Source organism: Geotrypetes seraphini, chromosome 1 (assembly GCF_902459505.1).
Source record: "Geotrypetes seraphini chromosome 1, aGeoSer1.1, whole genome shotgun sequence".
Taxonomy (NCBI): Eukaryota; Metazoa; Chordata; class Amphibia; order Gymnophiona; family Dermophiidae; genus Geotrypetes; species Geotrypetes seraphini.
This window is the reverse complement of record NC_047084.1, coordinates 373495502-373638163: the sequence shown is the minus strand read 5'-3', so window position 1 is coordinate 373638163 and position 142662 is coordinate 373495502. Positions and strand designations below refer to the sequence as shown.

The 142662-nt window shown below is 44.2% G+C and overlaps 2 protein-coding genes across 3 annotated transcripts; one reads left to right on the top strand and one right to left on the bottom strand.

Annotated features, from left to right (window-relative positions):
- Positions 1 to 10839: 10839 nt before the first annotated feature.
- On the bottom strand, positions 10840 to 12162 carry LOC117360586 (thymosin beta-10-like). 2 transcript variants are annotated; one of them, XM_033944591.1, is made up of 3 exons: positions 12009 to 12162; positions 11494 to 11607; positions 10840 to 11321 (listed from the first exon to the last, which is right to left on the bottom strand). In XM_033944591.1, the coding sequence occupies exons 2-3, from the start codon at positions 11591 to 11593 to the stop codon at positions 11293 to 11295; spliced, it is 129 nt and encodes a 42-aa protein (XP_033800482.1). In that variant the 5' UTR covers positions 11594 to 11607; positions 12009 to 12162; the 3' UTR covers positions 10840 to 11292. The 2 variants fall into 2 exon arrangements, with proteins under 2 accessions (XP_033800482.1, XP_033800573.1); XM_033944682.1 differs by having other exon boundaries at positions 12035 to 12057.
- Positions 12163 to 40705: 28543 nt separating this feature from the next.
- Positions 40706 to 137721, top strand: FNTA (farnesyltransferase, CAAX box, alpha). Its single transcript, XM_033915481.1, has 9 exons — positions 40706 to 40929; positions 45440 to 45525; positions 48746 to 48860; positions 72348 to 72452; positions 86077 to 86203; positions 86522 to 86670; positions 97077 to 97139; positions 99931 to 100102; positions 136751 to 137721. Exons 1-9 carry the CDS (start codon positions 40715 to 40717, stop codon positions 136898 to 136900), a joined length of 1182 nt encoding a protein of 393 aa, XP_033771372.1. The 5' UTR covers positions 40706 to 40714; the 3' UTR covers positions 136901 to 137721.
- Positions 137722 to 142662: the final 4941 nt, after the last annotated feature.

Here is a 142662-nt window from a genome sequence, read left to right as displayed (position 1 = left end):
GGTGGCCCCAATTTTGGGTGGCTCAGGGTATCACGCGTAATGTCACGCTCTTGGAGTTATTTCCGTTCATTGTGGCCTGTGAATTGTGGCCCGACAAATTGAGGGATCGGCGGGTAGTGTTTTGGTGCGATAATCTGGGGGTGGTGGAGGTGGTGAACAGACAGGTTGCGCACTGCCTGTCGGTGAATGTGTTGGTGAGAGTGTTGGTTTTGCATTGCCTGCGTCTTAATGTTTTTATTAGAGCGCGGCATGTGCCCGGTCTGCAGAATGGCATAGCTGATGCTCTCTCTCATTTCCATTTTTCGCAGTTTCGTCGACTGGCGCCGGAGGCCCAGGAGGAAGGTTTGGCAATGCCGGAGCATTTGTGGAGCCTGGTCGAGAAGGAGTGTGGGAAATGCTCCGCCTGTCGGTAGCACCGACTACCTGGTCGCATTACTCAGCCGGTTTCCGTGTGGTTTTTACCTTTTTGGTCGGCAGGGGTTGGGTTCCAGGAGATGTGGCCGAGTCCTTTCTTGAGGATTTTGTGCTGGATTCAGGCAGGTCTGGGGTATCTAGACAGGTAGTGCAGGGGAGGTTGGCGGGGTTTGCCTTCTTCTGTCGGGCTTTGGGTTGGAACTGCCCTTCCTCGGGTTTTCTTGTCCAACGCCTGCTGCGTGCATTAGGAAGGGTGGCCCCTCCTAAGCCGGATTCTCGTTTGCCTATTCGGCATGACTTGCTTGTTCGACTTTTGTCAGTTTTGCCCGATTTGGCTCGCTCTCCTTACGAGGCGGTTCTTTTTCGGGCGGCTTTTTCTCTAGCCTTTTTTGGGGCATTGCGCGTGGGGGAATTGTTAGTTAGTACAGCCGATATGGCAAGGGGGCGTGGTTTGTTGGTTGAACATGTGGAGCTGGGCGCCAGTGAGGCAAGAATCTGTGTGGCTAGCTCTAAGACGGATCAGGTCGGGCGTGGCCAGTGGTTGGTTCTCCGCCAGGTGGAAGGTTGTGTTTCTTGTCCAGTGTCTTGTTTGAGGGCTTTTTTACTGGTGCGGGTTGCGGTTTCTCCTGTCTTATTTGTGCATGTGGATGGGGTCCCTCTCTCTAGGTTTCCGTTCTTGGCGGTGCTGCGCCTGGCTTTGATGCGCTGCGGCGAGGAGCCTAGGAGCTACGGCACTCACTCCTTTCATATTGGTGCCGCCACCAGCGCTTGTGCTGCTGGTATGTCGGAGGCGGGTATCCGGCGGTTGGGGCGATGGGTGTCTGGGGCTTTCCGCGGCTACATTAGGCCATCGTGTTCGGCTAGAGGGCGTGGGCGTGGTTCGGTGGGTCAGTGATTGTATTGGGGACGGGGGGGTGAGTCTGTTCTGTATGTGGCCAATTTGTTTTGTTTTTCAGGTGCTGGTCGGAGCTGTTCTGTGTGGATAATCAGGCATTCCTTTGTGCATTGGGCTGGAGAGAGGGCTTTGTTGCGCCCTGGAGGTCGACATCTTGGGCTTGGTCATATGGGTGTGCGGGTATCTTGGTGGGGGCAGCACGGCATGAGATGGCATCAGCTTTTGCCGTTTTTGTCACCTTTGCGAGCTGGCCCTCGTCGTCCGGATGTGCTCATTATTCACTTGGGGGGTAATGATGTCGATTCTATGACGGCTAGACAGTTAGTTAACATCATTAAGGATGATCTGCGGGTTCTTTTTGCTTGGTTTCCAGGTACGCGTGTTTTATGGTCGGATGTTATTCCGCGTCCACGGCGTCTTGCGTCCCGGCGGTGGACCCGTGGTTTGTCTAAGTTTAACCGTCAGGTGGGGAAGTGGGTTGAGTCGCAGGGTGGTGAGCAGCTGTTACATGGATGGGTTGATGTGGGTTGTGGAGGGCTCTTTCACACAGATAGAGTGCATTTGTCTGACATTGGGTGGGATCTGCTCTTGGATGATTTTGCGGTGGGTTGCGAGCGTGTTTTGGGTTTGGGTTAGCCGCTGCTCTGTTGCCGGGGGGGGGCCTGTGCGTACACAGGCCTATGGCGGATCTCCCGAGCTATTCGGTCATTGGGCTCATCGGGTGATGAGCGGTGGGCTGGCGGGGTGCCGTGCCCGGGGGGTCAGGTGACCCGGATAAAGGGGCATGAGGGACATGCCACCCCTCTGACCCTTGTTGAGGTGGCAGGGTCGAGGGCACTGAAAGTTTGTTGTTGGGGTAGCTCAGGAGGAGCTCTTGGATTTATGTTAATCACTGTTTGATGGAAATTATAATATGTTAATTTTATTAATAAACAGAGCTGCGGCTAATTCCCAAAAGTTGTTTGGCGTGTTTTTATTAAAAGGTAGGAGGTGTATCAGGGTAACATCGGTGGGGTAGGGGTGGTTAGTCAGGGAGCAAAGGGGCACATCCAGATCCCGATGTTAATGGCTATCATGACTATGGACAGTTTTACAGCATCAGTAGTCAGATACATAGCCTGAATTGTGCAATCTGCGTGTAGAAAATAATGAATGATTATTATAGTAAAATGTAGAATGTTGGCATGGTTGACAACTACAAGTACTGTACTGTCGTGTGTTTATGGTTTAAAAAAAGTTTTATTGCATTAGACTAAACAGTACGTTTCTACAACTGTACCATATTACTTTCTATTCAGCATGTTTTTGGTTGAATAAAAGTTTTATTGCATTTGACTATAGTGTACTGTTATTTCATGACTGACAAATCATACTCCTATTAAGCACACACTCCGTTTAACCACATGTGGCGATCCGGTCCGAAGGCCGTACACTTAAGCGGAGTTGACTGTACTCCCAACACACCATCCACTGCACAAACAAAGACGCCCCATCCACAAGTCCAAACCTTCCTAAGACCCTAAATAGAAACCCAGAGAATTTGCAGCTGACCAAGCCCACTCCCAACTGGAAGCCCACAGCGCCTGCCAGAAGCTAATGCTGATACCCAACCACTAAACTTGTCTTCAACAAGCTGATGCACCTAAGACTACCCACAGACCCGCAGCACGACCCATCCCCCCCTTGCTGAACCCTACGCAGCAAAATCCACCCACGACTCCCGCAAGATTAGAAAATTCATAGCCTATAGGGTGCCAAACTGGTCTGCCACCAGAAAGGGCCGTGCCAGTCATATCTGCCCCATGCAATCCCTGGCCATAGCCAACATACATTAAAGCAGCTGCAAGCCTGAGCTCCAGCTCTACTTCCCCAACCCATGCCCTGCATGCTGCAAAATCCAGAGGCAATAACATTAGGACCTGAAGGCTGAAACCCCAAGTCTAGCTGGATCAAGTCATTCAGCCAGTACCTTCAGTAGATGTTCCCTACCTAGCACCGACCTGCTTGAAACTGCCATTGAAAAGTCACTCAACCATGATAGACCACATGATAAACAGGTATATGGAGAAACCAGCAAAGTTCTGTGAACAAGATCACTCCACAGACACCCGGGGCTATAGTGCGAATGGTTGGCGTAACCCCAGATGAGTCCCTCTATGAGCAACCTTGTCCACCGAGCTAAGTCCAAAGCTCCCCACTCCAGGGTTGCTTACAGCCCCACCAGCTCTCCACCAGCCCCGCCAGCTACCCATCCCAAGGTAACTGCCACCGGTTGGGTTGTCCAAAGAGGACCAGTCCATGCCATAGCACTCCTTGAAATTTAGTGCAACCCTCCCAGACTAGAACTGCACTGCACCCTCAGTGCAAAGGTGGCCCCCCTGAGAAGCACCGCCTCTGTTAACCTTAAGACCAAAACCTTAAGACTGTAAGTGAAAACACCATGAAGAAGTGGCCAAAGGGAAAAGCTTACCACCGTAAGAGACCAAGAAGAGTGACCATGAGCACAACTAGATAACAAACAAACAACAAGAACCCCCCCAAATTCAGCATGAGCCCCACCATGCCAGCTAAGGCTCAAGGGCAGCTCTAAGCCACCCCGCCTCCATGTGGAGCCACCAGCCCCTTGCTTACCCACTATTGAACAACCAAGTCCTTTCTCAGAGTTACTGTGGACCCATCTAGTCTTGTCCACCCAGGGAAACCATAGTACTGCCCTAGTCCTGCCACCCCCAGGGGGTCCACAGAACCATCCTTGGTCCTGCCCCCAGGGAGTCCACAGAACCACTCCCCTGGTCCTGCCCCCCCCCGGGGGTCCATAGAACCTTCCCAGTCCTGCCCCCACAGGGAGTCCACAAAACCACCACGGTCCTGATCCCACAGGGAGTCCACAGAACCACCTGGTACTACCCCCCAGGGGGAACCATGCCCCAGTAGTGCCCCATTAGCTGCCACAGAACAGCCACCACACACATCCTGCGGTCAGTTGGCAAAAGGGACATGTCACCGAACCAGTGGCACCCTGGCAGCAGCCACCTTGCTCCCCTAATCCCAGTACCGAGAGTGAAAAATGGTGCCATCCACAGCAACCAACATGTCTGCCAACCACCGCCACACGCTGCTCCACCCAGGGTCATAGGCACCAGCAGCTCTGACGTTACTGGGCACTGCCTGGCACAGAAGCAGTGACTAGCCACAGAGGTTGCTGCAACTGGACCTGAAAAGAAAACAGAAAGACAGCAGCAACAGTTTCTGTGCACTAGTTGGAAACCTATGCCCCATCCCTGGGCCAACTGCCCCCCCCCCCATGACCATCCTCCCTCCATTCGGGCCATTCCCACTCCCTGTTCCAAGCCAGCCCACAGGCCTACACTGAAGCAAACAACCACACAAGGGCAAAGGCCCCCTCAGACTCCTGCCCCGCTCTCCCACCTGCAGACTGGAACAAGATCCGCATGCATGTGCCACACGGAGTAATCCGCACTGCAATTAGTACACTCACTTTTATATTTTATTCTATTTTGTTGTTTTATTTTTTGTTGTGTTTTGATTGTTATGCTACTGCAGGGGCCCCTTCATCTGTTGATTCCACACTGACAGAACGCCCTCACCTCTGCTGCAAGGCCCAATCTGCTGCTGGCAAAGCACACAATGTTGCCGTTCCATCTCCCCTCAGCCCACCACGGAGATCCTGCATATGAGCATGGCAGCAGCCACTCTCCTCCTCCACACATGCAACAATCAATCTAGCTCCCAGAGCCTGAGGCACACCAGCGCCCCCCCCCCCCCCCACCAGAGTTCATTCTGCCATCCCCAGGGCTGGATTAATGGATAGGCCTAGGAGGCATTTGCCTAGAGCCCAAACTTGCCAGGGGGGCCCGCTGAAGAAAGAAGTAACAAGATGACTCAGCTTTGGGGTTTTTTTTAAAAACGGCAATGGGCCCCCGGGAAAGATCTGCAATGTGCCCCTCCCCCCCCCGGGAAAGATCTACAATGCGGCTCCATTCTGTTGCAAGTGGTGGTCATCCTAAAACTCCCCCTCTGACGCAGCTTCCTGTTTCCACCTGGGCAGTTTGCTTCAGAAGGCAGCTTAGGAAAAGCAGCAGCACCGCTTTCAACAGAATGGATGGTTTCCACCTATGTGGGGACCGCGTTGTAATGCGTGTACTATCCTGTTGCAGACCGAACAGCTTTTGCAGGCCTCGTTATCTGGGATTCAAGCCCCTAGATCATAGAATTCTTGAAGCAAAAACAACCCCCTCATTATTATGCCATCTCAGTAGTGTCCAAAGTCTTTCCTCATGCTTCCGGTGGGAAGGGATCAGTAAGCCTGTACTTTTATTTACAACAGAGAAGCATGGCCACTATGTTTACTCCCTGGGAGAGGCATCTTATACAATGCCTGTTGCTCAGTCTCGCTAATACTGCTTTCTTCGTGCCTTTTGGTTAACTTGTGCAGTCCTTCCTGCAGGGCAGACAAAGTCTCAGTCTGGTCCATGCATGGGCTGATTCCGCAGAGACAAATCTTAATCTTTTCTGCCCCACCCCACACCGATAACCTCCATCGCAAGTCCTGTTTTAACCCTTATCAGAGTCACTGATGTCACAGCTGCTAGAACTGGAGCTGCTGGTGGTGTTAGAAGAGGAGCTGCTGCTGGGACACCATTACTTACTGAGCTGTCTCAGTCTTCTCATAAGCTTTCTTTGGTGGCTTCTTGGCAGAGTTGAGCTGACTGCTGCTGACATTCTGCAGCCACTTCTCCAGCGCCAGCTCTTCATTCATTTTACCCACTGGCTTCTTCAGAATATATGGCTTGCATAGTACTCCAGCTCCCACAAAGTGGGGACTAGAGAAGGGGGCAGTTGATGGAAGTGGGGAGAAGAGATAAGGGGCAGATGATGGAAGTGGGGAGAACTTGTGCCATCAGTGTCAGCTGTATATGGGAAAGCAGCAGCAGCAGCAGTGAGGAGCCCTCACCTCCTCACCACTGCTGCTGTTTTCCCACATGCTAGATGGGGGAAGAACATAGAGTTAGTGAGATAGTGGAGGGGTGAAGGAAAGAGGTGGCAAGCTGTGAGTAGACACAGTGAAAAGAGGGAAACTGAGGACTGAATAGTAAGAAAGAATTTAATGTAGACGGAGGCAGAAAATAGAGAAGGAAGACTAGAGAAGACAAGGAGAGAGAGATGCCAGAGAATGGAGGAGACAGAGATATCAGATCTGAGTGGAGGAAATGAGAAGAGAGATACTAAAAAACCACAGGGGGGAGGGAAGTAGAGATGGGAGGAGAGAGATGTCAGACCATGAGGGGAACATGACAGATGCCAAACCAAAAGGGGGGGGGGCAGGAGGAAAGATGGCAGAAGGAGGTAGATATTTTCTGGAAGGGGCAGACACTAGATGGAAGGAAGAGAATGACATGAAGATGAGGAAAGCAGAAATCACATAACAAAGGTAGAAAAAAAATTCAAATTTTTTAATTTAATTGCTTTAGGATAAAGTAGTATTGTAGCTGTTTTGATAAATGATTAGAAATAGAAATGGCGATCCTTTTATTTGACTAATTTTAATACATTTTTGACTAATTTTCAGAGACCAAATTCTTACCCAGGTCAGGACAGGATACTGTAACAGCAGTATACTTTACTGACCTCTGTTAAAGCTAATTTAAAAATTATTAGTCCAATAAAATGGAATCTTATTTTCCATTTTTTAATTTTATTTTTATTTGTTAATTTGTAAAATGATTTGTTGTTTCTCTTGTTTCAAATGTAAATCTTTATATTTTGTTCAGTATTGGGGGATATGCACTACTGTTTCTTCACCCCCTAAACTATACCTTTCCTTCGGTTTGTAGCACAAGCCAGTATCCTGAATGCTCTGCACTGCTCTGATGGTCATAGAATTCCTATGATCGTCAGAACAGTGCAGAACATTCAGCCCGCCAGCCAGCGCTAAAAACCTCTTCCGTGCTTTTGTAAAAAAAAAAAAAGGAGGGGGGGGGTTAGTTTGTGATTACTTATTCCATACTGGGGGAGGGTGATTCTGTGTTCTGTGTGTATGAAAGACATGGTTTTCTGTTAGCATTGACCAGCCTTATTTGGCAAAATGCATCAGGCATGGTTCCTGGGAGCACCTTGAATAAACTTGATTTGAATCTCCTTATTGTCAGCCAATCTTCTTTTGTTCCAGGTTGGATTCTTTGGTGGATCGCTTGCCTCGTTGTTTTGTTACAAATTAAAATACATGGAGTGGAATGTACCAGAGGAGATACAGATTTAGTTGTTTATACCTACATATGGATTAAAGCTGGACAACATAAAGTGAGGCAATTGAGAGGAGTTGCAAACTTAGTTATTAATATAGACTTGTTTCGGATAGTATTACTGCTTTACAATGCATTTGAACACTTTTATATACATATGGAAAGGGTTCAGAGTTAAAGTCCTGGGCAAGTAGGTGTGAAGGGAAGGAAGGGGGGATTTGTTCAGAGATGTTTGGAGCTTGCATAGAACCAAAATGGTACACTGGCACTGGGCCGCGTTGTCGATCTTTCCCAGGGGCCCATAGCCGTTTGAACCCCCCCCCAAAGCTGAGTCATCTTGTTCTTTCTTCAGCAGGCCCCCCTGGCAAGCTCGGGTCCCAGGCACGTGCCTCCTAGGCCTATCCATTAATCCAGCCCTGGGTTAGCGCTCTATTTCCTTTTTGTTATAGGGCTGTCCTCTTTCCACTTAACAATTCTCATGTGCCTATAAGCGGAAATGCTGTAAGCTAATGCTTAACTGTCTGCATGTAATTAGGAAGCAGCAAAACAACAAAGATGTGAGACAGAAGATCTTGGGATGCACTGGGGAGGAGCCTAAGGCTCTGATTGGCCCAGATGCCTAAGGCCCCACCCATAGGAGAAGCCTTAAAACAACCTGGGTCAATCAGAGCCTCAGGCCCCTCCTCAGAGCATCCCTGACTTACAACAGAAGCTAAGTTCATTTTTAAGCAGTGTATAATTCTTATTTTATATGGGGAGACTCCAGTCTAGAAGAAGTTATCAATCTGATAAGTCAAATTCTTCAAGACACTTTTAAAAGCCCCTGCCTCGTCTGAAATTTTTGTTCAACTATTTTGCAAGATATGTAATAAAGTTCCAAAAAGATTTAGGAAGACTTGCAATTATGATGTTTTTATAAAATCTTTAAAGCATTTTTTATTCCCAAGATGAGAAATTGGTTGTTTCATTTGTAATTGCCTACTCTTATCATTTTTTTGTAAGTTGCATTGAACCCCACAGGGACAATTGTAGGGTATAAGACTAAGTTGTAATTGTAACCTGGCTAGAAACCAGTAAAAGATACCCTCCAGAAATTTGTCCTAAATCTTTAAAATAAATAAAGAACAAGACTCGGAATCAAGAATCCTAGCCATCTATTTTTTATTTTATCTATACTATCATTAAACAGTTAACGCTCAGGATTGCTTCACCCCTTCTAGCTATATAAAAGGATAAAGTATCTCAAAACCAAAACTAGTATGCTTTTTGCCTGAAAGCAGTTACAGTAGTACATTGGAATTTGCAGCTCTACTCTACCTATAGGCAAGAACCACAATCTTTAGTTTATGCAATAGGACATAGACTGCCTAGTTTGTTTTTTAATACTTGAATGCCTAGTAAAACATTTGTTTAATAACCTCCAGCTAATTTGACTTGTGTAGTATAGGTGTATGTATGTCAGAGATACCCTTTAAAAAAAAGTTACCAAAAGGGTAATTTGCATTGTAATGTGAAGTCTGCCAATTTGCTGCAGTTGTAATATTCTGGCATGAGTGATCTGTAAAACCACACATACAAAAATGTATTAAATTAGTATTTGCTCTGCTAAACAGCTTTATATAGCCAAATTGTTATCCCCTTACCATTTAAGTCCAGGCCTGTCCAATCCCATTTTCTCCTTCCTGCTCTAATTGCTTTTGTCCATACTAAAATATGCTTGGCCTTGCAGCACTAACAATTCAATCTCTATTGGCATTCTATTAGATAAATACTTAAGCTCCCCTTTTATAGAAGAACTTCAGTCTTCTCCCAAATACACAACCCCTTCAGCTTGACAGAAAATTAAACTGGGATGCTTCTTTACCACTGCCCTTACTACCTCTTCAGCACCTCTGGTCTCAGTGCACATCCTATACCTTCTAAAGTCAGCCTCTCTAAATTGCCTCAACTAATGAGCAAGTTTACAATGGGGGCACAGATTTATACCACCACCCCCTCCAAAAAAAATAAACAAACCCCTACTTTCAGACCAGTTAGCTACATTGCTACTAACTACCAAAGATTGGGAATATCAATATTTCAATACAGGTTACCACTCACTAAACCAGGGGTGTCTAATCTGCGGCCCTGTGAAGTATTTTGTGCAGCCCCGGTCGAGGGTGATGCAGTGTTTCTCTGCTGCCCACGGGTGTTTACCATCTTGCTGGCTCCCTCCTCAATCTTGCTGCAGCGTTTGTGCGGCCCCAGAAACATTTTTCTCTGCCAAAAGGTTGGACACCCCTGCACTAGACCCATTTTATAAACTAGTTTACTTAGTATTAGGGGGGGGGGGGGTCTTCAGCAGCCCATTGGCTGCTCCTCTATTGGATATATGGTAGGCTTATCCTTCAAAGTTGGATTCCAATATCCCAAATGGCTGCCTCTGTAGCTTATGAATTTTATTAAGCATGATTTTAGGCATGTTTTCCCAAACCTGTCTATGCAAGTAAACATTAGTAGCTACACTTGTGGTATCACTTGAACAGCAGTAGCCAGGGGTCCCCAAAGTCCCTTGTTGAGGACTGAATCCAGGCAAGTTTTCATGATTTCCCCCATGAATATGCATTGAAAGCAGTGCATGCACATTGTTTGGGGAAATACTGAAAACCCAACTAGATTTAGCTCTCAAGGAGGGACTTTAGGGATCCCTGGCAGTAGCTATTGGACTTTTAGTAAGGGCTGTAGCATAGTGCAGAGTTTACAGACTATATGCATCACTATCCAAACCCATCCAGGATTGTAAAAGGCTGATCAGTTAACCATGATTTACTATACAAAATGAACTCCAAGCATAATTTGAAAGGGAGTATCCTTCACCATAAGATCAGGTAGTGTCAGTGGAAACTAGGGCTTCTGTAGGTTATCATAGCAACTTACGAACACCATCTGAAGAAATCATTAGTACCCTCATATCCTCTAATACAGTGGTTCCCAACCCTATCCTGGAGGACCACAAGCCAGTCAGGTTTTCAGGATAGCCCTAATGAATATGCATTGAGATCTGCATGCCTATCATCTCCATTATATGTAAATCTCTCATGCATATCCATTAGGGCTATCCTGAAAACCTGACTGACTGGTGGTCCTCCAAGACAGGGTTGGGAACCACTGCTATAATACACCACACTAACAGGGATTGCTCACTTCAAAATGAATCCATGTAAGAGTTCGGGTAAACCAAACTTACTTGGTAGTTTGAGAATAGACAAGCTAGCTTAAGCTTGTTATTTCAAGACTTGACTATGCTTAATAGGGAAATTCTATAGAAACATCTAGCATTAGCTCTCAATGCAGGCTTTCAGCCACCTGGCAAATTCAGTACAAGGCTACCATGGAAAAGAAAAATAAAAGACCAGATTGCCTGTTTAGTCCTTGCTTATTGTCCTTATTTGGCATTGAGAAGTTGAAATACCTTGTTAACAGAAGCCAACAGTAACTCCACTAACTGTTTTCTTAAACCCAGATGGATTAATATGCATAGGTACATTTAATGGGGGTGGAAAAAAAAGTGGAGCAAAGTTATTTTATTGAGCATTTATTAATTTGTTATCAAATTCCAAGGGAGCACACATCCAGTTCCTGTAATATTTCATGGCTTATTTCAGTTACTCCTATTCACTCTTCACAGTGCAGGCCATAACAGACCAAGTCAGTCATACAAGGTAAAAAGGGCCATCTTGCTCAGTCCTTCTCTTTTTCCTGATCAATTGCTAAAATAAATAAAGACAGTCAGTCAGTCATCCAGTTAGCCAAATGAACTAGAAACCTTAATTTATAAGTAATAGTTGTGACTTGTAAGCTTATGATTAAGAAGAAAAAAATGAAATAGGGAGTAGACCATAAAAAAGGGAACTACAAGCTGGAGTTTTAAATAAGACTTACTTTCTTGAGTAGGTAGAGTATTCTTCTCTTGCGTTTCCGTTTTCTTTAGCTTGTCTTTGTCGAAACTCTGGATTTCTTTCAGATCAGGCTTATCTCCCATTTTCACCAAATTATCTAAGAGACAAAGGCAGTTGCTATTTCCAAGGCTAAATGAATTCCGGCTTCTTAGTAATATCCCACCATCACGGGGGTACCCAAATTAATCAAGAATTTAAAAGCTAAATCTTTAGCTCGCATTTTAAAGCGAGACGCTTTAAGACCCCCACACTTAGGAAAGCCACGGAAACAGATGTTTAACCACATGTGCAACAAGCTTTCTCTTGCCGGCCGTTAACTCTTCAGTGGTTTTATTAAAAACTAAACTAACCTTATTCACACTACTTAACACATCCTTACAGATGAGCCCAGCATAATCATATCCAACCTGAACCTAAATATCGTTTAAGCAGAAAGTTGAAACATACACACAAGCCAACAAAAAGGGAGGAAAAACCCTCACAAAGCAGCTGTCTTACCCGAGCACAGCAGCTGCAAAACTCACGTGCGTTCAGACCACGTATCTCAATTGAAGAACAATGGAACCACTGCCGCGCCCTGCCCTTTTATACACTCTCCCTGCCCTGCCGCTGATTGTGACGTCACGGGCGTTTACCTCATTGGGCGAGATTCCAGGAAAGGGGGCTAATTAGAGCAGGGGGCTCGTGCTCTGGTGGGTAAGCGCCAGAAGCGAGTGCTGCATACCCAGCGCAGTGTTGCCAGTTTGGCGGTTTTCCCGCCAAAATGGGCTAGTTTTTAAGCCCCACGGCGGAAAATAAAGGGCTTTGGCGGGTGGCAGGTTTTTGGGATAATTTTTTCTGGAATTGGGCTTGTTTTGGGCAGGTAATGGGTTTGCTGGCAAACGTCCTGATTTTTTTTTTAATTGGTTCCGCTGCAGCACAACAAGCCAATCACAAATGACCTTAGGGAGTCTGAGGTCGTTTGTGATTGGTCCATTGTGCCCCAGCTGAACCAATGGAAATTCATAACAAGACCAGAACAGCATGCATTGGAGACAAGCAGCAGAGCAAATGGGCCATAGAAAAGCTGAGATCCAAGAAACTTAGGATTTCTGTTAGGTACAATAAAGCACAGTTACTTACCGTAACAGTTGTTATCCAAGGACAGCAGGCAGATATTCTCAACATGTGGGTGATGTGTGGACAGCCTCGCAAGCAGACATGTTTGAAGATCTTTAAAAGCTCGCGAGTGTTGCACCATGCATGCTCAGGTGCCTTCCCGCCCGAGTCAAGTCGCGTGTCTCCTCAGTTCAGATAGCTAGCTAAGAAGCCAAGCAGGGGAGGTGGGTGGGTTGTGAGAATATCTGCTTGCTGTCCCCGGATAACAACTGTTACGGTAAGTAACTGTTCTTTATCCCAGGACAAGCAGGCAGCATATTCTCAACATGTGGGTGACCTCCGAGCTAACCAGAATGTGGTGGTGGGAGTGTTGGCAATTTAGGAGAATAAATGTTGTAAGACTGACTGGCCAAAATGGCCATCCCTTCTGGAAAAAGTATCCAGACAATAACGAGAAGTGAATATATGGACCAAGTGGCAGCCTTACAGATTTCCTCAATAGGAGTTGATCTGAGGAAAGCTACAGACGCCGCCATTGCTCTAACCTTATGGCCCGTGCCTCGACCCTGCAGAGGGAGACCAGCCTGAGAAAGAGATATAAGCAGCCATCCAGTTGGAGATGGTTCGCTTGGAAACAGGAAACCCCAACCTATTTGGATCAAAGAAGATGAAGAGTTGAGGCAATGTTCTGTGAGGATGAGTGCATTACAAGTAGAAAGCCAAAGCACATTTACAGTCCAGAGTATTAAGTGCTATTTCTCCAGGATGAGACTGAGGCTTTGGAAAAAACACTGGAAGGACGATGGATTGATTGAGATGAAATTTTGAAACCACTTTAGGTAAGAATTTTGGTTGAGTACAAAGGACCACCTTATCATGATGGAATACTGTAAAAGGTGGATCTGCTACTAAAGCTTGTAGTTCACTGACATGTCTAGCTGAGGTGAGCGCAATGAGAAATACCACTTTCCAAGTGAGATATTTAAGATGAGCCAAATCTATTGGTTCAAATGGAGGTCTCATCAAGTGAGTAAGAACCAGATTGAGGTCCCAAACCACCAGAGGCAGCTTGAGAGGTGGATTGACATTGAAAAGTCCTTTCATAAATCTGGAAACCATAGGATGAGCGGAGAGAGGTTTCCCTTTAATAGGCTGATGAAAAGCAGCAATGGCACTGAGATGGACTCGAATAGATGTGGATTTGAGGCCAGACTGAGATAAGTGCAGCAGGTAATTTAAAACTGAAAACAAGGAAGTAGACAGTGGCTCCTTGTGATGAGTAGCACACCAAATAGAAAATCTAGTCCATTTCTGGTTGTAACACTGCCTAGTGGATGGTTTCCTGTAAGCTTCTAGAATGTCTTGAACAGATTAAGAGAACTGTAGAGAGGCAGTTAGGTTGAAAGGTACCAAGCTGTTAAGTGCAGAGACTGCAGGTTGGGATGAAGCAGAGACCCTTGATTCTGTGTGAGCAGAGAGGGAAAAACTGGCAGAAGTAGAGGCTCCCTGATGCTGAGTTGAAGTAGAAGGGAGTACCACGGTTGTCTGGGCCACCGAGGAGCTATCAGAATCATGGTGGCACGTTCCGTCTTGACAAGAGTCTTGAGAATCAGAGGGAATGGAGGGAACGCATAGAGAAACTGATTTGTCCACTCCAGAAGTAAAGCATCCGCCTCGAGGCGATGAGGAGAGTATATACTGGAGCAGAACTGAGGCAGCTTGTTGTTGTGGGGAGATGCAAAGAGGTCTATCTGAGGAGTTCCCCATTGAGCAAACACTTGATGTAGGGGCGAGGAATTGAGTGTCCATTCGTGAGGTTGTAGAAGATGGCTGAATTTGCCGCCAAGCAGTTCTGCTTTCCTTGAATGTAGACAGCTCTGAGGAAGATGTGAAGAACTTCCCAATTCCAAAGTTTCAGAGTTTCTTGACACAGAGAGAGAGAGCCCGTGCCTCCCTGCTTGTTGACATAATGCATGGCGACTTGATTGTCTGTGCGAACAAGGACTATGTGGTTGTGAAGAAGATGTTGAAAAGCTTTGAGAGGATTGAAGATTGCTCTGAGTTCCAACAGATTGATGTGACATTGATGATCCGTGCTGGACCAATGGCCTTGAGTACAGAGACCATCGAGATGAGCCCCCCAAGTATAAATTGAAGAATCTGTTGTTAGATGATAACCTCCATGGCGTCTTAACTCCAGCTATCAGTGGCCATCTTCGTTAAGCTGCTTTTTACCTCTTTGATGATTAAGCATAAATCTAAGCCCCATGTCTTCCCAGATGAAACTTCAGCAGCAGCGGGGGGCCCGATGGACGCTTTCCTCCAGCGAGGGACAAGAACAAGTGAACTGGAGCCTAGCTGAGTGAGAGGCACGCCAGCTGAAGCGTTGCACTCTCCTTCGAGGCAACATCATTATCTCCAGAGGAGCGGAGTCCTCTGATTCACCCGGGGGCGTCGATGCAGCAATTGGTGGAAGGAACGTCCCGGGGTGTTCTCCCCTCAAACCAGCTGAGTGCAGAAGTCGACTCAGCAGGAGGAGGGTTGAAGCAATTGGTTAAATTTATTTCTGCTAAAGAACTAGTTTAGTATTCTTGAGAGAACCTTTGCTTCAAGTCAGCTTAGTTTATAAGGTTCCTGTGCCCAATCAGCTACATCTTTATTTTCTTTGTACTGTTTGGTTTAAAAATTTCAGTGAATGCATAGCCTTTCTCCCCCTTAATTAAGGTCTAACTATACAAACCAGTATATTTAATTTCCTGAGATAAGTTTGATATTATTAAAGTGAAGGGAAAGTTTGAAAGTGTATTTGTATGTAAAGAATTTTCTCTTTTTCTTTTATATTTTCTTTTACTTTTCTTTATATAAAATTCTGTAATTTAAAGATGTTAACTGATATTGTATTTCTTGTTTTGACTAATAATTTTGTCAAAAGTATAAAATGTAAATAAAGATGAAAAAAAAAAAAAAAGAACCTGTTAGAATCTTCTGATGAGGGTGCATGTGGAATAGCAAACCTCTGGAAAGATTGGAAGAGAGCATCCACCACTGAAGAGACTGTCTCAACGAAGGGGTTACTGTAATATGTTGAGAGAGTGAGTCGGAAGCTTGCTGCCACTGAGACACCAGAATCCACTGAGGAATTCTGAGGTGAAGTCTGGCAAAAGGAGTCACGTGAACTGTAGAAGCCATGTGACCAAGAAGAACCCTCATGTGTCTTGCCAATATTGACGAGAGGGAAGATACTCGTTGGCAAAGGTGTATGAGTGCGTCCTGACATGATTGAGGCAGGAATGCTCTGAGTTGAACAGTGTCCAGGATGGCTCCAATAAACTGTAGAGTTTGGGAGGGATGTAGTTGAGATTTTGGAAAGTTGATTTTGAACCCCAGACTTTGAAGAAACATAATATTTTTTTGGGTCGCTACAATAACTTCCTGTTGAGAAGACGCTTTGATGAGCCAGTCATCCAGGTATGGAAAAACCTGAAGACTTTACATCCGCAGGGCTTTGGCTACCACAACGAGGCACTTGGTGAAGACCCTGAGGGAAGAAGCGAGTCCGAAAGGAAGAACTCGATATTGAAGATGGAGATTCCCTACCAGAAATCTCAGGTATCTGCGAGAGGCTGGATGAATTGGAATATGAGTGTAAGCCTCTTTAAGATCTAGAGAGCATAACTAATCCCCTTGATCCATTAGGGGGAACAATGTGGGAAGAGAGAGCATCCAAAACTTTTCTTTGACAAGAAATTTGTTGAGGGCTCTTAGATCCAGAATAGTTCGCAAGTCCCCGGTCTTCTTTTGGACTAGAATATAATGGGAATAAAACCCTGTGTCCCTTTGGTTCATGGGAACCTCCTCGACAGCTTGAAGGAGATGAAGAGTCTGAGCCTCTTGAAGAAGAAGTGGAAGTTGCGACACACTGGAAGGAAACTCTCTTGGAGGGAGATCTGGAGGTACTTGAAGGAATTGAAGTGAGTAACCCTCCCGAATGATGGTGAGAACCCAGAGGTCTGATATAATCTGCTCCCACTGTTGGTAAAAATAATGGAGATGACCTCCTATGGGAAGGAGAAAAGTCTGATAGATGGAGGCGGAGGTTATGCTCAGACTTAGATTGTCAAAAAGATGGTGCCAGCTTAGCTGCAGCAGGGGTCTGAGGTTTTTGTTGACACTGTTGCTACTGTTGTCTTCTAGGCGGAGGCCTGGAGAAAGATGGAGTTGATTTTGAGGGTAACGTTTATATGGCTTTGCAGCTGGGGTCGAGGCCTTCTCCGCAGACTGCTCCATAGGGCCAAAAAGCTCAAGGATCTTTGCACGACGTCTGCGAAGGGCTCTCTAATGAAGGGTACCACAGCGTGGGCAGGACTCAGGACAATGTTGAAGTCCTAAGCACTGAATACACCAACAATAGGGGTCGGTTAAAGAAATGGCCCGGCCACACTGCTATACCTTTTAAACCCGGTAAGAGGCCTGGACATAGGCAAAAAGACAGCCGCAGCCGAATTAGTGTTGGAGGCAGGGCCTAAGCCCAAGTCCTGCTGGACGAAGACCAACGGAAAAAAGTAAATGTTGAAAGTTGTTTCTTGTTTTGTTTTTTTTTAAGACGTGCCGCACAGCGACTTCAACAAAGAATAAAAAGAAATACAAGAAAGTAATGCCTTGTGCAAGAAGGCATTGCACTTAGAAAATTGCAGAGCTGAGAAACAGGGCTTCTTGGCTCCGCGGAAAACTAAGAACTGAGGAGACGCGCGACCTGACTCGAGCGGGAAGGCATCTGCGCATGCACGGTGCAGCACTCGCGAGATCTTAAAGAACTTCAAGCAAGTCTGCTTGTGAGGCTGTCCGCTACAGGGCTCCGTGAATGATGTCACCCACATGTTGAGAATATGCTGCCTGGTTGTCCTGGGATAAAATTAAGATTCTGTAGCTTTGTTTCTTATTAAGCATTTCCTGTGTTGCCTATACAGGAAATGGCGAGGACAGAGAAGGAATCGATTGGTAGGGGAGTTGGACTTTTGAGCCAAAAATGTAGTGATTCATTTGAAAATGTACTGTTTGATTTTAAAAACTGTTGATGCTACTGCTGCTATGGCGTCACCTTCCTCACTGCTCACTACATTTATGCTTTGAACCTTTCTAGCCCTATTAAGAGCATGTGTTTCAAAGAAGGGAAGTGTCTCTTAATACTCTACAGACGTAGTGAAAGCTCAATTTTGTTTCTTTTTAGTGCCCAAACTATAAAATAAAACTTGTAAGTAAGAGGCTTGGCTCTCTTGATAGGGAGGTAATCATAAAGAGTCCTTCACAGCAAGGCCATGAAAAGGGGAAATTGAAGGGAGAAGACTAAAGCTTTTGTTTAATTTGGTTTTAAGTTGAATTAAAAATACACTGTGTTTAAGGCGGCAGGGAAGAAACAAGCAAGTAATTTATTCTCTCAGTTTATGGTGCCTAAGTTGCACCTGTAACTTGGCAAGGCTTTCAAATGCAGGAAAAGCATAGCAAAATTATAGAGGGATAGGAAAAAAAAAAGTGATACTACTGGTAACTTTGCTGGGGAGAAAAAAAAGACCAACTTCTAGAGAGGAACCTAAAGAGTGTGCACAGCGCTGCAAGAGGAGATAAAAGCATTAGACCAAAAGGTAAAACAAAGCAGATTGTCAGGACTATTGTCTTAAGGGTTCTTTATTTGTATGCAAAAGTAGTCCGATTCCTTAGGTAAGCATTTATCTTAATTTCTGGCAAGAAGATTAATTACTTCAGTAATCTCAACTTTAGAAAGCAGATCAAAACCCAACTCTTCAACAAACCAAATCCTTAACGCACCCCTCCCTTAACTTCCTCCACTCCTTCCCTTCCCTTTCTGTTAAGATTGTTACTCCCCACCTCCTTAAAGCTTGTATGCATCTTCTCTTAAAAGCATTGTATGTACTTACTGTATGTACTATATATAATCTTTTCCCTCACTTAAATTGAAAACGTATAATTAGTATGCATCTGTCTCCTCTTAAATTCATTGTATATACTCTCTGTATGTAATGTACTTAATCTTTTCCCTCACTTAAATTTGTATTTGTATGAAGCATTTGTTTGATAAATTAGAGGGGTTTCCAGCAGCAATTGTTTGGGCTACTCTGAACACAAGTTGGACTACTTTTGGGCTATTTTTTGTCATGAGTTTGGTTGGAATTTTTTTTTTTGCCATCTGGCAACCCTGACCCAGCTATCCATTGATCAGCTTGCTGCAGTGCAATCCACTTGATTTTTCCAATGTGGGAAAAAAATTCAATGAAGAAGTTTCCTTTCGTTCCTTATTTGATTAGCAGTTAGTAATGGACTCATATTTAACTATTTATTTATTTATTTTACCTAATATAGCATTTTTCTCATAAATCCATAATGGATTCCCCTGTAAATAATTTCTTGTGCAGGTATATTCTACAGTCAAAACGTAACACGTTCTAAGCGGGTCTCATTTTCCCTGCATCATTGACTCTTTAATGAACTTTCTTTGACTGTTAAGGAATGGTTTTTAAATCACCTAATAATCATAAACCACAATGGCAGTTTGTTTGAGGACGCTTGAGGTCATGAATAACAGAATAAGAGTTTGGTATACCAAATGTTTTACCCATCACCCACCATAGAGAACGGAAGAAAACTCTGTTGAATCAGTAGGGCTAGCCTAGTGCCTAAAAACAAACTAGGGTAGCATTGATGTGGCAGCATGTTTACAGAAGACTTATCACAGATGGCATGGAACTTTGAGCAACTGCACATTCTCAAAGTCCCATGCCAGTCCTGATGAGTCTTCTTCAGACATGCTGGCTGCCACGGTGGTGCTGCCAAGGAAGAAGTACGGTAAGGTAAAGAAGGGATTTGGAGATGCTGAACACCTTGGGAGTGGGGGGATGAAAGGAAAGAGATGCTGAACACCTGGGGGGGGGGGGTGGAGGAGGTAGGGAAGGGGAGATGCTGGACACAGGAGAGGAGGTGAGGGAGTAGCCTGGTGATTGGTGCAGTGAGATGAAATCCTGGAGAACTGGGCTGTTCCCACTGCAGCTACCTGTGAACCTGGGTACATAAGCCCACTCTCCCCTCCAAAATGATGCCCCACACCCAGAGATCCTGTCTGAGGGGAGAGTGGGCTTATGTACCCGTGCAGTTGCTAATCTATAATGAAATGAAGCAGTAAAGAATTTGAAAACCTGCCACAGTTTCAGCTCCTGAAGACGCTGTAATAGCGAAACGTGGTGCTACGTCGGGCTGGCTGGACACAGTCTGAATTGGAGTGAGAAGGCATTATAACAGCTTTGTCTAAGAATCAATATATGCTTGTTGGAACATTGGAGAATACTGGAGAAATGAAATAATACACACAGACTATGATGTGGAACAGTTTTATTTTCATCAGAAAAGGCTTGTGAATGGTCTGCGTACAAGCTCCAGGTTTTCTTCCACTGTATTGTGGGATAATATAGATTTTAGTAACTGGAAGTGCAATATGGATTCATTTATGTTTAATGTATAATATAGTGTTAGGATTTGTGTATTTAATAAAAATACAGTATATTTAAATCTATATACATTTACTATAAAGGAGCAATACTCGCGACGTCCAATGTATGGAAGAACTGATTTGTCCGCACTGAGCCTGTGGAATGAAACACAGGCAAACAAACCCTAGGGGTGACAGGGAAAGCAGAAATTACTTGCCGTAGAAAGGAAGGTACATTATGGAGAACTACTACTGGGTCAGAGAAAGGGGTCCTTGCATGAAATAGCCTGAAGCTCCAAAATACACCATGCCGACACCAGAAAGACAGTTTTGATTGCCAGATCCAAAAGAGTGGCCTCTTCTAGTGGCCCAAATAGGGTTACCACAAGGCTCAGAAGAATGATGGAAGATTCCACGAAGGGAAAGAAGGATGCAAGGGAGGCCACAAATGAAGCTTCCTTCATAGAAACCTGGCCACATCTGGATGAGCAGTAAGCGAACTAGAACCGTTGCATGCCCGTAAGCACAAAAGGCCTGGTAACTGAACCGTAAGGGAGGCAAGCGCAAAACTCCTATTGAAGCCTGGCTGAAGAAAGGTGAGGACTATCAAAATGGGAGCCCACTCAGGCTCCACACAGTTTGTAGCACACCATTGCTGAAAAACCTTCCAGGCCATGACAGAAGAAGCCATAGGAGAGGATTTTTTTTTTTTTTTTTTTGAGTCCCAAAAGTGTGGAGATGACAGCAGCAGCAGAATAACCTTGCTACAGTAAGGCTGAGCACTCAAGAGCCAAGTCATAAGTTCAAAATGCTGAGAGTTCTCCATGGGTATTGGACCCTGACTGAGAAGGTTGCGATAAAGAGGGAGCTTGAGCTTCCTGACCTGCTGAAGACGGACGAGATCCGCATACCACGGACGATGAGGCTTGTCCGGAGAGCCAGGAGCCCTAGGCCAGGATACATTGCTATCCAGTGGATGACCCGACCAACCAGAGGTCACGGAGGGAACACATAAAGGAACTCGTGAGCTGGCCAGAGTGGAACCAAGGCAACTAGTCCAAAGTTTCCGTGCTCTGTACTTCAACTGAAGAAGCGCCTGACTTTCGAGTTCTCTGCTAAAGCCATCAAGTCCATCTGGGGCACTTAGCACTGCATGATCAAACAGAACCCTCTGCGAGATAGAGACCATTCTCCCGGGTCCAGGACCTGTCGACTAGAAAGACTGCTTGAATGCTGTTGACTCTAAAGTTAAAAGGGGACAGATTCTGTACAAACGTAAGGAAGTTCTTCTTCTCCCAGAGTGGTGGAAAACTAGAATGCTCTTCCAGAGGCTGTTATAGAGGAAAACACCCTCCAGGGATTCAAGACAAAGTTAGATAAGTTCCTGCTGAACCGGAATGTATACAGGTAGGGCTGGTCTCAGGGCACTGGTCTTTGACCTAACAGCCGCCGCGAGAGAGGACTGCAGGACACAATGGACCACTGGTCTGACCCAGCAGCGGCAATTAAGTTCTTATGACTCCAGCCACATGCACCTCAGAGAGAGACAGAAGATGTAACTGTGCTCAGCGAAACAGCTTGTGGGCTGCCTGTCCCAAAGAAGCATTACTTGAGCCCCCTTGACGAGGCACATACACCAATGCTGAGGCACTATCTGAGAAGACTCGCATCTCTTTCCCTTCCAGAGTGGGCTGCAGAGTGAGAAGTGCAAACTAAATAGTCCAACGCTCCAGACTATTGATTGACCAGCTCCTCTGATGAAGAGTCCATGGCCCCTAAATGTAGCACCCTAAACACCCCAGCTTCACAGGCTTGCAGCCAGCACAAGAGTGACTCTCTCCGAGATCTTTAGAGGCTAGCCCTGGTGGAGAGCCTCCCTGGAAGTCACCAGTACAGACTGCTGTGAGTTGGTGCAATCCAGGGGAGCAGCATCTGAAGGAGATGATGCTTTGGAGACCACTGAGAGAGGAAGGACTCCTATAGAGGGCACATGTGTGCTATGGCCCAGGAGAGCACATCCAAAGAGACTGCCATGGACCTCAGCACCTGCAAATAAAGCTAGGCTATGGAAACAAGTAGATCCATGAGATCTCTGATCTGTAACGGAAGTTTTTATCTGTGAGGCTGGGAAAAAACACACGTCCCTGCTGGATACCGAGGAGAAGGCCCAGATATTCCTGGGGCAGTGATGGTGTCAACTAGCTCCTCTTGATGGTGACAATCCATCCCCAGCAGTATAGCAGAGAGACTACTATCTACTGCTCATTCAGACAAGGTGTAGCCTAGAACAACCAGTTGGCCAAGTAAGGAAGGACCTGGACACCCTGCCTGTGAAGAAAAGCTGCTACAACAGCCTGCACCTTTAGAGAGCGTGGGAAGCTGTTGCGAGCCCAAAGAACTGTCAACCAGAAATGCTGTGCAGAACATGGAAACACAGGAACCTGTAATGCTCCCGGAAGAATGGAATATGGAGGGAAGCCTCCATGAGAACCCAAGATGCTAGAAACTCCCCAGGAGAGACAGCAGCTATAACTGTGCACACGGTTTCCATCCAGTAATAAGGAATCTGCAGGAAGCGAGTGACCAATGTGAAATCCAGAATGGGTCTCTAGTCTTCTGAGCCATGCATAGGCACAAGGAAGTATAGAGTATCCGCTGAAGCCCAATCTGTACAGGGTAATGAGGACCTATGACTCCAGCTCCAGGCAATTTGCAGGAGAGCCCAGAAACAAATCTGGATGTAGAAAAAAGGAAGCTATCGTGAGCCCCTCCCGAATGACGGGGAGAGGGACCTTGGGGTGATAGTGTCCGAAGATCTAAAGGCGAAAAAACAGTGTGACAAGGCAGTGGCTGCTGCCAGAAGGATTCTGGGCTGTATAAAGAGAGGCGTAGTCAGTAGAAGGAAGAAGGTGTTGATGCCCCTGTACAGGTCATTGGTGAGGCCCCACTTGGAGTATTGTGTTCAGTTTTGGAGACTGTATCTGGCGAAAGACGTAAGAAGACTTGAGGCGGTCCAGAGGAGGGCGACGAAAATGATAGGAGGCTTGCGCCAGAAGACGTATGAGGAGAGACTGGAAGCCCTGAATATGTATACCCTAGAGGAAAGGAGAGACAGGGGAGATATGATTCAGATGTTCAAATACTTAAAGGGTATTAACGTAGAACAAAATCTTTTCCAGAGAAAGGAAAATGGTAAAACCAGAGGACATAATTTGAGGTTGAGGGGTGGTAGATTCAGGGGCAATGTTAGGAAATTCTACTTTACGGAGAGGGTAGTGGATGCCTGGAATGCGCTCCCGAGAGAGGTGGTGGAGAGTAAAACTGTGACTGAGTTCAAAGAAGCGTGGGATGAACACAGAAGATTTAGAATCAGAAAATAATATTAAATATTGAACTAAGGCCAGTTACTGGGCAGACTTGCACGGTCTGTGTCTGTGTATGGCCGTTTGGTGGAGGATGGGCAGGGGAGGGCTTCAATGGCTGGGAGGGTGTAGATGGGCTGGAGTAAGTCTTAACAGATTTCGGCAGGTGGAACCCAAGCATAGTACCGGGTAAAGCTTTGGATTCTTGCCCAGAAATAGCTAAGAAGAAGAAAAAAAAAAAAAAAATTTTTAAATTGAATCAGGTTGGGGAGACTAGATGGACCATTCGGGTCTTTATCTGCCGTCATCTACTATGTTACTATGTTACTATGATGTCCCGCACCCAGGGATCTGATGTGCAAGTCCACTCTCGAGAAAACTGAGAGAGTTGACTCCTGATAGGAAGAAGCTGTGTCTGACGTCCGGTGCCACTGGGGATTCTTAGGGGCAGCAACAGCCAGAGACCCGAGTGCCTGTGGACATCTATAAGTGCAAGTATCGTAAAGAAGACAGTATCCCTGGGAGGAAGAGCTTGAGGAACCCTGTCAAAATCTGCAGGAGGGATGAAAATTACTATGGTCCCTTCTCAAAATCCAACAAGACTTGTGTACAGGGAGACTTAGAGCAACGATCTGCCACAGCGGTCATGAGGTCATCTGGACCTGTTCCAAAGAAGCTGACCCTGAAAAGAAAGTCCGCTCAAAGTGGCCTTGGAGGCAGCACCACCAGCCCTGGAGGATCCAATGGAGGTGAAGCCCAAACAAAGCTCCTTTCCCCCTCCCCCAGCTTGCTGGGGCACACGGTAGACAGTTGCAGAGCTGGTGCCCATCCAGCACAAACGAGGCACTTATTCAACAGATTAGGGTCCGAGGAGCCATCCCAAATGAGTTTTAAGCAAATCGAGGGGTATTGAGGCAGAAATAAAACTTAGAAAAAGAGATAATTTAAAATCCCAGGTGGCCACCAGCAGTGAATTCACACTAAAAACAGCAGAAATAAGCACTTTTTGAAAATAAAAAAAATAGCGGTTTGAGGAGGTGGGAGACCTGAACCCTACCTTCAGATTCTGCTAAAAATGCATTTTGTAGCTGTGCACAGACCATCCCTGAAGCTCCCATAGAATATAATGGAGGTTTACTCAGTCTGAAGCATTTTTCTCAGTGCAGTGAATGGAGGAAAAAAATTTTCTGCTTCAGCACAGCTCCAGAATAACCAAACTTGATCTTTGGACTGCTAATGATTTCTATTGAATGTCCTGATTTTGGGCCTTCCCTAGTCCTTCCCAAAAATGCCCTCTTGCTATTTGGACATATGGCAGTGTTGGACATCCAAATCCTGTCTTTGCAAAATTGGGATTTGAACGTTCAAGCACATGGCTATCCATTTTAGCATTTTGGGATGTCTATATGATTTTGAAAATAAGTGCCGTGGAGGGGCATAATAAAAGAAAACGTCTAAGTTCCAGAGCACCACGACGTATATCCTTACAACACATTCCCAACCCAAAACTTGCTCACATCCCAAACGCTGAAACAAGACCTTTTAGGCAGAGGAGCCAGTCCTTTGCCTAAAAGCAGGATTTTTTAACCAGCATCTGTCAAACACCGATTACAGAATCCTGGAACTGTCTGTCTCCTCCCCTCCACCCAAACGATCACGGCAAGAGAAGATGCCCAGTCCCTCCTGCCGCGATCCCATGCGACTCCCCCCAAAATTTTCCCCGGCAGGAGGGTGCCCAATCCCTCCTGCTGGACAACCCCCCAAACCCTCTTCATCTCACCCCCTGAGCCCCACCTAACCTTAGTAGATGGCCAGCTGGACGGGTCATCCCTCCATCTGGCCCACTTTCCTCTAGCCGGACTGCCCCTTCCCGGTGTATTGTGGTATGCACCGGGGAGGGGCCTAGGGCCTGATTGGCCCAGGCACCTAAGGCCCAACCTATAGGCGAGGCCTTAGGCACCCGGGACAACCGGAATTGGCCCAGTTGCCTAATGCCCCTTCTATGGGTGGGGCCTTAGGTACCTGGGCCAATCAGGCCCTAGGACCCTCCCCGGTGGATCCCAAAATGCACTGGGAAGAGGCAGGCCTGCCAGTCATCTATTAAGGTTAGAGGGGGGGAGTCCAGGGGTTGGGGGGGGGGTCTAAGTCAAAACATATAAGTTCTATCTGGCAACCTGTCAGTTTTTTTTGGTTATGGCTGCCAGACGATTAAGTCTAGACCGGCCTACCTCCCGCCCTATCCACTCCTCCAAAAATGCCCCTTTTCACTCTGGAAAGGCAGTGAAAAGGCCTAAGCTGGTTTTAGATATGTCTAAAACCAGTTTTGCTTATCGGAGCTGGTATTAGACATAACTGAGGACCGCAAAGCCAAGGCCCTGCTTCTTTAGCTTCCAGCTGGCTTAGGGCTCTCTCTGACCAGGGGGTAGTTGCCCTAGTTGTACTATTCCTGTCATTTGTGACTGCAGTATTCTGTTAGCATGATTTTTCTGTGTAGCATTCTTTAATAATTTGGCTTATTAAGTTTTCTCAATAGTGGAGGGGATATTTGTGAAGGAAAGGGGACACAGGGATTTTGTTGATCCTAGTTGTGTATTTGTGTTTATAAAATGACAATTGTAGAGAATATTGTTTATTTCTATACTTTAATTAAATAAGTTCAGTATAAAATCATAACTACCTGTATTTTTTGTTCCATAAGACGCACCTCACCATAAGACGTACCCCAGATTTAGAGAAGGAAAACAAGAAAAAAAACCATTCTGAACCAAATTGTATACTAATATATACCCGACACCTTTAAATTGTCCCAGCCCCCCCCCCAATCAATCAGTCATCACTTTTACATACCCCCCAGCACCTTTAAATTCCGTCCCAGCCCCCCCATCAATCAATCATCACTTTTACATACCTTCAGCACCTTTAAATTCTGTCCCAGCACCCCGGCAGTACCTTTAAATTGTGGAGGTCGGTGGACGGCTGCCTGCTGATTGTTGAGGCCCATAACGCACATGTACGCTAATTTCTGGGCCTGCAACACTTCCTAATTGTGCCAGTAACTGGTGCTTCACTGGACAGCTGCCTGATTACCAGCATGTTGGGGCCAGTGGCACACAAGCATGCTGCTGCATGAGCACGTGCCACTTCTGAATGGCTGCCTCAGTTCACGTGAGGAACTTGCGAGAACTGAGACAGCAATTCAGAAGAGGCGTGCGCCTATGCAGCAGCGCACTTGTGTGCCGCTGGCCCCGACATGCTGGTAAACAGCAGACAGCTGTCCAGCAAAGCACCAGCGACAATTAGGAAGTGTCGCAGACCCAGGCATTAGCATGCTTGTATGCTGCAGGCCATGACAATCAGCAGGCAGCCGTCCACCGACCTCCACAATTTAAAGGTACCGCCCGGTGTGTGTGGTATATTCGCTTCATAAAACGCACCCTTATTCCCAGACGCCCAACCCTGCCTAACTGGCCTGATCTCTAACTGACGCCCATGTCACAGGCGCCAGTTAGAAAATCACACCTGATCCCTTTCCATCAGCTGCTGCAATCAGTTGAGTGGATGCAACAGAACCCCCGAATAGAGAATGACGTGGGGAAAAATTTGTCCCCATCCCCACCAGATCAGTCCCCATCCCCGCAAGCTTCAAATACTCTATTTTTCGCTCCATAAGACACACTTTTTTCAGCGAAAAATAGAGTATTTGAAGCTTGCGGGGATGGGGACTGATCTGGTGGGGATGGGGACAAATTTTTCCCCACGTCATTCTCTATTCGGGGGTTCTGTTGCATCCACTCAACTGATTGCAGCAGCTGATGGAAAGGGATCAGGTGTGATTTTCTAACTGGCGCCTGTGACATGGGCGTCAGTTAGAGATCAGGCCAGTTAGGCAGGGTTGGGCGTCTGTCCCTTAGGGTGGACGCGATTCTGTATAGGACGCAAGTGTACGATTCTTAGCTGCAGAAACAGGCGTCCTATACAGAATTTCCCCCAAAATTTCTAATTAGAAAATGAATGGTATAAAATGAAGATGATGGATCGTGGGGGGTTGGACAGGAGGGAAAGTGAGATGGGACAGGAAGATGGTGGAGGATAAAGGACAGGGAGATGCCAGACCATGAGGAAGAGAGGGGCTGGTGATGCTGGGTTACAAAAATGGGGGAAATTGTGGAATCATGTAGGGGATTGATGGGTAGCAAGATGAATGAGAGGCAGATACTAACTACAGAGGTGTAGATGAAAGATATAATAATAATAATAACAGTTTATATACCGCAATACCGTGAAGTTCTATGCGGTTTACAAAAGATTAAGCGAGGTACAAATTGATTGAACTTAAAAGGGGAGGAAGAAAGAGAGTTGGTGGGAGGAGGACGGAAGTGACGTCATCTCGCTAATGGCTGAGTGAAACAGGAGCTCCGTCGGGCTTCTGTGCATTATAGCGCTTGGCGCTTCCAAAGTGCGCTTTTCTGCCACGATTTTCGCCTGCACAGGCTCCCCTTTATATGGCCACTCGAAAGCGCCTGGAAAAATTTAAATTCTTCGGCGATCCGCCGGAGAAATCGGCTCCGGAGGCGGCGGGCAGCAAGGGGGAGAGAGAGAAAAAAAAAATGGCGACCGGACCAGCGACTCAATCGGAGTCAGAAGATGAGGGTATCCCCGATCAGAGAGGGGAGGTCGGTGATGCGCCCCAGAAGTCCATGACGGACTGGTTTAAGGAGATCAAAGCAGATATTAATGGGGTGCGGAGTGACGTGCGAGCGGCGATAGCGGAACTGCGAGCAGAGGTCGGCGAGCTGGGAGCCCGAGTTTCAGCGACGGAAGACCACATGGCTACCCTAAATACGGCGGTGACATCTACTACTGAAGATTCGGCTCGCCTGTCCTCTGAACTGCGGGACCTCCAAACTCAAGTTGAAGATCTGGAAAATCGGTCTAGGCGCTGCAATCTGCGCTTTAAGGGCATCCCTGAAATGGAGGAGTACAGGGATTGCAAGGCGGTGGTACGGGACTTCTGTGAGCATTTGTTGAGAGCTGATGGAGCTGACCTGCCTGATAATATAATTCTGGTGCGGGCCCACCGCAGTCTGGGAGCCGCCCGAGCTCAGAACACGCGTGATATCATTGCTTGCTTTGGAGAGTTCACATTGAAGGAACGGATCTTGCTGGCTGGCCAACGACAGGCTACACTCCGGTGGAAGGATATGGCAGTGGGTGTATTCCAGGATCTAGCGTGGTCTACATTGCAGAAGCGCAGGGCATTCAAAGATGTCACCTCTGCCCTGCGCACTGGGGGCCATAAATACCGCTGGCTTTTCCCCTTTGGGATGTGGCTGACTGTTAATGGGGCATCTCGGAGGGTGAGCACAGTGTCGGAAGCCTGGGCGGATGCGAGCTGTGGGACTTCGCAAGTGGAAGATCGGCCCCCTGCTGTAGCATCTACATCAACACAGGGTGCCTCATGGAGCACGGCATTGCGTTCCGGGAAGAAACCAGCGAAACCTCAATCCTGACAGAGTTTGGATACTGCCTTACTTTTGCAGGGAGGGAGTTGATCCCTTGGCTTTCGTGGAGCCTGCATACATATGATCGGTGGTGTTGGAGGATTTTGGGGGCTTCCTGCGCTCCCAACGTTGTGTGACTTTCTCTAACACACTGTATTTTATTCCAGGAAGTGTTGTTGGGTTGTATTGGTTCATAATTGTTTGATGTTGGGAGAAAGGGGGGGTATTTGGCTGGGTTGAAAGGGGTTTGGTGAGTGTGGGGAATGCTTGAGACTTGAATGTAGTTGGGGGGGGGAAGGGTGGCATTTGGAATATAAGTGTGTGGTTTTACACTTTGGTGGTTTCAATGCTTCTGAGAGTGGGATACATGCCTTTGGGAGGGATTGCACTTTCTGCCAGCTGGCGAATCCTAACCTACAGGGTTCGATGCAGCGTAGGGGTGGGGGGGAGGGGGTGGGGTTGGGGGGGTTCAGGTGGGAGGGAGGATGGGGAGGGTAGAGGAGACGCTGTTTACTGTAGGTTTGTGGAATGTTAATGGACTTAATAGTCCTGGGAAGCGTAGTATTGTGACTAAGGAAATGATTCGCATGCAATGGAATGTTTGTCTACTTCAGGAAACACATTTGAGGCCTCGAGATGTGGCGGTTTTAAATTCACGCTATTATGATCAGGTTTGGACCCACCAGGGGTCGACCCCAGGGAAGAGGGTGGGGGGTTTGGCCATATTGGTACGAAAGGGCTTGGGGTTGGTGGTTGATCATGTATATCGGGATGGTGCAGGGAGCTGTTTGGCTCTCGTGGCTACGTTGCAGGGTCGCACAATCACCCTTATCAATTTGTATGGCCCCAATAAGGGTCAAGCCAGTTATTTTGGGTCTATCAAAGAAGAACTGGTTGGTTTTGCGAAAGGGTCTATGTATCTTGGTGGGGATTTTAATGTTACATCTGATGTTACTTTGGATCATTCTGGGGGTGGGACTAGGTCTCCGTCAAGGGCTGCTAGACGGGCTTTACTATCCTTATTTTCTTCTCTGGGTTTGGTGGACAGCTGGAGGTTGTTGCATCCTACACAACGCACTTATACCCACCACTCACATGCACATAAATCGTACGCACGCATAGACGAGTTGTGGGTCCATCGCAATTCATGGGGAGAGATTCGCCAGGCGGAACTTGGAACTATTCAAATTTCTGATCACGCGCCTGTGTGGGTAACTAGTGTGGGGTATTGGACAGGGGAGGGAGGCCGTTTCTGGAGACTTAATGAATCTCTATTGAAAGATCCAGCTGTGGTCCGGGAGGTGTATGAGACTGTGGACCAATACCTTCAGATTAATGATAATGCTACGGTTACTGATGCGACATTGTGGGATGCTCTGAAGGTGGTAATACAGGGTATCTTTATCAAATGGGGTGCTCGTCGTAAGCGCCTCCGGGCTCAGCGCTCCCTGATGTTTCAGGAACAATTGGAACGGTTGGGGAGGCTGCACCAGAGACACCAGGACCCCTTAATATATGAACAATTAGTTAAGGCACGGGCGGAGCTCTCCCTACTGCAGATGGAGGAATATAAGTTTTTGAGGACACGTTTCCGGCAATCGGTCTATGAATATAATAATACACCTGGATCTCGCTTGGCTCGGTTGATTAAGCTGAAGCAGACGAGAGCGGCTATTACACAGATACGGGATGCAGGAGGGACGGTGCATCGGACTGACTCAGCTATTAGATCAGTTTTCCTTAATTTTTATTCTGATTTGTATAGACCCTCACAGGGGCGAGATCCAGCTGCTATTGAGAGATACCTTTCGCAGTTGCGGCTTCCTCGACTTTCGGATGCGGATAGGGAATTGCTTAATGAGCCTATTGAGTTAGGGGAAGTCTTGGGAGTCATTGCTGATTTGAAGTTAGGGAAATCGCCGTGCCTGGATGGCTATACTAATCAGTTTTATAAACTTTTTTGAGAGGTTCTTGCTCCGTTGTTGGTTCGGGTTGCAAATGGGGTAAGGGATAGCTCTCCATTGCCCTCCACTATGGGGGAGGCTGGGATTTCGGTCCTGCTTAAACCGAACAAAGATCTGATGGGGTGCGGGTCCTACCGGCCGATTTCGTTACTGAATACTGATGCAAAAATTCTTGCTAAAGTGTTGGCTCTTCGGTTGGGAAGGGTACTGCCGTCTTTGGTACATTTGGATCAATCTGGTTTTGTTCAAAATAGACAGGTGTGTGATAATATTAGACGCACATTACACCTTATGTGGGCTGCTCAGCGGACATCTGCTAAAGTAGCTTTTCTGACGATCGATGCCGAGAAGGCTTTCGATCAGGTTGATTGGAACTTTTTATGGCAGGTGATGTCGAAGATGGGGTTGGGAGTTTTCTTTTTGACATGGGTGCAGGCCTTTTATGCAGCTCCAAGGGCTACTGTGTGTATTAATGGGATTTATAGCGACTTTTTTTCCATTGCGAGAGGTACTCGACAGGGGTGCCCTTTATCTCCTCTGTTGTTTGCCCTTTCTATGGAACCTCTGGCCATTCGTATTCGGGAACATGGTGACTTAATGGGGGTACGAGTGGGAGATATTGAACATCGTATAGCACTCTTTGCCGATGATGTGTTATTGTATGTCTGGGACCCGGAGGACTCGTTACCAATTTTAGTTGATCTCTTTTTAGAATATGGGCAGCTTTCGGGGTTCACGGTAAACATGGATAAATCTGAATTGTTGAATGTAACCCTGGGGGTGGAGGATCAATGTCGTTTGGCTGTCCGGTTTCCTTTTCGCTGGGCTCCTGGGGTTATTCGCTATCTGGGAATCCGTTTACCAACCAATCTATCTCAATTGTATACAGCTAACTATGCTAGAATTATTCAACAAATTCGGACTGATATTCAACGCTGGAACGGGTTTTGGTTGTCTTGGTGGGGTCGCATAGCAGTTTTGAAAATGAATGTCCTACCCCGTTTGCTCTTTCTCTTTCAAACGTTGCCGGTCGCAGTCCCACATTTGGTGTTGAAGCAACTACATGCTTTGTTTTTTCGCTTTATTTGGCAGGGGAAATCTCCTCGTATTTCCAGAGCTGCTTTGTGGGCAGCCAGGGATAGAGGGGGGCGCGCGGTACCTAATTTATTGTGGTACTACCGGGCTGCACAGCTGCGGCTCTTATTGGATTGGGAGATCACTGATTTTAAGTTGGCGGTGCGTATTGAACAACATTTTGCGGGACGCCCATGTTTGAAATGCTGGCTTTGGTCCTCCTCTATTGATCTTGGGCGATTGGCGGTCCCAGGAAATCCGTTTTTGGAACATCTTCTGAAAGTGTGGGGTGTTACTAAACGGCGTTGGGGGGCTGGGGTAGGCCCCTCGATTCTTGGTGCGGTGCGAGATGAGCCTATGTTCCCAGCGGGTGGGGAGAGCTCTGTGTTTGTGCGGTGGGAACGGTTGGGGTTATCTACCTTTCGAGATGTGCTTCAGAAGGGGGTCCTGGTGTCTTTTGAAACCTTCCAGATTAGTGCTGATTTACCCAGGGGAGATTTTTTGGCTTATTCTCAGATATGTAATTTCCTTCACTCTCAGAAGTGGGATAGGGACCCATTCAATCTCTCGACCCCTTTGCTCACTTGTGGGTCACTCTTCGGAACTTACCTAAACCCATTTCTGTTCTTTACCAATATATTCGGGGCTCCTTTTCCTTTCCGGCTCTCTATCAGCAGGCTTGGGAGGTGGACTTGCACTGTACTTTTTCTGTTGAGGAGTGGTTTAGAATTCATATCGAAGTGGGAAAAGCCTCTTCTTGTGCACTTATTAAGTAAAATGCCTATAAAGTAGCCATGCGCTAGTATTACACACCTGCCTGTCTCCATCGTATGTTTCCTACGGTATCTGCCTTATGTTGGAGATGTGGAGTGGATAGGGGGACCTTTTTACATATATGGTGGGATTGTCCAGTTTTGAAGCCCTTTTGGAGGACTGTTGTGGGATGTTTATCACACTTGTTACAGATTTCCTTGCCTTTTTCTCCACAGGGATGTCTATTAGGCCTTTATAATGTTAGTCTATATTCTTGGCAGACTAAGCTCCGACGTTGGGGTTTGGCGGCAGCAAAATGTTTGATTGCTGCTCATTGGAAACAGGGACTGGCACCTACTCATTTGGATTGGACTTTGAAGCTTCAGTTTATTTTTCATATGGAATTATCTATTGCAAAGCGACATGGGTACTATTATACTTACACCAGGACTTGGACAAGAATATTAGAAAAAATCGAATCTTTACATTGAGCTTCTTTCTGAGGGGGGAGGGATTGTGTACAGGGGGACTTCCCTGAAGAAACCACAGGGAGTCCCTCTCTGAGGGTTATGGAGTTGGTAGGGTGGGGGGGGGGTATTGTGGAGTTCTGATTGATGATAAATATTGGGGGCTGATTGGTCTTGTTGGGAGCAACTTCTACTGTTTGTACTGCTGGGGGAGCGTTTTGTGAATTGGGAGCTTTTTTATATGCTTGCTTTCCCATCTGTTGATGTCCCTGACATTTATATTCTGGTTTGTATATTTTCATAAAAAACTATTTTCAATAAACATTTATTGATTAAAAAAAAAAAGAGAGTTGGTGGGACAGGAAATCCATTTTTGAGGATAGAGAAATTAAACTAAACTAAACTAAACCTTAAGTTTATATACTGCGTCATCTCCACGGAAGTGGAGCTCGACACGGTTTACAGGAATTAAAAACAAAGAAAGGAACTCCAATGGAAGGAAGAAGGGCTTGGTAAACAGGAAGGAAAGAGGGGACTTAGAATAATGGAGAGGGAGGGGGAAGTTACATTTTGGAGAAAAGCCAGGTTTTCAGATGTTTTCTGAAGTGTTGGAGGGAGGTCGAACTCCGAAGATGGGCAGTAAAGCTGTTCCACAGCTCGGTGATCTTGAAGAGGAGGGATGTTCCAAGTTTTCCTGTATGGGAAATGCCATTTAGAGATGGGAAGGATAGTTTGAATTTCTGAGTGGATCTGGAGGAGTGAGTACTCGAGAGCCAGGATAGTGGGAAGAGGGGAGGAAGGATGCCGTGAAGAGATTTGAAGGTAAGACAGACGCATTTGTAGTGAATCCTGAGGGTGACTGGGAGCCAGTGAAGCATAGACAGAAGCGGGGAGACATGGTCGAATTTGCCTTTTGTGAAGATTAGTTTAGCTGCGGTATTCTGAATCCGCTGGAGTCTGAGAAGACTTTTCTTTGTTAGGCTTAGGTAGATGGAGTTGCAGTAATCAAGTCTGGATAGAATGATGGATTGGACAAGGACAGCGAAATGTTGTTGGTGGAAGCAGGATCTGACTTTTCTTAGCATATGAAGATTGAAAAAGCATTTTTTTACTAGGGAGTTGATGTGGTCGTTAAAGGACAATGTAGAGTCAATGATGATTCCCAGAACTTTGCTAGAGTGCTCAAGCTGCAGATTGGTGCCAGAGGAAAGTGGGATGTGGGAGGGTAGCTGATCCAATTTCAGGCCGAGCCAAAGTAGTTTTGTTTTGGTCTCATTTAGTTTCATTTGAACAGTGAGAGCCCAGGATTGGAGATTTGTTATACAAGATGAGATGTTATCAGAGAGGTTGGTGAGGTTAGAGTCGGTCTCGAGAAGGACAAGGATGTCATCGGCGTAGGTGTAAAGTGTTTCCGAGGTGGATAGTTGGAGGAGTTTCAGGGAGGACATATAAACATTGAAAAGAATCGGGGATAGAGGTGAACCCTGAGGGACTCCGCAGATCAGTTTCCAAGGGGAGGATGAGGTACCATTCATGTTAACGAGGTAGGAGTGGGAACGTAAGAATTTTGAGAACCAATCTAAGACTGTGGAATTTATGCCAGTTTCAGAAAGTTGGAGGATTAGTATGTCATGGTGGACAATGTCGAAAGCTGCGGAGAGGTCGAATTTGAAGAAGGAGAGCGAACTTGTTGCAGGAGTGAAGTTGTTGGACCTTTGAAATTAAAGAGGCTAAGAGGGATTCAGTGCTGTAGTTGGGTCTGAATCCATGTTGGTAGGATAGGAGAATGGAGAATCTCTCAAGATAGGATGAGAGTTGGGTGGCTATGAAGGACTCCAGCATTTTGGTCAGGAGAGGGATGTTAGCTATTGGGCGATAGCTGGAAGGAGTGGAGGGGTCCAGATCAGCTTTTTTCAAAAGAGGGGATAGGGAAATATGTCCCATTTCTGTAGTAAATAGGCCTGCGAGCAGGGCGGAATTTAAAAGTTTGGTGGAGATGAGATGGCCTGTGCTGGAATGTTCTCGTATAAGTAGGAGGGGAAAGGATCCAAGGTACAGTTGCAGGATTTTAACTTGAGGCAGAGTTTAGAGACCTGGGAGTCGGAAACGAGCTCGAAGGCGGTCCAGGATCTATCAGCTGGGATGTGGTTGGCCTCGGTTAGATTAGGGTTGGAGGTAGTGAGCACCAGAGAGTTGTAGGCGGGTGTTGGGGGGAAGGAGCATCGTAAGGTAGTCACTTTCTCATTGAATAATTTTGCTAGATCATTAGCAGATGGAGAAGAGGGGAGTGAGGAGGAATCATGTTTAGTGGATATGGAACGCCAAATGTTGAACAATGTGTTACTTTGGTTATTGGATCTGGAGATTTTGTTGCCGTAGTAGTTCTTCCTTGATTTTTTTAATTCAGTGTTGTAGAACTTAATAAAAGCCCTCCAGGACTGTCTGTCAGTGGGGGATTTTGATTTTTTCCATTGTCATTCCAGTGTTCGACTTTTCTGCTTTAGTTGTCTGTGATAGGGAAGGTACCAGGGGGCCTTGCGGGAGTAGGAGACAGTTTTTGTGGTTAGAGGAGCAAGGGAGTGGTAGGTGGTCTCAGAGAGGGTGATCCAATTGTGCCAGTTGGATTCAGGGTTTAAAGGGTTGGGGATGGTGGGAATTAGGTTGAGGAATTTGGCCCAGAACAAATCGCTCGCAATTTTTTTCGGAAGGTAATAGGATTGGGGGAACGAGGGGGGGGTTCGAGGTGGGACATGAAAATGGAGAGGCAGAAAACCCCTAGGAAGTGGTCGGACCAAGGGACGGGGTCCCAGCGAGTATTGTCGATCGAAGTTTTGTATTCGGTGAGGTCGATGAAGCTGATGATGTCTAACGCATGCCCCTTTTCATGGGTTGGGGAGGGAGCCGGGAGGGGGGAAGCCTAAAGAGGTGAGGAAGTTGTTGAGATCAATTGCATCCTTGTTGGTGATATCGTTTATGTGAAGATTAATATCCCCAATGATTAGTAATCTTTGAAATTTGAGGAAGGCGTTTGTAATGGTCTCAAGGACGGGTCAGAGGATTTGTTCCAGGGGGATGAAGGTGGGCGATATAAAAGCAGGATACCTAGTGGGTGCGGGTGGAGCTCGTTGTTGACAGAGGCTAGCATGTATTCTAGGGAAGCATGGCTACCCTTTTCAAGAAGCTGGACGTCGAAGAATGATTTATGGAGGAGTGCCAGACCACCTCCTTTTCGGTTAATTCTGGGGGAGAAGAGGCCTTGGTAACCGTAAGAACAGAGTTCGTTTTGAGAGAATATGTTGTCTTTTGCGATCCAAGTTTCAGTGATGAATAAGAATCCGGGGTTGAGATCTTCAAGAAGATCCTTCAAAATTTGGGTTTTGTTGCATGCGGATCTGGCGTTGCAGTATAGAGATGGGACTGGGGTGAGAGAGTCTGAGGAGTGGTTGGGAGGGTTGGCAGGGGGAATGGGCTTTAAGGAGGCGTGATTGATTCTTCGGGGGTTTTTTTTGGAGGGGAGACTTCTGGTGCGCAAAAGCGTGTGGATTTTGGCACCAGGGTAGATAGGACTGACAGTGATGGGGTTCAGTAAGTTAGGGGGGGGGAGGGTTCAGGCAGAAGGAGATATTGGAGGATGAGCAGATAAGGAGAAGAAGGATCCATAGGTGTGGCATCATGGTGGGGGTTTGGAGGACCTTGGAGGGGTGGGAGGCGAGAATAGCGGAAGGCTTGGAGTTGAGGAGAGCAGGACGATTGGGCAGGACTAAAACAGTTGGATAGAATCTGGTGAATCTAGTAATTAGGCAAGGGCTTAAACAGTTGAGAAGAATCTGGAGATCCTTAGCAGGGGATAGACAGTTGAATAAAATCTGGGGATCTTTAGCAAACTGAAACAGTATGTAGAATCAATTGAGTGGCAGAGCAAAAACAGTTGAATAGAATCTGGTGATCTTTGGCAAATTTAAACAATGAATAGAATCAGGAGAGCCTTAGCCGGGCTTGAGTAGGGATTGTTGACTAAGTTAGGATGGAACTTGACAGTTATAAAAAAACTTGACAGTAATAAAGACAAAGTTGAGCCGCAGGAGGCCTCGGGTGGCGGAGCTGGACTCCCACGCGACCCGAGGTTCTCTCTCTGCAGCTGAGGGTCGATCTCGCGTTGGGGCAGCTCCCGGTATCGATGGAGCTGCCCTGAAGAGTAGCGCTGGAGAGACTTGGTTGCAGGGGGTTACGGGAGGCGGAGCTGGACTCCCACGCGTCCCGAAGCTTCTTCCCTGCAGCCGGAGGGTCGGGCTGTGTTGGGGCAGCTCCGGAATCAGTGGAGCTGCCCTGAGGAGAGCAACAAAAACAAAAGTTGAGCCGCAGGAGGCCTCGGGTGGTGGAGCTGGACTCCCACGCGGCCCGAGGTTCTCTCTCTGCAGCTGAGGGTCGATTTCACGTTGGGGCAGCTCCCGGTATCGATGGGGTTGCCCTGAAGAGTAGCGCTGGAGAGACTTGGTTGCAGGGGGTTTCGGGAGGCGGAGCTGGACTCCCACGCATCCCGAAGCTTCTTCCCTGCAGCCGGAGGGTCGGGCTGTGTTGGGGCAGCTCTGGAATCAGTGGAGCTGCCCTGAGGAGAGCAACAAAAACAAAAGTTGAGCCGCAGGAGGCCTCGGGTGGCAGAGCTGGACTCCCACGTGGCCCGAGGTTCTCTCTCTGCAGCTGAGGGTCGATCTCGCGTTGGGGCAGCTCCCGGTATCGATGTGATATGGTGATCAATATCGAGGGGGAAGGAGAAGAGGGTCAGTTGTCTAGATATTTTAGGAACAGGTGTGTTTTTGTACGTTTCCTGAAAACCTCATAAGTGGTGGACGAAAGCAATTGTTCTAGGTCCTTACCCCATAGCGCTGCTTGATGTGAGAGAAGGTGTTCGTGGTGCGGATCGTCGGACTCGATGGACCATGGGTCTGATCCGGAGATGGCAGTTCTTATGTGTTTTTTGTTTGCAACCTCTAACTGGGGGGGAAACGAAGTTGGAGTGTGAGCTCTTGTGTCTGTTGGCTGAGAAGGATAAAAGGTCGGTTATGTATTTAGGGGCAAGTCCGCATAGTGCTTTGAAGCAGAAGCAGGCGAACTTAAACTTTACGCGTGCCTCCATCGGTAGCCAGTGCAGCTGCTGGTAGTAGGGTGACACGTGATTGAACTTTTTTAGCCCAAAGATCAGTCTGACCGCTGCGTTTTGCATTACTTGTAAACGTCGCATATTTTTTGGGGAAATTGCCAAATAGGCGATGTTACAGTAGTCAAGTAGACACAGTATGAGGGATTGAACCAGGGTTCTGAAAGCCGACGTATCGAAGTAGGCTCTAATGGATCTGAGCTTCCAGAGAGTGAAGAAACCCTTTTTGATTAAGGAGTCCACCTGGTCTTTCATGGTTAGGCGTTGATCCAGAATTACACCTAGTATCTTTATGGTGGGCTGGATAGGGTAACTAAGATACATAGTGGTATTTTGGTGTTAATCGGGTGTGGTGAGGCAATGAAGAATTTCGTTTTTTCTGAGTTAAGTTTGAGCTTGAAGTCTGTCATCCATTGCTCCATTACGTTTATGGCTTCTGAAGCTTTGGGAATCGTTTCCGAGATGGAGTTAGCAAATGGGATGATAAGGGAATAGGAGGTTGGGGAAGGCATGAGATGGGAAATGGGGGAGCTAGAGCATGAGAAAGGGAGATGGAAAGTTGGTAAGTAGCTTAAAAGGAAGAACAAGGGTGAAATTTGAGTGGACAGAGAGGCAGAAAACTAAAAAAGGGCAGGATGAGCTAAAAAAAAAAAAAAAAAAAAAGATCAGTAGTGAGGGAATAAAACAAAACAAGAGAGAGGAGAAAAGACATGGACAACAACCACTGGAAAGGGAATTATCAGAAGACACAGGAAAGCAGAAGAGAGACAATGGGATCAACATGATGTTAAAATAAAATGTCCAGACAACAAAGGTAGAAAAAAAGCATTTTATTTTAAACAAATTACCTGGATATGTTAGCTTTGGGATATATGCATCACAGATATTTGTGTTGTATTCAGTGGCTTGCCAGACTGCTGACGGGGGGTAAGGGGTGGGCATGAGCCCAAAGTGGGTAGGTACTAAATTTTCTTCCTGCCTTGCCTCCTACCAAAGCCCTGGCCGCTGAAGACCTCTTTTTCCAGTCTAGCAGCCAGAACTCTTCAACCTCTGCAGATGGTGGCAGCTCAGGGACACTGCGCTAGCTACACAGAGCTTGGAGATTTCTAGCTGCCGGATCAGTGGAGGTGGTCTTCAACTGGTAGGGTTTTGGGATCCCCACCAGTCACAGCAAGGGAAGTGGCTAATTTTTGGTGGACCTAGGACCTGTGTGTTTAGTACTGAAATAATTGCACATCTGTTTTTATTTATCCAGTGTTGTAATACTTGCTGAATTTAATTTCTTGGCAATCCCAGTTCAATTTCTATTTGTGATCCCTTGTTCTGAATTTGGTAAAGGTCTGTCTGTGTTTTGTGTGTAAATAAGTCATTTAAAGTTGTTTTATTTGGGGATATCAGGGGGAGAGTGCAGAGAGGGGATTAGGGGCCCCTCCTTAAATTCTGTCCTTGTCCCCAATATGTCTAAAACCGGCTCTAATTAGAATAGGACAGATCACAGCTGATATTCAGCCAGGACCTGCAAAAACTCTAGACTAGTACCTGAGGATCAGCCCTCGATATTCCATGCCGTTGGCCAAACATGGCCCAACCTTGCATACCTGAGGCTGTCTACCCATGGCGGTTAGCATTAAAAAAACAAACAAACAAAAAATCCTCAACATGAATGTATTAACCAAGCCCAATCACTGGCAATGGCGCTCTAATAATGAGAGGTGATCAAAGAGCCCGAGAATGAGAACTTTCTCAAATGAATGAAAGAGCTTAAAAAGTATAAAGGTGAGACAGGCATCAAGGAGTGTGACACATTCAAAATGAATCAGCATCTCTGACATTTCATAAACCATAACAATTATTAAGTTCTCCCCCTCCCCAATCGCAATAACCCACTGTCCTTCATGGGGAAAAAGCCGAAACGACCAATGCTTAACTTGCATCTTAAATTATAACTAGTGTTCTGAATGAGGCTGGACAATTCTTGAGTTTCCAGTCGGGATTATAACAAAAATGAAATAATCGCCAGCCTAAAGCTCTCTTGGACACAAACCCAGCTCTATCACTTCCGGAGCAAACTTTATCTATAAGGAGATGCGTCACTGTACAAGCTATCGCGAGAACAACAAACATTAAACGTCATCAGAAACCCCCCCCCACACACACACACACACAACCTCCCCCCTCCCAAATAAAAAAAATCGTAAAGTTGTAGAACAGCATCGAATGCATTCCGTTTGGTCACGTGACTTAAGAAAGGGGCGGAAAATCAGCTCCTTGCTTTAGAGCAGGACAGCGCTTGGCTTTGGTTTCCACAGTGACAGCAGAACACGGAAGTGACGCGATGCAACGTTGCTACTCCGTTTCCGCTTTCCCAGAGTGGGAGGGTATAACTTGGGGCTGCGGGATGGAGATTTTGGTGGACGCAGGTGAGGAGCAACGCGGAGACTCTGAGGAGAGTCTTGAGCCCAGTAGAGAGGAAGCACAAGAGGAGGAGGAGGAAGAAGAAGAGGAGGAAGAGGAGCGTGGTTCTGAGTCTGCGGCTTATGTGCTGTACAGGTACCGGCGCCAAATTTTAATATATACCGATTCGATGTTCGTCTCTTAGCTGCTCCGAACGTGGAGAAACTTAACAGAACAGAGAGAACGTTATGCGCGTGTGTTAATATACAGTTATTATCCGTGCTATAGAAATAGTGCCGAAGCACGTGTGCGTAGCTGAATTCGTTCGTCCTGTCTCTTTTTCACAGCTAGGTGTTTGCTTTGCAAAATGATGACGGACCTCTCAAAAGTTTTATAGCCAGTTTTGGCACTTTTAGTCTCGCCAAAATGGTTTAAGCTCTTCGTGAAATTACCGTTTCCATTTTAATAAAAATCCCCAGAGCAGATATATGGCCTTAGCTGACAAAGCACTGCCAAGCTTACTGACTATAAAACTTTTAATTGACAGATCCTCACATTTCTTTTTCAGCAGAAATAAAGGAGCCATAATCTATGCCGAGACTAAAAGTGCCAAAACTTTACAATTTCATAAGCTAAGAAAGTAGCCTGAGAGACTATGAATCTAGGTTCAAGACCAGGTTGAGCAAACAAAATTAAAATTTTCTGCCCTAGCTCTGTAAACCTTATCTTTGGTTAAAGTTTTACATCATGGATCCTCCCATTTATTCCCATCAGAAGTGAAGCATTCTGGATCTCTGCTGAGAGCATAAGAATTGCCACTGCTGGGTTAACCCAGTAGTTCATCGTGCCCAGCAATCTGCTCATGTGTGGCCCTTAAGTCAAAGAATGGTACCTTAACTAAAATTGGCTTTACCTGCATACGTTTTGGTTCAGCAGGAACTTGTTTAACTTTGTCTTGAATCCCTGGAGGGTGTTGTCCCCTATAATAGCCTCCGGAAGAGCATTCCAGTTTTCTACCACTCTTTGGGTGAAGAAGAACTTCCTTACATTTGTATGGAATCTATCCCCTTTTAGCTTCAGAGAGTGCCCTCTTGTTCTCTCTGCCTTGGAGAGGGTGAACAACCTGTCTTTATCTACTAAGTCTATTCTCTTAAGTATCTTGAATGTTTCGATCATGTCCCCTCTCTTTTCAAGGGAGAATTTCTCCAGCCCCTTAAACATTTTAGTCGCTCTTCTCTGGACCCTTTCGAGTAGTACTATGGCCTTTATGTATGGCGACCAGTGCTGGATGCAATATTCTAGGTGAGGGCGTACTATGGCCTGGTACAGTGGTATGATAACCTTCTCTGATCTGTTTTTTTATCCCCTTCTTAATCATTCCTAGCATTCTGTTTGCCCTTTTCACTGCTGCCGCCGCCGCACATTGCGGGGCCGGCTTCATCGACTTGTCAACCAGTACTCCCAAGTCTCTTTCCTGGGGGGTGTCTCTGAGTACTGCACCAGACATCCTGCTACCGACATGCATCACCTTACACTTATCCATGTTAAACTTCATTTGCCATGTCGCAGGCCATTTCTTGAGCATGTTTGTCACATTTCAGGTCTTCGCAACGCTTCTGCGTCTTCACTACTCTGAATAACTTTGTCATGTTTGCAAATTTAATCACCTCACTTGTCGTACCAATTTCCAGATCATTTATAAATATGTTAAAGAGCACGGGTTCAAGCACCGAACCCTGCGGCATTCCATTCGTGACGCTTTTCCAGTCAGAGTATCGTCCATTTACCCCCACTTTCTGTTTTCTATCCGCCAGCCATTTTTTAATCACCCTCGATTCCATGGCTTGCAATTTTTCAAAGTAGTCGTTCATGCGGAACCTTGTCGAACGCCTTCTGAAAATCCAGATATACAATGTCGACCAGGTCACCCTTGTCTGTCTGCCTACTCCCTCGAAGAAGTGCAGCAAGTTCTTCAAGCAATATCTTCCTTTGCTGAAGCCGTGCTAGCTGGTCCTCGTCTTATCTTTTTGCTTCCCTATCATCTGTACCTCCCTCCCTCCCTATGACTAGAGAATGACACGGTGACAAAATTTATCACCGTTCCCGTCCCCGTGGATAACTGCGGGAAATAATCCCATGTCATTTTCTAGTGTCTATTTCAACCTCGGTCCTTCTATGCCAGCATTCTTCAAAGCAAAGCTTGCGGGTCAGTGGTTGTGGCCATTCATACTCTGATTCTTCCCTCTTTCCTTAAAGAATGGCATGAAGATGGTTTCCTGCGGTTATCTGCGGGGACGGTGATGAATTTTGTCACCGTGTCATTCTCTATACTATGACCAAAAATTCTCCTTTCTTCCATTCCCTGTGTACACGACCATCTCTTTCCCTCTCACTGACACACCCACACCCTATTCTCCCATTCTATTACCTCCCTCACCTCGGCATCTCTTTCCCTCCCTTCCTCCATCCTCTCTCCCAAGTTCATGCCTTTTGTGTCCAAAAATGCACTTCCTCCCCCCACTTTCTGTGTCCCACGTTTGCCTCCCATGATCACGTCTAGATAACAGCAGGGGTTGGAGGCAGCTTGAGCTGAGAGACTCGTTGTCTTTTCCTGCCACACGTAGCTGACCGGAAGTCTCCCCCCAACGTTAGAGCTGTCTTGAGAGATCCAGGCATCTCTCCCACCCCCTCTACTGCCACATCCAACATTTCTCCCTAGATCATGTGCAGCATTTTTCACCACTGCTCACTAGCCCCATGCCAATTTCTCCTTTTATTGCTCCTCTCCAGCACAATGCCACATTTTTCCTTCCGTCGCTGTCAACATTTTTTCCCCTTGCATCCCCTTCAGTCTGCCCTCTCCATCACCATATCCAACATTCTACCTCTCATCCTTCTATTCCCCATGCATCTCTACTTCACTCCTCTCTATGCCTAATTTTCCTTTCCCCTATGTGCACCATCTCTTATTCGCACACACATTCCCATCAATTCTCCCTTTCTATTCCCTCCCTCTATCCTAAGTTAGTACCCCATGTGTCGAGTTCTTGCCTCTCCCTCCCCCCTCCGAAGTCAACCATCCACAGAAACTGCAGGCGCTGCTGGGGTTACCTGCCTGTCCCCCGCTGAAGCTGCGCCGCCACTGGGGATGCCTTCCTGCTGCACCACCCCTGAAGCTGACCCTGCCAACAAGCTGGAACCGACAGGCTCCATCAGTAGCATCCATCAGCAACTCTGATGGGCCACGGCAGTGTGTGCAGCGACTCGCAAGCCTTTCCCCGACATCAATTCTGACATTGGAGAGAAAGTTCTGGGCCAGCCAGGCAGTGATTGGCTGGCCCAGAACCTTCTCTCCGATGTCAGACTTGACAGGGGGTGGGGGGGAGGCTTGTGAGCGGGCAGCTGCTGGCCTGTTGCTGCTGATGGAGCGTGTCGGCTCCGGCTTGGTGGCAGGGTCGAGGGTGGTGCAGCGGGCAGGCAGACAGAGAAAGATCCACGGCGATGGCTTCAACAAGGGGCAGGCAGGGATCCCTGGTGGCGGCCAGGCCTCGCACTCCCATCAGGCGGCCCGCGTACCACATTTTGCGAAGCACTGTTCTACCTTAATTTCCTGTCAATACCTGAATGTTGATTGGCTCAGTCTCTAACATGAAAATCAGGGAAACCCCCCCCCCCCCCAAAACCTTTCTCTGAGCCAAGTGGTCCCTGGAGTCTAGCAGACCCTTTGGCCCTAGGCTAAAAAATTCTTGGTAGACCAGTGGACATTCTCTCCTCCCCCCCCCCCCTCCCCACTAAGCTAAAAAACAAACCCTGGTTATCCAAGTGGGTCAGGCAGTCTTTCTTTATATAGGCCCAGGGTGCATAAGGCAGGAGCAGGGGCTGGATGCCACCATTTTGAAGATCAGGCATCTGTCCAGCCTCCTCAGAATAGGAGTGTGGCCAGGAGGCCAATGTTGAGCTGGGGTCCCAGCCATTGGACCACAAGGGATTCTTTTTTAGCTTGGTGAGGAGGGGCCTATTGCATATGCATACAGCTCTTGTGGGCATGCCCCAAGAGGTTCAGATCCCTTTAGTGACCAATGCTCAATACTAACAGCATGCAAAGCTGGTTTTTCTCCAGTAGAAACGTAGGAATGCTGGAGTTTTTGCATCTACCCCCTAGTCAGCATTGATTTGTGTATCCTTCTGTTCTCTCAAGAACTAGGGGCTCCTTTTACAAAACTGTGGTTGAGGTTTCTACCACAGGCCTACGAGGTAAATGCTCTAAAGCAGGGGTGTCCAACCTTTTGGCTTCCCTGGGCTGCATTGGCTGAAAAAAATGTTTCTGGGGCCTCACAAACATGCAAACACTGCTGCAAGACAGAGGAGGGAGCCGGCAAGACGGTTAACACCCAGGGGCAGCAGAGGAAAACACCGAATCGCCCTCACCAGGGCCGCACAAAATACTTCACAGGGCCGCAGGTTGGACACCCCCGCTCTAAAGCTTATAAGAATTTTATGAGCATCGGAGCATTTACCTTGCTGGCCTTCAGTGGAAACCTCTACTGCAGCTTTGTAGAAGCCAGTGTAGTAATGTTTGTTTTTTTTGCATGATTTAGAGGTTGAACTTTTTAAAATATTTTTGGAACAACAAAAGCAATGGTTGAATGAAATGTTCTATCTGCAGGGATAGAAAAGAATGGACTGATATTGATCCAGTACCTCAAGATGATGGACCAAACCCTGTAGTTCAAATAATTTACAGTGAAAAATGTAAGTACAGGTATTAAAAATAATGTTCTTACATCCCACTTTTAGACAATCTGTATAGGGAGTTTACTTCCATTGCTTGCTATGCGGAAGGAGTACATTGTCTCCTCTAAAAGTATTTCTTCAGGACTGCTGTTTGACTGACAGACACTTAACACTAAGGGTTCAAACACATCTTGGAGATAAGGATTCCTGACACAGGAGACAAACATGAGTTTGTATTACTGTTGACTTCAGTGTAATACAAAATATACTGCTTTCTCCAGAATTTGACTAGTAGTATTTCAAGTCTGTCACTGTCGAACAATTCTCAGGGATACTTTCCTATATCAACTCTGGCCAAGTCTTCAGAATAACCGTGCACAGCATTGCCACTGAGCTGGCTGCAGTAAAACTGCTTGCAATACAGTGCAAGAGCAATAGTGTCTTTAAGCTAATCCTGCCTTTGTGAAAGGGAATGGGGAGTTGTATACTACCTTTTTTTTGTCACTTTGGCATTTCAAAGCTGATGTTCAAAGTGGTGGGCACTGGAGAATTAAGTGACTTGCCCAGGGTCACAAGGAGCAGAACTGGGATTTGATCTTGCAACCTCTGGGTGCAGAGGAAGCAGCTCAACCAGGGAGTCGCAGCCCTTCCTCCTTTGGGTATAATTTTGCTTCCTTTTTGGCTATCTTTTATGTTTAAATGATTTTTTATTATTCCAGTAGTAAGAAGCAAATACAAACAGTAGTACCAGTCAGGAAATAACATTTTCAACAATATAATAAGTTCCCCTCCCATCTCCCCCCCTCCCCAAGAATCCATGGCCAGTCCAATAGCTGAGAATGGGAATAAAATCTTAAAGATTCAAAAGTCTACTGCGAGCACGCAGTGTGAGGTCCTGCCAGAAGTGCTCCCACACCTGACAAAATTTGCGACCCGGGCCGAGAGTCAAGTCTCCCACCATGCGTCTCTCCAGTGTTGCATGCACTATCATTAGGGATCTTCATTGTGCATATGATGGGGGATCACGTGAGAGCCAGTTGGTGAGGATGGCTTTTTTCCCCATCAAAAGGGCTCTGGAGATAAATGCTGACATTCCCCTGGGTTTGGGCGAGGCTATATTATAAAATCCAAATAACGCCCTTGGTTGCGGAAGCCATCGCCTTCCCCAAAGCGATGTGGTATATAGGCCAAGATGTCTCCAGAACTGTTGGATTGCGGGGCAGGCCCAAAACATGTGACTCAAAGATGTGTGAGCCTGATTGCATTTCGGGCAAGAATGCGACACAGTAATCCCCATCCGGGCTGCACGTTCCAGTGGAATGTGAAGTCTAAGAACAATTTTCAATTGCATTTCCCAGTGAGTAATATTGGGTGACACCTTCTGAATGTTCTTCAGGACCCGTTGTAACTGTTGAGCAGTCAACTGGCAATGCAAGTCCTCAGCCCACGCTGTCGCTAATATAACCAGATTCGTACTTGGTTGGCAATCCCGGATCCCCACAATATGAAATCGTAGAGGAATCCTCTGTTGGGCTGAAAGGCTGAAGAGTTCCGAAAGCGCCTCCCTGCAGACTTCAGTAAGGGCAGCCACTGGGAGGGACTGAACATAGTGACGGATCTGGTAATAGGTGAAGAGATCATTAACCTGTAGGTCAAAAGTTCGTTGCAGCTCGGCAAATGTGGCCAGGCTCCCCTCCTCCGAAAACAGGTGAAAAAGATATTGTAGATCTTGTGCTTGCCACCTAAGAAAGGTGGCATTTTGCATGCCCGGCTGGAAAGCTCCATTGCCCTGTATAGGCAAATATAAAGACACCCTAAAAGACAATTTGGCTGTTTTACAGACCCATCTCCATGTCCTTCTGGCCAGCGTAAAAATGGGGTAGTGAGACACCAAAGGACGCATCCTCAAATCCGCCACATGTAGAAAATAGCTCACATGGAACGGAGCCAGCAAAGATAACTCCAGTGGTGTAGCAGAAAAATCAGATATTCCTCTAAACCAATCATTAATATGTCTTATCTGACAAGCCATAGCATACCAACATACATTTAATAAACCATAGCCCCCCCCTATCCCTGGGCAGACACATCCGTAGCAAGGGCATACGTGGTCGCTTACCACCCCATAGAAAACACTGTAGCTCTTTCGTTAAACGAATGTTATGAGCATGGGACAGCAGCAGAGGTAAAACCTGAAAGCGATATAACCATTTGGGAAAGAGCGCCATATTAAAAAGGGCTACCCGGCCCGCCACCGATAAGGGAAAAGTGGACCAATTCTGTAGATGTTGTGAGGTGTTTTGGAGCAATGGGGTAATATTGCTGGTGTACAGGGTCGTAAGGTCTCGGGGGATTTGTACCCCCAAATAGCAAATTGAAGTCTGAGTTTGGCTATCTTTTAAACACCTACCCTCTACGTCAATTGGAACTGGGATTCTTCTGCCATGAGTGCATTCAGAACTATGGTAGGGCATCTTTTTGAGGGGGATGGGGCATGGAGGACTATTTTAGGAGGACTGGTAACTCATAGCAGTTAGGAACATAAGAATAACCTTACTGGGTCAGACCAATGGTCCATCAAGCCCAGTAGCCCATTCTCATGGTGGCCAATCCAGATTATTAGTACCTGGCCAAAACCCAAGGAGTAGTAATATTCCATGCTACCGATACAGGGTAAGCAGTGGCTTCCCCTGTGTATTTCTCAATAACAGACTATGAACTTTTCCTCCAGGGAACTTGTCTAAACCTTTCTTAAAATCAGCTACGCTATCTACTCTTACCACATCCTCTGTCAATGCGTTCCAGAGCTTAACTATTCTCTGTGTGAAAAAAATTTCCTCCAGTTGGTTTTAAAAGTATTTCCCTGTAACTTCGAGGTTGGTTTGCAGCATTCCCTAGTGTTTTATAGAGTGCTGGTAGCTCTTCACTAATATGTTGAAACCTTGCCACAGTTTTCTGTGCTTCGGCTGATCTAAGTATCAGAGTATTGATTTGCATATAGAAGTTCAGTTAACTAAAGTAAGAGTACTAGAGATGTCTGCAGTGAGTAGAAACTTTCCAGCCTTACAATTTAGAAATAGGAAGTCTAGCTCTGTTTTCATGTTTGTCTTTCCTGAGCAGTACTGCTTGACAATTGGTGTTAGAACTAACATACAGTGGTATACGGTAAGGAGATGTAGGGAGCATGGTTATGGTTGATTTTTATACTGAGTGGTTTAATATGCTGTTATCTCTCCAGTTCGGGATGTGTATGATTACGTTCGGGCTGTCTTGCAGCGGGATGAAAAAAGTGACAGAGCTTTTAAGTTGACAGGTGATGCCATTGAACTAAATGCAGCAAATTACACAGTTTGGTAAGTAATTGAATCCGTTAATGATGCAAACATAGCTTTGGTATTATTGATGCTGTATCGTGGTTTTATGTGCATTAGAATAGATACAAATGTTTTGTTGTAACTATATTTATGTATCTTAGCAAAGAATGGTTTGCTTTATATTTGAAGTTTATGGGTGCCAGCTGAATTATTTGCTGCTCTGTGAATGTGTTAATCATATGTTCTCTGAACTTAGGATAGTCATCAGTGATGCGGCAGAAGGCCGAACTGCAAAGCAGCCTGTTTAGAGTGCTGCGGCTGTTGACAAGAGGGGAAGAGAATTGCTGCACCCAACTGGAGGGAAAAGAAGGAATGAAAGGAGATGCCAGGGCATGGAGGGAAGGGAGGGAGGGAGGTATGCCAGGGCATGGAGGGAAGGGAGGGAGGGAGGGAGGAATGCCAGATCAAGGGAAAAGGAAGGAGGAGATGTCAGAGCATGGATGGGGAGGGAGAGATGCCAGGGAATCGGGGAATGGAAGGAGACAGATGCCAGACCGTGGGGTGGGAAGGAAAGAAGAGAGAGATGCCAGAGCTTAGGGGAGGGGGTAGTGACAGAAAAATAGAGGTGGCAGAGCTGAAATGAATCATGCACAAAGGAGAGAAGGGGCACCAAGATAGACAGTTTATGGAAGGAGTATAGAAAGAAGGAAGATGCCATATGGAACGGAGAGAGGGCAGACATGGAAGGGGCTGATGCTGCGTGGAAGACAGAGAGAGGACAGACGCTGGCTAGAAAGAAGTGAGTGAAGACAAGATGATTAAAGCAGAAACGACAGAAGGTAGAAAATTAATTTTGTCAACAAATAAAATTATTATGATATCTGGTTTTATTTAATGTTAGTAGCTAGTTTAAACTGACTCCTAAAAACATGGTTCTTGAAAAGAAATTTGGCTCTCAAAAAATCTTAATCGTTGTACTGCTGATCTTTGGCTCTTGACTAATGAGTTTGCTGTCTAGTGGACTGTATCTCCTATGCACATACTCGGGCTAGACTGATGCTGCGGGGCCATGTCACCATTCATAATGTTCAGGCTGATTTGTTTTTTTATCTTTTCCTAGCATTTTGGAGTTCCTCTTAATATTTTATGGAATTTTATTAATTAAAAAAAAAAGCACTGTACAATGAGTAGAACAAAGCAAGCAAATATAGTAATGCCCTCCCCCACAAGAATAACAGCTTCCAAATGAGGAATGTGTGGGCCAGTAATAACTTACTAGCTATTTAAAAGATAGCTTCACACCCTGGGGGTCAAAGTGGGCCAAAAGGCTTGCCAAGTGCGTTTAAATTGACGTCCCTGGGGTGAGTCCAAATCCTGAACATGTAGCCGTTCCTATCTTGAGCAACGTAAGCGTTTTGTTTTTTCTATTGAGAGAGTAAAGGGGGACTCAGAGAGCCAGTTAAGTAAGATAACTTTCTTCAACATCAAAACTGTATTTTGCAAAAAGGAACGATATCCACACGGCACAAGGTTTGGAGTGAATATAAACCAGGGCTCTCAAAGTCCCTCCTTGAGGGCCACAATCCAGTCGGGTTTTCAGGATTTCCCCAATGAATATGCGTTAAAAACAGTGTATGCACATAGATCTCATGCATATTCATTGGGGAAATCCTGAAAACCCGACTGGATTGTGGCCCTCAAGGAGGGACTTTGAGAGCCCTGATATAAACCAAACAATAGCAAAGGATCCAATTTAAGTCCAAGTTCAGGCGAAAGATACATAGGTAAGTAAACCACTCCAAAAAACCTGTATAGCGGGACAGAGCCGAAACCTGTGGCAGGCGCATGTGCACATTTAGGGCATGCTCTGAGTCGCATGTCGAGCTATGTTAATGCAAACTTGTAGTGTTCCCAACAGAGGTCTGAACGGGGATCGTGGGAATCCCCCTCTGGCCCACGGGACTCCCACGGGGATGGAAGGCTTTGGAAGCTGGGTTCATCCATATAATGGACACGTCAGCCTTAGTAAAAGAGGGGGTTTAAGTTAATTACCTGAACAGAAAACAAAAGGGTTCCACCAAAGATTCCACAAGGAAAACAGCAGCGGAAACACAAAAGAAACTGGAATTGATGATCCTGTCAGAAGTAATTGCTGCTTTTTATGGGGACGGGCGGGGATGGAGGCAATTCCTTGCGGGGACGGAGAGGATCCGGGCGGGGATGGGTGGGATTTCTGTCCCCGCGCAACTCTAGTTCCCAATGCAACACGTTATCAGAGGTGTGATTTAAAAGCAAGTACATGTTTGGGGGGTCACGTGATGCCGAGCTCTGCACAGCTCCGGGCCATGCTGCCACAAATCCTACTTTAAAGCACAAATTCGACCAAAATTTTTTACCACCTCCCCTCCACTGCCTTCTCGGAGTTCTGGGGGGCTGCCGCAGCGAAATTTGAGGAGATTCGAACAGGGAATGTCGGAGAGGGCACAGAGGGACACCCGCAGGAAGGTGAAGCCCACTGACTCTAAAATGGCGGAGAGCCATGAGGTGCCGATGTTCACAATTCAGGAGGCGGCTGTCCAGGAACTCACAAAATCTCTCACCCTCGTCATGGAAGACAAACTGGCGAAAATCCAGACGTTTATGGAGGATTTCAGGGAAACAATGGAGAATCATGCGGGTCGGTTACAACGGGTGGAGGATAGAGTGGCCCAGCAGGAGGATCGAACTGCAAGCTATGAGGAACGCTTGCGGGCCCTGGAGACGGCAAAAATTACATGCTTTGAACGCCTGGATGACCATGAAAATAGGAGCCGCCGAAATAATCTGAGATTAATCGGCCTGCCTAGCGGCATCAGGGACGTGGACCTCCGCACCAGCTTGGAAACGTGGCTCCCGACCATTATGGAGATGGACGCCACGGGGGAGAAAATACAAATCGAGCGAGCTCACCGGGTGGGGAGCCAAAGAGAAAACGACCAACGACCCCGTCCTGTTCTCGCACGCTTTCTTAACTTTGCCCAAAAAGAGCGTGTACTCGCTAGATTTCGGTGTGGAGCAGGATTTACTTTCGAGGGGCAGAAGATCCTCATCTTCCAAGACTTCTCCCCACAAGTGTCCTCTCGACGACGAGCAATGGCACCTCATTGTAACACCCTTTACCAACACAAAGGTATCCGGCCAGAGCTCGTGTCTCCTTCAATAATAAAATTCACTACTTAGACGCCGACCGAATTAGAGCGGTTTATCCAGGGCCTGCCGGCGACGCTGCGTGAGGAGCCTGGGACTGCCTGATATTACCTTGGACTACTTCAAAACTTACCTTCCCATTTCTTCGAGCGTTCTTGATTGTAATACAAGGCGCAAATGGAACTTTACCCACTGATGGTTTGCGGAGACTCTGCGAGGCTCTGGGGGGGATGAAGTTGATGTGATCTTCGGAGGCTTCCAGCGCCCTCGGGGGCGCGGATGGATCACCATGCACCAGCGGTCTTTTGAGGAGCGCCCCGGATGGGACTATCGCTGGATGCGGGGGCGTCCAGAGCCTTGAACGTTGGCTTTCCATCTAAATTTTTCCCCCTTGCTGACAAGCTGTGGCCGTCCGGGAGCGCATCGCCGTCCCGCGGAGGACCGCTGGCCTCGGGGGATCTCTGCCGGTTCCTAGTGGGCGGACGAGTCTGCTGAGTTGCAGTGATACACATGGCCATGGCTGTTAAAATGTTGGCGCCCCGTCGCTACCATTTCGATGAGCGGGTGCCCTAATGTTGCACCATACCCTTTGGTTTCTGCACGCCCCAGCGTGCCATTTTCCGGAGCTGAACAGCTGCGGGGTGCACGAGGACTGCTCGAGTTAAAGGGGCATTCACCGGACGATCTTATTGTTCTATGCCTCTGTGTGATCCCCTGAAGACCGGACATGATAATCAGGTTAACTGTACTTTTTGTTGTGCAACTGTTGCTTTGCTGTTACTATTAACTAGGGGCATGGCCCGGAGTTGTTTTCTGTTCTCTATTTTTCTGTACCTTAGGGTTAGCATGGAATTCCATGCTGGGGCTAGGGGGAGAGGAGGGCTAAGGAGGGGGGACTGGGTGAGATTGTCTGGGGGACTGCTTGTGTGTGTGGTTCGGGTTTGTATGAATGTATTGCTTGTGGTTTGTCTGATCATTTGCATGGGTTTCCCACTGTTGAGTCAAGGTTCATATGTGAGTAACAGGCCTCAGCATGTTATGAGTGGGTGGGGGCATGGGCTGGGACGGCCTCTACCGCTCATTTTCTGGTCATTTCCAGCATCTTCTATGTATTTCTGTCAGTTACATGGTACAACTGCATGTTAAATCATTAAACATAGATGGGATCCACTCACCCATTAAGCGTACAAAAATCTTAGCATATCTTAAGCGCGAACGCACGGACATAGCATTCCTACAGGAGACCCATCTGAGCTCAGGAGAGCATGGGAAGCTGCGTAGGGGTTGGGTGGGCCAAGTGCACTCTGCATCATTTACAACCCGGAAATGCGGGGTGGCTATACTCATCCATAAGAACATACCCTTCCACTTGCACAGCCAAATTGATGACCCCAAAGGGAGGTTTATTATTTTAGTTGGTGAACTATGGGGCAAACCTCTAATTTTATGCAATATTTACGCCCCCAACACTTACTCTCATGCCTTTTTCACCTCAGTGGTGGGTCATTTGGCACCCCTTCTGCCTCAACCGGTCATACTGGGTGGTGACTTTAACTTTGTTGCCCACCCCCAGTGGGATCGTAGACCGGCTAAGCCAGTGACAAAGGGCCATTTCAATAGAGGGGTACATTTCCTTGTTAAGGAATTGGGACTGCTGGACTCGTGGCGCACACTGCACCCCACCGAACTTGACTTCTCTTTTTACTCTCACCTCCATTCCTCCCACTCTCGCATTGATTACTTCCTTATCTCTACTTCACTGTTTCCGAACCTTTCGGCGGCAGACCTTTCACCTCCACTAGTTTCTGACCATGCCCTTTTAGGCCTTGACTTACACTTTGGGTCCACGATCGCGAGCCGCATCTGGCGGATGTCCCCATTCCTTTACAAGGATGCAGAGTTTCGGGACTTTTTTCAAAAACGTTGGGCAGAATTCCATGACACTAACTCAGTTACAGATGTGGATTCTGTTGTCTACTGGGAGGCGGCCAAAGCGGTTATGCGAGGCCACGTACTGGCTTACACGGCATCCCTGAATAAGAAGCGGGACGGGGAACTCTTGGCACTGTCACGGGACCTTGCCAGTTTTCGCTCTCTTCATATCTCCCGTCTCGACGACGCCTCCAAGCATGCCATGCACACCGTCAAGGAAAAACTTAATATTCTATTGGAACAAAGGGCAAGACGTAACATATACTGCTACAAATACAAACTCTATCGATGGGGGGATAAAACGGGGAGATTGCTAGCCAATCTGGTACGTCCGCACAGATCCCGTCACACTTACTTCCATCAAAGACAACAGAGGCATCATGCATGTCACTCACTCAGCCGTCATGGAGCAGTTTGAACTTTTACACCGACCTATACGCCGAGCAACCCTACGACGCGGCCGCCAGTGATCGGTTTTTTCGGGGACTCCATCTTCCCACCCTGACGGAAAACCAATGCCTTGCTCTCAATGGTCCTATCCAGGGAGAGGAAATGCAGGTTGCTATCAAGAAGCTTAAGCTGGCCAAGGCACCGGGCCCCGACGACTTTGGCCCTGAATTCTATAAATTACTGGACCCCCCCGGCCCTAGCATCTCTACAACAATACTTTATGGGACTACGCACCATCACTCCCCCTGGGGATACACACAATAGGGCGCATGTTATTATTCTCCCAAAGCCTGGGCGGCCACTTGACGCCGTGGGTTTTTACCGCCCCATCTCTCTTCTTAACCAGGATGTAAAAATTTTGGCTAGTATATTGGCGGTGCGCCTCAATAAATTCTTACCTACACTTATCCATGAGGACCAAGTCGGCTTCGTTCCTGGTAGGCACGCGTCCATGAATCTATTAAGGGTCCTGGCGGTGTTACAACACCCCCGAGCCGCTTCCGACAGAGCGCTCATCACTAGCCTCGATGTAGAAAAAGCGTTCGATATGGTCTCGTGGCCCCACTTATTCCGGACGCTTGCCCGATTTGGAATTCAGGGGGACTTTCTCGAATGGTTGAAGGCTTTATATCATCGCCCCACGTCCCAACTCTTGGTGAACAGGGGGATCTCTAACCCCTTCCCTTTGGGAAGAGGCACACGCCAGGGCTGTCCACTCTCGCCCCTCCTCTTTCTACTCTCGCTTGAGCCTTTGTCAGCTCGAATTCGTGGGGATGAGGGGCTGGAGGGACTTAGGGTGGGCTCCAGCGAATTTCGTATTAGCATGTTCGCTGATGACATGCTCCTATATGTTAACAAAGCAGATAGGATAATGCCTGCCCTGATGTACCTCATTCGAACGTACGGTATTTTTTCTGGATTGAAAATAAACTTCGATAAAACGGAGGCTCTCTTATTGGGGGGTTCGCCATCAGAGCTCTGGTGTAGAGACCTCGGTGTGGATATTGCCTCGGGAAAGTTGAAGTATCTAGGTATTATGCTTTATAGAGACCCGCACAAGTTATACGAGGCAAATATCTCCGCTACCATCGGACGGATCAAATCTCTCTGTCTTAAATGGCACTCGTTGCCTCTCTCGCTCTTGGGACGCGTGGCTTTGGTGAAAATGGTGCTGTTTCCAAAATTGCTGTACCCATTACAGACTATACCTGTCTGGATTTCCCGCACGGATGAACGCAACTATCAATCCGTCATTTGCTCCTTTGTGTGGAAGGGGAGGAGGGCGCGCGTCAACTCAATCAAACTCTCTCAGAGCAGGGATCGGGGGGGCTTGGGCCTGCCCGCCCTACGTATCTATAACGTCGCTGCGCTACTCCGCTGGATTCATGAACAACTAGTCTCTTCGCGACGATATTCCCCTGAATCTTTACTTGAGGACTGCTGTCTGCCTTGGTCCTTTTCCTCCTTTCTTCATGGAGCGGGGAAGGGAGGCGCACAACATCGCCCTGCGGTTGCTCTACCTTTCCTCCTACCTTTCAGACGGGCATGGCGCTGGTGGCGATCTCTCCAGAACAGGTCGCCCACCGTATCCCCGTTTCTCTCCCTTCTTCGGAATCCTAATTTTGCTTCCGGGGTGGAGGGCCTGGCGGGTCTGAGAAATCGCACTGCACGCTCCACAACTGTGGGAGATGTTCTGGAATTGGGCGGTGGGGGATTTCCTTCCTTTGCACAAATGCGGACGACATGGCGCCTTCCTCCTGCACACATATACACTTTTTTGCAAATTCATCACTATTTCCACTCCATGGTGCGTGCATGGAGGGGACAGTTGGAGAAATGGCCCTCTGGATCTGATTTTTCTCACCACACCTACTGATTCCAACAAGATCTCCACCTGGTATAAAATGGGGAGAGACCATTTAGGGGAGGGATGCCTCAACATCCTGGGGGGTGAGTGGTCCACAGAGCTTGGCATGCAGGTTTCTACGTTAGACCTCAGGCTTCTTTTTCAGACACTTTACTTGCATGTGAAAGCCTCGGGCCTACAGGAAACACAGTATAAAATATTGCATCGGTCTTATATTACAAGAGCTAGGGGCTATCAGATGGGATTATGGCATGCAGGCACATGTTCTAAATGTAATTCCCATAGGGGTGACTATGTCCACTTCTTCTTTACTTGCTCTAAACTGCATTTCTGGACCTCAGTACAATTCCATTTAGCGAATGTCCTGCAGTGTACTGTGCCCTGGAACCCTCCCGCATTGCTATTGGGAGATGTTACTGATTTTAAACTACAAGGACTGGACTTTCCTGCTCATAAGTATCTCCTCCATGCGCTCCTTGTGGGCAAACAACTTGTCCTGAAACACTGGGCCACAGAGGAGGTGCCTACCTATGGTATGTGGACAGCACGGATGCAACTACAGGCCCGATTTGAACTGGACATCTATGCGTCCCGTCCACAATCACACTGGAAACTCTACTGCTCCCTATGGAGGAAATCCTTAGATCCAACTGACTTTAATCAGCCTGTAGGGGCAGTTCCTGGGATGCAGGAGTCTGTATAAGCTTACTCTGTTTGTATGTCAAAATATGAATCATGTACCCCTCTCTCCGTTTTACTGCCTTGGGTCCCATGCCAGAGTGTTTGCATAATTTAGTTATGCTTCTTTGAGTACCATTTGGTTTTTGCATATGTGCTTCTTGACTCCGAACCCTCAACAGTGTGAGTATGAGTCTGATGGGATGATTGAGGTGTGATTGTAGGATTGTTTGAGTTGGATGGGGTGTGAAAGATGTGTGGCAGTGACGGATCGTTTGGGGATCCTCGATGTCACAGTTCTCGTTATTCAGAAAATGTAGGCGAGGAGCACTGGACGGCATGTTTTTCTTTCCTTGTTAGCATCCTGTCCTGTACAGGGGTGTTGTGCCTCCCTCCGCTGCACAATCATTTGTTTCAGACTGGTTGTGACTTTGTTTATTGATCTGCTGTTGAAATCTCCTTGCACAGCTTTCCTGTACACCTGTACTGCTTCTGTTGCGTGCTGTGGAGGGTGGGGGCTGCCCATGTGTTTCTTGTCTCAATAAACATGATTATTTAAAAAAAAAAAAAAAAAATGTTTTTGTTTTGTGTTTGTTTTTTTTGTAATCCACAAGAGACAATTGTGTACCAAGATCCGTGTTCCAAGCCGATACATAGGTAGAATAATGAAGTTCTGTGGTGATATCTTGAAGATTTCGATGGGAGCCCAGCTTTCGGTTCCTTTGCGGTTATACTTTGGTGGAACAAGTATCCAGTTCATCTTGTACATCCTCAGTTAAATCCTCCCAAGGAAGGCTCTGTTTATTATGTTTAAGTTGTAAATAGGAAAATATATCTCCAGGCGTTGAGGAATGATCTTTCTGAAGAATGGTGAAAGGTTTCAGATGACCTTCCTCGGTAAGGACGTGTACCAAATAATGTATGCCCTTTTCTTTCCAACGATGAAACGTGGAACCAGACTGTCCCGGAGGAAACGCTGGGTTCCCACAAATGGAAAGATAAGTAGCAAACTTGTGCCTCTTACGACCACCACCAGGAAGCAATAGCAGCAGGGAGGATGCACGATCTCTGAAGAATAACGGGCAAACGAAGAGCCATATTATGTAAGTAGCAGCTGAAGTGCCAGGTGCCCATCAAGGGTAATTCCACTGTAGTTGCCGAAAGATCCTGAGAAGATCTGTACTGGTCATCAATATGTCTCGTAGCACAGGCAATGGTGAGGTACCAGACATTCAACATGCCCAGGCCCCCAAATCACCGGTGTGTCTAACTTGAATGGGAAGACGTGCCTGCTTACCTTGCCACAGGTAAGATTGCAGGAGTGAATATAATTTCTTATCTTTCACTTTCAAAAATAAGGGAAGCATTTGAAATTGATAGTCATTTTGGTGCCAAAATCATGTTAAATAAATGAACTCTGCCCAAACAGTGGATAAGCTCTTCAGAGCTGCAATTTAACAGTGGTCTCTAACAGTAAATTAGACACATTGATATAATACAATGAAGCTAAGGTAACAGGAATCTTAACACCTAAATATTTCAATGCCACAGTCTCCCACTGTAACACAAATTATCCCACTCAGCAATTTTTAACTTCCAGCAACAAGGGCAGAGCCTTAGATTTAGAAAGATTTAGTGAGAAACCAAACAAAAGAGCACCATAACGCGAAATGACATCCAACAACACAGGCAAAGAAGAAGCAGGTTGAGTTAAAAGAATCATGAGGTCATCTGCATAAGCCATGACCTTAATCCGAAGTGGAGGATTGTCCACCCCAATAATGTGAGGGTCCGCTAACAGGATATACAACGGGGACTCCAAAGATATGACAAACAACAAAGGAGATAATGGACACCCCTGCTGCATACCTCGGGTGATTGTAAAAGGGGCCGTGCGCATGCCATTCAACATTATAAATGCCAGTGGCGCAGAATACAGCGCCCGTACAATTGTCAGGAATGGATCCCCAAAACCCATATACTCAAGTGTGGTAAACAAAACAACCCAGTCCACCCTGTCAAAGGCTTTCTCAGTGTCCAGACTGACGGCCATGGAAGGGACTTGATAATGTTGGCAATACGCCATAGATTATATTAGTTTGTGAATATGAACTACCAACTGACTACCACGTATGAATCTACTCTGTTTGGAAACCAATGAACCTAGGCAACACAGCCACCAGCCTGGATGCCAAGATGCCTGACAATAACTTAAGATCTACATCGGGCGGTTGGAGGTAACCAGTTCAGGGGCCAAGCCAGGTTTAGGGATTAAACTAATCTGTGCTATATTCTCATTTGGTGGTAATAAATCACCCTCCAAGATGTCTTGGAAATAAGTAGCCAAAGAGCGAACCACCCCTAGCTGCAAGAGCTTCTAAAACTCGGCCAGAAAACCCATCAGGCCCGGGAGCCGAACAAAATTTAAAGCTTTTTTGGCAACCCCTAGCTGCTTTTTCAGATTTAAAAATACCCACAGCTAACTGTTTCTTCCTAGCACAAACATAGGCAATCGCCTCTCCCTGCATAACGGCCTTAGCTGTCGCTCAGTACAGTACTCCTCCAAAATTTGGGGGGGGGTTCCATTCCAGGAACCTCGCCAGTCAAAAAGCAGGAGAGGGCAGCTGGAGTGCTGGCATGCGAAGAAAATCGCTCGCGGTCTGCTTCGGCCACCTCTTCCTGTAATAAAGTAAGGCTACACCAATCGCAGTTCCTGACTGGTGTAGCCCGACTTACTACAGGAAGAGGCGGTCGTAGCAGACTGTGAATGAGTGAGTCCGAACTGTGAATTTGCGGGGAAACACTGTATAATGAAGATTGAGCAACATGTGGAGCGTTATGATAGGCATAGAAAAATGACAGCAGAAAAGGGCCTCGGCCCATCAAGTCTGCCCACTCTAATGATCCACCCCCCCAATTTCACCCCAAGAGATCCCACATGCCTTTGCGATTTTCTTATTTTAATATTTTGTTATGAGAGTTTGAAAAGTTTAGAAAATTTCCATGAGATTGCACCACAGTCTAAGTGGTAAACCAACTCCACTTCACTGGGCTAATATAAATAAAAGCTTCCTCTATATGATTTATACTTGCTATACAAAATAGAAGCTTTGCTTGAATAAATATTTATTATATCAAAACATCATTATCAACACTTCACATACAATGTAATTAAATGGAGCCACTCTACACATGTAGACAATATATGATTTATACTTGCTATACAAAATAGAAGCTTTGCTTGAATAAATATTTATTATATCAAAACATCATTATCAACACTTCACATACAATGTAATTAAATGGAGCCACTCTACACATGTAGACAATAAAACTATCACTAAAGCTTTCATAGCAGTAGAAAACCTGGAATCTTTAAAGTCCTTCTCCACAATACAGTATTTCATGATGATTTTCAGCTCTTTTTGTTACTTGTTGCACTCCTTAGATGAAAACTCATGTCTTGGATATAGCAAGACAAAGTTGGTAAAATGCCTTCTCTGTTTTTATCCAAACTGTGACCAGTCAGTCCAATGAAGTTGCACGTTTCGCTATTCAAGCGGCATCAGGAACTGTAACTGCATCAGGATTTCAAACTTCAACCAATCAAAATGGTGTTGGTTCCTTTCAAGAGGGTGCGGTGGCTTGTGAACCCGTGCTGCTATTGATATGATGACAAAGGATTTCAGATGGTTGAGGTTTGAAAACCTGATGCAGTTACAGCTCCTGATGCCGCTTGAATAGCGAAACGTGCAGCTTCATTGGGCTGACTGGTCACAGTTTGGATAAAAACAGAGAAGGCATTTTACCAACTTTGTCTTGCTATATCCAAGACATGAGTTTTCATCTAAGGAGTGCAACAAGTAACAAAAAGAGCTGAAAATCATCATGAAATACTGTATTGTGGAGAAGGACTTTAAAGATTCCAGGTTTTCTACTGCTATGAAAGCTTTAGTGATAGTTTTATTGTCTACATGTGTAGGGTGGATACATTTAATTACTTTGTATGTGAAATGTTGATAATAATGTTTTGATATATTCAGGCAAAGCTTCTATTTTTGTATAGACAGCAGTGTTCTCCCCAGAAATTTTTTCCAGCCGGGTGGCATGTAAAAGTAGCCGGGTGGGGTGGGACAGGGAAATTTGGTGGTGGGGAAAATTAAGGGCTCCTTTTACTAAGCTGCAATAGCGTTTTTAGCGCGTGCAGAATTGCCACGCTACACGGCTAGAACTAACACCAGCTCAATGTTGGCGTTAGCTCGCACAGAATTGTCGCACATGCTAGACGCTAAGTGCGTGGTAAAACCGCTATCGCAGCTTAGTAAAAGGAGCCCTAAATGTGTACTATTTGTATTAGTTAATTATTATTAGTTATTTTCCAATGCTCAATATGACTGCCTTTCTTAAGGTTTGACACTTGTTCCATAATATGTATATATTAAATTTAAGAAGTATCCAATTCTAGAAGTGAATAATTAGATAGTTGCCCTCTTTCAAATGGTATAGAGCAGCGTCTCTCAAACTTCTTAAACTCCGGCACACTAAATGCAGCAAATGTTTTTCATGGCTGGAAAAAATTTCTGGGAAGAACACTGCCGTTAGTTTTCAAGGTCCAATCATGTCAAAGAATGATGCTTATCTGGGTAGTTGTATAATAAAAAGAATGGATAAGATAACATGAGAAGTGAAATTTGTCATGAATCAGAGGAATACATACCCTGTAGGTCCTAAAAGCAGGCTTGTGGATTAGATATAAACAATGAAGGCAGTGGCATACCTAGCATATGTGACACCCAAGGCCCATCATGTTTTGATACACCCCCATCTGTATGAAAAACATGATTGTTAGTAACAATCTACACATCACACAAGAGTGTACCTAGGAAAAGGCAGCATCTTACATATTGCAGTGAGCAGTACATCAGTACACCCATTGTAAAACTAAACAAGCCAGACTAGTACAGATCAATCCTAACTGAAAACCATGTCTTCTAAAACCGAACACACCTTCGCCTAGTATGGAATATTTAATCGCAAACTAACCCCTCTCCCTTTTACAAAACTGTAATGTGGTTTTTAGCCATGGTGGTAACAGTTCAGACTCAAAGAATTCTGAGCAATTACCACCATGGCCGGTACTAAAAAAACACTCTACAGTTTTGTAAAAGGGGGGGATAAAATAGAAAAACGTAGACAAAGGTTAAATTGAACCACCAAGAAGCTGGATTCTGCATACAATGCAACACCACAGAAACAGCGATGCATTTCCCCTAAAGCAAAAAAATAAATAAATATATATTTTTTTCTACATTGTCTTCTCTGGTTTCTGCTTTCCTCATAGTCTTGACACTCTCTTCCTTTCATCCACTGTCTACCCTCTCTCTGCCCCTTCTATATGGCATCTTATCTCCTTATATTCCCCTTCCATCTCTCCCTTCACCCCTATTATTCTGTCATCCATCTTCTTCCCTTCCCTCTTTCAATGGTCTGGCATCTCTCTCCTCTTCTTCCCTTCCCTCTCCCACACCCCCATGGTCTGGCATTTCACTCTCTCTTCTCCCTTCCCCCACTTCCATCAGCATCTGCCCCATTTCTTTCCCTCCAACCCAATTCCATCCAGTATCCTTCCCCCTTATGTCTCTCTCTCCTTTCCCTGCACACCAATTCCATCAGCATCTGCCCCCTTTCTCTCCCTCTGCCACCCTTCCATACCACCCTGACCTTTTTCTCCCTCCACCACCCTTCTATTCTCCTCTCTCCCTCCAAACCAGCAAGGTCCCATGATGACTGCTTCTGTTGCCTCTGCCTCTTGAAGATGTAAATGACGTTGGAGGGGGTGGGCTGGCAGACACAGGGAGTTGCAGCAAGGTTCCACAATGACTGCAGCTGCCAGTCCTCCCCTTCCAACGTCACGTCTTCCGGAGGCAGAGGCGGCAAATGCAGTCATCGCGGGACCTTCCTGCACTTCAGTGCGGCTGCCGACTCTGCTTCAGAATAAGTACGGCAGCCGTGCTGAGGTGCAGGTGCCATTTAGAACAGCTTGGAAGGTTCAGGATCCATCCGGCTGTGTACCCCCCCCCCCCCTAGGGCTGGCACCCGGGGCAGTCTGCCACTGTATGAGGGGACAAAAAATAATAGAAAGAATGGATAACTTGACCGATTTTAGACATGTCATACAATTATAACCACAAAAATGTCATAAAATATAATTCTAAACTCAGACTCCAGACGAAAACAGACTATAGAAAGGAAACCAGAAAAGACCAAACCCATAGTACTAAGATCCAAATGCTAAAATCGGACATGTCCATTACGAAGAGACGTGTGGATCACCGCTAATTATAATGAGCGAGTCTTTAAAATATGAGATGGTAACGGATAGCCAGACCTGGTGGACGGAAGTGACAAATACTGGAGCCAAAACCAGAGCACTGTGATGCAACTTGAATATGGATACCTATTTATACTTTTGAGTAAAATTGCGATAAGAACATGTCACAGAAAAGAATAAATAATGTGTAAACTAAAAACCAAGAACAACATATTGTAACACCGAACTCAGAATTAATGAAACAACATGCTAAAAGAAGTTAACCCACCCCCCTCACTGCATCACTTGATAAAACTAAGGAGCGATGTTCTAGAGCAGGGGTGCCCACACTTTTTGGGCTTGCGAGCTACTTTTAAAATGACCAAGTCAAAATGATCTACCAACAATAAAATTTTTTAAAAAAACCCCCACAAAGCACACTGTACACAGAGAAAATGTTAATCTTTCCTAACTGGGTTTTCTTCAAAGAGGTCAAAGCAGATGACTATGCACTGTCACCTCAGTAACAACCATACAAAAATAGACAAATACTCCCCCCTCCCTTTTTATTAAACCACGATAGCAGTTTTTAACGCAGGGAGCTGCACTAAATGCCCAGCGCTGCTCTTGATGCTCAGAGGCTCCCTGCGCTAAAAAACGCTATTGCGGTTTAGTAAAAGGGGACCATAGTGTAAAATACAGACAGCAGATATAAATTCAGACACATTTTGATCAGTAAATTTAAAATAAAATCATTTTTCCTACCTTATTGTCTGGTGATTTCATGAGTCTCTGGTTGCACTTTCTTCTTCTGACTGTGCATCCAATCTTTCTTCCCTTCTTTCAGCCAGTATGCTTCCTCTCCTCCTGACCTCATCCCTCCCCCCAACTTTTTCTTCATCTCTTCCTGCCCTTTCTTTCTCCCTTTCTTTTTTTCTGTTTCTCTTCCTGCCCTCTTACTTTCTTTCTCCTTGCCCTCCCCCAAGCCACTGCCAATGTCACTGCCATCGGGAAACAGGCCCCAGAGCCGCTGGCCGCCGCCCCCCCCCCCCAAGCTCTCCCTACTTCGGGCCGACCAGCATTCCTCTCCCCGATGTCAATTCTGCCGTCTGAGAAGAAGGCTATCGGCCCAAAATCACAATCGATTGGGGGAAATGCTGCCGGGTCCTGCCTTCGCGGAAACTGAAAGTAGGCAGGACCTGGCAGCAAGAAGAGCAAATGGAAAGCTTCACTGACCTGTCTCCTGCCTTATCCCGTAGCAAACTTATGCTTCAGGGATTTAACATGTTTGTGCCGGCTTCCCTTCTCTTCCCCCCCCCCCCAAGACATAACTTCCGGTTTTGGAGGGAAGAGAAGGGAAGCCGGCACGCACATGTTAGAGCCCCGGAGCACAAGTTTGCTACGGGCTAAGGTGAAATGTTCAAGCCGTTTTTGTTTTTTGTTTTTTGTTTTAAATGTTGAGCAGCAGCAGTGGCATCTAAATTACCCGGGCGGACGGCCCGGCTGAAAGGCCCTAGGGAGAACATTGGACAGTCTAAGTGGCATAACTGTTGGTTAGTTTCATTTTTCAAACCATCTGTCACAAAGTTTCAAACAGATGCAACAACCTTTTGAATCGATCACATTTAACTTATCACAGAAATGGGGGAAAAAATGAGTTGTATGCAGTGATAAAACATTTTTTATTTGAAGAGGTGGATGGTTGTGCAGATCTAAGCAGAATTGGATGAAGTTCATGGGGTCTCTGCACCAGCATTGAAGACTTTCTAGATAAATGAATAAATTGAGTTTAACCATGATTGTACATGCACCTAAGATGAAGCATCGCCCAGTTGAGGTCACCACGAAGGATATAATTGAATAAATCCATCATCTCGTGGAAGTGCATGAGATTGCTGAGACTGTAGGCATTTCAATGAACAAGTGCCCAATATCTTCCATGAAAAATTGCACATGAAAAAGCTGTGTGCATGACTGGTGTTGTGATTGTTGACTGTTGACCAGAAATGCACATAAAGGACATTTTAATGCAATGTTAGCCATGTTTAATCACAATCCGCAGGAATTTTTGTGTTTGATTCATGACCATGGATGAAACTTGGATCCACCTCCACCCACCTGAGGTGAAGCAGCAGTGAACAATGACAGTGTGCCAAAGAAGGTGAAGACCGTTTTGTCAACTGGGAAAGTGATGACTCTTTTTATTTTTTTGAGATTCCCAAGGAATAATCCTGATCGACTTAATTGGAAAAGGGTAAAATAATAACAGGAGCCAATTATGCAGCATTGTTGGATCATTTGAAAGTTGAATTGAAGGAAAAATGGTCAAGATTAGCACACCAAAAAAGTGCTCTTTCATCAGGACAACGCACTGTCCCACACATCAAACATCGCAATGGCAAAATTACATGAATTGGGCTTCAAATCGATTCCTCATCCTCCCTATTCCTGGACTTGGCCCTGGGAGGAAATTTTTGTCAAATGAAGATGTCATCAATGCTATCTAGTATTTTGCAGTTTGACACAACCTGTTTTTCCAATGGGATGAAAAGTGTATAGCCCTCACTGGAAACTACATTGAGAAAACTGATTTTTTTTTTTTTTTTTTTTTTTTCTTCTTTAAAAAAAAAAAGTTAACTTGCTTTTTTACCAAACTTTTCAAACAACCCTCAGTTTTAATTTACTTTGATTGTTAGCATCTCTTATCGTGTAAGGAAGGGTAGTATATAAAAAAAAAACAAAAAAACAAACCAACAACCCATAAACTATATAGAAAGAGTATGACGGCAGAAAAGGGCCGACGGCCCAAGTCTGCCCACTCGGATAACCCACTCCCCTAAGCACTTCCTCGAAGTGAACCCACGTGTTTATCTCATTTATTCTTAAAAGCGAGCATGTTGTTGGCCTCTAGTACCTGAAATGGAAGATCATTCCAACGATCAACCACCCTTTCGGTGAAGAAATGCTTTCTAATGTCCCCATGAAATCTCCCAACCCTGATTTTTAGCGGATGCCCTCTTGTCGCCGTAGGTCCTGTAAGGAAAAAGATGTCTTCCATCTCCATATGGCCAGTAACATATTTGAACGTCTCTATCATAGTCTCCACTATCTCTGCGTTCCTCGAGAGTATAGCTGCAACCTACCTAGACATTCTTCATATGGGAAATCCTTGAGTTTTGAGACCATCCTAGTGGCCAATCTCTGAACCGACTCTATTCTCAGCACATCCTTTTGATAATGTGGCCTCCAAAATTGAACACAGTATTCCAGATGTGGTCTTACCATGGACCTGTAAAGCGGCATTATCACTTTGGGCTTTTGGCTGACGAAGCTTCTCCGGATGCAACCCAGCATTTGTCTAGCCTTGGATGAAGCTTTCTCCACTTGATTGGCAGCCTTCATATCTTCACTAATGATTACTCCCAGGTCCGTTTTGTAACGGTTCTAGTTAAGATCTCACCGTTCAGAGTATAGGTTCTGCAAGGGTTTCCGTTATTAAGGTGCATAACTTTATACTTCTTGGCATTAAAGCTCAGCTACAAAAAAAACAAGAACCCCTATAGATAAATCAGATATAAGCAATTATGTAAAGACAATGTTAGTGTCAAAAGATAATTCAAAAAATGTATCAAATTTTATTCAAACGATAACTTAAGAGCATTTAAAAGCCATAATATATTCAAATCATAAATTGTTAGACATACTGACAACAAAGGACAAATAACAGGAGACTCAATCATGTGACGCATTACATGAAAAAGATAAGCACAATGTCTAAACAAAATAAGAACTGAATTACTGAACTAATCTATAAAACGATATTTTTATAGATTTTTTTTATAGATTAGTTCAGTAATTCAGTTTTTATTTTTTTTCTCTCAGCTTTTTTGGTTATTTGTTATTAAAGCTCAGCTGCCAAATAGTAGACCATTTCTCCAGTAAAAGTAAGTCCTGTGTCATACTTTCGGGTATGGTACCTCCGCCTACTACATTACATAATTTAGCGTCATCAGCAAATAATGCAATTTTACCCTGAAGTCCCGAGATGGATCTCTTACGAAGATATTAAATAGGATTGGACCCAGGACCGAGCCCTGCGGTACTCCACTGAACACCTCTGACGTTTCAGAGAGAGTGCCGTTTACCACCACCCTTTGAAGTCTGCTACTGAGCCAGTCTTTAACCCATGTAGTTAATGTTTCTCCTAGTCCCAGCGAGCTCATCTTGTTCAATAATCTACGGTGTGGGACACTATCAAAAGCCTTACTGAAGTCGAGATACACTACATCCAGAGACTTTCCCTTATCTAGTTTTTTTGTTACTCAGTCAAAGAAGCTGATTGGATTGGCAAGATCTTCCCTTTGTAAATTCATGCTGGTGGGGATCCCTCAGCCTCTCATCAAGAACCATATCTAATTTTGTTTAATCAACTTTTCCATGAGTTTACACACTATTGATGTAAGACTTACAGGCCTGTAATTTGCAGTCTCTGACCTGCATCCCTTTTTGTGAAGCGGAATGACATTAGCTGTTTTCCAGTCTAATGGAACTTTTTCCATGCTCAGGGAAAGATTGAAGAGCGCGGTTAACAGTTCTGCCAGGACGTCTCTCAATTCCCTAAGCACTCTGGGTGCAATTGATCTGGTCCCATGGCTTTGTTCACTTTGAGCCTTGATAATTCCTGGTAGATGCTGCTGGTAGTAAATTCAAAATTCCTGAATGGGTCATCTGAGCTTTCCCTTGTTTGCAGCTGTGGACCGGATCCCGGCACCTCACAGGTAAAAACTGAGCGGAAGTAATTTTTTAGTAGTTTGGCTTTATCGGAGTCCGATTCTGCATAGGTACCGTCGGGTTTCCTTAGGTGCACTATCCTATCTGTATTCCTCTTTCTGTCTTTAACATACCTGAAAAAGGATTTATCCCTTTTTCTAACTTTTCTTCCATCCGGAGTTTGGCATTTCTGACCGCTGTTTTGACAGCTCTAGATTTCTCTAGATAAGCTTTTTTGACTTTTAGTTGTTCTGATTGTTTGTAGGCTCTTCTCTTCTGTTTTACGAGTTCCGAGATCTCCATAGAGAACCACTGGGGTTTGTTATTTCTCCATCGTATGCTCACAGCTTTTACATAGAGATTGGTTGCTTCCTGTAGGGTAGATTCAGAGCAGACCACATTACCTCCACATTATCTGTTGTGTCCTGGTTTTGCAGCGCCTCAGACAAAATCTCCCATGATCTTGAAGTTAGTGCCCTTAAAGTTAAGGACCTTTGTTGATGTGTTCGACCTGGTGGTTCCTTTCCTGAGATGAAACCACACCATGTTGTGGTCGCTGGAGGCCAACGCTTCAACTACTGAAACTTCTGTGACACTATCTCCATTGGTGAGTATCAGGTCCAGAATTGCCTGATCCCTAGTGGGCTCCAGTACCATTTGTTTAAGTCGTGCTCCCCTTATAGAGGTTAGTAGCCTTCTGCTGCTGCTGGTCGTAGCTGAAAGTTTGTTCCAGTTTACATCTGGCATGTTGAAGTCTCCTAACAGTACAGTGTCTCCACGCAGAGTGATGGTCTCGATGTCTTCGATTAATTCCTTGTCTTTGTCGTCCTGCTGTTTAGGAGGTCTGTATACAATGCCCAGATACAGGCATTTGCCATTTCCCCTGGCAAGATTCTCCCAGAGGGACTCCCCTGTATACCTGACACCTGTGATTTTGGTAACTTTGATTTCCTCCTTGATATATAGCGCCACCCCTCCTCCGTTTTTACCTTCTCTGTCTCGGCGTAGTAAATTATATCCTGGTATAGCCACAACCCATCCATGGGAATCCAAGAACCAGGTTTCAGATATTGCCACCACATCTAGGTCGGCGCTCCTCCTTTCCGTCTCTAAATCCAGAATTTTATTGCCTAAACTGCGGGCATTAATGTACATAGCCTTCCGTACGTCGTGTTTGCCCGGTCTGTGTGGAGATTTTCCCGTTTGATTTAGTGTGTCCCTTATTTCCTCATTTGAGTTATTTTGTCCCTTTTGAGTTAGTTTATCCCCTGCAGTACTGTCTGCAACAAAAGTACTTACCGCAGATTCAGTAGTGGAGTGGTTACTTACCACACCAGGATGAGATTGGGTATCCTCCCCCAACTCACCTAGTTTAAAGCCCTTTGGAGCATGCGAGCCAGTCGTCTACCGAAGACATTCTTCCCTCTTCAGGTCAGGTGGAGCCCGTCTGGTCCCTGTAGTCCTTGCAGTGCCTCTCCATGGTCCAGGAAGCTGAAGTTCATCTCTGCACCATCCATGTAGCCACTCGTTTGTCTTCTGGATACAGTCTTCCCTGGCTCTACCTTTTGCCTCTCACTGGAAGGATGGAAGAGAAGACTACCTGCACTCCCATACACTTCAGCTTCTCACCCAGGGCTCCAAAGTCTTCGGGTATCTTCTCCGGGGTGTTCCTGGCGGTGTCATTCGTCCCGACGTGGATGAGAAGCATAGGATAGTGGTCTTAGGGCTTGATCAGTCTTCCTAAGCTGGTGATCACATCCTGGCTCCTGGCAGACAACAAACTTCTCTTGATTGTAGATCCGGTCTACATATTGGTCCCTTGGTGCCCCACAGCAGGGAGTCCCCAATGACTATCACTCTGCGCTTCTTTGGGGGGAGCTGATCCGTTGCCCCTGGAGTCAGAGTAATCTGCTGGAAATCCTCCTGAAAGTCGTCTTGAAAGTTGCTGGCTGGTCTTTCCTGTAGAAGCTGGAACCTGTTCTTCAAGGTGATCTGTGGGGTTGATGTGAAGCTGCTCTGTTTGCTTGAAGAAGAGGAAGGTCTTCTGTATTTGCTTGTAGAGGTAACCAGCTGCCAGGAGTCGACATCTCTTAGCCTCTTCTTGTACCCCAACCGTTACTTCCAAAGCTGGTGGCTTTAGTAGCCCATTTCCATTCCACTTCTATTAAGGACATCTGCAAAGCTGCCACTTGATCCTCTCTGTTTAGAGCAAAACTCCAGAAGAAACAGTTGGTTTGGGCAAACAGTTCTGCAAAATTTTGTTTTTCCTGAGCGCCAACTTTTTCTCTGACCCTTTTGGTTTCGCCAAGTTCATGTATATTCATTAAACTCGGAGGCATTACCCTGGCAACTTGGAAGTCTCACATGCGAGAATATTGTACCCGCTTTATCCTCAGAGAAAGCAAAGATACTTATCTGTAGCAGATATTCTCCAAGGACAGCAGGTATATATTCTCACAACCCGTCCACATTCCCTAGTTGACTTTTTAGCTTTGTTATTGAACTGCAGGTCCCACGAGCTAATGGCGGGAAGGCACTGGCATGTACATGGTACGGGAAATGCCTTAAAATTTAAAATAAAGGTACACTTGCTAGTGTAAGTACTGGGTTCTGTGGATGATATTGCCCATATGTGAGAATATATACCTGCTGTCTTTGAAGAACACCTGCTACAGGCAAGTATCTTTGCTTTATGGATGCCAGGCTGGCTAGCAGCAATTCACACTGGCCCCAGAATGAGTCTATGTGAATTGTTGCCAGCCAGCTAGCCTGGAGCCCATAGTTTTAAGCTGCAAGCACCATGGCAGGCTGGGAGGGAAAGGGCAGAGAAATCAATCCTTAGGTTTGTATACCGCATCATCTCCACGTTCGTAGAGCTCAACACGGTTTACAGTAGGAGAAATAGGAAGGAACTACAACAGAGGGTTAGAGGTAGAAGTGTGAAGAAAATTTACAGGACTTGGGATGCCAAGATATAAGAGTTTCCTTGATTCCTAAGTTGGAGGGAGACTTACATTTTTTGAGAAAAGCCAGGTTTTCAGATGTTTGCGGAAAACTTGGAGAGAGCTCAAGTTCCGAAGAGGGGAGGTAAGGTTGTTCCAGAGCTCAGTGATTTTGAAGTGGAGGGAGGTCCCTAGCTTTCCTGTGTGGGAAATGCCTTTTAGCGAGGGGAAGGATAGTTTTAATTTGTGGGAGGATCTGGTGGTATTAGGGTTTGAGGAATTCCAAGAAAGAGGGATAAAGGGAGGGAGGATACCATATAGGATTTTGAAAGTTAAACAGGCGCATTTATAGTGGACCCTGGCGATTATCGGAAGCCAGTGGAGCTTGGCCAGGAGCGGGGAGACATGGTCAAATCTACTTTTAGCGAAGATGAGCTTGGCCGTGGCATTCTGAATCCGTTGGAGTCTGTGGAGGTTTTTCTATCTTATTTTTTTCTATCTTATTTTTCTTAGGCTTAAGTAGATAGAGTTGCAATAGTCCAATCTGGAGAGGATGATGGATGGTAGGTATCTGGGGTGCACTGCTTATGGGCCTTGACCCACCCATGGTATGCCCCTGTAGGCCTGGGGATTCAGTGAGTCCCTCAAGTGCCCTGAAGGCACAACTTTGAATTTGGTTGGCCAGATGCCTACTGCCTGCTTAACCAATCAAATTCAGAGTAGTGCCGTTGAGAACTGCAGAGGACTCGGTGAATCCCTAGTAGTAAGCCATGCTTTTTTTGTTTACTTTTTGCTTGATGTAGTTTGGTTGAGCAGAATCATAAACAAACAAAATTGCATAGCTGGGGATTCACTGAAGGCCCTGATGGCATGCCACTGGAATGTGGGCACTTGGCTTGTAAAACTTTTTGATGCTAGGGCAGAGAGCAAGAGAATTAATTGCTGGGTGCTTTAGCACGGTTTGATTTTTGGATTTCATAGATGCTATGAGAATTATAAGACAGTTTATGACTAAAACTGGCATCTGACAAGGCAGACCTTGCTGGGCCACATGGCTTACAGGAGGAGGAAGAAAAACTCGCTGGTGCAAGCTGATTAGCAGAAGAGGGACAGAGCTTGCTGGTACACTCTTAGCTGGTCCACCAGAGGAGAAACATTTCTAATAAGGATCTTGATGGGCTGACAGAGCTGGAAATTTGATGATAGTTGCCTAACAAAGTGAATTATATTGTGTCATTTCTATATACGATTTCATGTTCATTGATTTAGATTTAAGACTGTACAAATGCTAATAATGTTTGGGTAAACTGACTCTATGCTAGACTTATTTTATTTGCGATTAACAGTGATGTGTTTCTGTGACAGTAAAATGGGTTATGATTTTCCTATAGGCATTTTCGTAGAGTACTTCTGCGGGCTCTGCAGAAAGATTTAAATGAAGAGATGAATTATATCACAGCTATCATTGAAGAGCAGCCGAAGAACTATCAAGTCTGGTAAGAGCTGCAGAGTAATGTCATTAATTGTATCCAAGTTACTTTGTAGGTCTGACAGCCATAGAGCTTTAGATCTCTTTGATCATACCATGCAAAACTAATTCTGGTGAAAACATCATTTTCAGTGCAATAGATGAGACATTCTAGACTTGTGGGTTATTGTCCAATGGTCACAAGCCATCTGCAGAAGGAATCTACTTTTCTCTGACCCTCCTCTACTTCACTGAGAGCTTTAATGCCACCTGTACAGTGTGGTGGGGAGGGGGGCGGTTTTCCTAAGGGCTGTTCTTCAGCTTGCCACGTGTATCCCTTGCCTCTTGCCTTCCCTGTATCTTTTTTACTTCTCCAGCGCGAGGTTGCTGCCCACATCAGTGTTCTCTCTGACATTAATTCTGGGACCTGCACCTAAGAAGTGATGTCAAAGGGTGGGCAAAGTTATAAAAGTATGGGGGAAAAGGAAGGGGGTGTGCACGGGGCAGGGAAGTGGTGTAGTAAGGAGGAGCAGCGCCACCACCCCGGGCGCCGCTCACTTTTACTACGCCACTGCACCTGTAGTTTTTCCCTTCTGCAAGCCTGAAGGAGTGTTTCTGTTCTGCTCTCCTCTTTTTTTTCTTTTTAATATTATTTTTGTTTGGGTTTTTTTCTGTCCCTTTTCAGAGTTTGCTTTATGCTTGGAGCATTTCTTTAGCTCTGCCTGCATAGAGAAGACGCAGACTCTGGTCTTCAGCTGACAGTCGATCCCTGTTAGCCAGCCTGCATTTGTTTCTTTGGAGCTTGGGCCTGTTCCCACTTTTCCTCACCTTCTGTTTAGCAGGGGTTTGAGTGCAAGCTGTTAGGTGACCTAACCAGCAGTGTCTCGCAGGTTGACAGCAGTTTGTTTTTTTTGCCTCTGCCCTTTCCCTTAGTGCCTCCGTTGGTCTGCGGGAGTGGAGGTATCATCGGGCACTGTGTCTGGCTAGCAGCCCGCAGATCAACATCAGAGGTATTCCAAGCATGAGGCAGTGATCCTCTGATACCAGCTACTGTAAGAGAGCTGAGGCAGGCTGTAGCACATTTCCAGTACAGGTCACAGTGAGTAAGGCTGTCGCTGTTTTGGAGTTTTCTGCATGTTTCCCTGTGTTCCCTCACCTGAAAAATCCTAGAATCATCGTTTTTGTATCTTATTTAAGCTTTAAAAAAAAAAAAAAAATCACGATTTTGGCACCAACTTCTTAATGGCAGCCATCTTGTATTTTTAGCAATTTTTTTTTTTTGTTTGTTTTTTTTGTTCAAATGCTCCCTACAGTTCCAAAACTATATTTTTGGCCTCAAATCTTGTTGGGATAGAGTCCTTGCGGTCTTCTGCTTCAAATCCTTGCCAGGATTGCACAAATTTAGCATTTCCAGAGTGACCTTGCACCATGTGCTGCATGGCACACCACAGGAGAGGCGGCAGTGCCATGCTTAACCTCTCCTCTCTCTAAGCAGGTGACTAAATGAGTGGCCATTTCTTTTTTCAGGGCTTGGCAAGGCTGAAAGTTCCAGGGACCGGATGGCATCCATCTGAGGGTAATCAAGAAATTGAAAGGGGCTATAGTTGAACTGCTTCAACTAATAGCCAATCTGCCAATCAAATCAGGAAGGATTCCGGAAGACTGGAAAGTGGCGAATGTTACACCGATTTTCAAGAAAGGTTCGAGGGGTGATCGAGTGCAATTCTGGGTGCAATTGACGGAAACTACAAACCGGTGAGTCTGACCTCAGGACCGGGAAAGATGGTAGAGGCGCTGATAAAGGACTGCATCATTGAGCACCTTGACGGACACGATCTGATGAGGACCAGCCAGCATGGCTTCAGCAAAGGAAGAACTTGCTTGACGAACGTGCTGCACTTCTTCGAGGAAGTAGACGGAGAGACAAAGGCGACCCGGTCGACATTGTATATCTGGATTTTCAGAAGGCGTGAAACAAGATTCCACATGAACGACTACTTTGAAAAATTGCGAGCCATGGAATTGAGGGTGAAATACGTGGATTAAAAACTGGCTGGCAGATAGGAAACAGAGGCTGCTGCCGGAGGATACTGCAGCACTTCCCAACTGACGGGGAGGAGGGTTGGGTCCCGAATCAGTGAGGCTGATTCGTATTAAAAAAAAAAAAAAAATCAATTTACCTGAAGTGAATCGGTGAATTGATTCAAATCAGGCAGCTCTAGTGTAGCTGGATTTAAAAGGTTTGGACAAGTTCTCAGAGGAAAAGTCCATAGACTGCCATTGAGACAGTGTGATCAGACTAAGCGGTCATCACACATCACTTCTCTACCTCCAGGCACTTCTTGTCATCTTTCTCACTCACACAACTCATACCTTTATAAAACCTGACCAGGTTCCTCTGAGCGCTTCTCTGGTTGGCACCGGATGTCTCCAAACACTCCTTGAACTTCTGGGTTTCCAAGCTGCTTTTGATGCCTTTACCACTGTCCATCCCAAGGTCTCAATCTTCATCGGATCCTCTCCAACCCTCATTGGTCCTCTGGGTTTTTGAACAGCTTACAGTACCAATATCAGTCCTCCACTGGTCACCACCGGCCCTGCCAGTCACCTTTGGCCAGTGATCTCTGGTTCTTCAAGCTGCTTCCTTCTGGGTTTTCTAGCAGTTTCCAGTACCATTTCCAGTCTTTCCACCGGTCCCACAGGTCACTTGCCATCAGCCTAGGACAACAAACTCCTCTAGCTACTTGTGGGGCCACTGCCAGTCCTCTGATCCCTGGTCTTTTGGGGTCCTAGACACTCTTCATCGCTCCCTCTTCCGTTCATCAAGCTTGAATATTCTCCAGTCATTCTAAGCCCTGCCAAGCCTTCCAGTTATTCCTTCTTTCAGACCCACTCCGTCATTCAGTCTTCTCCTGGACACACCCTGAGGGCTCTCTCCAAGTCACTCAGTTTCCTTCTCTCCACCAGATCCTCTGACAGTCATCAAGCTTAACCCTCTGGTCAATCCAAGTTTTACCGAACAGGCCGGTCTAGGTCAGGCTTACCAAGGATTAAGCCAAAGCCAGCATTTCTCCTCTCGTGGGTTGCCCGACTCCCAAAGGAGCTCTTATTTTTGCAAGCTCTCTGCCCTGGAGCTGTTCTTTTCAGCATTCTTTTCCACTCACAGTGAGTAGACAGCTCCCAGGTACCTTTGCAGGTCTTGTATGCAAATGAGCTCTTTTTCCACTGCTCAGACTCCCTCTGCTGGCCAGTGACAGGAACTTCATCCTGTCAAAGAGAGACATGGAGGAAACCACTGCTTGCCCTGGGATCAGTAGCGTAGAATGTTGCTACTATTTGGATTTCTGCCAGATACTTGTGACCTGGATTGACCACTGTTGGAAATGGAATACTGGGCTAGATGGACCATTTGTCAGACCCACTATGGTTATGTTTGTTTCTTTCATTTATTTTTTACACTACATAAAACACTTTGAGTGTGCAGAGTTGCATCTTCGGCCACGTGCACTGCCAAGAAAGACAGGTGTCGACAACAGATAGGTAGACTTCCTCAGCCGACTGGTCCTGGATCCGGGAGAATAGTCCCTCTCGTGGAAAGTGTTCTGTCTGATTGTAAAGTGCTGGGATCACTCCCAGATGGACTTGATGGCTTCAGCAGAGAATTTGAAGGTCAGGCACTTCGGTCGAAAAACAGAGCACGGAAGCCTAGGGCTGGATGCCTTGGTTAGGGCAAGTAGCAGGCTGACAAGCTAGTTTGTGTTCCCTCCATGGCCTCTGGTTGGTTGGGTCATCTGCCGGATAACAACACATCCCCACCTCGTAATTCTAGTTGCTCTGGCTTGGCTTTGTCACCCAAGGTATGCGGATCTCATCCATCTTCAGCGGGACAGGAAGCTCAAACTCCCATTTCATTGCAATCTTCTCAGTCAGGGTCTGGTGCCCATGGAAAACCCATAGCGCTTTGGTCTTGCAGCACAGCTTTTGAGCACTCAGGTTTGATGGTTATTCATATGTAGTTATCTCGACGCTTTTAAAGTCCAAGAAACCCTCAATTATGGCTTCTAATGTCAAAGCATAGAAGGCTTTTCAACAGTGGCGTGCTAAGGATTGGTCCTATTTTGACAATCCTGGCCTTTCTTAAAGTTCAGGTAGCAGGCCTTTCATGCTTCAGATAGGGGTTCTAGTTCACTTACTGTTCATCCAGATGTGACCAGGTTTCTGAGAGGGGTGCTTCGTGTGCGGTCTCCCTTGCATTATTATTTCGCTTCGTGGAATCTTAACATTGTTCTACAGGGTCTACAGCCCTATTTGAGCCACTAAAGGATGCTACTCTTCTGGATCTGATGATCAAGATGGTCTTTCTGATTGCCATGGTTTCAGCATGGTATATTTTGGAGCTTCAAGCACTTTCTTTCAGAGAACCCTTTTTTCGAATCATGGACACAGGAATTGTTCTCCATACTATACCTTCCTTTCTACTGAAGGTGGTTTCCACCTTCCATGTCAACCAGGAGGTTCATTTGCCTGCTTTTCATTCCACAGGCTCGGAGAGAAAGGATCACATCTTGCAAAGTTGGACATCAAAGAGTCTTGCTCCAGTATTTGGAGAGGACAAATGATTTTCGGCTGTCTAATCATCTTTGTCCTCACTGCTCCACCTCGATGTGGTCGGCCGGCGTCTTAAGACCTGGATTACTTGATGGATTCGTATGGCCATTTCCTCAACTTATATCACTTGCGGTAAGTAGTCGCCAATTTCCCTTAAGGCCCACTCGACTAGAAGTGTTGCTGCTTCATGGGCGAAGTCTCACCCATTTCATCCAGATGGAATTTGCCAGGCGACTACTTTGTCCTCTCTTCATACCTTTACTTGGTTTTATTAGGTGGATGTGGCAGCTCGCTCTGATGCTGCTTTTGGGATCTTGCAGACAGGCTCTTCTGTCTCTCCCTAGACGCTGCCATTGCTTTGGTACGTCACCTAGCATACTGAATCTGGAAGGGGCATAACAGAATGGAAGATTAGATTTTCACCTTCGATAATCTTTCTGTTAGTCCCTGGAGGATTCAGTACGACCCGCCCTCTGTGTAAGCTCAGTTGTTTTGAATTGCTTGTTTTCTGCCTTGATTATTCTCCTTGTAGGTTTGAAGATCTTCCAGCCAGTAGATGGATCCTGTGGGGAGATCGCTGTTCTGTGAATATGTATATTGCCGAAGGCTGTTTCTTATGGGTGCTTGTTGCACACAGCAGGTTAATTCTACGTTGTTCCTCAATGTTTTTCTGTTTTCTTTTGTGCAAGTTTATTCTTATTTTCATGTTTTGCAGAGCAGACCAGTTCAGAAATTGTTTGTTGATGGAGAGCTTCCCCAGTTACAATTCACAAAGCAAAAAATTGGAATAAACTAATAAATACCACCCAACCAGAGGTTTATTTTGTTGATAATGCATGCCACTACATATATTATAAATATTATTGAATGAACAGCACTGATTATGTATGATCGAGTGCCGTTAAGAATAACAGACTTTTTCCTAAGTATTTTGCCATACATTCAAAGCTAAAAAAATTGAAATTAACTAAATTAAACAAAATAACAAAAAAATTGTTTTCATTAAATAAGTAAAATAAAAATAAATTGTTGGTTTTGGGATCAATGAAAGAAAGTTTAATCCAGCCATAACCTAGAGACAAAAATACAGTCTATGGTTTGGATTTCTGAGATCTTTTTCCTTCAATATATTTGCAATATTTGTAGTAACTTACGTAGCGGCAAGTATTGTCAAGAAATAAACATCTGGTTGGGTGAGCTTCCTCTGTATCCCCCTTTTCTTGTCATGGATTTGTTCAGGTATGTTGCTTGGCTTTGAGACTGATCTGCAGGGGGCTCTAACTCTCTCTAAGGTGGGAGGAGCATGTGCTTAGAAAAGTGTTAGGATTTCTGCAACTCCCGGATTGCAGGTAGGGATTGAATACCTAGTAGAGAATGACACGGGGAAAAAATCTGTCCCCGTCACCGCCCCGTCACCGGCCCACCATCCTCTGCACCGCCCCGTCACCGCCGTTCCCTTCACCGCCCCGTCACCATCACCGCCATCCCTTTCACCGCCCCGTCACCGCCACTGCCATCCCATTCACCGCCCCGTCACCGTCCCCGCTGCATCCATATAAGCCTTAGTACTGTAATATTTAGCTTATTCCTTTCTTATAAATCAAAGTTCCTGCTGCTGAACTAGAGAAAGATGTTCAGCTGGCAGGGCTTTGTTTATAAATATCAACACAACTAATATACTATTTTATCCTAAAGCAAAAAATAAATAAATAAATATAATTTTTTTTTCTACCTTTGTTGTCTGGTTTCTGCTTTCCACATCTTCTCATTGAATTCCTTCCATCCACTGTGTGTCTTCTCTCTGCGTCTTCCATTTGCTGTTACTGTGCCTCTCCCTTAACCCCCCCCCCCCCCAATTGGTCTAGCACCCATCTTCTTCCCTCCGCTCCCGCATAGTCTGGCATCTGTCTTCTTCCCACTCTGTCTTCCACATTTCCCTTGGGGGTCTGTTCCTCTCCACCCTCCTTCAATGTCTGTTCTATTCCTTTCCACCACCACCCTTCCTTCCCTCCTTTACCATCTGTTCCTTTCTACTACCCTTCAGCTCCTCTCGTGTGGCCTATCTACCTTCCTTCCTCTTATTTTCAAGGCACGTTACAATGTAATTTGTGCAAGCCACTGGAGCCTGCAAGCTCGGTCCCTGTCCCATCCCCACAAACCATCTCGCTTCTGTGCTCCTATTTTCTCCATTTCTAATATCTCCCCTATGTATCTGTCATTGCCCCCCCTGTGTCCATATACCATCCCCATGGCATGTCCCCTTTATTTCTCTGTCCCTATGCCCCATGCACATAATTTCCCCTCTTTCTGTTACCTTCCTGTGTCCAGATTTCCCCTATCTTCCTCTTCCATACCAGTGTGTCTCTTCTTTTCAACCCCATCTAGCTTTTTTCCCTCTTTCTTCCCCCCCCCCCTGCTTCTAGCATCTGGCTCACCTGCCAGTCCTTCCCTTTCTTTCCTGCTGTGGGTTTTTCTTTCCGACTTCATCCCCTTGGCCCAGAATCCTTTTCCCTTTCACTCCCTCCTTCCAATTTGAGCCGGGAACACTAGCGATCGCACGGTCCCCGCAGCCATTACCTGCCTGCCCAATCGATCCTAGTGTTTAGCCAGCTCTCTCCCTTCTCCTCACCTTAGTTTATAGGTTTTCTTTTTCGGCGACCTGCACGCACGGCTGCTCAGTGTTCAATCTTCTGCTCTGCTGCAACTTCCTGTTTCCGGTTGCGTCAGAGCAGAAGATCGAAACTGAGCAGCAGCGGGTGCACGGCTCTCTGATAGTGTGCGGGTCGCCGAAAAAGAAAATCTGCAAACTAAGGTGAGGAGAAGGGAGAGAGCTGGCTAAACACTAGAATCGATTGGGCAGGCGGGTGTGAGCTGCGGGGACCGCGCGATCCTTCATGCCTCACTGCGGGGACAAGACCATTCACCGCCCCGCGGGCGGTGAATGGCCTTGTCCCCGTCGCCGCAGCGACTGCTAGTTTACTTCCCCGTTTTCGGCGGGTGACCCGCGGCTAAAATGCGGTGGCCGCGGGTAAACCGCCACCGTGTCATTCTCTAATACCTAGCATGCTGAATCCTTTGGACTAACAGAAAGAAGATTATCAAGGGAGAGGAAGTGACGTCATCACGGAATATGGCGCTTAATCTTAGAGCTCTGTCGGGGCTCGCGGTCGCAAGTTTAATATTTGCTTCCCGTGGTGGTTTGAGCGCAATCTTTTTTGGTGCCTGAGCTCGCTGAATGTATAGCGAGTCGGAAGAAACTGGAGAAATTTCATTTTCCTGGCGCAACGAGTGTGAAAACTCGATCGCACATTCCCGGCTCCCCGACGGCGCTACTCAAGATGGCGGAGCCGACCACGCCACTGCAGACAGTGTCTTCCCAGACCAACTCCGCGTCGAACGATCGACCGATGGAAGGGAAGATCGAGACGTGGTTTAAAGAATTGAAAGCAGAAATGGTAGGGTTGAGGGCAGACGTGAAGACTGCGCTGGGAGAGATTCGGGCAGAAGTGGGAGACCTGAGCGGCAGAGTCCTTGTCGCTGAAGAGCGATTGGGCCACGTGGAAGGCCTGGCGGAGGAACGATCTGCTGCTATGGACACAGTAGTGACACAACTGGATGACTTGAAAAGGCAGGTCGAGGACTTGGAGAATCGCTCAAGACGAAATAATCTACGTTTTAAGGGAGTGCCAGACTCGGATCGATACAAGGACGCCAGGGAAGTGGTGTCAGACTTTTGCAAAGCCCTCCTTGCTGAGGAATCTCAGATGATACCACTAGTGATAGACTTACAGAGGGCTCACAGAAGCCTGGGGCAGGTGAGAGGTCCTGGCAACCGTGATATTATAGCCTGCTTTGGTGACTTTCAATTGAAGGAAAAAGTTTTACAGGCTGCATGTCGTCGCCCTGAATTTGTGTGGCAGGGGTTGAAAGTGGGGGTCTATCAAGATCTGGCTCTTGCTACACTCCAGAAACGTAGATCGTTTAGGGAAGTTGCCCAAATACTGCGAGCTGAGGGCTACCGCTACAGATGGCTCTTTCCTTTTGGATTACATTTCACCATCAATGGGACTCACCGGAAGGTGGACAATGTGGCTGATGCATGGATGGCGATGAAGGACCTTGGATGTCGGATGCAGCACGACACCCCTGATCAAGTCATATCGGAAACAGTACCGGAGATCAGAGCTGGCGCCTCCCAGAGCACTACTGAGGACAGTCAACCCTCTACCTCAGTTACCTGATCCGGTTCTCCAGAGGGAAACCTGTCTTCAGTATCTTTGGACTACAACTGAGATTTTGTTATTCTGTTGGTTGAAAATGGCATGCTTCCCTAGGGAATGGTTATTCTGCTTGTTATGTGTGCTTGCTTTATGCAGATAGGGCTGGTTATATAACAATACGGGCTTGGATGGAGTGCTTGCTTGAGTGTGTGTTTTATATGTATGCCTGAGGAATAGGGGGGTTGGAAGGGGAGGTTAAGCAATACTAGGTGCTAATTATGGGCCTTTTCAGTATGACTCATTTTCTTCGTATGGCTGATTCGAAACTTGGAGAATCAGTTAATTGGAGGGGGGGAGGGGGGAGGGGGGGTCTGTTTGCATGGGGTCTAGCGGGCAGCGGAGCTTGGGTGTTGGGAGGTCCCCAGGGAAAGATCCAGCATTGATCATAGGCTCCTGGAATGTAAATGGACTCAATAGTCCGGGTAAAAGGAGTATAGTCTTCCGAGACCTCCATCGCATGAAGTGGGACATATGTCTCCTGCAAGAGACGCACTTGAGACCTAGGGATGTATCTTTGCTTCAACGACCACAGTTTGATATGCTCTGGACCCATCAAGGGGAGGGGGCTACAAAAAGGGCAGGAGGATTGGCTATTCTGGCACGCAAGGGACTGGGATTACAGGTGGAACATGTCTATAGGGATAGAGAGGGTAGATGTCTAGCGGTGAAAGGTTTGCTTCAAGGTCGTCCTCTGACTATTATCAATCTTTATGGTCCTAACGCGGGGCAAGCAGCATACTATCGGAACTTGAAGGGGGCTCTACATACCTTTACGCAAGGAGCGGTATATTTGGGAGGTGACTTTAATGTCCCTCCAGACCCGGTTGTAGATCATTCAGGGGGAGGGCATAGATCAACAAGAAAGCCAGCTGCTGCATTTCGCGATCTGATGGGTTCGCTTGGCCTAGTTGATGGCTGGCGATTGCTTCATGGTGCTCAGAGATCATATACTTTCTATTCCCATGCACAGAACACTTATACTAGACTGGATGGGATATGGATTCATAGGAACCAAGCAGGGGGGCTGCGAGTTGCGGAGATAGAACCGATGCACGTCTCGGATCATGCACCGGTGTGGATATCTTGCACTGGCATGCTGGATCCGGGGGGAGGTACATATTAGAGGCTTAATGAATCCCTCTGCTGAGTTCCCCCCAGGTGGTCACTGCGGTGGAAAACACTATGAGAGAATATTTGGAGATGAATGACAATGGGGAGGTATCCGACGCCATTCTGTGGGATGCCCTGAAAGCAGTAGCCCGGGGAGAGCTTATTAAATGGGGGGCTAGATTTAAAAAACAGAGAGCCCGAACCTTTCTTCAATTGAGAACCCGACTGACCCAGTTGGAGTTGAACCACCAGAACACGAGAGACCCCCAAACTTTGGTTCAACTGCAAAGAGTCCGGGATGAATTGTATCAGCTCCAGGTAGAGGAAACGGAGCGTATGCGCGAGAGATTTCGTCTCAATATTTATGAGCATAGCAATAAGGCTAGTGCTCAACTGGCTAGATATATTCGTATCAAACAAAATCGGTTAACTATCACTTGTATCAAGGGAGAATCAGGGGGGGATCTACAAGTTACGGACTCTGCTATCCAACGTGAGTTCCGGGACTTCTACTCTGGGCTTTATGGACAGCCGGGGCCGCTAGACGCTGGAGTGCAGACTGGATTTCTGGATTCACTGCAGATACCTAAACTGGCAGAGGCGGATCAGGAGTATTTAAGAGAACCGATACAACTCTCTGAGATCTTGGGGGTGATTGGGGGGTTGAAGAATGGTAAATCCCCAGGGTTGGATGGGTATACTAGTCGTTATTATAAACAATTCTCGGAGCAATTGGGGCCTCTTCTGGTCCGGGTGGCTAATGGAATTTTTACTGGTGGCAAGTTGCCGTCTACGATGGGAGAGGCTGGGGTGGTTATATTGCCCAAACCGGGTAGAGATCCTTTATTATGTGGGTCTTATCGGCCCATATCATTGCTGAACTTAGATGCAAAAATTTTGGCTAAGGTCCTAGCCCAGCGTTTGGGGAGGGTACTGCCTTCCCTGATCCATCAAGATCAAGCGGGGTTTATACAACGGAGACAGGTGAGCGATAATATTAGGAGAACCCTTAATTTACTTTGGGAAGCGGGTACTGGTCGGGAAAAGGTGGTTTTGATCTCGGTTGATGCCGAGAAGGCATTCGATCGGGTTCTCTGGGGATTTCTATGGGATGTCATGGATAGGATGGGACTAGGGGGTCCGTTTGGAGATTGGGTTCGGGCTCTGTATGTTGCTCCGCGGGCATGCTTGCGGATTAATCAATCTTATACTGACTTTTTTCCCATCTTTCGGGGAACTCGGCAGGGATGTCCCCTCTCTCCATTATTGTTTGCAGTGTACCTTGAACCCCTTGCTTTGGCCATTAGACATCACCTATCGCTAGTTGGGGTCGTTAGTGGGGGGGTGGATCATCGAATAGCGATGTTTGCGGACGATATTCTACTATATGTGGGACAACCTGAGAATTCTATACCCCACTTATTACAGTTATTTGACACCTATGGACAGATCTCTGGATTTAAAATAAACTTGGCTAAAACGGAAATCTTGAATCTGACCTTGACACAGGGGGAGGTGGATGGGTTGAAGGGAACTTTTCCCTTTAAATGGGCTAGCCATGGGATTAAATACTTGGGCATTTTTATTCCATCGGATATTGGGAGGATATATGAAAAAAATTATTTGCCTATTTATAGCCGTATAAGGGCTGACTTACAGCGCTGGAACGGCCTATGGCTATCTTGGTGGGGAAGGATTGCGATCATTAAAATGAATGTACTTCCTAGATTGTTGTTCCTATTTCAGACTTTGCCAATATCGGTTCCTTTAGGGGAACTGAGAAGATTAAGCAGAGAAATCCGCACCTTTATTTGGCAGCGTAAATCCCCACGACTTGCCCAATCTTTGTTGTGGGCTCCTCGGGAAGAGGGGGGTAGAGGGTTACCTAATCTGGTGTGGTATTATCAAGCGGCACAGCTGAAGCTAGTGCTTGATTGGGAACTGGGAGAACACAAAAGTGGGGTACAGCTGGAACAGCGATATAGTGGTTTGGAGTCTTTGAAATATAGGTTGTGGACGTCTGGCCCGCAGCGTTCATGGGTTCAGAGCATATCAAACCCCTTTGTACAACATTTGGCAAGGGTATGGAACCAGGTGCGTACTACTTTGGGAGGGGGGCATTGGTATCTTCCCTGGCTACTATCACGGCTGAACCTCAATTTTCAGCAGGTCGTGACAATCGGGTTTTTCATCGATGGTCTCAAAAGGGGATTCAAGTATTTAGAGATTTAATGGGGACGACTGGGATTGTTTCTTTTAAAGCAATCCAACAGAAATATGACTTACCGGATGGTGATTGTTTCGCTTACTTTCAAATTAGACATTTTATGCACGCTCAGGGTTGGGACTCTAGACTGCCGCTTGAGAGGGAAACGTTGGAAAACCTCTGGCTGATACTTCAGAAAATTCCTAAATCATTATCGGTACTGTATCAATATAGGAGGGGATACTCACCTATTACTCCTTTGTTTCGTCAGCACTGGGAGAGGGATTTAAACTCCCGGTTAACAGCTAAAGATTGGGAGGTAATATGTAGGGAGGTATATAAGGCCTCCTCCTGTGCTTTGATTCAAGAAAACGCTTATAAGGTTCTTACAAGGTGGTACTATACTCCGGAACGCCTGCATAGAATGTTTCCGGGAGCCTCTGATCAATGTTGGAGATGTGGCTCCCATGTGGGGTCCTTTTTACATATCTGGTGGGACTGTGGGGTTCTCAATTCCTTTTGGAAGGCGGTGATTGGTACTGTATCTGAGTGTCTGGGTGAATGTGTTTTACTTTCCCCGCTGAGTTGCCTTTTAGGATTATATAATATTAGGGAGCATACCTGGCAAACTAAGTTCCTTCGTTGGGGGTTGGCAGCTGCGAAATGCCTCATTGCCAACCATTGGAAAAATACAGAGGCCCCCTCTTATACTGCATGGGTTAACCGATTGTTATCCTTGGGGAGGATGGAGATAGCCGTGGCTAAAAGACGCCACACCTATATCACTTATTTCCACTCTTGGAGTAAGTTGGAAGACATCCTGGATGCACTCTAGGGGATCTCCTTGTACTGGATGTTCTGTTGTCTGCTAAGTGAATGGGGAAGGGGGGGATTAGGGGGTAATTAGGGATGGGGAACATGAGCTTGAGGGGGGGTGGGGACGGGGAAGATTAGATGTGGTTGGATGGTATTGTTTTTGATTTTGGGTTGTGGTATTCTTGTTTGTACTACTGCTTTACTTGTATTGGACTTGTATCTGATATTACTTGTTTCTTGCGGTTTGCTACTATTGTACAATATTTTGAAAACTTTTCAATAAAAATTTATATATAAAAAAAAAAAGAAAGAAGATTATCAAAGGTGAAAGCCTAATCTTCCATTTTACCTTTCTGCATAAATAAGTGTTTTTGCTTTCAATAATTTTTTTCACTGATTGTTATATACCTTTGTAAAGGCCTTTTAGTGCCAATTTCACACATCCTATAGCTATCTATAAGAGCAGTCTGTTTCTAGTTATAAACTCTTTTTGAAGAAAATGTACTTGATGGGTTTTGGATCTAAGATCTTAATTTGTTGCATGCATTCTGCCAAAAAAAGGATGTGTAGCAAAGGAAGTACTTTATTGATAACTGTGCAGTCCTTTTATTTCCTTGGAATTTTCCTTGTAGGCATCACAGGCGAGTGCTAGTGGAATGGCTAAAGGATCCTTCCCAGGAGCTTGAATTCACAGCTGATATCCTGAGCCAGGATGCAAAGAATTACCATGCCTGGCAGCACAGGCAGTGGGTCATACAGGTATTACATCTGCTTCAGATGAGAAATATGTAATCCTGTTTTTTTATACCAGCCTCTTAAAATTATGCTTGCCTAGGAAATACCAATGGTAATACAGAAAATACAAATCTTTCTTGTGTGAAATGTTTCAGAAATTTGTGGGAGTATATACTCGGATAAATATAGCTATTATAATTTATATACCAGAAACATTTGTAGCTCTTGATGCAAATTTGAAAAATTTGGGTGGTTTGTGCTGCATTTTGTTGCTACCTTGGATACTTGTTATGTGTCAGTGGTGTGAGGGCAATCATAATATTCTTTGTGCTGCTTCTTCAGGCATTCAAGCTGTGGGATAATGAGTTGAAGTATGTGAGTCAGCTTCTAAAGGAGGATGTGAGAAACAACTCTGCCTGGAACCAGCGATACTTTGTAATTGCCAACACCACAGGATACAGTGATCTTGCCATCCTTGAGAGAGAAGTCCAGTGAGTTCAGTAATTCATGGTCTGCTGCTGTCTGTCCTTAGAGCTTTTAAGACACTATTTCATTATTATTATTTCTAAAGATGCAGAAGTGGCAGCTAAAAATCTAAAGCTGAAAGCAAAATAAGCCGCATTGCAAAATTTTTATCTTTTGAACACAATCATCAGTCATCAAAGTTCATCAAAGTCAGACAGAGCCAGTGCAAGGCTATTAGGGACTAAGGCAGACCTCCAGTTTTGTGCCCTCCCCAATTAATTGTCAGAATCCTAGTTCCTCCTCCCTCAAGAAAATAATAATAATCATCTTGATAATTAAACACCATCATCCCTAAAGCAATTCTGCTGAAAATTCATAATCAGCTATTGGACTTCTAAATATTAAATTTATCTTTGTATTGGAGGCGGAGCTCCTTTTGAAGCCTATGTTGGCAATTAATGGTACTGTTTACTTACTATTTGAGCAGAACAATTTGTTTGAGCCTTTTAACAGGTATGTTGGCTCTACGTGCTTGGGTACTAACTGAGGGTGGCGCTAGAGAGCGCAGTGAAATACAATAGAGGCAGAGTGAAAAATCCAGAGTGGATTCTTTCTGCTGCATGCAACTAAAGGGAAATAACCCTACTGTCTAGAACAGTGTTCTTCAACCTTTTTACATCTATGGACCAGTGGAAATAAAATAATTAATTTGTGGACTGGCAAACTACTAAGACTGAAATATATAAAAAAAAATTTGAATTGGACTTATTGAGAAGAAAATTAATATATACAGAAATATTATTTGTTTCTGGGTCATGTAGATATAAATGTTATGATTTGTCTGTCATATTGTGCATAGACATGTTTTTATTGAAATTAGTTAATGTTTAAGGATGGATTGAGAATATGGAGTTAATATCAAAGGTAATGTGGGGGTTTTAATTTCATGGACATGTATAAGGATGAACGATGTATTTGGTATTAATTCAGGAGAAAAAAAAGGATAAATTGATGAAATTCAAAGAAAAGTATATAAATTGTCATTTAAAGGTTTCAGAATTTTTAGGGAAAAATTTTAAAAGGATGATTTATATGAAATTTATTAATTTAATAAAAGATTATATTGATTTAAGACTCAAATGAATTTTTTAAGATAGGTTGTTCTTAGAACATATTACTTTAATTATTCATTTAATGAAAGTTAAATTATAAAATATATTGATGTTTGGTGGGAAATATGCAAGGTGGGTATAGAAATGGTGAAAAGCGGAAATTAATGGGCAAATGTTCTATGAACTTAATTATTGATTTTATTTTATCTATATAAAGATATTTCATGGTTAGTAAAGAGATATTTAACATTCTATTTAAAATGAAAAGAAATAAATAAGACTTTTTGGAAAAGTTTCTTAAAATGGATAAGGAGAGGTTTTATTATATTGGTTGGTAAAGAGGGAATAATTCATAATGCTAAATTAAACTATGAGTTTACTTAAGTTTTGATTGGGGGAGGGGTATTGTGATTGCTAATCCTATGTGTGTTCCAAGGCAGTAATTTTATTTGGGGGGAAGGGGAAGGAGGGGTTTTTCTTAATATGGGTTTGGATGTGCAAGGGGAAAATAAACTCACTGAATTATTGGAGGGTATTGTGGTCCCTTTTTAGTACAATAATATAATGGATTAAAAAATTTTTCATTAAATGTTAATGGCCTCAATCATCCAATTTAAAAAAAAAGAAAATGCTTTCCTTTTTGAAGTAACAGAATGCAGACATATGCTATATTCAAGAGACACACTTGTCAGCCCTAGAATCCAAAAAAATTAGAAGGGGGTGGGTAAAACATTGTTGTTGGGTTGTTGTTTTTTTGCTCCTGTTGTAGGGAAAAAAGCAGGGGTAGCTATTTTGGTGAATAAGAGATGTACTATAAATTGATTGCAGCGGATCACCTAGAAAGATGGTTACATGTGGACATGAGCATGGGAAATAATACGTTGGCGTTTTTTTAATGTATATGCCCCTAATTCGAATCAAATTGAATTTTTCAAAACTCTACAACAATTAATATTGCCACTGGCTGCTTCTAATTTAGTAGTGGCAGGGGATTTTAATGCTCTTATGGATCCTTTGACGGATAAAAGCCCTAGTAAAATCATGAAATCATTAGGATTAGATAATTTAATACAGTCTTGTGATTTGAAAGATATATGGTGAATACTTCATTTAAATGAGCGGGAATTTTCTTTTTGCTCCCATGTTCACAAATCTTTTTCAAGAATAGATTACATTTCTGTTTCGGATCAATTAGTTCAGTAGGTAACACAAGCTTCCATAGATCCAATTATTTTGTCTGATCATGGAGGGGTGTAGATTAATTTAAAAATTGCTGAACAAGACAATAGTAGACCTGTATGACGATTTGATACTACATTGCTTGCGGATCCTAACTTTATTGAAGAATTTCAATTAAAAATGAATGAATATTTCCAAATTAATACCTCGGATGAAATCTCTTTGGAAACTTTATGAGATGCTTTTTAAAGCAACCCAAAAAAAATCTCAGGAAGGACATACAAACTCCTAAAACTAATGAATTATGCCCTTTTGGAGACCATAGGAAGGACCTACCTAGACACTACCAGGTCTACCCACTGCACTCGTACAAAGACCCGCTCATTCACTTAACACACAAACAACAAGAAAAAAAAGTGGAGAAAAAGCCTCAGTTCATCTTCATATGGCAAAAAACTCTACTTATAAACAACCATTAAGCAAGGTCAAAAATGTATCTGTTCACTCAGCAGTGAGAAACACTATAGTAGCCCTCGTAGGAACCGCCTCAAAAAAAAAATCTAGCACGCCAAATAACAAAAACTTCAAAAAATGTGAGTAAATCAAGCAGCACATATGAGTCTCAAACACAGTCAATGGTAAGCAAGAAAAAACAAACAAACACTTAGCTGCAGACGGTGTTCAGGCTGTCTTCCATGCATCCAAAAAGTGCAAGCCTGCCTGGCCCTGCATCCACTCTTTCCCGACGGGGAAACCTCCGTTTCGCTGAGCTGCATAGGGGAATGATTCCAGCCTACTCCACCAGCAACTGTAGAGGCTCTCCAATTGCTCACATCCACACACATAGAAGCTGAGGCGTGGGATTCTCCAGCAACCAGTGTCTTCAAAGAAGTACAGACTCCTCCCCTTTCAGTCAGACCAATCCCCAGCCAGCTTCAACCAAGGAACGCCGCCCACTCAATTCAGACATTCAGCCCAGCTGGGTAGACGGATTGTAGATTCATCTTTGTTCCCTCTGACGTAGCTGACGTCTCCAGTCGCCACGTCTCGCAGAGCAGGGGAGATGATCAATCGCCACACACCGCAGTGAACTAAAAGCATGTTGGTCTTCAAGGCAGTGCACCACCAGGGGTTCTTCCACTCTCTTAGTATGTATACATGACTTGTGCTCCAGTAATCTGACCCTCAATTTCCGTGAGGTCTGCCCATATATAACAAAGGACAGGGGCATATGATGTAAATAACCCCCTCTGTAATGCAGGTTGTATTGCTCTTCAGTCTAAACCTTTGTCCTGAAACCAGATGCACAGATTCAGTGATGTTTAGCATCAGAGAGCACACAGAGCATCCACCACAACTGTGGTGTCCCCGTTCACCATTCTGAACACCCTCCTTGTCCACTGCAGGTAACATTAGGCTCAAGATGTCACATAGATTCCTGTTCCTTCCATAAGCAAAAAGGATCCTAATATCCTGAAAACAGGGGTGAACCCACAGGAGCCCAACATGTGCTTGCATGACCCGTTTCACCCAAGGGGACATCTGATTAAACTTAGAAACAAAAGGGATCACATCCCCTTGAGGTTGTTCCCTCCGATACTCCAATAGGGCCTCCCTGTGATTGTAAAGAGCCCGTCTAGCTGCTCTAGACACAATAGTTTCTGGATATCCTCTCTGATGAAACTTCTCCATCAATTTTTTCCTGCTTACCATTGACTGTTTGAGACTCATATGTGCTGCTTGCTTTACTCACATTTTTTTTAAAGTTTTGTTATTTGGCGTGCTAAATTTTGTTGTTGTATTTTTTTTTAGGTGGTTCCTACGAGGGCTACTATAGTGTTTTTGACTGCTGAGTGAATGGTTACATTTTGGACCTTGCTTAATGGTTGTTTAAGTGGAGTTTATTTGCCATATGAAGATGAACTGAGGCTTTTTCTCTATTCTCTTGTTGTTTGTGTGTTAAGTGAATGAGCGGGTCTTTGTATGAGTACAGTGGGTAGACCTGGTAGTGTCTAGGTAGGTCCCTCCTATGGTTTCCAATAGGGCATAATTCATTGGTTTTAGGATGCTTTTAAAGCAACCATGAGAGGACAAATTATTTCATACTAGTCTTATAGCCCGTTACATTAATGGGTGCTAGAATATATGTGTGTGTGTCTGTCTGTCTTTAGTTCTTTTTCTCTCTCCTTAGCCGCTTTCTGTATTTCTGTCTTTTTTTTTTTTTTTTTTTTCCCTTGGCTGTCCACAACCACCCCTTGCCTGCTCCCTGTCCATTCTCCCTTCCTTTTACCTCTCCTGTGTCCTCCACCACCCCATCACTGCTCACCTTATCCAGCAGCAGCCCTTCTCCCTTTGTTTTACCTCCCCCCTGTCCATCATCACCTCCTTCCTGCTCCCCCTGTCCAGCAGTAGGCCTCCCTTCATTTTTCTGACCCCCCTGTCCATTACATGATCTCAGTTCCATAGAGAGCAATGGAGAAACCATAGCATTCAAAAGCTGCTCCTAACAGTCTGGAACACAGTCCCACTACTTTTCAGACTCTGGAGCAGCAGGGGTCATCTGCTCCTGCCGCTCCCTTCCAGACAGGAAAAGGGGCAGGGAGGCTATGAACTGGAACAAAAAAGAAAACTGTTTCTAATCCAGCCACTCTTCTTCTGCTGCTTCTGTCCCCTGGCCAAATGGCTGGCTGGCCTACTCCCCTGGATTAGCGTTCTGTGCAGGAGTTGTGGCCATTTTGAAGATCGGTCTGCCCTGCTCCTTGCCTTAGTATATTTTTAAGTTGAAAGACGCGGCAGCTCCTCTCAAGATCCCCGACTGCATTGGACTTCTGCCGCAGGTGGGGATCCTGAGAGGAGCCGCTGTCATCTTTCAACTTAAAAATATACTAAGGCAAGGAGCAGGGCAGACCGAAGAACAGCACGGACGAAAGCCGCTGCGTCCGACATCCGCCTCGGGGGAGGGGAGAGAGTGTTTTGCACGCATGTGCACTCCTATCTGTGGTGCCTTACAGCGCATGGAAAACGGAACACGAGATGGGAGTGCGCATGCGCGGCTTAGGCTTTTATTATATTAGATTCAGCATATATTAGAAAACAGCTTTAAAAAATTTACGATTTGGAAAAAGAAATTAAGGTCTTGGAATTAAAGTTGGTTGAAAAATGAGAACAAAGTACGTTACAGGATCTTTTGAAAGCTAAATGTAAGTATAATGAGATTTCTTCGCAATTGGTTAGGAAAGAATTGTTTTCTCAGCAGGCCTTGTATTATGGAAACTCTAAGGCGGGAAGATTTTGGCAAATTATCTTAAAAGTGAAAAAAAGAAAGAAAAAAAATTATTGGAATGGGAGAGGAGATTTTCATTCTCAAATTGGACCTATATTAAAACAATTTCTAAGTTTTTATAAAGCTTTATATTCTTCTGAGCCTTATTTAGGTAAAGAAAAAAAATGGATTAGAGTTTAAAATTAATTGAGGGACCAAAAATTCCTGAGCATATAAAAGGAAGTTTGGAAGAGCCTATATCGCTAAAAGAATTACAAACAGCATTGAAATCCCTTAGAGTTGGTGGTTTTACAGTAGAGTTTTTTTTTTATAAATCATTTCAAATTACCCTTTTACCACATCTATTAAATTTATATCAGGTTCAACTAACTAATGGTTGTATTTCAGGTACTATGGCAGAATCTATAACTTTAGTTTTGCCGAAGCCAAATAAAGATCCTATGTTGGTTTCAAATTACAGGCCTATTTCTGTAATCAATGTAGATGGAAAACTTTTGGCTAAATTATTGGATTTACACTTGGCTAAGGCTCTCCCATATATTATTGGTATGCACCAAACGGGGTTTGTTGCTCAGAGACATTCCTCAAATAACACCAGTCTAGCTTTTCATATGTTAAACTTAACAAAAGCCTTGGAAGATCCCGCTTTCTCTATATCCTTGGATGCAGAAAAGGTTGATCGTGTGGAATGGACCTTTATGTACCAAGCAATGGATTGGTTTGGTATTGGTTTAGGATTTATACGGATGATTCAAACTTTGTATAACTCCCCTACTGCTAGACTATATAAACAACAATTTTTCAGAACATTTTGGTCTGCAGAGAGGTGTTAGACAGGGTTGTCCTTTATCTCCTTTGCTTTTTGATATTGTATTAGAACCCTTGTTATTAGCTATTCAAGTGAAGGATATACAGGGTATTCCTTACACAGGTCGGTAATACAAGGTATCTACATATGCAGATGACATATTGCTGCATTTGAGAAATCCTGAAACAACCATTCCACACTTGCTGGAATTAATTGAGAAATTTGGGAAAGTTTCAGGATACAAAATAAATAGGAGTAAATCAGAAATTCTTCCACTCAATGTTCATTATACAAAAAGATTATTTGATTCTTTTCCTTTTCTTTGGAAAGAAGAAGGAATAAAATATTTAGGCATTTGGATAAAGAATATGCTGGAAGAGACAATGAAAGTGAATGAAAATTTTTTATTGCAAAAGGTCGCAGAAATGTGTGAGCAATGGAATCCATTACATATTTCTTGGTGGGGGAGAGTTCAAACTATACAAATGATGATTTTGACTGTGGTTTGTTACCAGTTGGGTATGTTACCAGAGTTTTTTCCGGGGTCTTTTTATAAAAAATTGAATAGTAGTCTTACAAAATTTATTTGGCGGGGTAAAATAGCAAGAATTGCTCTAGCATCTTTACAAAAGCCAATCAAGGAGTGGGGGGGGAAATTTTCCTAATTTTTATAGGTATCATCAATGCTATATTTTGCGTCAAAATATAGCATTGATGATTGGATCCTCCCAGAGCTCATGGAAAAGTTCCCAGATTAGTTGACGTTGGAATGGTAACTCATGTTCCCTCTGAGATTAAGCCATGTTCTCGGTATCAAAATGCCTAGATTATATAAAGAAAACAGAATATTGGTAGCTACATGGAAAACATTACTTTATGTTAATAACTTAACACCAATTTCGATACTTAAATCAACATATCAGACCCTATGGCTAAACTCCAAGATTTGAATTGGTGGATATAAGGTCATCTGGAAATATTAGATGAAGGCAGGTATACGCACTTTAAATGATGTGATTTCTAATGGTAAGCTGCTTGAATTTTCACAATTGCAATACAAATATGGTCTTAATAAATCACAAAACTATAAATGGTTGCAATTGAAGCAGGCCATTCAGGTAGGGTTCCCTGAATGGAAAAATCTTAGTGATCAGTATAGTTTGCCGTTCTTGTGTTTTTAGGTGGACTTTCTCGGACATCAGGCCGCTCAGTGGTATAAATTAATATCGGGATTTTTAAATAAAAAACTAAAAACTGGTCTTCGGGATATTTGGAGCATTGAGATTAAGTAGCAAATTAATGCGTCTCAATGGCCACAAATTTGGTCTTGGAAGATGATATGTACAGTGTCTACATCTGAGACAAACTTGTTTTTTTTATTTTACATAGTGTTTTGGATTCCAGTTCATTTACAGAAATTAGATAGCTCTAAATCTAATAGGTGTTGGCACTGTCATCTTGAAGCTGGAACATTAGATCATTTGATATTCTATTGTCCAATGATTCTGGCTTTTTAGACATCAATATGGGATCAAATTGTATGTTGGAAATCCAGTGGCATTATCGTATGATACTGTCCTGTTTGGCATGTCAATGAGGGCTAAGAGTCAAATATCACCTAAAAATAACAGGCTTTTACTTATGACAGGGGTTGCCATACAACAGATTACGAGTAATTGGAAAAATTGGGAAAGACTGAATTACAGTTTCTGGTGGAACTCTTTATGCCACATTTATAAAATGGAAAGGATAATAGCCACACATCAGGGGAATTTTAAAAAAAATTTCAGGATATCTGGGAGCCATTAACAAAATATTGTAATGACTGAATATTTCCCCTTAAAAATGCACATCCAAGATGGGGGAAGGGAGTTCTATGGTTTGGATATTAAATAAGATATATTAGAATGAAGTTTATGATAGGTTTTATTGAATTCTGATATGGAATTTAATAGAATATTAAGTGTTATATTGGAGTTTGAAATGATGTTACACTTATTGTAATTTTTTTTTTTTTTTAAATGAATAAAGAATTGGAAAAAATACAAAACAATGTTTCTGCCCCATCCCCGCAAGCTCGGTCCCTGCAAACCATCTGATCCCATCTGCACAAGCCTCAGTTATAATTTTATATTTAACATTTTATTAAAGTATAAAAAGAAATAATATCCTGTACAACTGTCATTTTATAAATAACAAATACAGAGCAAGGATCAACAAAACCCCTGTCTCCCCTCCCCTTCATATACATCCCTTCTATCAAGAAAACTGAATAAGCCAAATTATTACAGAATGCTACACAGAAATATCATGCTAACAGGATACTGCTGTCACACATGACAGGAATAGTGTTAGGGGAGTGTAACTAGGACAACTGCCTCCTGGTCAGAGAGCCCTAAGCCAGCTGGAAACTAAAGAAGCACTAGCTGGGCTTTGCAGTCCCCAGTTATGTCCAACACCAATTCTAGCAGGATGCATATTTTAAATCTGATATATTCTAATCACAAAATAGAAATAAAATTATTTTTTCCTACCTTTTGTTGTCTCTGGTTTCTGCTTTCATCTTCTTTTCACTCTCTTCCTACCAGTGTCTGCCCTCTCTGTCTCTTCAATCCAGCACCTGCCCCTTCCATCCACTGTCTGCCCTCTCCCCCTTCCATATGGTATCTGCCTTCTTTCTATGCCTCCCTCCCCTTTCCATCCAGCCTGCGCCCCCTCTCTCCTTTTTACGCGATTCACTGCTCTTTTCATTTTTATCTCTCCTACACCAGACTTAGTATCTTTGTCCCTCTCTCCTTATTTCTCTGCTAACCCCCCCTTCCCGGCATCAATCTCTACTTTCTCATTCCTTTCTCTCCCCTTTCCCTCATCTGATCTCTCCATTTCATCCTGACCCCTTCCCCTCCTCTAATCTCCCTGCCAGCTGTTTCCTTCCTTTTTTTCTTATCCCTTCCCTCCTCCCCCTGTTCAGCAGTAACTCTCTTCCCTCTCCTTTCCCTCCTTCCCTCCAAGTCCAGTAGCAGCTGTCCCTTTATTTTCCCTTGTCCAGCAGCTTCCCAGCCTCCTTTCCCTCCTCCCCTCCCAGCAGCAGCTCTTTTCCCTCCATCCAGGTCCAGTAGCAGCTGTCCCTTTATTTTCCCTTGTCCAGCAGCTTCCCAGCCTCCAACAATGGCTTTCTCCCCTCCCAGCAGCTCTCGGTACTTGCCAGCCCAGTGATTCACTAAGGCAGCCTTGAGTCCTTTGATGGGTTGCGCCGCCTCTGAGGCAGGAGGAAGTTGCATCATCGGAAGCGGGCTGTGACTCAATAAAAGCCCCAAGGCTGCCTAAGTGAATCGCTGCTGCAGGAAAGTGCTGGGAGGGGAGCGAAAGGGAGGAAGCCACTGTTGGAGGCTCTTGCCAGCCCTGCGCAGACCGGCAGGAATTTTCTGCGGACCGGCAGTTAAAGAACACTGGTCTAGAATGTCTCACCTATCTAATGGAAAAGAGCTTACCAGGTTAAGTACATAATCTCTCGTTCACAAAAATAGTTCAATTTGATGAGTGGAAGGAAGCAACAGAATATACTAGGGTTAAACATTTTTGTAGTTTTGTGCTCAGAGTAGGGATTTTTTTTATAAAGAGAAATCCCCCCCCGCCCCCCCGATGTTAGCAGTGATTTCTGCTTACCTTGAACTAGCTTCTGAAAACAAGGTCTTTCTAACTTTTGAGAAAGCATGCATTTATAGTTCAAAGTTAAAGGCGTATCGGAACCTAGAGAAAAGATCATTGTACATGTTTGTGGGTTTTGTTTACCCTTATCCTCTAGTGTCTCCTTCAAACTCTGTGCTCTGCCTATACATTATAAAGATCTTAGTGTACAGCCATTTACTAGGATCTCAGTACATGCTGAAGACAGAGCATACACTTCTGTAATGTTGGGTTATAAATATTAGAACAAACCTCCCATAAGACATTTTTTTCCCCAATTTATTGATAATAGCAATTTTTTTGAGGAGGAAGAGAAGGAAAACACTTTTTCATGTCCTTGGGATTTTTCTTTTGTCTTTACAGATATTCACTGGCAATGATAAAGATAGCTCCACATAATGAAAGCACTTGGAACTATTTAAGAGGGTAAGAGTTTTTATTTCATAACACAATAGTTAATGGGTTACATCTAGTTCTAAAATATGTTAGTTCACAAAACATTTTATAAATAATCTGCCATTTCATCAGGGTTAGAGCCACACATTTGCCAGCTTTTGAGCACATGAATTGGTTCTTCCATTATAACTGCATTCCTGCCAATCTGAATTTCTCTTCAGTTCACTCAGTAGCAGTGATGTAAGACATTTTTACCCTTTTTAAGCACATTACTTTTTTTTTTTTTCTTACTGCTTATCTTTAAATATTGCTGGTGTCAACAGAGCACCCTCTGGGTTCTGTCTTTCCGAATGGAAACCCTGAAATCCATAATTCTGGCTGTTCACCCAGGGGAGTTTCTGACTTCTCTCGATCTGACGGAGGCATATCTGCCTGTTCCCATTTGGGCCTCCCATGAATGATGCCTTCACTTTGCGATTTTGGGAGAGCATTATTAGTTATGAGTGGTTCCCTTTTGGTTTAGCTACAGCGCCGCGCATCTTCACCAAAATTATGGTTGCGGTAGCAGCGGCATTGTGCAAGGAGAGCATTCTGGAACACTCCTATTTGGATAATTGGCTGATTCGAGCAAAGTCATTGCAGGAGAGTTCACGGGTCATGACTCGGGTTGTGGTGTTTCTGCTGTCCCTGGGCTGGGTTGTCAACTTGTTCAAAAGCAGGTTGATTCTGTCTCGGCACTCAAAGTATCTCAGCATTCTTTTTGACACCAGCTTTGGGAGTTTTCTTTCCAGAGGCCAGGATGTGCAATTTGCAGATGCAGATTCCCTTTCTGATGGATTGCTGATGTCCGCTGGCACAAGACTTTCTGCAGGTCTTGAGGACCATAGCAGCCTCCTTGGAAGTGGTCTGGGCTTGGGCTCGCATGCGCTGCCTTCATTATGTATTTTTTTGGCTGTGGTTGCCACATATTCACGATCTGGACTCTCTGATCCCGCTCTGGGGATTGGTTTGGCGCAGCCTACGCTGGTGGTGGCTCCTGTCTTCCAATCTGCTTCAGGGATTGAGTCTCAATCAGCCCCAGTGGACAGTGCTTCTCACGGATGCCAGCTTTGGTTGGGGAGCAGTGTCTCAGTTGCTTGGCTCAGGGATGCTGGTCGTTAGTGGAAGCATCCTGGTTGATCAGTGTTTTGGAGACCAGAGCCATTCAGCTAGCATTGGTGGAATTCCAATCCTGGCTGGGGAGGGCAAGTCTGTTTGAGTCCTCTCAGACGACAAGACCACAGCAGTGGCCTATGTCGATCATCAGGGGGGCACCAAGAGTCATCTGGTGGCACTGGAGACCTCTCTACTCATAGAATGGGTGGAAGCTCGTTTTCAGTCATCTTGGCTTCCCTCATTGCCGGTGTGGACAGTGTTCAGATGGATTTTCTCTGTCACCATGCACTGGATCCCGGCTAGTGGTGTCTCGGGCTGGAAGCCTTCGAGTGATTGTTCAATTTTGAGGTTGGCCGATCATGGATCTCATGGCCTCAAGTATGAATGCCAAAGCACTGAGGTATTTCAGTCGGCACAGGGATCGTCGGGCCAAAGGACTGGATGCTCTGCTGCAGGCTTGGCTGACAAAGTGGCCTGCTCTATGGCTTTCCTCCATGACCTCTGGTGGGCAGAGTTCTTCTTTGGATTGCCCGACACGCAATCCGCGTGATTCTCATGGCTCCAGTCTGGCTCGGGCACCAGTGGTATGCAGATCTGGTTTGTTCTGCTAGCAGCAGTGGGATCTGGTTGTTTGGAGAATTTAAAGAGCAGTGGCATTTGGTATGGCTGGTTTAGCTGATGAACTGTGGGTCGTTTCTGAAAGGTTCTTGTTCTAATCAGTATCCAACAGTGTTTCCTTTGTCTTCTTGTAAGTGGGGAGTTGATATATTGTTTTCAGCCTAGTTGTTTTCTGCTTGGCTATTCGTTAGACCAGTGGTTCCCAAACCTGTCCTGGGGGACCCCCAGCCAGTCAGGTTTTCAAGATATCCCTAATGAATATGCATGAGAGAGATTTGCATATAATGGAAGTGACAGGTATGCAAATCTCTCTCATGCATATTCATTAGGGATATCTTGAAAACCTGACTGGCTGGGGGTCCCCTAGGACAGGTTTGGGAACCACTGCGTTAGACTGATTGTAATAGGGACTGCACAGCCCACTTGTACAGTAGCCAAAAGTTAGTGTCTCAGTCTCCACCTGCTGGCAGAGGAGCGTATTTAAACCCATTCGTTTCTGTGCCGGTCTGGAGGGACTAAAAGAGAGAAAATTAGCAGGTAAGGACCTAATTTCTCCTTATGCTTTATAAAGATGAATTTTCAACTGAAAATTATGCTCCTAAGTTTGGCTGAAAATAGGACAGAAATCTAGGAGCCTAACTGAAAAGTATAAATATGAGCTCAACTTTTTTTTTCAACATTGGGCCCATAGCATGTACAGTTTCTGGTGGATAAGACATGCTACCTTATTTTGCCTTTCTGTATTCTGATGTCTGCATCAATGATATGTTTCTAGATCAACACTACAAAATATGCACTCCTTCATTTTATCAGTGGTTTTTTTTTTTTTAAACTGTATTTCCCACTTTATTGTGCTTTTGCAAGTTTATCCTTGCTTGCTGAGCTAATTTTTTAAATACTTTTTTTTTTCTTCCCCCTCCTGTTTACAAATTCCGTTGCCTCTTACATTTATGTACTGGTGATGTTGCTTATTTCTTCTGTTTGTTGGAATGGTTATCCAGGTTTAAGGATAGAGAATGACGACTGGTTGTTACTTGTTTGCTTTTAGAATTTTGCAGGATCAGGGCCTTTCACAGTATCCTAACCTCCTGGAACAAATTCTGGAATTGCAGCATACACACTGCTCGCCCTACTTGATTGCATTCCTTGTGGATATATATGAAGACATGCTGGAAAATGAATGTGATAATAAGGCAGCAATCCTCGGCCAAGCCTTGGAGGTAAGCTGTGCTGCTTGAGTAGACAGTATTAATAATAATAATAATAATAATAATAACAGCTTATATACCGCAATACTGTGAAGTTCTATGCGGTTTACAAAGATTAAGCAAAGGTACAAATTGATTGACTTTAAGAGGGGAGGAAGAAAGAGGGTTAATTCACCAAGATGCAGCTTGGCATCTAAAATTTTCAATCTGTCAGATCAGTTGGCTGCCTCAGCAATTGCTCTTCCCCTTTAGTCAAAATGAGGGTAAGGGTGATTTATTTATTTTTAGTATTCGTATTCCACTTATAGTCTAAGTCAGGGGTGTCACTCAATCACATTAAGGGGGCCGAAATCCAAAACACAGGCTAAGTTGTGGTTCAGACCCCACCCAATCTCCTCCCTAGACCCCACTCCCATAATTATACTAATTATAACACCATTTTTTCCATTCATTTTTCATATATAGACACACAATATAATCTTATTGACACATAAAGGTAATGGTTAACCACAAAATTAAACTACACAAAATACACTGTATGCTTCTCAACATTCATTCCTACCAGAACACAGATAACCCCTAAGCAAATACGGGACCAAAACTAAAAGTACTAATATATTTAAAAAAAAAAAAAAAAAACAACACCCCAAGATTCTGCATGCAGTACAACCCCCAGAAAAAAAGATAGACAGCAGATTAAAATGCTCAAAACTCAATTCAAACACTAACTTGAAAATAAAACCATTCCCCCTACCTTTGTTGTCTCCCTCCCTCCATGCTGTGCCTCTCTCTGGTGGGTGTCTAACCTTCTGGCTGGCTCCAACCTGGCTGTGTTATGCGAGCCATGGTCCGATGTCATCTTGTGGCCAGCTCCCTCCTCATAGCCATAGTGTGCATGGAGCTGCATGCAGCAGCTCCTCATGCGTCCTGCACCGGAAGCCTTCTCTCTTACGTTGCAATGATGTGTGGGATACGCGAGGAGCCGTTGCATGCGGCTTCGTGCACATTACGGCTGTGAAGAGGAGGGAGCCGACCACAAGGTGAAACTAGGGGCATTGGACTGCGGGCCGCATAAAATGACCAGGCGGGCCAGATTTGCCCCATGGGCCTTGGGTTTGACACCTGTGATATAAGTGGTTTACATTCAGGTACTCGAAGCATTTTTCCCTCTCTGTCCTCATGGGCTCACAATCTGTCTAATGTACCTGGGACAATGGGGGATTAAGTGACTTGCCCAGGGTCACAAGGAGCAGTGTGAGATTTGAACCCACAACCTCAGGGTACTGAGGCTGTAGCTCTAACCACTGCACCACACACTCCCCACTTTCTTCATGGTGATCTTTATGATGGGAGATACAAGTACTGTATTTTTTGCTCCATAAGATGCACCTGACCATTAGACGCACCCTCGATTTAGAGGAGGAGAACAAGGAAAAAAAACCCATTCTGAACCAAATTGTGTACTGATATATACCAGGCTCTGCACCCAACCCCACACCCCTCAACAGGCTCTGCACCTTGTCCCCCCGCCCTGTCCCCCCTCTGGTGGTCTAATGGTAGGCCAGGACAGGGTACAGGGCAGGTCTAAGTGGTGGGCAGTCCCAGCCCTCCCCCCCCCCCGTGAGCTTCAAGGGCCCTTAGGGCAAACAGGGAAGTTGCCCTTGGTCCTGTGGCTTTAAGAGGCCCCCCTCTCTAACGCCACCATGCTTCTCCCTTGTTTCCTCCCTCATTCATCATCCTCCTGGCCTTCCCGGTCTAATTTACTGTTGCAGAGAATTGCTGGCATTGGAGTTTTTCTCAGAAGCAGCCCACGGCCTCTCCGCTGCACTTTCCCTCTTTCGTGGTCCGTCCGACGCTGAAACAGCCTCCTTCTCTCTGCTGTGCTTACAGCATGGTCGCACCAGCAACCGCTTCTGTTTCCTCCCCTGTCACTTTTTGATGAGTGAATGACATGCGCACACCTCCCTGCCTTGAGCAGCCTCCAGGTGCCAGTTCCTTTGGAAAGGCATGACGCGCATGCACAGACATTTTTTTCCTGGTGAAGGCCTAGCCCCGGAGATGGTGCTCTGATGGCCGCTGGTCCCGAGGTAATGATTTCTCAAGAGGCAGCTGTCCAGCGAGGGAGGGGCAGGAGCACGGAAAGCTTGCTCCTGCCAATACACCGCTGGCCCACCACAATTTAAAGATACCGGGGTGGGGGGTGTACATTCGCTCCATAAGGCACACTTATTTCCACCCACTTTGGGGGGGTGGGGGAAGTGCGTCTTATGGAGCGAAAAATATGATATTCATTGCTTGACTTTCAGTTTATACTGTAGGAGGAAAATTTGCTAGAATGAAAAGGCCCCCTATAAACAGTGTCCCAGAATGCCTTACATACAGTAGAAACATTCAGAAACATCTGTCTGGGGTGAGGGGTTTGATATAACCTATCTGGCAGATGGATTGCATGGAACCCTTAAGAGGAAAATGGGAACATTTATCCTTGAATACAGGTGGATAAACAGAGGCCCAGGGAGATCTTAACTGTAGATTAAATTTGTATAGGAATTATCTGGATGTTAATGCCATAACCATCCTTTCCTTAGCATCCATACCAGACTGGTGCAGAACCTAGAAACAGAAAAAGTAAGGCAGATAAAGACCATATTGCCTATTCAGTCCGCCCAACCTTGCTGTCTACCATTCTTTCCTCTCCCTTAGAGATCCTATGTACTGGACTTGTTCCAAACGTGCTTCAATTCAGATACAGCCTTTGTCTCCAACATTTCCACTGGAAGGCTATTCCACAAATTCACCACCCTTTCTATGAAGTATTTCCTCAAGTTACTCCTGAGTCTGTCCCCTCTCGCCTTCATCCTATACCCCGGTATTCCAGAATTTTCTTTCATTTGAAAGATTCACTACCTGTGTGCTTATGCCATGGAGGTATTTAAACATCTCTATCATATCTCCACTCTCCCACCGTTATTTCAAAGTACAGTATACATATTGAGCTCTTTGTCTATCCCCATATATTTTGATAAAGATTACTTTTCTTCTTGGTGTACCCAACAAGCTCTACCTCTGGATACATGTCCCCTGCCTTCAGTTTGGATTACCCTTTACATCTCTTGAACTCGGGTCTAAAGATTACTTCAGTTAAGAGTACACCTCATTGCCATCAGTACCTTTCACATTCCTCTTCACGAATAACCTTTGGCTACACACCCATTGGTTTCCAAATTTATGAAGGGACTTATGCACACACAGCCCCAAATCAAAGCACCTCCGGTTTCTTGGGACTTTAATGTTGTATTTTCCATTCTCATGAAGCCACAGTTTGAGCCATTGGCTTCTTCATTGCTTAAATATCCCACGTGGAAAGTGGTCTTCTTGATTTGCATTACTTCAGTTTGATGCGTCGGTGAACTTCAAGCACTGGTTTCAGATCCACTTTATAACACATTCTATCACAACAGAGTGGTCCTTTGTACTCATCCTAAATTCCTACCAAAAGTCATTTTGGAATTTCACCTGTCTATAATTCTACCTGTCGTCTTTTCAAGACCACATTCCCATCCGGGTGAAACTGCACTTCAAGTTTCAAGTTTAATAGTTCATTTGATCAAATCGCTTAATCGTGATTCTAAGCGATGTACAATTTAAAATACATTCAAAGGGAAACAAACATTATCCCAGGACAAGCAGGCAGCATATTCTCACATGTGGGTGACGTCATCTACGGAGCCCCAGCGCGGACAGCTTTTCAAGCAAACTTGATTGAAGTTTCAAGTTTGCTACACTGCACCACGCATGTGCATGCCTTCTTGCCCACTAGAGGGCGCATCCCACCTCGTGGTCCTCAGTTCAGTTTTTTCCGCGGAGCCAGAAGCCCTGTGGAAATTGTGCTCCTATTTTTCAGCCTTCTGACACCGCGTCTGGGTTGTTTAGCTCGGTCGCTGTGCTTTATTTATTGTTTTATCTGCATAGTCCGTCGTTTTTCGTTGAAAAAAAAACAAAAAAAAAACAAGGTTTGTTTCCTCCGTTCGGCTCCGGGGGCTCCCGGGAGCCGCGGCCGCGGGACTTCGTTCGTTCCCGGCCCCTTTCTTTTTCATGTCCCGTCCCTCGACGGGCTTTAAGAAATGCACCCGGTGTGAGCGGTTACTATCCATCACTGACCCCCACCGGTGGTGCTTGCTCTGCCTTGGACCCGAGCATCCGACTAATTCCTGCGATCGGTGTTCCACTCTTCAGGCTAGAGCGCTCCGTCGACGCCGCGCCAGGATGGCGGAGCTTTTTACAGTTGACTCCGCGCCCGGAAAGGCCTCGACGTCGGCCCCGGCCTCGCCGCGTGCCTCGACCTAGACTTCGAAGCCGACGCCTGCGACCAAACCTGCCTCGGATAAGTCCTCTTTTCCATCCCCGACTCCAGGGTCGTCGAAGAAGCCATCCTCGAGTTCCTCTGCGGCGGGTGGGTCATCCTCGGCCCCGCCCAGGACTCCAGCCACTAATGCCCTGAGGGAATACTCGAGACCGAGGTCGCCCTCCAGGGAGCATCCCCCGGCCTCGGACCTGCCTACCATGGTTGGGATCCCGGCGTTCCAGGACCTGCTCCGAGCATTGATTTCCTCGGAGCTGTCTGGCGCCCTCGAACAACTGCAGCGGGCTGCGACCTCGACTGCTTTGGCCTCGGGGGCACCGACCTCGGCGACCTCGGTCTCGACTCCCTCGGTCGCGGCACCACCGACCTCAGCCTCGACCTTGCCCTCGACCTCGACCTCGGGGGCCCCGCCTGAGAGCAGCGTTCGGCCCCGGGACAAGGTGCGCAGAGTGAGACGGATTTCCTCCTCCTCCTCGAGGTCCTCCCGGGGTTCCTCGCCCTCAGGCCGGCCTCGGGCGAGGCGTCGCCCGAGGAAGCCGAAGCGTTCGAGGCTCTCCTCGGCGACGTGGTTGCTCCTCGCCGCTCGGGGGCGAGGCCTTGCGGGTTTCGGAGCTTCGTCTCGACAACCCGAGGCTTCTCCGTTCCCCTGCGAGAGGGGGTTCTCGTGACTCCTCGCCGAGGAAAAGGGGGCGTACCTCAGTCCCTCGGACGCCTGGGACATCTCCCAGGGGCTCTTCGAGGCGGAGACGTTCCCCGACCCCCTCGAGACCATTAGATCTGGCCTCATGGGGCTCAGGTTCCGGTAGGGAGCCCAGTTATTCTCACGAGCCCTCCCCCTTTTGTTCGGCGGAGAGGTCAAGAACTCCCTCCCCGCCGGCCAGGCAGTCCTCCTTCTCTGGCTTTGTGCAGGACATGGCGCGTGCCTTGGGCCTGGACCTCATGGCTGGGTCGCAATATACTAAGGAGTTCCTCGAGGAGCAGGACCTTCCTGCTCCCCCAAGGGAATCCCCTCGGCTACCCCTGAACAAGGTCCTTCATCAGACCTGGCTTAAGAACCTGACTTCACCTCTTACAGTCGCAGCGGTGCCGTCTAAGTTGGAGTCCAAGTACAGGACGATACCACCCAAGGGGTTTGAGAAGGCTCTCTCCCACCAGTCTCTACTGGTTGAGTCTGCGCTCAAAAAGACGCAACCCTCCCGGGTTTCTGCGGCTGTTCCGCCCGGCAGGGAGGGTCGGACCCTTGACAAGTTTGGTCATCGCCTCTATGCCAATTCCTTCATGGCAACCAGGGCGTTAAATTATGTCTTTACCCTTTCCTCCTATCTACGTGGCATGGTAAAGGATCTGCCCCAATATCGTGAGACCTTGCCGGACTCCCGCAAGGAAGGGTTCGACAGGTTTGTGTCCAACCTGTCTCAATTGCGGTTGTACCTTTTCCATGCAGTGTACGATACGTTTGAGCTGGTATCGAGGGTGTCGGCCTTTGCGGTAGCTATGCGCCGGTTGGCGTGGCTACGCACCCTCAATATGGACCTAAACCTGCAGGAACGCCTTGCAGACTTGTCTTGCGTGGGGTCCGAATTATTCGATGAATCCCTGGAGGCGGCGACCAAACGGCTCTCGGAACAGGAGCGCTCGTTAGCCTCCTTGGTCCGTCCGAAACCTCGAGCCACGCCACAGAAACCCTTCCGGCCTCCCCCGAGGAGGTACCCTCAAAAGTCGACCCCGGCTTTTTCAAGGCCACTGCCTCAGCGCCCCCCTCGACAGGGCAGAGGGGGACAAACCAAAACTCCAGCGCAGGGTCCTGCCAAGCCGGCGCCGTCCTTTTGACGGGATAGGCGGATGGGGCCGGCCCTCCTCCGCCATCGCACCGGACCCCCTTCCCATAGGGGGTCGACTCCGGTCCTTTTACGCGGCCTGGACCGAGATAACATCCGACGTTTGGGTGCTCCGGACCGTCTCCGAGGGCTACTCTCTCAACTTTTGCTCTGCGCCGCCGGAACATTCACCGGGGGCTTGCCCATACGACCGGACCCAGCTCCCCGTCCTCATGGCCGAGGCCAGGGCCTTGTTGAGGCTTCGGGCGGTGGAACCTGTACCCTCCGACCAGCGGGGGCAGGGTTTTTACTCCCGTTACTTTTTGGTCCCAAAGAAGACCGGGGACATACGCCCCATTTTAGACCTCAGGAAGCTCAACAAGTTCCTGGTCCGGGAGAAGTTCCGGATGTTGTCACTTCCGGTATTATATCCTCTCTTGGAGGAAGGGGACTGGATGTGCTCCCTGGACCTGAAGGAAGCGTACACCCATGTTCCGGTGCATCCCGCTTTCCGCAAATTCTTACGGTTCCAGGTGGGCGAGCTGCACCTGCAGTACAGAGTCCTCCCCTTCGGCCTGGCCTCGTCCCCTCGAGTCTTCACGAAGTGTATGGTGGTAGTTGCTGCAGCACTCAGGTCTCGGGGGTTTCAGGTCTTCCCTTACCTGGACGATTGGCTGATCAAGGCCCCGACCAGGGAAGGGGTTATCTCAGCGACCCTACAGTCTATCGCCTTCCTTCAACGTCTAGGGTTCGAAGTGAACTTTCCCAAGTCCCAATTATGCCCGACCCAATCACTTCAGTTTATAGGCGCAGTGCTGGACACTGTTCGCCTCCGTTCATTCCTCCCTCCTCCGTGGTTGGAGGCTTTGGTTCGGTTGGGTCGTCTGATCCTTCAGCTGCCGATGGTGTCGGTTCAGCGCATGATGATGCTTCTGGGCCACATGGCTTCTACGGTCCACGTCACGCCGTTCGCCAGACTGCACATGAGAATTCCTCAGTGGACTCTGGCCTCTCAGTGGCGCCAGGAGTGCGATCCTGTCTCTTCTCGCATAACGGTGACTCCTTCCTTGAGACGCTCGCTCCGTTGGTGGACCGACTCTTCGAATCTTTCCGGGGGTTTGCTCTTTCTCGTCCCTCCGCATCGCAAGGTTCTGACCACGGACTCCTCGGAGTACGCGTGGGGGGCCCATCTCGACGGTCTGCGGACCCAGGGCCTGTGGTCGGTGGAGGACCGACGCTGTCACATCAATGTGTTGGAGCTTCGCGCCATCTTTCTGGCGGCTCGAGCTTTCTGCCACCTGCTCCGCGATCAGGTAGTCCTCGTGCGAATGGACAACCAGATGGCCATGTATTATGTGAACAAGCAGGGTGGGACAGGCTCTTGGCCTCTTTGCCGGGAAGCTCTGCGCCTTTGGGAATGGGCGTTCTCCCAGAACATCTTCCTACAGGCAGTCTATATCCAGGGGGAACAGAACTGCTTGGCAGACAAACTCAGTCGGCTTCTCCAGCCGCACGAGTGGTCACTCAACTCCAGAGTCCTGCGCGAGGTCTTCGACCGCTGGGGGACTCCACAAGTGGATCTGTTTGCCTCCCCGGAGACTCGCAAACTACCCCTGTATTGTTCTCGGATGTACTCCCCGGACCGTCTGGAAGCGGACGCCTTTCTTCTCGACTGGGGAGGGAGGTTCCTTCATGCGTTTCCTCCTTTTCCCCTGATCTTGAGGACGTTGGTTCGTCTCAAATCATCCAGAGCCACTATGATTCTCATTGCGCCTCGGTGGCCTCGTCAACACTGGTTCTCCCTGCTTCTTCAGCTCAGTGTCAGAGAGCCTCTGCTTCTGCCTGTGTTTCCCTCTCTGCTGTCTCAGAGTCGGGGTTCGCTGTTGCATCCCAATCTTCAGTCGTTACACCTGACCGCTTGGTTCCTTTCCCCTTGACTTCGGTTCCGGTTTCTCAGTCGGTGCGGGAAGTTTTGGAAGCCTCGCGCAAGGTCTCGACCAGGCTTTGTTATTCCCAGAAGTGGACCAGGTTTTCCTCCTGGTGTTCCTCACGTCATCTGGATCCGGATTCGGTCCCAGTGTCTTCGGTACTGGACTATTTATTACATTTGTCTAATTCCGGCCTGAAGACGACATCTGTCCGGGTACATCTCAGTGCCATTTCGGCTTTCCATCGGCACTTGGATGGACGTTCTCTTTCGCTTCATCCTCTGGTGGCGCATTTCATGAAGGGTCTAATCAATGTTTGTCCCCCTCTGAAGCCCCCTCCTGTCGTTTGGGATTTGAATGTTGTCTTAGCTCAACTGATGAAACCTCCCTTTGAGCCTATCGACAAGTCTCTCCTGAAATTCCTTACTTGGAAGGTGGTATTTCTGATTGCCCTCACATCTGCTCGATGGATTAGTGAGTTGCAAGCTTTGGTTGCGGACTCACCTTTCACTGTGTTCCATCATGACAAGGTGGTTCTCCGCACCCATCCTAAATTTTTACCTAAAGTTGTGTCTGATTTCCACCTCAATCAGTCCATTGTCCTTCCTGTGTTCTTTCCTAAGCCGCACTCCCATCCTGGCGAGACGGCGCTCCACACGCTTGACTGTAAGAGGGCGTTGGCATTTTATCTCCAACGTACCAGGTCTCATCGGAAGGTTCCTCAATTGTTTTTGTCCTTTGATCCTAATTGTTTAGGACACCCTGTTTCCAAGCGCACCTTGTCCAACTGGTTGGCTGCTTGTATTTCTTTTTGCTACGCTCAGGCTGGTCTTACACTCCCGGGTCGAGTCACGGGGCATAAGGTCCGGGCGATGGCAGCTTCGGTTGCTTTCCTCCGATCTACTCCTATGGAGGACATATGTAAAGCTGCCACTTGGTCTTCGGTTCATACGTTCACCTCCCACTACTGTCTGGACACTTTGTCCAGAAGCGACGGCCGGTTTGGCCAGTCGGTGTTACGTAATCTGTTTTCCTAAATTGCCATCCTCCCACCTGCCCTTTTTTGGTTGGCTTGGAGGTCACCCACATGTGAGAATATGCTGCCTGCTTGTCCTGGGATAAAGCACAGTTAGTTACCGTAACAGGTGTTATCCAGGGACAGCAGGCAGATATTCTCACAACCCGCCCGCCTCCTCGAGGATGGCTTCTTTGCTAGTAATGGAACTGAGGACCACAAGGTGGGATGCGCCCTCTAGTGGGCAAGAAGGCATGCACATGCGTGGTGCAGTGTAGCAAACTTGAAACTTCAATCAAGTTTGCTTGAAAAGCTGTCCGCGCTGGGGCTCCGTAGATGACGTCACCCACATGTGAGAATATCTGCCTGCTGTCCCTGGATAACACCTGTTACGGTAAGTAACTGTGCTTTACAAACTTTAAATAAAAACATTAAATTAAAATAGTCAAATATATGCATAACAATAGGTAATGACGGTGAATGAAATACAATTCGTGATAGAAAAGCAGAACAAAAAAGGGAAAACACATGAGGGAAATGAGTAATGAAACAAAAAACACAATCAATAGTCACTGAGTAATAGATTAAACATCAAAAGCATCTTTAAAAAGAAATGTTTTTAAAATACTTTTAAATTTTTCCAAATCATGCTTATTTCGTATATAAATTGGTAGAGCATTCCAAATCTGTGGAGCAGTTACAGAAAAAATAAACTGCCGTCTTGTGCCAATAATCTTGAGCGAAGGAATAGTCAGTAAATTTTGTTCGTTGGATCTTAAGGTTCTGCATGGAAAGTACGAGATTAGTAGTTTATATATAAATGCCGGCGTTTTATTGAGAAGAGTTTTAAAAGTGAGCAAGCAAAGTTTATATGTTATTCGATGTGTGATTGGAAGCCAGTGTGCGTCTTTCAAAAGAGGTGTAACGTGATCAAATTTCCTGGATTTGGTTATAAGCTTAATAGAAACGTTTTGAATGATTTGAAGGCGTTTAATTTCATTCAATGATATTCCTTTAAAAAGTGCGTTGCAGTAATCTAGTTTGGAAATCACCAAAGAGTGAATCAAAATGTTTAGGGATTTCGGACATAGAAATTTAGAAATTGCTCGAATCTTACGTAATCTATAGAAGGTTGTTTTAACGATAGTACTGATATGATCATGAAAATTGAGTTTGTTATCAAAAGTTACCCCTAAAATTTTTATACTGTTGACTGGTTGTAGAGGGACATTTTTTGGACTGTAAACTGTCTTTGGCTTAATACCTGGATTGAATAAAGCCTCATGGAACCTCTACTCAGCTTTCATCTCATTTGACCCTAACAGACTGGGAACTCCCGGTTACCAAAATAACAATTTCTACATGATTAACAGACTGCATCTCCTTCTGCTATGCTCAGGCTGGGCTACCGTTGGAACGTCGAGCCACAGCACTTAAAGTTAGAGGAATGGCAGCCTCAGTTGCTTTTCTCCGTTCCAGTCCTATTGAGGACATCTGTAAGGTTGCCACCTGGTCTTCCATACATACTTTCATGTCCCATTACTGTCTAGAGACTCATTTCAGATGGGACAGTTGGTACAGCCAAGCAGTTCTGCATAATTTATTTTCTACATAGGCACCAAGCTCTGTCCTTTTTCACAGTAGCCAGGGAGTCCCATCTACAAGAATATGCTGCCTGCCTGTCCTGGGATAAAGTACAGTTACTTACCTGTAACAAGTGTTATCCAGGGACAACAGTCATATTTTCACAACCCTCCCTCCTACTCTAGTTGGCTTCTTAGCTTTTTAATGAACTGATGGTCCCACAAGCCAATATCAGGCGGGAAGGCACTCGCACATGCGTGATATCGGCGGTCGCAAGACTTCTAAAGAAGTTAGTGACAGTACATTTTTGTACTGTCTGTACTGGGCTCTGTGGATGACATTGCCCATCTGCCTGCTGTCCCTGGATATCACCTATTAAGGTAAGTAACTGAGCTTTCATTGCTGCAGCTGAATTAAATTATGTCTGTGATTCTCTTGCCCAAGAAATGTGTGTAGCTCGGTTACATAGTGCAGAAAGCTAAAGTCCCATTTGCCAGAGGAGGGAAGATCTTTGTTTTGATGGCAATCTGGTTTTACTCAGATTTTCTTGGAAGTACTTATGCTATTGTCCTTAACTACCTTTGTAGTGTTTTGGAATACATTAAAGTTGAGACTTCTTTATTGCACTGCAGTGAGATTTTTCATAATTTTGTACTGCAATTGCACTCCAATTAGAGCCACTTACTGTTTATGACACACAATATATGGGGGACAGTGTTTTCAGATTTATTTACTGTATATTTATTTTATTGTTTTCACAAAATGCAACACTGCAAAGTAATACAAAAAACAAAATCCAAAATACATTCATAACATATCAAAACAATCAATAGATTACTCACGTTAACTCTTTGCTGTAATCTAAATATAATGTAAGGTATAATAGTCCTCGATTAAAAGATCTAACCCCTACACACTCAAACTAAGCACTCCATTATCATAAATGGAGAACCCAGACTGGAACCTATTCCTACAACTATATACTAAATATGCCAAATCAAACTGCCTTCTAGACAATTGCCCTCCCTCCATCATGAAAATAGCCCCCCCTCCTTTCAAAGTGGAGCTCTTCAACTGGATTACCCTCTGCCTGTCCACTGGCTACTTCCCACTGGAACTTGGCCACTTCCTCATATCTCCAACCATCAAAAACCCCAAAGAACCACTCTCCACAACCACCAACTACAGACCCATCGCCAACATACCCTTCTTCCTCAAGATTATGGAAGGCCTTGTAAACCAGGACCTCATGTCCTACCTCGATAAATTTAACATCCTTCATGACTCCCAGTCTGGATTCCGCACAAACTACAGCACGGAAACCGTCCTAGCATCTCTAACCGACTACCTCCTCCAACTAGTCTCACAGGGAAACAGTGCCCTAATACTCCAGTTTGACCTCAGTAGTGCCTTTGACCTGGTAGACCATGACATTCTACTCAACTACCTCGACTCCATAGGCATTTCGGGACTGGTACTAACCTGGCTCACAGGCTTCTTAAAAAACCGCACCTACTAAGTACACAACGAGGGAACCTACTCCCACACCTGGTCCAACCCCTGTGGTGTTCCACAAGGCTCCCCCTATCACCTTCTCTATTCAATATCTATATGACTTCACTGGGACACATGTTATCTGACCGAAAGTTGAAATCCTACATCTACGCAGATGACATCACAATTGTCATCCCCATCTACTCATTCTCGCAAGAAACAGAGCAACACATCTCATCAGTACTTACTATGGTCGAAAACTGGACCACTCAGTCCAAACTGAAACTAAATCCAGAAAAGACCAAACTCTTCCTAGCAAGTCCCAATCACAAATTAACGAACACCACCTTACAACTCAACGGCCTAACTTATCCTATTAACCCCCACTATCAAAATCCTTGGAGTCATCCTAGAACGCTGCCTGACCTTCGAAGACCACACCAACGCCCAGATCAAAAAATGCTTTTATACCCTCTGGAAACTCCGTACCATTAAACATTACTTCGACTTCCCCTCCTTCAGATTGCTGGTCCAATCCCTAATCCTAAACACACTGGATTACTGTAATATAATTTATATAGGCTCCTACAAGAAAACCATCAAGCGACTGAGACTTATCCAAAACACCGCTGTCCGCCTAATCTTTGGCCTCAAAAAGACAGACCACATCACCCCTTACTATAGAAAACTGCACTGGTTGCCAATAGAAGCGAGAGTCATCTTCAAATTCACCTGTCTCTGCTTCAAAACCTTAACTGGCTTATCCCCGATTTATCTGTCTCACCACTTCGTGTTCCCTGGAACCACTTGCACACGTAATGCCAACCTGTTTACCTACCCTTCCCCAAAGGGATGCACCTACAAAAGATTCTTCAACAGAACTCTCTCATACCAAGCTGGCAGATGGACAAACTGCCTGACTACCTCATCTCATCTGCCCCATCTTACTCATCCTTCAGGAAATCTCTCAAATCTTTCCTCTATGACAAATTTCTGGAACCTCCCCCATCACCAAATAATCAAATCCTATAACTGATACTAGTTGTCTTCCTGACATTCACTACCCTGCATTGGTTTTGTACACTGCTTTGTTCTTTATAATGCCCCTCGCACTGCCTCTCCACTATATACATATCTCTGCTGTATATGTACAGTCTCCTGCATGGTAAATCTACACTGTCTCTTTACTGTATAAATACCTTTACTAAAAATGTACAGTTCGCATTGTATCTTTGCTGTAAATGTACAGTCTCTTACTCTGTAAACCGCTCTGAACTGTTTGTGGTACTGCGGTATATAAAAATAAAGTTATTATTATTATTAAATTCAAGATATAAATACAGGCCTGATGTGGAAGCCCTTCTCATATAAGGCACCAAGTTTGCTGAAACATTCTCCATGCTTTAGGCCAGTGGTCAGCAAACTGCGGCTTGCAAGCTGCCTGCAGCTCTTTAGCCACTTGAGTGCGGCTCAGCTAGCTAGAGCAGGGGGTACCCAACCTACTTCCTTTCCCCTTAAAGATAAGGTGACTGTCCCCTTTTTAGATCCCCTGTCCCACACAGCTTTGGGTCACCGAACCGTCCCATTTTCAGGGATAGCGGGACAGGTGATCGCTTCCCCTCCCTCCATCGCCAAAGCCTGCCCGGACTGGCCCCCGCTGCTGTTGCCTACTGCTGCTTAAAACACCCCCCCCCCTTCCCCGATCTGCTGCCACCGCCGCAACTAAAGAGAAGGAAGGTCTAGGCGCCGGCCCACAAACCTTCCCGACGTCAATTTTGACATCAGCAAGGAAGTTCTGAGCCAGCCAATCGCTGCCTGGCTGGCCCATAACTTCCTCTCCAACATCAGAATTGACGTTGAAGGTTTGTGGACAGGCACCTGGACCTTCCTTTGCTTTAATTGCAGCGGGTGGCAGACCGGGGGGGGGGGAGTTGAAGCGGCGGTAGGCAGCAGCGGGGGCTGGGAGGGAGGGAGGTAGGTGGCTAACTTCAGTGGAGGGGTGGAACAAAGGCTGGAAGGCAGTGAGGGGGACATGGGAAGGGGGCACTAAGGACATGGAAGGAAGGAGGGAGGGAATAGAAAGGGACAATTGTTGCGCCTGAGTGCAGAAAGAAAGAAATGAAAAAGGATGCACAGTCGGAAGGAAACGCAAAGGTAGGAAAAATGATTTTATTTTCAATTTAGTGATCAAAATGTGTCTGGTTGTTAGAATTTATATCTGCTGTCTATATTTTGCACTATGGCCCCCTTTACTAAACTGCAATAGCGGTTTTTAGCGCAGGGAGCCTATGAGCATCGAGAGCAGGGCAGGGCATTCAGCGCAGCTCCCTGCGCTAAAAACCACTATCGCGGTTTAGTAAAAAGGGAGGGGGTATATTTGTCTATTTTTGTATAGTTGTTACTGAGGTGACATTGCATAAAGTCATCTGCCTTGACCTTTAAAAACCCGCAGAATATAAATGATAATTAACATTTTCTCTGCATACAGTGTGCTTTGTGTTTTTAAAAATTTTATTGTTGGTAGATCATTTTGACTTGGCCACGAAGGTAAGGGGGAGGTAGGGGAGCTGTTTATAATCAAACCAGTTGCTTGGTTGTATGACCCCATCCACCTGCAGCTCTGTAAAGGATTTAATTTTTCCTTAATCTGTAATCCTTGACTACTCCATTGCTTCAGAAATAATTTAGTAGCATCAGGGTTAAGGCTTTATCAGCTAGGGTGATTTAAGAATTGGAATGGCTTTCCCAATATACTGCAGGTGTTGAATCATCGGGGTCAAATCTAATAAGGGAATTAATAAAGATTTTAAAGATATTTATCAATATCTCTGATAGGCCCCAGGGAGACCTTTAAAGAGTGCGGTGTACTAAAACAGTTTTGACCTCTGATTTCTGAAGTTCATAGTCAATTTCTCAATACACCTATTTCAATAGATGAGATCTTCTTGACATTAGGGGGAAGTGCTCTAGGGTGGACAGCTTTCGAGCCAAGTTTTATAAAATTCTTCAGGATACAATAGCCCATGTGTCTTTGTTTAATTCCATCATAGTTCAAAAGGATCTACCTTCCTCTTTGTAGCTAGCCCAGATAATAGTGCTATTGAAGCCAGTCAAGGATCCTGTCCTGCCAATCTTTGTTAAACTTGAAGTTAAACTATTTATAAAGGTATTAGCCAATGGCTTGGTGCAGATTCTTTCAGCGTTAGTGGTGGAGCCTGAATATGGATTTGTCAACCCTACTCCTCTGCCTTTCAACCCAGCCTGCTGATTAACAGGTCCCTTGAATTGTATCCATTGCATCCCGTTTGTCTGTCTTGCCTGTTTAGATTGTAAGCTCTTGAGTAGGGACTGTTTTCTTACTTTTTGACTCTGTGCAGCGCTGTGTGCGTCTGGTAGCGCTATAGAAATAATTAAGAACATAAGAATTGCCATTGCTAGGTCAGACCAGTAGTCCATCGTGCCCAGCAGTCCGCTCATACGTTGCCCTCTGATCAAAGACCAGCACCCTGAGACTAGCCCTACCTGTGTACGTTCCGGTTCAGCAGGAACTTGTCTAACTTTGTCTTGAATCCCTGGAGAGTGTTCTCCCCTATGACAGACTTTGGAAGAGTGTTTCAGTTTTCTACCACTCTCTGGGTGAAAAAGAACTTTAAGTTTGTACAGAATCTATCCCCTTTCAATTTTAGAGAGTGCCTTCTCGTTCTCCCTACCTTGGAGAGGGTGAACCACCTGTCCTTATCTACCTTGAATGTTTCGATTATGTCCCCTCTCAATCTCCTCTGTTCGAGGGAGAAGAGGCCCAGTTTCTCTAATCTTTCGCTGTATGACAACTCCTCCAGTCCCTTAACCATCTTAATCGCTCTTCTCTGGACCCTTTCGAGTAGTACTGTGTCCTTCTTCATGTACGGCTGAATTGCAAATAAAAACTAAAACAAGTGGGAGTAGGGTCCATTTTAACCTCAGTGGAGAAGTACAATGCAGGAGACGGCTGCCTTTGTTAATCAGTTTTGATACAGAGAAGGTATTTGATGGAGTGCTGGATTTTTATGCTATACTAGTGTTTAAGCCCTTTATATTAACGGGTACTAGAATAGATGTGTAAACTTTTTTTTTTTTTTTAGCACAATGGAGCGCTGAGGCCTTTCTCTTTCTTTCTTTGCTTCCTTGTCCAGCAGTAGCCCTTCTCCCTTCCTTTTACCTCCCTCCCCCCTGTCCAGCAGTAGCCCTTCTCCCTTCCTTTTACCACACCCCTTCCCTGTCTAGCATCCACTAGCAAGAGCAGCCTCAGGGCTTTTGCTAGGCCGGCCCGCATTACATTATCGAAGTGGGCCAGCCTAGCAAATGCCCCACGGCTTCTTGATGAAACTGTGGCTGCTGCCGCTGCTGGTCAGGGTGTGAGAAGAAGAGGCGTCCCGGCAGCGCAGTCAGAAGGCAGAAAGTCAGCCAGCGTCGGAGATCAGGGCAGAAGGCAGGAAATCAGCTGAGGAAGGCACTGCGCATGCGCGGCAAGAAGCACAGATGTAGAGTTTGAAGTGTGCATTTGCGCTATGCGCTTAAGCAGAATCGGGGAAAGCCCCTTTTCCTTGCAGTGGGTAGATACTTCTTTTAGATACTTGTGGGATGTTAATTGTATCCTCATGTCTGTTATTTAAATTAACATTTCAAAACTGCTTGAAACTTACTAACTCTCCAGGTGGATTAACTTACCTATTTCTTTTCATGACAGGTATCTCTTCCCAATAACAGCATTTCCATATTGTCTACTGTATATTGCAAATGTTACCATTACACTTACTGAAAAAGATTTTATTTTAAACAAATTGATCTTTAAATTTTGTTCGGGAGGTAAAATCTAAAAACATGACTAAAAATTTGGGCGCATCATACAAAACTATTTTGTTTCTCCTGGCTCCATCTGCTGGTCAATGGACATAAATTATAGGTTCTAGACTGGTCTGGTGGCTGTAAAGATATGCCCCTAAAATTGGCTAGTCTGTTGGGAGGGGTGCAAGAGTTCCTGGGTACAATTCCCTCAGAGGATTAGTAGGAGGTGAATCAATGACATTGATGGCCAGCAGTGGTTGCATAAAGAATATATTGTGCAGAAATAAGCTTAATATTACAGAAATGCAATGCTTAGAAGAAAGATACACCATACATATGCTTGTTATTAATATACAGAAAGATATTCTATTATGGCGCTGCTTCTTGTGCTTTTGTGAATAAGAGAGAAAAGACAGGTTTGTATGTCTGAATAGGTGAGATGTTGTATGGGGAAAGAGAGGGAAAAAAGATTCCAGAGAAAGAAAGAGAGGGAAGATTTGTGTGTGTATGGAACTGAAGATAGAAAGAAGGGGCCTGTAAAAAGCAGGCAAGAGGTTTTATTTGAATGATGGTATGTGTGCCTACATGGGTGGAGGTGTATGAGGTGTGAAAAAGCTGGAGGAGAAAGAGAAAACGGGGGCAAGGCCTGTCCCTCATAGATTTGAATTTCTGTTATTTTCCAATATCTCTCTGTGACAGTTGGCTTTTGATTGACTACTTATTAGTTGGAGCTAGTGCTGCCCGATTCAGGAAAAAATATTTTGATTCAATTCAGCCTATTGAATCGATTTTTCGATTCGATTTTCCTGCCCAAATCTGTGGGTTTTAAAAAAAACAAAAACAAAAAACATCTTTACCCCTTTTTTAGCTTCTTCACCCCCTTTGCCCTCTCCTAACCACAATGGCGCTGTGGTGTAAACAAAAAATACTTTTCCTTTCTCTGTTAAATCCTAGCTCACATTTTTCAGTTTTGTTTTTTTTTTTGATTTATAATTTTTATTCATTTTCAAATTTTACATAAAGTGTACAAAATATTAAAATACAATTGATGAATACACTATCACTTTTTTATATCTAATACATCATATTTTAAATATATTTTTATCCCTTCTCCCTCCCCCCACCCTTCTAATACTTTCCAATCATACATTACATATTGTATATCATATTGTGTAAAAATTATTTTCACTACCCTCCCCTTCATGTGTGTCACAAAGAAGATATTGAAAAGAAGAAGAGAAATCCTACTATTTATTCATTGCAATATTTTGTCAATGGCCCCCATATTTTTATAAATTTAGTATATGTCCCTCTTTGTATTGCTATTGCTCTTTCCATTTTAAATATATGACATATTGTATTCCACCAAAATGTATAATTTAGGTTATTATAATTCTTCCAATTGTTGGTTATATGCTGAATGGCAACCCCTGTCATGATTAATAAAAGCTTGTTATTTTCTGGTGAAATTTGACTTTTTTTTCTCATCATCATTCCAAATAACACTGTATCATATGATATTGCTATTTGATTTTCCATCAATTTGTTAATTTGTGGCCAAATTGCATTCCAAAAACTTTTAATGTAGGGACAATGATACAGTAAATGATCCAACGTCCCTGGTTCCAGATTACAGTGCCAGCATTTATTGGACTTAGAGCTATCTAATTTTTGTAAACGTGTAGGGGTCCAAAAAGCTCTATGTAATAAAAAGAACCAAGTTTGTCTCATAGATGCTGACACTGTACATCTCATTCTCCAAGACCAAATTAGTGGCCATTGAGATGCATTAATTTGATGCTTAATCTCAATGCTCCAAATATCTCTTAGACCATTTTTTGGTTTTTTATTCAAATATCCAGATATTAATTTATACCACAATGCGGCTTGATGTCCTAGGAAGTCTGCTTGAAAACATAAGAACTTTAAACTATATTGATTATTCAATGTTTTCCATTCAGGGAACCCAACCTGAATGGCCTGCTTCAATTGCAACCATTTAAAACTTTGTGTTTTACTAAGACCAAATCTATGTTGCAATTGTGAAAATTCCAGCAGTTTACCTTCTGAAATAACATCATCTAGAGATCTAATGCCTGCAATAATCCAGTTCTTCCAAAGGATTTGAGCTCCGCCAATTTTGATCTTGGAGTTTATCCATAGAGATTGATTAGTTGATTTATTTATTGGGATAGGTGTTAATTTACTTATAAACCTCAATGTTTTCCAAGTATCCATTAATATTTTATTTTCTCTGTATCTTCTAGGTATGTTAATACTTGGAAGATGAACTAAATTTAGGGGAAACATAAGGCGCCATTCCAAATACAACCAATCTGGTGCATTATCTATAAGTTCTGGGAGGATCCAATACATACCCTGACGTAGAATATAGGCTTGATGGTACCTATAAAAATTTGGAAAATTTACCCCTCCCTCCTTAATTGATTTTTGCAAAGTTACTAAAGCTATTCTAGGTGTTTTACCAAGCCAAAGAAATTTTGTTAAAATGCTATTAAGCTTTTTATAAAAGGACCCATGAAAATAAATAGGTATCATACTCATTTGATAACAAACTACAGGTAACATCATCATTTTAATAGTTTGAACTCTCCCCCACCAAGAAATATGTAAAGGGTTCCATTGCTCGCACAACTCCGTAACTTTTTTTAGTATAAATTTTTCATTCTCTTTTACGGTATCTTCAGTTGTATTTTTAACTTGAATGCCAAGATATTTAAATCCTTCTTCTTTCCATATGAACGGAAAAGCGTCAATTAATCCTTTTACACAATGAACATTTAAAGGTATAATTTCAGATTTATTCCAATTAATTTTATAACCTGAAAATTTGCCAAACATATCAATTAATTCCAATAAAGAAGATAAGGTAGACTCTGGATTCCTCAAATAAAGTAAAATATCATCCGCATAAGCTGAAATTTTATATTCCATATCAGAATATGGAATACCCTGTATCCCCCTTGCTTGCTGTATTGCTAACAATAAGGGTTCTAATACAACATCAAATAACAAAGGAGATAAAGGACAACCTTGCCTAACTCCCCTCTGCAATTGAAAACCATCAGATATCATATTATTAATATTTAATCTTGCAATCGGGAAGCTATACAAAGTTTTTACCATTTGTATAAATCCAGAACCTATACCAAACCATTCTAAAGCTTGATACATAAAATTCCATTCTACTCTATCAAACGCTTTTTCTGCATCCAAGGAAACTGTAAAAGCCGGTTCATCCATTTTTTTTGATAAATTTAACATATGAAACAATAATCTAGAGTTATTAGAGGAATGTCTTTTAGCAACGAAACCAGTCTGATGTGTGTCTATAATATGTGGGAGAGCTTTGGCTAATCTTAAAGCCAAAATTTTCGCCAAAAGTTATTATCCACATTTATTAAAGATATAGGCCTGTAGTTTGAAACCAAAGTAGGATCTTTATTTGGCTTAGGCAAAACAATTATTATTGATTCAGCCATAGTACCTTTAATATCACCTTTTATAAGTTGTGTCTGATATAAATTTAGTAAATATGGGGATAGGACATTTTGAAATGTTTTATAAAATTCTACTGTATAACCATCACCACCTGGAGCGGATCCAACTCTAAGAGATCTCAATGCTGTTTCTAATTCTTTTAATGATATAGGTTCATCTAAACTCCGTTTTATATGATCAGGAATCTTAGGTCCATTAATTGAATCTAAAAAATTTTTACCATCTTTTTGTCTCTCCAAATAAGGCTCGGAAGAATACAGGTCCTTATAAAATTTTAGAAATTGTTTTAAAATTATATTTGTTTGATTTGTTATTATACCATTATCATCTTTTATCCCATTTATATTAGTTCTTCTTTTTTTTGCTTTAAGATAATTTGCCAATAATCTTCCCGCCTTATTAGAATTTCCATAATACACTGCTTGCTTGGAAAACAAATCTCTTATCATTTTTGAAGTTAATTCATTATATTTACCTTTTGCTTTCAAAAGAGCTTGCAAAACCTCATATTCCCATTTACTTACCAATTTAGCTTCTAATATTTTAATTTCTTTTTCTAATTCTATATATTGCATTTTAAACTGTTTCCTAACAAAAGCTGAATATGATATAATATTACCCCTCATAGTTGCTTTAAATGCATCCCATACATTCTCAATAGATGTATCCTCCACTAAATTTATTTGAAAGAAATCATTAATTTGTGTTTTAAAATTTTCCAAAAATTTGTCATCCACAAGCAATGCATTATCAAATCTCCAAAGAGGTCTACCATTCTCCAATTGATCCAATTGTAATTCTATCCATACTCCCGCATGATCCAAAATGATAATAGGATCTATGGAAGCTTTAATCACCTGTTGCACCTTATTTGTTGAAACAAAAATATAATCTATTCTTGAAAATGATTTATGAACCTGTGAACAAAATGAAAATTCCAGATCATTAAAATGAAGAATACGCCATATATCCTTCAAATCACATGATTGAGCCAAATTATCTAAACCTAAAGATTTTATGCTTTTACCTGGTTTTTTATCCAATAATGGATCCATTACAGCATTAAAATCTCCAGCCACCACTAAATTAGAAGCAGCCAGTGGTAACAACATACTCTGTAACTTTTTAAAAAATTCTGGTTGATTCGAATTAGGGGCATATATATTAAACAACGTCAGGGCATTATTTCCCATATTTATATCAATATGTATCCATCTTCCATGTGGATCTGTATTTATTACCTTAAAATTGGCCATACATTTTTTATTTATAAGAATTGCTACCCCTGCTTTTTTACCTGCTGCTGGAGCAAAAAAACATTCCTTTACCCACCCATCCTTTAGTTTTTTTGATTCCTTTATGTTCAGATGAGTCTCCTGCAAACAATATACATCCGCGTTTTGCTTTTTTAAAAATGTTAATACCTTTTTCCTTTTGATTACATGATTCAGGCCATTGACATTAATAGAATATATTTTAAAAGACATTATATATTTTAAAACTTATCATCCTAATCTTTTTCCTTTCTTCCTTCATATTTCTCTATGACACACATTTTTACCCTTAAAGTATCCAATCCATTATTAATCTTTTCCTTAATCATTCTAGTAAATCCCATCTTTTTCCCACCCAATATAATGACTGCTTTAGGACACACATTGGAACAGCAACCCGAACATCCCCCTCCCCTCTAGGCAATCAATATTTAATCAATATCCCCTTTATCATTTCTTAAAATAAATTCATTAATCTTTCACAGTGTATCTTAGTATATCTCCTTTTAAACATAAAATCTTTTTTTTTTTTTTTTTTTACCATTTTTAAAATAATTATATTTTCTATCTATCTATATTAACCTTTGATAATTTTAATCATATTTTACTCCTAACATTTCATTAATGTATCTTTATCCACTCATCAATCTTTAATTTATATTTCCCCAATATTTTAGTTTATATCATTAAATTCTATCATAAACATATATTTAATATAGTAATGTTATTTTCCCTATATCTCATACATTCTATTCCAGCAATTCATATCATCCTTTTAATATATTTTTCCTCTTTTCCAATTAATATCAAATCCTTTTGAAATTATAATATTACAAAATCAAACTTTATAATTAATATTTAGTATATTTAGTATATTTTTCTTATTTATTTTATATTTTCATTTCCTTTCTTTTACTTATATCTAAATGTCATAGATCGTTTTTGTCTATGATTAGTCCATTCTATATTCTTCTTTTTGTTATCCATTCTTTCATTACTTTTCGTGTCATTAGTTTATTAAATTGATTATTCTTTCATATTGCTTTCTTATTTTTATCCTTCTTCCCTTTAGTCTCTTGAGTGTCATTAGTCATTTATTTAATATCCTTTTTTCCATTCTGCTATTCTTCTTTTACCCAGTTGTATTATTATCTGGTGTATTCTTCTTTTTTTCCCATTTTGTTATTTATTCAAGTTTTTTATTACTTTCTGAACACTCTTTACTTCAGCCATCCAACTTTACTCTTCTAAAGTTTAGACTCTTGAGTTTCCAGTCCATCTTTATTGTCTATTTCTTCTTTATATTGTCTTTTTCTTTAGTTTATTTTATTTACTGTTCTTTATTTCATATTTTTCTTTCTTCAGAATTCCAAAATCTCAAAGTTTTATATTAAAATTTTTTCACAATGTACATCAAAACCAGTCTTAAATTTTTCTGATCATTTCAACATCTTTTATGTTAGAATGACATAGGTTCTGATTTTGAAAGGAAGGTCTTTAGCTTTTCCGGATCTTCAAAATACAAGGATTTATCTCCAGAAGATACCCTCATTTTTGCTGGGTAATACAAACCATATTTGTATCCCTTTTCCTTTAATTGAGGTCTCAAGTCTAGGAATCTCTTCCTTTTGTTTGCTGTGTTTTTAGCAAAATCAGGCAAAAACCATATTTTGGATCCTTTGTAATTTAAATTTTTGTCTTTCTTGGCAGCATTTAAAATTTCTATTGCTTGCTGGTATCTTAGCATTTTAAATATTAATGGTCTTGGTCTGCCTTGATTTTCCATATTTTTTAATGGGATCCTGTGCGCCCTTTCTATTTCTAATGGCTGTTTAAAATCCAATTGCAGTATTTTAGGAATTAGATTTTCTAAAAATTGTATGGTATTTTTCCCTTCCAAATTTTCCTGCATTTCAAAAAGTTTTATGTTCTTTCTTCTTCCTCGGTTTTCATAATCTTCCAGCTGATTTTTCAATTGAATCAGTTCCAAACTGTCATTTTTACATCTGTTTCCTTCACATTCTAAGACCTCCATTTTAGTTTCTAAGTCAGTTGTTCTCTTATTATTTATTTCCATCTGTCTTCCTTCATTTCAGCCATATTACTCACTGTTTCTTTAAGCATTTGTTTAATCTGTCTCAATTCCTCCATAACTTCTGCTTTGCTCAGCACATCCGTCTCTTCAGCAGGAAGCGGGACCTTGCTTGGTGTAATTTGATCCTGCTTCTGCCTTTTTGCCGACGTTCCAGTTTCGTTTTTATTTTGTCGGGTGCTTGCCATGCTCCTGCACTTTTTTGATATTTTTCGCCGATTTTATCCTCTCCACAGCGGTTGCTAGGATGAAGACTCTTGCCAGCCACAATGTATAGCAGCCCGCCCTCGATTTCGCGCCGCACCAGCACAGAGCAAAAGCCGGCAAAGAAATAACTGATCTTCTTGGCTCTCTCCCCTCAGGCCTCCACCTCAGTATTGGCGAAGGTTAGTATCAAGCTGTTAGAGCTGGCAGGCATAAAATTTTCAGCTTTGACAGGCACAGTTTCTTTTCAGAGCCGAAGAAGCAGCGGATCCGGCACAAAAAACTTCCAACGGTGCAGAGGCTTGATATTCCCTCACTATCGTTGACGAAGTTGCTTCTTTCACTGTCCTTCTTCTTTTCCTTTTAGGAGAAGTATCAGCAATATTTTATCATCAATACGCTCTAGTTTTTTTTTGCCAAAATCAGCTTGAAGAGGGAAACTTTTTAATCAATCGTTGCCTAATTGAGAGGAGCGCCGCGATCACACTTCCATTTTGTGAGCGCTAAGCCACGCCCCCTCCATTTTTCAGTTTTATAAATCTTTATTCATTTTCTTATGTTACAACAAGTGTTCCAAATAAACTCATTAGAAACTTGAATATACACACTTGATTAACTCATATATTAACATCAAATTTAACATTTCTTTAGAAAATTAATATTATATAAAGTTATAATATTATGCAAGAAATCTAAATTTATATAATTCTTATTGAATATAATAATCCCCCACCCCTCCCTCCCTCCCAATCAATAATACATAAAATCAACTTTATTGTAAATTCATTCAAATATTGATATAGTATGTAATAATCAGAAATAAAATCCCACCCCATTCCCCTCTATTCAAATATCTTATCATGGGAAAAGTTAATCATTCATTACAGAAATCTGTTAACGGTCCCCAGACTTTTTGAAATTTATTCACATAGCCTTTTTTGTGTTGCAATGGTGAGTTCCATTTTGTATATATGGCATACAGAATTCCACCAGAAATTGTAGTTTTAACATGTCATGTTTTTTCCAATTATATGTTATTTGCTGTATTGCTATTCCAATTAAAATAAACAGTAATTTGTTGTTGCTTGCCGAAATTTGACTTCTTGCTCTCACAGTTGTGCCAAATAAAATAGTATCATATGTCAAGGCTACCGGATTTTCTAACATCCTATTGATTTGAGGCCAAATTGACTTCCAGAATGTTAAGATGAATGGACAATAAAATAAAAGGTGGTCTAATGTTCCGACTTCAACGTGACAGTGCCAGCATCTATTAGACCTAGAACTATCTATCTTTTGTAAACGAACAGGGGTCCAAAAAGCTCTGTGCAATAGAAAAAACCAAGTTTGTCTCATGGATGCTGACACCGTACATTTTAACCTCCAAGACCAAAGTCGTGGCCATTGAGATGCAGTAATTTGGTGCTTTATCTCAATGCTCCAAATGTCTCTAAGACCATTTTTTGGTTTTTTTATTTACAAATCCAGATATTAATTTATACCATTGTGCGGCTTTATGATCTGTTGAATCCATCTGGAAACATAAGAATTCCAAACTATGATAATTAGTAAGATTTTTCCATTCAGGGAACCCTGCCTGAATGGATTGCTTCAATTGCAACCATCTAAAATATTGTGACTTATTAAGATCAAATTTATGTTGCAATTGTGAAAACTCCAGCAACTTACCATTTTGTATTAACATCATCCAAAATACGAATACCTGCTATCATCCAATGTTTCCAGATGATTTTAAAACCACCAACCTTGATCTTGGGGTTTAACCAAATCGTTTGTGTTGTTGATTTACTTACTGGAATAGGAGTTAGATTACTTATCTTAGAGTTTTCCAAGTATCCATAAATATTTTATGCTCTTTATATAACCTTGGATAAATATAAACATAATCTGGATTGGATTAAATTTCATCAATTTTATGAATTTATGTTCAAAAAACAGACGCCTCAGCCCCACCACTCCACCGCTTGTAATACTTCAAAAAGCGGGAGGTTTATTGTGGCGCCTCATCATTGGCAGTCCATTTTGTATGTTGTTTTTCCTTACTTGTAACTCTTTTTTGTTTTTTATTTTTTATTTTATTTTATCGAAAAACATTCAAAAGACTCTTCACTCTTTAAGTGTCATATCTTGAGTATCATAATATATGTTTTTAAAAAAACCAAGTGATACTTATCTCAGCCAAAAATCCAGGGAGTCAGACCCGACATGTTTCACAACCAAGTGTTTTATCAAGGGTCTCCCAAGGGTGCCGCTGTCATCCGACTCCAAGTTAGTAATGAGAGGCGCCACAATAAACCTCCCGCTTTTTGAAGTATTACAAGCGGTGGAGTGGTGGGTCTGAGGCGTCTGTTTTTTGAACATAAATTCATAAAATTGATGAAATTTAATCCAATCCAGATTACGTTTATATTTATCCATGCTAATAGACTGGATTTAATTATTCTTGCTAAATTTCTGCCATAAAGTTTGCGAGCTTTATATAACCTTGGCATTCTGATACTAACTACATGACTAAGACGCAAGGGAAACATAAGTCTCCACTCTAACCAGAACCAGTCTGGAATATTATCAGGTGGGCTCTGGGAGGATCCAATACATACCTTGACGTAAAATATAGGCTTGATGGTACCTATAAAAATTGGGAAAATTTACTCCGCCCTCCACAATTGGCCTTTGCAACGACACTAAAGCAATTCTGGGGTTTTTTCCAAGCCAAATAAATTTTGTCAAAATCCTATTTAATTTTTTATAAAAAGATTCATGAAAGAAAACTGGTATCATCCCCATTTGGTAACAAACTACAGGCAAAATCATCATTTTAACAGTTTGTACTCTTCCCCACCAAGAGATTCCATTGCTCACACATTTCTGTCACCTTTTGTAATATGCTTTTTTCATTACTTTTCATTGTTTCATCCACTGTTTTTATAATCCAAATTCCCAGATATTTAATAGCCTCCTCCTTCCAAACAAAAGAGAATGCATCAAATAATCCTTTTGTACAGTGTACATTTAATGGAAGAACTTCTGATTTATTCCAATTGATCTTGTATCCTGAGAACTTTCCAAATTTCTCAATCAACTCAAGTAAATGTGGAATGGTAGATTCTGGATTCCTCAAATACAATAGTAAATCATCTGCATATGCAGATACTTTATATTCTCTATCTGAATGTGGTATACCTTGTATTTCCTTTACTTGTTGGATAGCTAATATTAAGGGTTCTAAAACAATATCAAACAGTAAAGGAGACAAGGGACAATCTTGTCTAACTCCCCTCTGTAAATTAAATTTTTCTGAAAAAGTATTATTAATATATAATCTAGCAGAAGGGGAGCTATACAATGTTTGTATTATTTGTATGAATCCAGGACCTATACCAAACCATTCCAATGCCTGATACATAAAGGTCCATTCTACTCTATCAAAAGCCTTTTCTGCATCTAAAGAAACAGCAAAAGTAGGCTCATTCATTTTCTTTAAGTATAACATATGGAATGCCAATCTGGTATTATGAGATGAATGTCTTTGAGCAACGAATCCTGTTTGATGCATACCTATAATATGAGGGAGAGCTTTAGCCAATCTTAAGGCTAATATTTTTGCTAGTAATTTACCATCTACATTTATTAAAGATATTGGCCTATAGTTTGAAACCAAAGTGGGATCTTTATTTGGCTTTGGCAAAACAATAGTTAAAGATTCTGCTATAGTGCCATTAATAGAACCTTTATTAAATTGGTATTGATAAAGATTTAATAAATAGGGCAATAGAAAATTTTGAAATGTTTTATAGAATTCTACCGTATATCCATCACCACCTGGAGCGGATCCAACTCTAAGGGACTTCAAAGCTGTTCCTAATTCTTTTAGTGATATTGGTTCTTCCAAACTTCGTTTTACATGTTCAGGAATTTTTGGACCCTCTAACATTTTCAAAAATTCTAAACCATCTTTTTCTTTATTTAAATAAGTCTCGGAAGAATAAAGAGATCTATAAAACTTTAGGAACTGTTTTAAAATAGGCTCAATTTGTATAAATGTTTCACCATTTTCATCTTTAATGGCAATTAATTTTGATTTCCTTTTTCGTTTTAAGATAATTTGCCAATATTCTTCCCGCCTTATTTGAGTTACCATAATACAAAGCTTGTTGAGAAAATATATCTTTCCTGATCAATTTAGATGAAATCTCATTATATTTCCCTTTAAGTTTTAGCAATTCTTGTTGAATAGAATATTCCCATTTTTCTATAAGTTTTAATTCTAAAATTTTAATCTCTTTTTCTAAATTTAAAAATTGTTTTTTAATCTGTTTTTTAAGATAAGCCGAATAAGAAATTATTTGTCCTCTCATTGATGCCTTAAAAGCATCCCATAATATTTCCATAGAGATCTCGTCTTTATCATTCAATTGAAAATAATCCTTCATTTTTGTTTGAAGATTCTCACAAAATATTGGATCAGCAAGCAATGTATTATCAAACTTCCAAATTGGTCTATTAGTATTTTGATCTGCAATCTTAATTTCAATCCAGACCCCACCATGATCAGATAAAATGATTGGATCAATGGCAGCTTGTGACACCTGATGTGCCAAATTATTTGAAATAAAAATATAATCTATTCTTGAAAAAGAATTATGAACATGAGAACAGAAAGAAAATTCCCGTCCATCAAAATGAAGTATTCGCCAAATATCTGTCAAATCGCAAGATTGTACCAAATTATCTAATCCCATAGATTTCATAAATCTACTTGGGTTTTTATCCAATAGAGAATCCATAACAGCATTAAAATCCCCAGCTACTATTAGATTTGAAGTAGCCAGTGGCAAAATCAATTGTTGAAGAGTCTTAAAAAATTCATTTTGGTTCGAATTAGGGGCGTATATATTAAACAACGTCATGGTAGTATTTCCCACGCTCATTTCCACATTTACCCATCTTCCATGAATATCTGATGCTTTTAATTTGAATGAAGCAGAGCATTTTTTATTTACTAGAATAGCAACACCCGCTTTTTTCCCTATAGCTGGTGAGAAAAAACAATGCTTGACCCAACCTCCTTCCAACTTATTTGATTCAATATTTGAAAGGTGGGTCTCTTGTATAAAGCATATATCCGCATCTTGCCTCTTTAAAAATAATAATGCTTTTTTCCTTTTTATTATATGATTTAGACCATTAACATTCAAAGATAGAATCTTGAGATCCATTTAAATTTTTAAAGCACAAATATCCCAAAATTGAACAGTAAATAATTATTTTTAATAACTTATCCCAATGTACTAAATGTTTTATAATGTCCCAGCCCCTACCCTCACCCATCCCTTCATTAAATATCTCCCCCCTTCCCCTCCCTCCCACCCCCAGCTAAATACGAAAACTTGGATACGCAGATTGAGGTTAGGTATAAATAACTCCCACAAGCTATTACCAAATTCAACTTTAATTACTACAATTAAATTAATTTTTTTCCCCCTTCTTTTTTATCATAAATATAAAATCTCAGGATCTATATACGAATTATATAGGAATTATAAGGGAATCTTTATCTATACTTATTCATTTATAAGCTTGTTCATTATCCTCAATAATATAGTATGATCCTTGCATCCAGATGATTTAAAATGTATTTTTTTTTTTTTTTTAAATCAGGAGTTAGCTTTAACCTCATGAACAACAATATAATAGTGTTTAAACATCAAAATGACATATTCTTAGTTTATATAATATATATATATATATATATATATATATGAAAATATAATGCATCATAAGCATAGGAGAATTCCTAAGATGAAAACTAGAAGAGCCAGCAAATCAAAATAGCAACAGTGCTATCACTTCGAAGCATTAGAATAAGACGTTATTAAACCATAAAATATGACTTTTTTTTTTTTTTGAGGAATATACAGGAGAATTTCTAAGATGAAATTTGGATCTTACCAGGAGGATCAATAGATAAAATAAGAACGCCCTGTATATATATATTTTTTTCCCCTCCGACCCTTTTGAAATGCAAAACTTATCCGGGAGTACCTCCTCTAACAGGAAATCACCTAATTTAACCAATCATATTCTACTTTTATCTTTGACATTATATTCGTTAATATGATTGAAGGAGTTTTTCTCTTCCCTTGCAAGTAACGCCCTTTACGTTTCTAAAGCCAATCAGTAACTATTTTACTTTAAGGTCAGTGAGTCAAAAGCAGTATTCTGTGCTAAGATTTCAATCGGATCCCTTTCAGCTCCACGATGTTGCATGTAAGTCTATTTTATTATAAAATCCAGAATAAAATTATGAAGATCAGAAAAAATTTATGTCCTTAAGTTGGCCTGAGGGTAATGTTCTCTTCTTGCTTCTTATTAAGAACGTTCCATGTATTTCAAATTATATCCGTTGTATTAGAAGTTTTGAGTTTTAACTGAAATTTTCCTGTATGTTCATATTATCAAAAGTCAAGTTATAATATATGTAATTAATTTTGAAAAGATCCTTTCAGATGTTTTTAAGAGGACATTGGTTGTTCATGTTGCTCAAGAAATTCCTGTAGTTTTTTCAGGTCCGAGAAATTTTGAGTTGTATTATTAATTGTAATTTTCATTATTGCCGGATATAGGAGCCCATACCTAGCCCCCAGGGATCTTAATTGGGGTCTCAAGTCTAGAAATTGTTTTCTTCTCAATGCCATTTCTCTTGCAAAGTCAGGGACAATGTGTATTTTTGCGTCCTGACATTTGAGATTTTTATTCTCTTTGGCTAGTTGACAAATTTCTACTGCTTGTTGATGTCTCAGGGGCTTAAAAATTAAAGTTCTTGGACCCATTTGTGAGTTTTTCCTCTGAGTTGGGATCCTCTGTGCTCTTTCTATTTCTAATTCAGTTTTGAATTTTAATGGCAGCACTTTAGGCAAAAATTGTTCCAAGAAAGTTATAGGGTCGTTTTTTTCCACCCCTTCCGGCATCCCGATAATTCTTAAATTATTTCTTCGTTCTCGATTCCGGCTATCTTCAAGATCTCTTTTAATTTCTGTGACCTCTTTCCATATTGTTTTATTGTGTCTCATATCCATATTTATTTGCTCAGAGTTTTCCTCCAAAATAGTTATTCTGTTTTCTGTCACCTCCACTCTTTTAGTGAGGATTGCAGCATCGTCCATTGCTTTTTGTAATTTTTTATTGCTATCTAAAACAATCTCCTTTATTTGCCGTAATTTCTCCATAATGTCGGGGCTTTCGTCTGATGGTAACGGCACCTTTGAAGGAGGAGTGCTAGGCTCCGGCTTTGATCTTTTGCTGCTTCCTGTACCGGATCCTCCAGCCATAGATTCTCCTTTATTTTGTTTGCTAGATGCCATATTTTGATGTTATTTAGCCGTTTTTCTTTTATAATTTAATTATTTTTGTAGTATTTTCTATAAATAGGCTTGTATGCATGGAGCTACTCACTCACCCAACCATCAGAGTTCGCGTCCAAGCCACGCCCCCTCCTAGCTCACATTTGCAGTCTAACACCAGCTCTGGCAGGATACACATTTCAAATCTGACATATTGTAATCTCAAAACAGAAAGTAAAATTATTTTTTCTACCTTTTCTTTTCTGGTCATTATTTAAATCAGATTGGTCCCATGCTCTGGTTGTCTTCCGTTAACGTGCTTGCCAGAGTCTCCTTCTTTCTCCATGCTAACCATCCATCTTCCATCTCTGTCCTCCCCTTCTTTTCCTTCCCTCCCCTGGAGGTTTGGCATCTTTCCTTTCTTGTTTCCATCCCCGCAGCTGCAGTGATGGACCCCACCATCCCCAGATTCACCATCTCCTTTTCTTAACTACCCTTTCATCCTGCATCTCTCCCTCCTTCCCCACCATCCCAAGGTTCACCATCTTACATTACATTAGGGACTTCTATTCCGCCTATACCTTGCAGTTCAAGGCGGATTACAAAAGAGCTAACTGGACATTTCCAGTGAAGTTACAATAGTTTGGTTTGGTTGGTGTTTTTGTTTGTTTGTTTTTGTTACAAGAGAGGAGAGGTAGCTGGATTAATTTATGGAAGAACTTTTTCAAATTGGATATTAAATTGACTGTATGTTACTGTGTGATATAACAAATAGATTACAATTAGAGTACAAATAAGATTACGTTACATTTCAGGGATCTGAATACTTGGTTGGTGTTTTGAGGAGGAAGAGATTATTTAAGTGGAGATTTTGGGTGAGTTTAACTAGGAGGAGGGGGAAGGGTTGGATTAAGATATCTGGATAAATTTTTTGAAAAGTAGGGTTTTGATTTCTTTTCGAAAAGTTTTGAAGTCGCCCGTTGCCCTCAACAGGTTGGAGATGGAGTGGTTAAGTTTTGCTGCTTGCGTCGCCAGAAGGTTATCAAACATCTTTTTGCGCTGAGTGCCCAGAGTTCTTTGTCTTGAGGTGAGGATCTGGTTTAGGCGGTTGTTTAGATAGAGGGGGGGGGGGGGGGGCGGAGCCGTTTAATGCTTTGAATAATAGACATCTCCCATTCTTTTCCCAACTACCCTCCTATCCAGTATCTATACCCCCCTCTACTTCATCCCTTGTGTCCAACTTTTCTCCTTCTGTTCCTTCCCTCCCTAAATCCCATTGTCCACCATCTCTCTCCCTCTCCTGTTTTTAGATCCATTATTAATTTTATCCCTCCCATCTCCCCTCTCCATGATCTCCCCCAAGTTCATCTTTCCATGAACTACCCCAAGTCCATCTCCCTTCTCCATAATCTCCCCCAAGTCCATACCCCCACCATCCATCTTCCTGCCTTCACCCTAGTGAAGAAACAGCATGAGACCTATCAAGTTATCCAGTTACAGGGTCAATCCATCAGACCAATCTGAGATTTCTGGCAGCCTCATGCAGTTTTGATTTTTTACTTTATCAAAATTGCGAAGGGTGGTGAGGATGGCTCAACTGAAGACTCCCAACCCCGAGGACCCCAAGCTCTTTGCTTAGGCCTGACTGGAGCTGGAGCGAGGAGCAGCTCCTGCATGTTATAGCCAACAGGAAGAGAGACGAGAGCAAAGCACACTGAAAAGCAGCATTGGCAGTCTAAATGGTCTGTTTTACTGGCACTGAATCAGCGCTGCGTCTGGTTGAAAGTGTGGTTGGCCTGGGCTGTGAGAAAACTGGCAGCTGCAGGTCAGAACCAGGGGGAGGGAGAGTCATGTTTGCTTTCTGCATCTGGGATTGCGCGCGCAGGGGGAACAGTCGGCGCTTTCTCTTGCTAGCATGCATTAAGGATGGGACATAAGAATTGCCACTGCTGGGTCAGATCAGTGGTCCATCATGCCCAGCAGTCCGCTCATGTGGTAGCTCCCAGGTCAAAGACCAGTACTCTAAATGAGTCCAGCCTCACCTGCATACGTTCTAGTTTAGCAGGAACTTGTCCAACTTTGTCTTTATCTGCTGTGACTTACATCCTCAAACAAAAGTAGAAAAGGCCTTTTTTTTTCTCACTATGTACATAAACATTTGAATTTGCCCAAAAACAAAAACCCACTCCCCTCCCCCGAAACAGAATTAGTTGCCTTGTATTTCAAACCTTTCCAAGTAAAGGACAAGCAGAGAATACCTGATTTGCCTGCTTTTCTCTTCTGCGGCCACCCTAAAATGTCTAAACCAGTGATCTTTAAGGCCTGGATGTGAGGAGAGATGTAGGGGGGAAGAGAGAGCAGGATCTTGGATTTCGGACTGAGGAATTTGGGACAGAAGTGGGGGGGATGGGGGAGGGGAGAAGCTGCAAACTGGCTGGGGGAAGGAGACTGATGAGGGGAGAGGGAGTAAAAGCCTGCTGAGCTGAAGGTGCCATTGATACGTGCTGGTCAGCAGTGCCAGGGGAAGCATCTCCTGGCTCCCCTTCGGCCACTCACCCGTGTCCTGGCGGAACTGGTGCATGGACTGCAGGTCAATGACATAGGGCACCAGTTGCAGGTCCACCTGGCCCAGCACCATGCTGCCCTGGACATCCTCCTTCAGCACGTTCTCGATGTGGTGGCACCTGGTGGCCAAGTAAGGTCGCCAGTGGCCATGCTCGTTGAGCCATTCCTACACCACCATGCGGGCCAGGTTCTGCGGGGGGGGAAGCCCAGGCCGCCAGCCAACATCAGAGCCGGTCGATACATGTCAGCTCAGCACTTGCCACGGGCGAGATCCTCGTGCATCGGGGGGGGGGGGGATCTTCAGCTGCCTCCCTGGGTCCCTTCTCTTTCACTTTCGCTGGGAGCAGTCGCTGCAGGTGGAGGGCGATCGCTGGCACAGTTCTCAGGCTTTTGCCGTGAGGGGGGGCAGACACGTTCTCCCCCTCCCACGAAATCCGCTCTTACCACAAAGGGGGGGATGGTCAGAAAATGGCCCAAAACGAAATGGACGGAAAATGGCCCGAAACACACGCTTCTCTGGACCTTTCATTATTACTATTTTTTTAAACTTGCTATTACTTTTTAGCCTCCCTTTGCTGAATTCCATGCTTCTGATGTAACTTCTGGTTTCGCAAAACCGGAAGTTACATTAGATGGACAGACTCCGGCGGCAGAGGAAAAGCCCCTTTAGCAAGGGGGCCGACTTGAATCGGTGAGTTCGGTTTTTTGTAAAAACGAATCGATTCAAATTTGGCAGCACTAGTTGGAGCCATTCTTTGCCTTAAGCATTTGGCCTTTGCTCATCTATTGAAACTGTGGATCCTCCCAACATTCTGTCAGGGTTTTTTGTTGATCTTAAGTTCTGGTCATTTAGAAGTAATTTAATAGTATTCTTAGGTCTGTCTACACTGACATGCCCAGGATCAGATCTGTTTATATAATCTCCCTTAGGCCTTTGCTGACATTGGTTAGGCCAACAGAAAATGATGCTGACAACCAGCACTCAGCAATGCAAAGCTGACAGTGGTATTAAAAGAAAGAAAATGATCAGGTGAGCCATAATTTATCATCCTTACTAGTTTAAAGGTTTGCTGAGCTAATCTGGTACCACAGGGAGAAAAGGGTGTAAATATTTAAACAATAGCCAACATCTGTGGGAGAAAAGTGTGCAGTCCCTGGACTAGCAAATGGTGGTCTGTCCTACCTCGGCACTGTAAAACAAAACAAAAAAAAGGGGGGGGGGGGCATCCAGATGTCAGCCATGACTTTGAGTAATAGTAACATTTATAGACTTTAAAAGGTTAGATTTTACTTAGTTTAATCATTTAACACTTTGGGCTCCTTTTACTAAGGTGCGCTAGGGCTTTAACGTGCGGAATAGCGTGTGCTACATAGCTGCGCACTAGATCTTAACGCCAGCATTGAGCTGGCGTTAGTTCTAAAAGCGTAGTGTGCAGTAATTTCCTGTGTGCACTAAACACTAGTGCACCTTAGTAAAAGGAGCCCTTAGGCCCTGATTCTATAAAAGTTTTTTGTAATGTTTGTGATGGATTGATTTATTGGCATGATAAGATATGTATGTTGTAATAATCAAATGATAGATGTTTGAATCTGGATTAGTAGGGAGAAATTGTACTGATTCTAACAAGCAAGTATCTCATCCCCAAGGCAGGCAGGGTCCCCCCCCCCCCGAACTCCCTCCGACCTCTCCCCTGTACCTTATTTTAGTTCCTCCAGCGCAGCTTGACAGGCCTGTTCCTCCATGTCCTGCCTGCTGCGGGGGCTGAGGCGAAGGGAGTCAGAGGAGCGGCGGTGGAGGCGGCTGAAGCCTGAATGTGCCGCCCAGTGCTGCCATGGGGGAAGAGAAGGAGGAGAGCGGGAGGCTGGAACAAGCCGCTGGTGGTGCTGTTGCCTTGCCGTAGCTGCTAACTCTTTTGTCAGGGCCACCATGCCGGGACTCTCAGCGGCTTTCGGTTCCGAAGGCTGCTGCTTGTGTCCGGCCCGCTGCCTGCCTGGTTGGCTGACGTGGCTGCCTCTTCCCTTCTCTAGTGACAGAGTGGCACACAAGGCTGCCTGCCTGGTCCCACATTGCGTGACCATGGCGTATGGGTGTCGCCGACTATCGGCAATGTAAAAAAAAAAATGTATAAAGCGCTCACGGATATTATGCGCATGGTTATTGCGCAGTTTGTAAAATCGTGTATAACGCGCGTGTTATATGTGTAAAAATACGGTAATTTATGTAACATTTTCTGGTGTAGTAATCCAGAATAATCAGCAGCATTTAGGGTCCTAGACATGTCTAATTGAAAATAGTTGGCAATTTAAAAAAAGCATTAGTGTGTGGCACAGTGGTTAAAGCTACAGCCTCAGCATCCTGATGTTGTGGGTTCAAACCCACACTGCTCCTTGTGACCCTGGGCAAGTCACTTAATCCCCCCATTGCCCCAGGTACATTAGGTAGATTGTGAGCCCACTGGGACAGACAGGGATAATGCTTGAGTACTTGAATAAATTAATGTAAACCGTTCTGAGCTCCCCTGGGAAAACGGTATAGAAAATTGAATAAATAAAAATATATTTCTTCTTCATTGTATTGAGGATTTTTTTTTTAATTTTTTTTTTCCTTTTTCAGTTATGTGAAATTCTGGCCAAAGAAAAGGACACAATAAGAAAGGAGTACTGGCGATATATTGGAAGATGCCTGCAAAAGAAGTACAGCACAAGAACAGAGAATGGGGAAACTTCTCCATCCTCATCAACAGAACAGCAGCAGCATCTCTAGCAAGAAGGTCTGCATTATACTCATCTCATTAATCCTTTAAATTAACTGTAACTGGACTTGCATGGTTTAAAATTGGAAATGGCTATTCTGGTTTCCAGATGTTCTCAAACATCCCCTGATGTACTGTGGGGGAGCATCTCTTGGTAGACCAAAAGCAAATACTTATAGTTGGAGCAAGACTATACCTGAACACGTGCTGGAACTGGTTTGATTTTCAGGATGCCCACAACAAATAGGTAGCAGATATTTGTTTTTAAAACAACTCATTAATTAGCAGATTGGGGTATTTTGAAACCCAGTCCCATTAGGAGGCCTCAAAGACCAAGCTTGACATCCACTGTATTTAAGTACATTCTTAGTAGTAGACAGCCTACTGATTTTATAAAGTGGACAGATTAAATTTAAAAAGAGAAAAGTTTTACAATAAAATGCATAAATGATACAGTTCAGGCAGCATTGATGTCATCCTTTTATTGCTAATTTTCTGAATGTAGTGTTAAAATTGAACAGTGACCTATTGCAAAAAAATTGTGCATCTGTTTAAACATGGGTCCCATACAATGGACTGTGTCATAACCTTTTCCTCACAAGGCAAGAAAGCAAGGTCAGAATTAATAGTATTGATGCCTGTAGGTGATTTGTGCAATAGTGTATGTGGAGTATCTTGCACATCTAGCTAAATAGAGAATATGGCTACTATTTTATGCTAGAACAGCCATGTTAGTGCACTGACAGTTGTAACAAGAGTTTGTATAACTAACTTAAAAAGGGACATTCTAAGCACTGTGCTCTTAAAAATAAACTAACTTTTTTTGATTAAATAAATTGTCTCTCTTTTTTAACTGGGTAGGTAGTGTACTAGTTAGACTAGTAAATATTGGGAAAGTTGAGATTATCTGAGGACAAACAGGCAACATATTCTCACATGTGGGTGATGTCATGGAGCCTGGCATGGAAAGTGCAAAAGTGTACTGTCACTTTAAAAATCCTGAGACTGTCTGTACCGTGCATGCATGGGTGCCTTCCCGCCTGATGCCAGCTCACAGGACTGTCGGTTCTTAGTTTTCCGCAGAGCGGAAAAGCTGCTCTTAGTTTCTCTAAGTGTATATATTCTGTGTGTATATTTTGTGCCTTCCTGTCAGTTTTGTCATTTATTTGTTTTCTTTCATTACACATCAAAATTTTTGATTTTTGGTCACTTTTTTGTTTTGAGCCTACGGTCACTTTCCAGCCTCTTCTCAAGCTGAAAATGATGACACATTTTTGGTTTATTACCTACTCGACCTCCTCAGACCATTAAGTTCTTTGACCTCGCATCTGCATTTTTCCTTCCATGTCCAAAATGCCTAGCGGCTTCAAGTGGTGCACTCAATGTCACAGGATCATTTCAGGCAAGGATCCACATAATTGGTGTATCCAATGTCTAGGTCCTCAACATGGGGATACTTCTTTCACACTGCTCTAAGTTGCAGAAGAGGTTGCTTGAAGCCAAGAAATTAAAATTTGAAAAAATTTTGGGGTCAACTTCAACTGCATCGACTATGGCTAGAGATTCAGATGCTGATTCATCAACATCGACACTGGTATCAATGAAAATGACAACACCTGTTTGGGGGGAACTTCATAAAAAGGCTAAAGCATAAACATTTTTCTCCCTCTGAACAGACTTCAGCATTGTCCCAGGCATCATCACCATTGACACACACTTTGTCGATGCACCGACGCAAGATCGTTATCCTTACAATTGGTGTCTCCTCTGAAGTGTGCCTTGACATTGAGGTCCCCAATGCTTCAACACCTGACGCAGACTGCACCTACTGTACCCTTGCCAATATTAGTACCAGCGTTATCGTTGCAGGATCAGCTTAGAGAGCTGTTGCAGAAGGAACTAACTGGATTTCTGTAGTTGCACTTGATGCAAAAATTTGCTTCTAATCTAAATCTTAGATTTATATACCAGATCATCCCTAAAGATATAGGACTCTACTCAGTTTATAATAAAAAAAATGTTTGCAAAGATCTGTTGATTTTAAGAGATATCATTAGGAATTACATTCTAAACGTTGAAACAAGTTTTTTTTAAATTTTATGGAAAACATGAAAAGAAATAGATTGTATCTGAATGGTCATTCCACAGTGCAGTCAATAGGAAGGAAAAGGATTGAGCAGTTTTGCCGGTTGATTGAGAACCTTTGACTGAAGGAAAAGATAACTTGTGTATATGAATAGTTCTACAACCAAAAATGTTTGAAGAGTTCAAGAGAGAGTCAAACAATCCCTGAATAATTGTATAAACAATACAAGCATATTTAAACTGAACTTTGTAATGAAACAGGAGCCAGTGTAAGTTCTTAAACAATGGAGTAATGTGCTCTAATTTTGATTTTCCCAAAATTAGTCATGCCACAATGTTCTGTATTTGTAACCTTTTCGAATTCCCTTTACTTAAACCAACATTTTGCAATAGTTCAGCTGATCTACTTATTGAACTAAAAAAAAATAACTGACTGGACCAAAACTGCAAAAATGGTGTTGGTAAAATAAAGGGCAGACACTTTTTTCAATGTGCTTAAACTAAAAAAGCATTTCTTAATCAGATGATTCCCAATACTCTAAAACAGAACTCTATTGGTAGAACTTCACCAGTATTAGCTGTAACTGTGCTTGGAATATTTGCAAATTCGGGACCAAAGCAATGTTTTTGTTGTATTTAATTTCATTTGGACCTGAAGTAACCAATGGTGTGGTTTGGAAATATGTGAATTGATATTAGCAGAAATATTGCTCAAATTCAGATCTACCTCTGTAAAATAAGAATATCATCGGCATATGTGAATAAAGTTTCAATAGAGTTTAATGAAAATAAATTTAATGTAGTCATATAAATATAAAAAGAACAGGGGACAATGGTGAACCTTGAGGGACACCACAGACCGAAGACCACGCGGTAGATGTACCATTGAAATTTACCATGTATGATCGCAATGACAGAAATCCTTTGAACCAATTAAGGACCTAGCCTCAGCCCAGTCCAAGCACTGCTCTCAAACTTCATTGGGCCATCGATCTCAAACACCACAACTTCCAAGTGTCTAAGTCAAGGAGACATCCATCTTCTAGGGAGCACAGCTCATCTCGACGTTCTCCTCGATGCTCATTCAATGTTCTACATCTGCAAGGGCTGACATTGAGAAGTATGACTCGGACCTTTCACCACACTCTTCTAGCGACTACCCTGATCTTGTCTACAGATGAGTCCCATGGGATTCTATTTGATCCATCTCTTCGAAGGTCACCTCCATAAAGTCTGTCTTTTACAAAGTTTATCTAACAAATGGGGCAGGTGCTTACAATTAATATGGAATCTGAATCAGAGCCTCGAGCAGAGCTCTTAGATGCTCTTGACTGCAAAGAGTGGCTTAAGGACTGTATTAAGGTTCCTCACAATCTTATGAAATATGCCTTATTTAAAAACTGGAAAGCTCCACTTTCTGTCCCAGTTGCCCCATGAAAGTTAAATACTCTACAGAAACCCCGGGTGCACATCCCAAGAGGGTGCACAGGAGATAGCTGAACGGGGATGACAGGGGACCCGCAGGGTTAAATACAACTCTAGGTGCGAGGCTTGTCTTCTGTTCCTACCTGCCCTGCCGCGCACACATAGTTGACCGGAAGTCTTCCGCGATGTTAGCGCTGACGTCAGAGGGAGGGCTTATGCAAAGCCTGCCCTCAGACGTCAGCGCTGACATCGGGGAAGACTTCCGGTCGGCTATGTGCGCGCGGCAGGGCAGGCAGGAAATAGAAGACAAGCCTCATGGCTCGAGCTCCATTTGGCTAAGAAAGTTGCTAAGTTGAGGGCTGGGAGGCAAACGCGGAACACAAAAGGGGGGGAGGGAGTGCATTTTTGGACACAAGGCATGAACTTGGGAAAGAGATGCTGAGGTGGGGAGGGAATATGTTTTTCTACACAGAAGGCATGAACTTGGGAGAGAGGATGGAGGGAGGGAAAGAGGTGGGGGAGGGAGTGCATTTTTGGACACAAGGCATGAAGTTGGGAGAGAGAATGGAGGAAGGGAGGGGAAGAGGTGGGGGAGGGAGTGCGTTTTTGGACACAGAAGGCATGAACTTGGGAGAGAGGAAGGAAAGAGATGCTGAGGTGGGGGAGGGAATGCGTTTTTGGACACAGAAGGCATGGACTTGGGAGAAAGGAAGGGAAGGAAAGAGATGGTTGTGTACACAGGGAATGGAAGAAAGGAAAATTTTTGGTCATAGGGAGGAAGTGAGGTACAGATGAGGGAGAAATATTGTGGAATGGACAGATTGAAATGGATGCAAGAGGGAGGAGTGTTGGACATAGTGGTGAAGGGAATAGAGGGAGAGATGTGGCATGGTGCTGGAGAGGGGTGATAGAAGGAGAAATGTTGGGCATGAGACTGGTGGGCAGGGACGAAAGATAAATGCTGGACCATGGTAGGAGAAACCAATGGACAGCAACAGAAGAATTTACAGAAGATGGGAAAGCGGAAAAAAGAAACTGGGACCAACTTTATGGAAAAATAAGTCTCCAGACAACAAAGGTGGTAAACGGAATTTATTGACTAAAATATGTTAGCTTTGGGGAAATGTATATAGCAGCTGTCTTTGTACTGTGTTCAAAAGAAAAGGAAATGCATTTCTGGTTTTATTTCTACAGTGTTGAAGTACTTGCTGACCCTTGCTGTGACTGGTGGGGATCCCCAAGCACTGCCATCAGAGGACCTCCTCTAGAGATGGCCAGAACTCCCCTCCACCAAGCACAGCAGTCACTGGCAACATCCATGAGCCACTGAGGTGCCAGCATCTGTGACTCAGGGACGCTACTGAATTATGGTACTGCCAAGCTTGGCAAAAGGGACCCCCGGCCAACTGCAAAGGAAGTCCTCAGCTGACAGCTTGGGGGTTCTCATCAGCTGAGTATTTTATATTTACATTAGAGGCTCTGGTAGAAACCCGTTTAAAAAGTATGTATTCTTCCCAATTAATATTTCCAAATTAATAAAGTGTCTTTGCTTATTTGTAAATGGGTCTCTACTAGAGCCTTTAATTCAGTAGCATAATTAAATGAAATAACTATTTCTGAAGTTCATGCGGACGAAGGGGATTCCTTGTGGAGACGGAGGGATTCCTCACGGGGATGGGTGGGACTTCTGTCCCTGCGCAACTCTCTAGTGCACAGCCGGCCACCCTCCCTATTCTGCCGCTGCTGCTTTCCTTAACCATCAGCAGCAACAGTAAACAGGGGTGTCCTGGGTGCTCACCGGCATTGCTCATCTTTTGGCCAGCTCCCCTGCTGAAAGCCGCGGGCGTCCGCTTCTTACGCAATCTGCAGGTGTGTCAGAAGCGTTCCCTCTGACGTAGCTTTGGATTGTGCGAGGAGCGGACGCCCGTGGCTTTCAGCAGGGGAGCTAGCCAGACATGCTGCACAGGGAAGGGGGAAGAGTAGAAATGCTGCACGGGGAAGGGTAGAAATGCTGCAAAGGCAAGTGGAGAGACATGCTGCTACACAGGGAAGGGAAGAGGGTAGAAATACTGCACAGGCAAGGGGGGGAGACATGCTGCTGCTGCTGCAGCAGCACCCAATTGGGGAGAGAGAGGGAAGGAGGAATAAGGAAGACAAGGGAGAGGAACCAGAGATGCCAAGTCCATGGGAGGGAGGGAAATGAGATACCAGACCATGGAGGGGGAGGAAGATATGCCATGACATGAGGGAAGGGAAGGAGATA

What these genes read in the sequence shown, in the direction of transcription:
- FNTA (XM_033915481.1), top strand. Translation starts at nt 40,715, where the DNA reads ATGCAACGTTGCTACTCCGTTTCCGCTTTCCCAGAGTGGGAGGGTATA. An exon ending in ACAGGCAGTGGGTCATACAG is followed by an intron (nt 86,204 to 86,521) that starts GTATTACATCTG and finishes CTGCTTCTTCAG; the next exon opens with GCATTCAAGCTGTGGGATAA. An exon ending in ACTTGGAACTATTTAAGAGG is followed by an intron (nt 97,140 to 99,930) that starts GTAAGAGTTTTT and finishes GTTTGCTTTTAG; the next exon opens with AATTTTGCAGGATCAGGGCC.
- LOC117360586 (XM_033944591.1), bottom strand. Translation starts at nt 11,593, where the DNA reads ATGGGAGATAAGCCTGATCTGAAAGAAATCCAGAGTTTCGACAAAGAC. An exon ending in TACTCTACCTACTCAAGAAA is followed by an intron (nt 11,322 to 11,493) that starts GTAAGTCTTATT and finishes TATTTATTTTAG; the next exon opens with CAATTGATCAGGAAAAAGAG.